Below are 144,179 nucleotides of genomic sequence, written 5' to 3'. Positions count from 1 at the left end.
CCCAGGGGCCCCAGGAGGGAAGGACCCAGGGGTCACAGGAGGGAAGGACCAAGGGGCCACAGGAGGGAAGGACCAAGAGATCACAGGGGGAAGAACTCAGGGACCACAGAGGGGAAGGACCCAGGGGACACAGCGGGGAAGGACCAAGGGACCCCAACCCTTCAGATACAGAGAACTTTCAGCACTGACTCCCCATACAGCCAGAAGCTGCCATTATGTCCAAATGATCCATGTCCCTGGAATCCCCAGAAGTCTCCAGGGTGGCTCAGCATCACTTCACCTGGCGTGGCTCCTATAGACCAATGGCACCTCTGATGTACTCAGGCTCTTCCCCGCAGTTTGGGCTTGCTGCCTGCCTGCCTTGCTACTGCTGCTCCTGTTGTTTTTCCTTCCAAGCTTCAAGAGAGCAGATAATAGAAAAGGGAACATTGCAGTATAAACTGGAATGTCTGTTACTTACTCATCTTCAGTACCTACATTCCTTTTTTCTGCTCCTCATATTAGTTATGTTTATTATTATATTGCTATTAAATGGTAATCATTGGGAACCTTTCACTATGCACCCAAGTCAACGGTTCATGCCAAAAACTGGAGGCCTTGTGCCCAAGGTGGTGCAGGAGCCCTTTCAAACCAGCTCAGGAGAGTTGATTGTTAAACTTTTAGTGTGAGCATATGAACCTTGGTAATTAGCAAACACTATAAATCAGGGCTTGATTTCTTGTTTTGTTGACTTCTAGACTTAAGAAAGTGATGGAAAAAATGTTATTAATGTAGATTAAACTTTAAACTGTCATGTGCGCTTTTTTTTTTAGTGGAAAGCTGGTTGTTAAGCATTTACCAGCACATCCCTGGCTGTACCACACATCCAAAGCGAAAAATAATAAACCCTGGGAAACCTCTACTGCTAACCAAGATCAATGGGGAATACCAGCAACTGCATAGCATGTGTTACACATTTTGTTTGTTGTAGTTCAATCTTGTTTGACTCTATGTGATCCCATTTGGGGTTTTCTTGGCAAAGATATTGGAGTTGTTTGTTATTTCCTCCTTAAGCTCATTTTTGAGATGAGGAAAGTGAGGCAAATGGGGTAAAGTGACTTGCCCAAGGTCACACAGCTTGTAAATGGCTGAAACGAGATTTGAACTCAGGGAGATGAGTCTTCCTGACTCCAGGCCAGGCACTCTATCCACTGTGCCACCTAGTTGCCCAGCTTACACTACACATGCAGGGCACTAAATATTATGTCTAACGAGGGTCCACCTTCTAGTTCTTGCAGTTGACTGTGTTTTTAGATTTTCTTTCATAAGGCTCTCAAAGGAAGATATCAAAGCAAGTAAAATTCTATCTATGCAGAAAAGTCTAGTGTGAAGAGTCCCCCAATTTTTAAGACCTAATAGGAGCTATGTCAAGATGAGTACAAGATTTATGACACCGGAAATCACAAATCTTTAAAGGATACTAATCCCAGTTCTTAGCTATCTCACTGATTTATGGGTCAGTTATAGGGTTGATGTATTATTCCTGCCAAGGAAAGTCGACTATGCCACAGCGAAAATCATTTCCAGAACAAAAAGCCCTCATAAAACCAATAGGGGGAAGTGTATACTTCATCCTAGTTCTGGCTTTCTGAATCCTGACATCTCTGGTTGTAACTTCTACCTGGTCTAAGGGCAATTATTGAGTTCTCACTAATGGTTTAATTTCTGATTTCCATTAGTTATTGAGAGTTGCCTTCGAGAATCTTTTCTTATTCCTAAAACAGGCTTGTTTTTATATTGGAAGGAAGACTGAGCATAGGGACTGGGTATTACACAAAATCTCTCTCACTTTTAGCACTATTTGTTTTAGTGTTAATACAATTTTTTTGAAATGAATTTTAATGGTAGTTTTGTGGTCTGTAGGAAATAACCCAAAAAGGAAATTGATCAGTTGTTTGATCCATACTATTTCTTTCTTTTTTAGCAATTAATCTTCTCAGTAAATGATTTTGTGATGAACAAGCCACCATATCTGGAAGAGAAATAAAGATCATGGACATGGAACTTACATATCCTGGTAAAGTTTATTCATGTACAATCTTTGCAATCAGCAGAGTTCTCAGAATGGCTAAAAGTGAGATGGGACATTTCTCAGGCCTGGGGTATCAAGATGTCTCTATTAGCTACCTAAAAAGTACATAGAGCTGTGTTCTCAGAGAAGTTAATGCAGGAATGGGGATAGCAGCACCATAGATTGGAAGGGAGCAACAACCTCAGTTCTCCTCTAATTATCTGGGCAACACAAAGACATCATCTTCAACGGTCTGGTGGAGGGTGGCAATACCCTGATGCCTCATGGCGGGGTGGTGTATCAACAGAGATACCTCATAAGCTTTTCCTTTTTATATATAAAAGGTTTCATTTCTGACATTTCAGTTTTCTAGTTCTCAAGTCCTCTAGAACAGTGACTGGATAGAATAGTGAGTGTAGGAGCAGAAGTCTCATCATCTTTATCTTCAGTGAGGATGGAGAAGTATATTCCTTATAGGAGCTAAGGACCTATTTTTTTTTTTATTTAACTTTTAACATTCATTTTAACAAAATTTTGGGTTCCAAATTTTCTCCCCTTTTGTCTCCTCCCCCCTGCCAACAGCAAGCATTCTAATTGCCCCTATGACCAATCTGCTCTCTCTTCTATCATCCCTCTCTGCCCTTGTCTCCATCTTCTCTTTTGTCCTGTAGGGCCAAATAACTTTCTATACCCCTTTACCTGTATTTCTTATTTCCTAGTGGCAAGAACAATTCTTGACAGTTGTTCCTAACACTTTGAGTTCCAACTTCTTTACCTCCCTCCCTCCCCACCCCTTCCCTTTGGAAGGCAAGCAACTCAATATAGGCCAAATCTGTGTAGTTTTGCAAATGATTTCCATAATAGTCGTGTTGTATAAGACTAACTATATTTCCCTCCATCCTATCCTGTCCCCCATTACTTCTGTTCTCTTTTGATCCTGTCCCTCCCCATGAGTGTCGACCTCAAATTGCTCCCTCCTCCCCATGCCCTCCCTTCCATCATCCCCCCCAACCCTGCTTATCCCCTTATCCCCCACTTTCCTGTATTGTAAGATAGGTTTTCATATCAAAATGAGTGTGCATTTTATTCCTTCCTTTAGTGGAATGTGATGAGAGTAAACTTCATGTTTTTCTCTCCCCTCCGCTCTTTATCCCTCCACTAATAAGTCTTTTGCTTTCCTCTTTTACAAGAGATAATTTGCCCCATTCCATTTCTCCCTTTCTCCTCCCAATACATTTCTCTCTCACTGCTTGATTTCATTTTTTTAAGATATGATCCCATCCTCTTCAATTCACTCTGTGCATTCTGTCTCTATGTGTGTGTGCATGTGTGTGTGCATGTGTGTGTGTGTAATCCCACCCAGTACCCAGATACTGAAAAGCTTCAAGAGTTACAAATATTGTCTTTCCATGTAGGAATGTAAACAGTTCAACTTTAGTAAGTCCCTTATGACTTCTCTTTGCTGTTCACCTTTTCATGCTTCTCTTCATTCTTGTGTTTGAAAGCCAAATTTTCTTCTCAGCTCTGGTCTTTTCATCAAGAATGCATGAAAGTCCTCTATTTCATTGAAAGACCAATTTTTCCCCTGAAGTATTTTACTCAGTTTTGCTGGGTAGGTGATTCGTGGTTTTAGTCCTAGTTCCTTTGACTTCTGGAATATCCTATTCCACGCCCTTCAATCCCTTAATGTAGGAGCTACTAGGTCTTGTGTTATCCTGATTGTATTTCCACAATACTTGAATTGTTTCTTTCTAACTGCTTGCAATATTTTCTCCTTGACCTGGGAACTCTGGAATTTGGCCACAATGTTCCTAGGAGTTTCTCTTTTTGGATCTCTTTCTGGTGGTGTTCTGTGGATTCCTTGAATATGTATTTTGCCCTCTGGTTCTAGAATATCAGGGCAGTTTTCCTTGATAATTTCATGAAAGATGATGTCTTGGCTCTTTTTTTGATCATGGCTTTCAGGTAGTCCCATAATTTTTAAATTGTCTCTCCTGGATCAATTTTCCAGGTCAGTTGTTTTTCCCATGAGATATTTCACATTGTCTTCCATTTTTTCATTCTTTTGGTTTTGTTTTGTGATTTCTTGGTTTCTCATAAAGTCATTAGCCTCCATCTGTTCCATTCTAATTTTGAAAGAACTATTTTCTTCAGTGAGCTTTTGAATCTCCTTTTCCATTTGGCTAATTCTGCTTTTGAAAGCATTCTTCTCCTCATTGGCTTTTTGAACCTCTTTTGCCAATTGAGTTAGCCTATTTTTCAAGGTGTTATTTTCTTCAGCATTTTTTTGGGTCTCCTTTAGCAGGGTGCTGACCTGCTGTTCATTCTTTGACTGCATGTCTCTCATTGCTCTTCCCAGCTTTTCCTCCATCTCTCTAACTTGATTTTCAAAATCCTTTTTGAGCTCTTCCATGGCCTGAGCCCATTGAGTGGGCTGGGGTACAGAAGCCTTGACTTCTGTGTCTTTGCCTGATGGTAAGCATTGTTCTTCTTCATCAGAAAGGAAGGGAGGAAATGCCTGTTCACCAAGAAAGTAACCTACTATAGTCTTATTTCTTTTCCCTTTTCTGGGCATTTTCCCAGCCAGTGACTTGACTTCTGAATATTCTCTTCACCCCCACCTCACCTCCAGATCCTCCCAGCCAGCGCTTGGGGTCTGAGATTCAAATGCTGCTCCCCAGCCTCAGGGCTTTGGGCGGGGGCAGGGCTGCTATTCAGTGTGAGATTAAGTTCAGGTGGTCAGGTGGGGGCAGGGCCACCTCACGGGCTCACTTCCCTCGTGGGGTTTATGCAGAGACCTTCAACAATGGATCCAGGCTCCTGCCTGCTTGGGGAGCCCTGGTCTGCTCCCACCTCTGCTGTTGCCTCCCGAGGGGGCCTGAGTTATGGGGGCACCCCACTCTCCTTTCGACCCACCAAAGAGACCCTCTCACCGACCCCCGTCATCTGTGGGTGGAGGGACCCGCGTGGCCGCTGGAGATCCCGTCCCTGAAGCCTGCTCAGATCTCCTCCTCTCGGTACTGTGGCTGTGGCAGGGCTGGGCTAGGCTCCATGTCCGCGGCTCGACAGATCTTTTGCGAGAGGTTTGCAGGTCCCTCTGGAACAGAAATCTCCTTCACTCCACTGTTCTGTGGCCTCTGCTGCTCCAGAATTCGCCGAGAGTTCCTTTTTACAGATGTTCTATGGGTTGTGGGTTTAGAGCTACAGGTATGTGCGTCTTTCTACTCCTCCATCTTGGCTCCACCCCCTAAGGACCTATTTTTAAAACTATTTTATTTGAACTGACATAGCATTATAATAACTTTGGGAATAGGGCTGTAGAGGTAGAGTCAGCAAGACTTGGTAACTGGTTGTGTAGGATGAGTGAGAATGAAGAGTTAAAAATGGCAGTGAGGTTGAGATTCTGATTCAGCACTGACTCCCCATATGGCCAGAAGCTGCCATGATGTCCAAAGGCTTGGTCATTCATGTCCCTGGAATTCCCAGAAGTCTCCAGGGTGGCTCAGCATCACTTCACCTGGTGTGGCTCCTATAGATCAGTGGCACCTTGCCTTACCAGCAGTTCAGGGTTGTAAGGCAAATTGTAAGGAATTATAAGGAAAATTGTGAGAAATTGCAATAAACTCCAGTGGCTTCTTATTACCTCAAGGATCAGACACACAATTCTCTCACTTCCAAGACCATTCATAACCTGGCCCTTTCCTATCTTTCCAGTGTCCTTACACCTTACTTTCCTCCACATACTTTGTAATCCAGTGGCCTCCTAGTTGTACCTCAAACACAACATTCCATCTCTAGACCAGGAGCATTTTCTCTGTTCTTCTTATCTCAACCTCCTGGTTTCCCTAGCTTCTTAGTTAACATCCCACTTTCTCTAAGAAGCCTTTCCTGGTCTTCTTTAATCTCTGTGCCTGCCCTCTGAGATTATCTTCAATTCATCCTTTATATATCTTGTTTTTACAAAGTTGTTTGCATGTTGCTTACTTCATCCAATTATGAGCCCCTTGAGAGCAGGGATTGGTGGGGTTTTTTAGTTAGTTAGTTTTGCTTTTTTGTGTCTCCTGTGCTTACCACAGTACCCAGAATATAATGCCTAATAAATGTTTGTTGATTTTATTTGACTCAAGCACCACCTTCTGTAGGAAGCCTTTCCTGATTCCTACCTGAATCAGGTAGGAATGAAGTTTATTAGCGCTCTCCTATCCTAACCAATATTCTTTATATCTTCATTCTGTATAGACATGTATATATATATATATATATATATATATATATATATATATATATATATATATATATATATATATATATATATATATATATATACACACATGCTGTCTTCCACAATAGAATGTAAGATCCAAGAAAGCCTGTATAGTATCATTTTTATTCTATGAATCCCCAGTGCCTAGCACAATGCCTAGTACCTGGATAAATTATTCTTGACTGATTAATGCCCAAAACAGAATCCACTGTCTTCCTCCCTGGCCCTGCCAACCCTCAGCTTTTCCTAAATTCCATCTTTCTCTGGAGGGCTCCACTACCCTGCCAACCTCACTGTCATTTTTAACTCTTTATTCTCACTCATCCTACAAAACCAGTTATGAAGTCTTATTGATTCTACCTCTACAATATCTCACCCATTTAACCCTTTATTACCACTGGTATAGTGACCACCCTAATTTGAAGTCCATCCTCACCTTTCTCCTGGATTATTAGAAGAGCCTACTAATTGATTTTCCTGACTCCAGTTTCTCTCCAATATATCCTCACACAGCTGCAAATTTGATATTTCTAAAACACATTATTCCCCTGTTGCAAATCACCTATTACCTCAAGGAGAAAATACAAGCTTCTCTTTGGAATTTATAACATTTTACAAGCTTTCTCTAGCCTACATTTCCAGTTTACCAAATTCTCCTTCATTTCCTCTACATTCCTGCCAAATTGGTTTGCTTCTTGTTTCCTGTCAATGATATTCTATCTGTATCTCTATGGCTTTGCTTCTGCTGACTTTCATGCCTGGAATGCACTCTCTCCTCACCTCTGCCTCATAGCAGCATTAAAAACACAACCCTGGTGCCATTTCCTACAGGGATAATAATAATTTTAATAATTAATAAAAATAATGGCAACATTTTACATGGCTATAAATTGTTTTGATTCCTTCGCTGGAAAACTGCTTATTCAAATTCTTTGACCATTTATTAACTGAGGAATGATTCATACTCTTATAGGTTTGACAAAATGCTTTGCATATTTGAGATATAAGACATTTATCTGAGAAACTATCTATACAAAATTTTCCCCCCAATTTTTCGCTTTCCATCTGATCTTGGCTACATTTGCTTTATTTGTACAAAACCTTTTAAATTTAATATTATCAAAATGATCCATTTTATACCTAACTTTGTTCTCAATCTCTTGTTTATTGATAAATTGTTTGCCTATCCATAAATCTGATAAGTAATATGTTCCATGTTCTTCTAATTTTCCCATAATATCTCTCTTTATATTTAGGTCATATATCCATTTTGACCTTATTTTAGTAAATGGTGTAGGATACTGGTCGATGTGCAGTTCCTGCCATACTGCTTTCTAGTTTTCCCAATAATTTTTACCAAATAATAAATTCTTATCCCACAATCTTAAATTTTTACACTTGTCAAATGCAAAGTTAACTATATTTATTTGCTGCTCTAAATTGTATGTCTACTCTGTTCCATTGATCTACCTTTAACCAGTACAAGATAGTATAATTACTGCCTTAGTTTAAGATCTGGTACTGCTAAACCTCCTTCCTTTACATTTTTTATTAGTTCCTTTTCATGTGCAATCATCTTTTTTATTATACTATGTTATGAAAATGCTTGTTTTATTCCATACATTTAATTAATAATAATAATAACCGCTAGCGTTGCTTTAAGTCTTTTAAAGTGCCTTATATAAGTGTTGAATGCTGTTGACTATAAACTGACCTTGCCCGATCCCAGAACTGCAGATTGTCTGAGGGCAGTCTAAACCATTTAAAAAGAAGGCTCTCAAAAAGAAAGGAGCCCCCATCCAGATTAAATGCTACCACTCCCCAGCCTCTCTCACATTTCTCTATGGACTTTCGGGGTTTTTTTGTTTTGTTTTTTTTTTTAAATAACTTGCTTGATAGCTTTCTAAAGTTGTGTTTCCCTTGGAACTTGCTACTTGTTACGGTGTATTTAACCTAGTCCCTTCCCCCACTTCTCTGTTGGGCACTCCAGTACTTTGGTGCTACATGGTGGCTCCAGATTATAATCCCCTTGCTTTCATTAAAGGTCCTATTTTTGCTACTTTAGAAGTATTCTTTATTTCAAATTGATATAACTTATCTCATTTGATCCTCACTACAGGTTAATGACAGGTGTTACTTTCTCCATTTTACAAGTGGAAAAAATGAGGTTGAGAGAGGTTACATTAACTTGTGTAGGGTCACACAATGAAGTAAATGTGTTAAGGCAGGATTTGACTCTCAGTATTCCAGATTTTAAATCCAGCATGCTATTCACAGTACCGCTTAGCTGCCTCAAATTTAAAGTTAGCTTCCTGTGTGCTCTGGAGACTCAGAGACTTCCCTTACATCATCCCAGAGGAACAGAGTTAGTATTCAGGGAGCCCATCCTGAATTCTCTAGCTACTTAGTGCTTTCCCCCTCCAAACTTTACTTTGTTTCAACTTTGGATATATTTTGTATTTAATTTGGGGTGTATATTTTGCTTTCTCCGATATCATGAAGTTATTTAAGGGTATTGATGCTTTCATTTTTTCCTTTATATCACTAGTGCTGAGCACAAAATAGTTGTTTAGCAAGTGCTTGTTGAATGAATGAATAAATGCAGCAATTCAACAATGGTTTGTATTTTTGTTATTTATTTTAAGACTGGCTCTCCTTACCTCTCATAGGCTACCTATTGGATCAAGCATGAGATTTTGGATTACTTGGTTTGCTCCTTAAATCTGTTCTCGCCTTCTTAGGCAAAAATGTGTCCCTTCACTCACCGTATTAATGCTGAACTTAGGGGGGACACCCAATTAGCATAGCCCAAAACAGCTCAGAATTTCCAAGTTCAAGAGATCTGATCACCTCAGCCTCCTTAGGAGTCCAGGTTATAGCCACCTTGCCCCACTTTTAAACATCATGTTGTCAAACAGCATAAAACACAACTACTTATAGTTACTAGTTATAGTTTTAAAAAACACAAAAAACCTGTTGTCTAAACAGCCTTGAAAAGAACAAAATATGTAGGAAAAAAAAGTTTTTCTACTGCTCCTTTCAGTGTGATGGCATCCAAAAGTCAAGATCCTAGACCAAAAAGTTCCTGGTTGCTACACAAATCAACTCTGGGGTGGAATGGAAAAGGTTTGAGTGGAGCTGGTAAAGCTGGTAACCTTATCCCTAATCCCTTTTAGCTTTCAAAATCATAGGTTCCCAAAAAAGAAGTAAAGGATTGTGTTTTTTGATGTTTACATATATTCTCATCATTTGGAAATTTTGCGGAAGGACTATCAATTAGGTGACTTTCACGGTGATAAGTCATCCAAAGCAAATGAACTGAGCTCCAGCAGAGAAGGGAATCTCATACTTATTCAACAATACCAGCTTTGTTTCTTTGGGACTAACAAAGACCTTTAAAAGAGGCCTCCCTGGACCTCCAAAGCTTAGAAGAAACCATCGCAAAAATGCTGCTGATTCTTCTCTTCGCTGCTCTGCTGGCCTTCCCAAACTCTGCCGAATCACAAGATGACAATGGCAAGCCTAGGAATGGTAGCAAAAGGATAGGGATGAAAGTTTGCTTTGGGGGTGGCCTGTCTACAATGTAATGAAGGGAACTGGACTGGCCATCATCTGACTCAGGTGTTTTATTTGTCAACAGAGCTGACAAAGAACAAAAGTTGACTGTGGAAGAGCTCTTATCTCTCCTGAAGTTTCACAGACAAATAGAATGTTTAGTAAGAACTGGATGGACTCTGCACATCCTCAAATCCAACTCTTTCATATTTTATATTTCTTGTTCATGGTTTCCAAGCCAACATCTTCCTTGGCTTCCTTTATGAAAGCTCAAATCTTACCGTTAGCAGAAACCCTTTTCTGTTTTCTCTCCTCAACCTCCATAGTTTGTGCCTTCCCTGTGATATTATTACCTTCCATTTGCATTTCATACATCTTATATGTACAATATTGTGCACGTTGCCTTCCCCACTAGAATATGGATGGGTAACAAATGGGATCATTGGAGGGAGTGTCCAGATTATTTAGATCATCCAAGGTTTAAGGTTATCATAGATCCATCCAAGTATCTAAATATTAAAGTAAATGTATATCTGTTATTTTGACTAATAAAATATAAATTCATTAATAAGTGTTACTGAATTTGCAGTAATTTATGTAATTTTGTATTTTTTAAATCAACGAATACTAGTAGTATAACTATCAGTTATCATGTGGAGGAAAGGAAGGAAACAAGAATTTATTAAGTTCCTTACATGCAATAAGCAAAGTGCTTTAACAGCTATTTTATTTGATAACCACAAGAACCCTTGGGAGGAACGTGCTACTATTATCCCCATTTTACAGTTGAGGAAACTGAGATAGACAAAAGTTAAGTGGCTTGCCCAGGGTCACAGGGTTAGCTGTGGCCCGGGTTACCAGAGACCAGATTGAAATTGAGGTGATCCTGAATCTAGGTCTAGGACCTTATCTAGCTGTCTCTAGGTAGGTTCTGCAAAACTTCCAAAAGTGCATCCTCAGACTTGAAATATCCTATATGTTGAAGATGGCTAGGATCAGCAAAATGGTTTCAGTTTATGCCTTGATGACGTCTTCCAAAACTCTCATTAATGTCTCTCTAACTGTGACAATGGACCCTCCTGAGGTTTATGATGCATCATATTAGAAAGTACCATGGATACATTCACAATGATGAGAGGTAAGTAAGTCAAGAGGAGAGCAAATAGAGAATTTGGAAGACAGGGTGCATGTGGTGCTAGGACAGGACTGCTGTAAAGGAGTAACATGGTACAAATGAGGCAGTGAAATGTAATGCCTCTATTTCAAAATTAAAGTAGAGGCTATAGGTGAGATGAAGAGGGGAAAAAAAGGCAAGTAGTAGTATCTGAACTGTTCTTTAAAGCTCACCAAGGGAAAAGGGCGAAAGATAATTTCCTGGGGTTTAGAGAGACTTAACTGGTTGGCAGAGAAGAGCAAAAGACAGAGGAGGAGGAGCTGGCAGATAAGGGGGCTGTCCAAAGGGTGGTGTCTAAAAATGGGTTCAATTCAGTACATTGTTCTTGTGAATTCACAAGGTAAACTTCTCTAAGAATCCCATTTCTACTCTAATGCCATATACCCTACTAATCTGAAGAAGGAAAAGGATCCAAGTCTATTATCTGGAAGACTCAAACTAAACATAATGTTCTAGCAATTCCATCCTAATATTGTAATTTCTCTCTAGATTTCCTTTTTCTAGTTGATCCATCACAACCATCTAGCAATGTGGCAGTTACAATAACTGAGGAAACAATCTGAGCAAAAGTAATTTATTAGCTGGACAGTCAAAATGTGTCAGTGGATTCCCCAGTCAGTCCAAAGACATCAAGCACAGAGTGAAGCAGATTTTTATACATAAAATAATTAGCCAAATAAGATCAATTCATTATAATAAAAGCAATCAAACGGGATGCAAAATTAATCTAATTTTTAATTGGAATAAAGATTAGGGACTTTCCAAGTTTGAAGTGAGAAAGAGTAAATTTCAATCAAGTTGGGGGGGATATGAGGAGGTTTTGGGGTCCTCTATTCATAGGTCCCTCATGATCAAAAGAAATATATTTCCTGTTATAGCAGGAGAGGTGTAAGACTGAGGAGCAGAGAAAGGAAGAGGTGGAGGAGGAGTGGGGAGGAGGGGGAGGAAAAATTTGTTTAGCAGCATAAGGTAGAAAAATCAGTGGCTGAGACACAGGTAGACGGAAGGGGTTGATGAGGAGTAGGAAAGATGAGGTATAAAGAAGAAACCTGTTTTAGGGGAGGTGGACAGAAACCATTACTTAAAGATGCCCACCAAAACCAATATTTCATCTGATCAGAAGATTTTTCAATAGCTAGTCTTAATTTCTTCAATTTGCAATAGTGAAAAGATCCATCTTGTGGCCAGAACAAATGACTGGCAGTTTTATACCAAATGTTAAGAACTCAATTACTTAAGATTTGTTTATTCCTGTAACCACTGGGAGCACTTCCTGATCTTGTACTTTCAAAATTCTATCTAAGGGAGCATCCATAGGTATCTTACTATTGCTGAAACCAATCGTCCTTCAGGACTGGATGGGGGACGGTTTGGGAAATAATCCAACAACCAGATTTTAGCCCTAAAACACCCCACTCCCTGGGGAAACCTAAATTTAAACCTAATCTCTCCAATCCCTGGGGAAAACTTAATCCAACTTCAATTTCCCCTATCCCTGGGGCAAACCTAATCTAAATCTAAACTTCCCCTATCCCTGTGGTAGATCTAAATCTAAACTGACCCAGCCCCTGGGGCAAATTTAGTCTAAACTTTAACAGCCCCAATCTCTGGGGCAAATTTAATCTAAACCTAAACCATGCCAAACTTTCCAGAGAAACTCCCTATAGATCTCTGGTTAGTTTTTTGCTGAGGAACTTTTTCCATGGAAGACTGCCCCTAAAGGTTGGACTCTAGCTCTCAATCCTTATTTCTTCTGAGCTAAAATAAAAATAAAATAAATTAGATTTAAATTTGAGATTAAGGATTAACTTTTCCTCTTTTGATCCATGGTGGGGAGTAGGTTCCCCATAAATTGAAGAAATTGTAACAGTAAGTGGTAGTGGGAATGAGTAAATCATACTGATTCTGTCTTGTGACTCAATTCTGGAACTAACCCAGTTCCCTTTCTATTCAATTATGAGTCTAGTCCAGGGACAGGGAAACTGTGCCTCGAGACAATATGTGACCCTCTAAATCCTCAAGTGTGGCCCTTTGATTGAATCCAAACCTCACAGAATAAATCCCCTTATCAAAAGGCCACACCCAAGGACCTTGAAGACCACATGTGACCTCCAGGCCACACATTCCCCACCCCTAGTCTAGTCTAATTTCTGTCTTCTGGAAAAAAAAATTTATTCATTTGTAGGGATTGTGAGAAACACTTGTTGCATTACCAGCCCCTTTGGGGCTGATAAGGTTGACCTTGTTTACCTGCTGCTTAGAGACACTTAACTAAGGACCAAGTGCAAGTCATGTCATCATTTCTCTGATGTCATGGTCTTCTTTGAGAAAGAAAGATGAACACAGACCTGAGAGTAGATCGAGCTGCCTGAATGGGGACCCAGCTAGCTGGGTAACTCAGCTCATATGCTCCCTTTTGTCCTCCCTTCTTCTTTCTCCTCTCCAAAGGAAGGTAAATCTGGATGGCCAGAGGACCCCAATTAACTTGGGTTTTATGAGCCAGGTTTCTTTTCTTTCTTTCTTTTTTCCTTTCTTTTTTCCTTTCTTTTTTTCTTGTTTCCTTCTTTCTTTCTTTCTTTCTTTCTTTCTTTCTTTCTTTCTTTCTTTCTTTCTTTCTTTCTTCCTTCTTCCTTTCTTCCTTTCTTCCTTCTTCCTTCCTTCCTTCCTTCCTTCCTTCCTTCCTTCCTTCCTTCCTTCCTTCCTTCCTTCCTTCCTTCTTTCTTTCTTTCTTTCTTTCTTTCTTTCTTTCTTTCTTTCTTTCTTTCTTTCTTCTTCTTTCTTTCTTCATCCTTCCTTCCTTCCTTCCTTCCTTCCTTCCTTCCTTCCTTCCTTCCTTCCTTCCTTCCTTCCTTCCTTCCTTTCCTTCTTTCTTCCTCTCTCTCTCTCTCTCTCTCTCTCTCTCTCTCTCTCTCTCTCACTTGTCTTTCCTAAAACATTAACCCAGTGGCCTCTCAAGCCCATACATTGCACAACAATAGGTTCCTGTCCAAGCTCCACTTAATGGCCCTTTTTGGGACCCTCCTGGCTTCAGAGTGATTATCAATAGTAACTGTTGCTCTTTCCCTCCCTGCCTGATTTACTTATTTTTTGCTTTTACTCATTAAAGGGACCATTCCCTGATTGCTTCTAAAGAGGCCTATGCACTGAATGGGAGTTACCTAACTCTAAGTGAGTACCTGAATAGGCTAAGGTCTTCCCTTGCATCCTGGGCATTCTCCAGTTATCCTGATGAATATCTGGTCAGTTAATCCCAATGATTCAGGAGGGGAAAGTGAGGCTGGTGACCTTGCACAGCCCTCCCTCACTCAAAACAAAGTCAAGTGCAAGTCATGTCATCATTTATCTGATGTCATGGTCTTCTTTGAAAAAGGACAAACACAGAACCTAGGTTATGCTGACTAGAAATTGTCAGATCCAAAGACTGATATAAGAAGTTTTCTCACAAATGTATAGAAAACAAATACAAGTTAATTTGGGAGTAGGTGGAAGCTATAACAGATACGGAGAGATCAGGAAATATCAGCAGATTAAGAAGTTAACAGATCATACTAATTCAAGAACTACCATTTAATACAACTTAGTGCCAAATTGTTCAACATTTTTATATATGTATTTTATTTATGCATATATATACATATACATACATGCATACATGTGTGTGTGTATATACTATATACATATATACACATATTTGTATATATACATTTAGTCAGTTTGTCAAGCAGGTCATATTTTTCATTTTGTAAGGAAAAAAAAATGCTCCCAAAAGTGTAATAGGTAGGACACTGGTGTTGAAATCCAAAGACCTGAATTTAAGGCTCACCTTTGACTCTACTCACTATTTGACACTATGAGTGATTTACTTCACCTCTCTAAATCTAAGTTTTAACATCTGTGGAATGAGGATAATAACATTTAAATAGGATGATGGTGAGTAAAGTATTTTGCAGACCTGAGTTCTAGAAATGTGCTGCTTTTGTTGTTTTGCTTTTTGTCAATGAACCTAATCCAATCTCTTTCATGAGCATAAAGCTCATGAAATCTTTTATGACACTGCCCAGTAGACTGGCTAGCAGGATGACCCTTGTCAAGTCTTAAAATAAATAAAACCATGAATTAAGGAATAAAGCATCTTTAATTAAGATACTTGCTACCCCCGGGGGATGTCCAATGAATTTCCCAACTCCAAAACTCATGTAAAAGCTTCCTATGTCTTGAGGAGGAAAGGGGGAGGAGGTAGTATGAGGTAACAAGGTCTAAATATGAGACACTAGTGACACTTGGCATTCAGGCAAGGAAAACCACCTCATTCTGCCTGTTTTGCCCTTCATGCCACGAATTCCAATGGAAGGGGACAAGAACACTAGAAGCTGAGATCCACTTTGATCTGGGCTCCCCTACAAGGTTATATCCTGAATGAGGGGACCTTGAGTGTAATTCAATTTAGCCTACTCAAGAGTAAATACCCTAAGAGTAGGAACATAAAGACATTACTGAAATTCTGACATTACAGGGATCATTTAAGGGAGTGGCAGTCCATATTACATTTGGTATTAAAAATTTATGTCATTATCTTAACAATTTTCTGTCAGACACATTACCTAAAGAGCATTTTAATGGGGACTATCAAGAACACAGTCTGTCAGGAAAAAAATTCCTAACAGTGCAAATATACAAATCTATTTTTAAAAATTTTTAGTGTATTTTATTTTTAATTCATGGAATAAAACAAGCATTTCCATAACATAGTATAATTTAAAAAGTGATTGCACATATGAAACTGCAAACCTACTGTGTACAACCTGCTATTCCTTTTAAATATACAACAAAACTATCATATAAATTTCTTTTTTTTCTTCCCTCCCCTCACTCTACCATAGAGATGGCTACTATTTGACCCACATAGGTATGTGTGTGCATGTAAGACTTTTCTATACTTACTCTGTTCTTTCTTTGTATGCAGACAGCATCTTTCTTCATATGTCCTTTATAGTTATTTTAGGTATTTATAATAGAATGACTTATTTGCTCAGTCATTTTTCAACTCTTTCCGCTCTATTTTTTAAAACTACACAAATTATATACAAATACATAAATTTATTTTTTAAATACTCCTATATAATAAGAATAGAATCCTTAATAGTAACTAGAAAGATATGAGGCATAAAAATGTTCCTGAAAGAAGGATAACAATAGATTTCTATTTTATGTATCCTAAGCTTTGTTTCCCTTGCAGTCACTTGAGATGAAGGGATGACTCAGGCAGAAGCCAACTCATTTGTTGCAAGAACCAAAATATATTCCCTGCCACATTATACTTCTCCATTCTCAGGAAAGAAAAGACAGAAAAGTAGAATCCAAGACTCTGCTCTCCTATTTAGGCAGAAATTAGGGTTATGAACCAGGGAACCTCCAGAAGACCTGAACATTAAGCTCTAAACATGACTTCAGCTCTGGTCTGGTCACATATTCCTTCTTGTCTGCCACTTCTCTTTCCCACTGAAAGTTAGAGGCAACATACTATCTTTTGCTTTGTGGTCTTTACCACCTCTGAAAGTCAATGATGGTATTGCTTTTTTTTCCAGAGTCTGTTTTGAAGCCAAGAGGTCTTTGTCTTTATCTATCTATCATCTATCTCTCTATCTATATCTATCCATTTCTCTCTCTCTCTCTCTCTCTCTCTCTCTCTCTCTCTCTCTTTCTCTCTCTTTCTCTCTCTGTATTTATTTTGATCTTTGTCCTTTAAATGGATGGAAAAGCCACCTCAATCTAGTCAAAATTCAAAACTTTGAATTAAGAGGGTCCTTACCCTTTAAATAAATGGGAAGCTACCCATTAATGCCTTTAAAACATTATTCTGAGAAGAGGTTCATAGTCACACTACACTGACAAAAAGTTCCAAGACAAAAAGGACTAAGAATCCTTGTTATTCCTTTAAGCTTGTTGTCTTTAGTTTTCCAAAGGGAGAAGTCTGAAAAAATGATTTTACTCTCCTTACTCTGCAGAAATGAATCCTGGTGTGTGTCCCACCAAACTATTGACCCAAGATATGATCAAAATACCAAATAAGATCAAAACTTTCTTTCAAAAATCTTCCATTGCCTGCAGATTACCACACTGTACTAAAGACAGGGACTGCAAAGGGTCTCGGAAATTATGCTGCAACGTTAACGATAAATGCATGGTGTGTATGCCTGCCATCATGATTGATGTTAATCCATTTTTATAAAAAGTAATAAACACAAGTAAGTATCAGCAATGGGACAGATTCAATTCTTTCTCCATGAAATCGACATGAATTCTCCACTTCTCTTGTCTTTGCTTTATTTGTCCTAGTCTCACATTTCCTTTCTAGTTAACTTCTTTGTTTCTTTTTAAAAATGCTTTTACAGATGAACATTTATTTTAATGGAAGAGCGAGAACAAATATGCAAACATCCTTCCGCCAGACACCTAGGGGTGGGGGAAAGGAATGTAGTTCTCTCCAGCACCATCTCATTCTCTGGGGAATGGAGGAGCACAAGGATCACAGCTTAGTTCAGTTCCTACATGGCACAGTCCCACCAAATTCCAAAGACTTCTTTAACCTTGAGTCCTGGGCACTCTGGCTTCTCAGGGCTTCCCTGATGGGGCTGGCTGCAACATCTGGCCCTGGAATTCTGCCTCCAAAGGTACCATGGGCTGATTCTGATTCTGGGGATGCTATCACCTGTGCCTAGAACTGAAAGAAGAAAAAAGAGCAGAATAAATTTCCAAATCCATTCTTGGAGTCACAGGATAAAAGGGCAAGGGTGAAAAGTAGTCTTTCTCCACCCCCCAGTTCATTTCAGGATATTCATGCTATAGGTGAACAAGACCATCACGCTCCTGGATGCCAAAGGAAAAAAATTCAGCCTGCATTTTCAAGCAGGAGCTCAAAACCTTTTTGTGTGTGTTATGGGACCTTTTGGCAGTCTGTTAATGCCTTTATACTACCCAGAATCATGTTTTTAAATTAAAATACATAGTTACAAATTATATCACAGTTCTCAAAAAGATTTTTAAATAAGTTCACAGACTCTAAGTTAAGATACCATATTCTAGAGTATGTTAATATTCCCACTTCATCTTATTTTCATATTTACTTTCATGTTTACTGAGAACAAGAAGTTTTCCTTTTCTTAATATCTTCTTTCCACCTAATCTATTCAGACTCCTTCCTCAAACTGACATGATTTCTCTCTAAGAAACAGCACTAGCCAGAAGGCAGCCTCCCACTGCTAATATTTTTCAATTCTTGCCTTTTGACTTTTGTTTCAGATGCTGAATGAAAATGTGGGACCAGAGGGAGAAGCCATTAGACTTCTTTCTGGACACTGCTATTTTTCAAATTTCTGTTCTCATCAGTTTTGATCAATGACAAACTTCACATTAATAAACGAATCAGCATCTATCAGCAAGTCTTCTGTTTCTTTTTGAGGCTCATATTTCTGAATCTTATTGATTTTTTGAAGGTGTTGGTCTTCTAGATGAGCTTCTGGATAAAGGGAAAAATGACTTTGTAAGAGATCTGAGTAGTAATGAATTAGTGGGAGAGCCCTCAGCTTATCCAGAAGATTGGCCAAGATTTACAAAATTGGCCTAATCTTTGGGGAAGGGGGGAACACCTACTAGACAGATATCCTGCTTATGATCTGAATGACTTGTTCTGCTTGTTCTACTACCTGCCTTTAGATAATAGTTGAGAGTTTATCTTGTTCTTCCTGGCTCCTAGGTTTTCTTTTGTCTTGTGACATAATTTGATTTAGTTTTAATATTTCATTGTACATTGTTACCACCTCCTAATCCTTGTTAGTGAGAAAATATTCAGTATACTTCAACAAACATTTACTACATGCCCAGTATGTGCAAGGCGCTGAGCCAAGTGCAGGGTACACAAACATAAAAACCTGTATAATAGGTAGGGAGCACTTTGACCTGGTATTTTTTTCTGTCTCCTTACTGCATATTTAACATAGAATTCACACCACCTAATACTGTGGTGTATCAGTCACAGATCCTGTGACAGCTGTTTACAGTCCAGATTCTTATGCTAATATAAGGTAGTCATCCCTGAAATGGAGGACTTTGTGATCAAAGAATGGCAGGGTGGAAATACAGGCTTTAGACATTCTCCCAGTGAAAGTCAATCATAGGGCTTGTTTCTTATACACCGTTGTGTCCCACAGATACCCTTATGCCCAAATATTCTTCCATTCCATTCCCTATCTCCATTTTATATACTCCCAAATCTCCTTTATTCTGAGGCAAGGGTCATCTCTAAAGGCAGTTACAATCGAATCCTACTCAGCTACCCATACCAGCAGCAGCACAGCAGGAAGCACTGGGAAAATTCCCTTCACTCTACATTACCCAAATAGACAATCACTTGTCAGAATTTGTCTTGCCTCCACAATACTTTCTTTCACTCTATCCTCACAGCTACTAACCTACTTCACTTCTCACTTGAACTTCCCAAATTCTTCCCTGCCTCAATTCTTTCCCTTCTTCAGCCCACTCTCCACACAGCTGCTGTGGTAATTTTCCTAAAGTATAGGTCTGACAGTGTCACTTTCCTACTTATTAAGCTGTAGCAATTCCTTATTGACTCTAGGAACATATATTATTTCATCCTTTTTTTAAATTTTTCACAAGTTTTATAACACTATTAGTACAGTAGTACATAAGATAATTTACAAATAAGTAAATATACACATTGGCAGCTAGGTGACTCAGTGGACAGAGCTCTGGGCTTGAAGTCAGGAAATCTGAGCTCAAAACCAGCCTCAGAAACTTACTATGTGACCCTGGGCAAGTCACTTAACTCTGTTTGCCTCAGTTTCCTCATCTCTAAAATGAGCTGAAGAAGGAAATGCCAAACCAGTATTTTTTCCAAGAAAATCCCAGATGGGGTCATGAAGAGTTGGACAGGACTGCACTGAACAACAATAACAAAATTTTTTACTGATAGAAGTCCATGATCCAAAAAGTTTGAATACCACTGGTATAGGGCAGTGGTTCTCCAAAAGTGTCCTGAAGAGTTTTTTGATTGTCAAAATTACCTGTTGATGCAAAAAGATTGAGAAACAAAACTGCCCTCATGGCTGAGAGTCCTGGAAAAGTGAGCGGGGCAGAGGAGACAAAGGAAAGACAAAGAAATCCTAAGCCCTATATCAGGTCAGAATTTCAATTGCCCAGAAACCTGTGTCAGTTGCATTTAAATGTTCAGTGTTAATCAATTCCTCATGCCAAAGAATACTGTGGTATGAGCAAAAAAGATACTGGGGTGAGCGTGCAATAGTTTTCTACCTTCCTAACTGTTTATTTTGTAATGTGTATATTTGTTCATGTGAGTATTCATGTGTACGCAATAGGAATGATATATTCCAGTTTTCCCCTCTTTCTTATCCTTCTCCAATGGGTTCAGTTTCAGATATGTCCAACTCTTTGTGACCATATTTGAGGTTTTCTTGACAAAGATACTGGAGTAGTTTTCCATTTCCTTCTCTAGCTCATTTTACATTTGAGAAAACTGAGACAAACAAGGTTAAGTGACTCGCCCAGGTCACACAACTAGTAAGTGTCTGAGGCTAGATTGATTTGAACTCAGATCTCCCTGACTTCAGGCCCAGAGCACTATCTACTCAGTCCCCTAGCTGCCCTTCCCTGGATTAGTTTTCCCTAAAATTAAACCAATCTGTCTCTGAGATTTATTGACTTCTGCCCCTTCTTGGCAGTTTCTGTCTATATTGATGGGGCTTCCTGGTCAACCTAAGGGAGTGCATAAAAAAATCCTAGAAATGTGATCTCTTAACCTCTCTCAGGCAAACAAGACAGTCTTGAATGTAACAAGTTGAACTTTATATATGCATATATAGATATAGATAGGTAGATAGATATAGATAGATAGATATAGATAGATATAGACATAGGTATTAAAGCTGTCATTGTGGAATGGAGTTGTACAGTTTGATAAGCAATTCTCTTTTTTGTCTTTTACTTCATATGCTTTTTGAAATTTTTGTTCTTTGTTCCAGAAGTTCCAGAAAAAAATTTTTTAAAATAAAAGTAACCTTTTTTTTTTTCCAACTGTGCTCCCTTCCCCCTAAAGTTCATGAAGACCTGATCATACCAGACTAATTTCATTTCTTTTTTGGTTTAAGATAATATTGCAGACGTATTATCATTATTTTTAGCAGAGAATTTGACAAAATACTTATAATGTCCTTATGAACAAGAAGGAGAGATGTGGACTAAATCAGTCACATCAAACTCAGATAGAAATAGATCCCTATGTTACATATTGACTTAGGAAAGCACAAATTAACTGTCTATGTTTTGTTTATTTTTCTTTATTCTGTTAAACATTTCTCAATTATATTTTAATCTGGTTCAGGCCAGACTTAGGAGTCTTGCTTACAGACAAACAAACCACTGTGAATTTCACATATTTGGACTAAATGACAGTGCATTTAGGTGAGATAACAGGCAAATGCTGCCTTGGATTCATTACACCTTTGATTTTTTTATTAATTTTTGGTCATTGCTGATTCAAAAACCTTTTACTATTGTCAGGTTTTTTTTGCAACCCCACATGGGATCATGACTCACTCTTTAGGAAGTGTTGATCTAAAACAAATATCTCATTTCACTCATAAGACAATGAATGAATTGTCAAACAATTGAAGCCCAGAAAGGAAACAATTTACCCAAGAACAGAGAGGAAGAAAGTAAGAGTGTTGGGTTCAAATTCTGGTCCTTTTCTTCTAAATCCAAGATTTGTTTTCTACTATACCATATTGTCTCTTGAACCAATAGTCAGTAGCTGCAGCGGAGCAACATGGTTAAGATGGTGAGAAGAACGACGAAGGATGAGGAAGAGACCTTTTTGGCAGATGTGTGTCTCTGGTTCAGTCCATCCTGAAAACGGGAGCTCATTCAGAGTGATCATGAATGATTAGACTAAGACCTTACCAAAAACTTTGACTTTTCATGGAGCACACATCATTCCTAAGTTTCTTCAAAATAAAAAGAAATCTATCTCAAGGTTATGTTAAATCACGGTTGAATGTTCCCAGTAAACCCTTCAACCTGTAATAAGTTGAAATTCAATGTTCTTCACTCTAGTCACTAGTTCCATGGTTCAAATTCTACCATCACCATCACCACATATGAACAGATGAGCCCCAAGACCCCAGCAATATCCATCACTTCCTTGGTCAGATCTGGAGAGTGAAGCTGTGGACATTGGTAGGGCTCTAAATTTCTTTTGAGGTATGGATTTTTTTTTATATGACCTCTGAGATTTCTTCTGAGAAGGCTTGATCAGGATGATGATAGTTTACATTTACTATGGTGCTTACTATGTGTTGGGCACTGTGTTAATCAATTTATAGTTATTATCTTATTTGGTCCAATAACAGTAGGAGGTAGGTGCTATTATTATTCCCATTTTACAGAAGAGGAAACTGAGGCAAATGCACGTTAGGTGACTTTACTGGGACACACAAGTAAGTGTCTGAGGGTAGATTTGAACTGAGGCTCAGTTAACTCCTGGTCTCGCTCTCTGTCTACTGGGCCACCTACCTGCCAGGATAGTATCTAACTGACTGAAGTTAAATGAGGGATGCTGTTGCTTGTGCTACACACACTTTTGATTAGATTTCCTATAGAAAATGTGTACATGTCCCCTGGCACCTCTATCAGGGTTGAAAACATCTCAGTTTGGTGCATGTCAACTCAATCATATCTCATTCAAGATGAATCAAAATCTTGGGAATTAAAAATGATTAACTCAGGCTATTGGGGGTTGTAGCCTTACCTTCATACTGGGCCTTTAAAAGGGAGCCAACACAGCTGCCTCGGCCTACATGGGAGAGAGGGGGAACCAGGGAAAGCTAGTAGCAGAGATGAGAGACCTGGAAGTAAATTGGCTCCCAGTGAGGTAAGAACTATACATTAGACTAGGCCCACAGGGACCAAACTTGCCCCCAGAGATTGCAGATGTCAATAGCACCCTGAGCCTGCTTCTAGAAAGGCTTCTAGATCCAAGCTAAGCATCTTTCATCTGCCCCAAAGCAGCTACTTTAATCTCTAACAGCCCAAGGTATCTTCCACCTCCACATGTCAGTTCACTTTCTCAAACTGGATGTGGAGAACTTCCAGTTGAAAGGAAAGCAATCCTCCATTTGACTTTAAGATTCCCATCTCCTGCTACTCCTGTCCTGTAAGAGCAGAATAGATCATCCTCTACTTAATGATGAATATTCTCATGCCTGGAATACATTTCACACCCCAGTGACTCTGAACTCCTGTAGATCATCATTCAAACTGCACTCAGTCCACACCCCCTACTATCCAATTCCTCATTCCTTTTCCTCTCAAACCTCCTACAGAAAAGTTTCATCCTAACCCCACCCAGCCCGTCTACTGTACCCTCTCGAATGCCTGTTACATAAACAACAAATTTCCCTTCATCCTAAATCTATTCCTTTACCACTCCTTTTATCTACTATCTCATACTGAAACCTGGATTTCCCCTGTTGACACATCCTCCCTGGCTACCCTTTTCAGTACTGGCTGTATCTTCACTAATTCTCATCTGCTCACTTGAGAACTGGCATACTCCTTGATCCCTCTTGTCACTTCTAGATTCTCCCCCTTCCTTTATACCTGTTCAGCAAACTCGCTTCCTTTGAGGTTCATGCTCTTCATATATCCCACTCAGCCAAACTCCTGGCAGCTATTGTCTGCAGACTCTACCCCCCCGCCCCAGGTTACTCCTCTTTGTTCCTTCATTCCTCAATGAGTTCAATACCTAGCTTACAATTTTTCTTTCCACACCATTTCTTGCCCTCATTCTAGAGGATATACATATTGATTCTCTTTCAAATACCCTAACCACTCTGTACTTCAACCTACTCATCTTCCCTACTCTAACTTACTCCTCCACCCCAACTGTCACACACAAAGATGATCTTGCCATCACTCACAAATATACTACTTCCATGTTCAAGAATTCTGAAATCTCCTTATCCAACCATAATCTATAGTCAAAATTTTCACTTTTCCTTCTGCCTTCCCTTATATAACCCTAATCTGCACCTTGAACTCCAATCCTTTGACCCCTCAATTCTTTCCCAGGCCATCTCCCCTCTTCTCCCCATCTTAACTCCCTGGTGAACTAGTTCAACTCTGCATGATCCTCCTCTCTTGAATCTCTAGCCCCCTATCACATTGCTGATTATGCTCAGTCAAGCCTCAGCCTTGGATCAGTCCTACCATTCGTTGACTTCATGCCTATACATGTGTGTTGCTGAATGAAGGTGGAGAAAAGTCACATAACCATTCTACTGGGTCCATTACAATTTTATGTTATTTAACCTCAGCTGGGTTTTCACTGCTGCTAGGCAATCCTACTACACCTCCCTTATCAATTCACTATTCCACTTTCCACAGAGGTTCTTCTAAAGCTTTTCATCTCTCCTCAAACCTCCCATGGTTCCCCCTCCTCCTACTCTCTGATTTCCTCACATTTTACAGGAAAAAAACTTTCTCTTCTCCCCTCTTTCTTATTTTTTATCACTCTGGTGCCTCGTCACTCTTTTCTCCTTTACTCCTGTTTCATATGATGAAATGATCTTCCTCCTTTCCATAGCTAACCCCTTTACTTCTTCAAGCATTCCCATTCCATCCTATCTCCTCCAACAGATTGCCCCCTCAGTCATCCCTACTATTTCTCTTATTTTCAACCTCTCCCTCTCTACTGGCTCATTTCCTACTGTCTACAAACATATCTGCATCTCCCTTAGTGTGAAAAAATCCTCACTTCATCCTTCCATCCCTGCTATCATCCTATATCTCTTCTGCCCTTTGTAGGTAAACTCCTCAAAAAGGCCATCTATGATAGGTGCCACCATTTTCTCTCCTCTCCTCTCACTCTCTTTTTAACCTCTTATAATCCAGCATCATTCCACCAAAACTACTTTCTTCAAAGCTCCCAATGTTCTCTTAGTTGCTATATCCAACGGCCTTTTCTCAATCCTCATTCTCTTTGACCTCTCTGCAGCCTTCAACACTGTTGTTCACTCTCTTCTCCTTGCTACTCTCTTCTCTCTAGCTTTTCAGGACATCGCTGTCTCCTAGTTTTCCTCCCACCTATTTGATGGCTCTTTCTCAGCCTCCTTTACTGGATTCTCTGGCAGGTCATGCCCTTTAACCATAGGTTTTTCTCAGGGTTCTGTCCTGAGCCATCTTCTCTTCTCTCTCTGTATTACTTCACGGTGATCTCACCAGCAAGAGTTTAATTACCATCTCTTTGCTGATGATTCTCAAATTTACTTTTCCTGCCCCAATCTCTCTACTGACCTTCCATATCATATCTCCAAGTGTTTTTCATATATATCATACTGAATATCCAGTAGACATCTTCAACTCCATATATCCAAAGTGGAACACACTTTCTTTTCTCCTAAATTTCCTTCACATCTTGGGGATTAATGCAGAAAGCAGCACAGTCTCTCATGTTGAGGTTTCAACTCTGGGACACCAAAAACTGTTAGGGTTTCATGATCTCTTGTGGTGGAACTGGCTCAAAGAATTCAGAATCAGACCACCTCTAATCCAAGTATAGGCATTTATTGAGATTGATGTCTCTCACTAAGTGGGCTAAGTTCCAAGAGTAATCAGCAACTTCAGTGAAAGCAAGATGGATTTTTATAGGGTAAAGATGCAATTACATAACAGAAATTCACACAGAATATAGAAATATGATTAATTTTTAAAAAGGCAGGAGGAGTTTGTTAAGGGATTACATGATGGAGGAGGGGTCCCAGCCACAGTGGAATTGCACATGCGATTACCCACAACGCATACAGAGAAACTAATTTAGGTGGAGTGTATATGTATATCATACATATATGTCACATGTTATCATATATATATGATAATGATATTATAATAAGCCTCTATGTCATAAGTTCACTCTAGATCAGTTCTTTACTATTACTGAATAGGTGCTTACTTAGGGAAAGTCCCTTCTATTGTTTTGGGGTCTACATACTGCTCAGGCATCCTAGTGGGACTGCTTTCTGATTGGTGGAGTATTATGGTCCTGTCTAGGACTAGATGGATATGATTATGGTTTAGTGCATGGACTCACCTGATATTTCTATGGGAAATATGAGGAATGGGTCTGGGGGCAGTGGCGAGCTAGAGGCAGTAGATGGGTCCCATCACATGGACATGCCTGTTGTTTTTGTGACAACTATGAGTTTCAGGGACACATCTGTTACTCTAGTGAGCAGTGAGGCATATATGAAGAAGTCAGGACATTGGTGGGGGGACGCTAGGTAAGTACTGTGGGCCTGTAATGAATTAAACTATTGGGGCTGGAGGCAGCTCTATTAGGAGTTCATCACTCAGACTCACAACCTAGGAGTCATCCTGGATTCCTCACTATCTCTCACCCCAACCCCTCATATGCATGCTGTTGTCAAGACCTATTGGTTTCACCTTTTGTAACATCTCTTAAATATAACTCCTTCTCTCATCTAACGCAGTCACCATTCTACTGCAAACCCTTATCACTTCACACTTTGATTATTGCAATAGCCTGGTGGTGAGTCTAGCTGTCTCATGTCTCTCCCCACTTCAATCCATCCTCCATTCAACCATTAAAATGGTTTTCTTAAATCACAGGTGGGATCATATCATTCCCCTACTCAATAAATTCCATTGGTTTCCTATGCCTCCAGGATCAAGTATAAATCTTCTTTTGGCATTTAAAACTGTTCATAACCTAGTCACTGCCTATTTTTCCACTCTTCTTACTCCCCAACACATATACTTTGATCCAGTGACAATGGCTACTTCATGAATAAGACACTCCATCTCTCAGTGCCAGGCATTTTCTATGTCTGTCCCCCATGCCTGGAGCACTCTCCTTAGGATATTGATTTATGAGTTATACTCAAGGATATACTGGCAAATATTTATCAACCAGTTCTTGAGGTGAGGGGAAAATATATGCATAACACATTTTAAAGTTTAATCTAATTCTCTATCACTTTAAGTCTAGACAATCAACAAAACAATAAATCAAGCTCCAATTTACCAGTTTTCCAGGTATAAATGCTCATGGTGAGAATTTAACAATCGGCCAATATAAGTTGCCTCTTAGATTTTCAACTCTTAGATTTTATGATTCTGTCTGATGAGTGACTACTGACTTAGCCTAAGATTTTTCTCAGAACTGGGAAGATTGAATGTTGTTTGTTAAACCAAAAACAATGGCGTCCTTCCCACCACCACCACCACCATTACTACCACCACCATCACCACCACCACCATACCACCATCAGCATCATCATTTCTACACCCATTTCCTGTCCCTCAGCTGCTGATGAACACAGTTGTAGCCAGTAAACAGAATTACTAAGGTTTCACCAGGTTCCTAAAGAGGCATTAGTGGCACTCCTAGATACAGTAGATAGGCAAATCCCATTTCTTGGAACTTGTCAAAGTTATGACTCTGAGCAATGGGCTAGTTTTCTCCTGATAAAGGAAAGCATTTCAGTACAAATTCCACCCATAGAATACTCCAGATACAATCTTCTAGACTCTCTTGAAGACTATGTCCCCACTCCTAATTTAGATTCATTGTCCTAAAATACCAGGCACATAAACTTCCATTAGCAGAAAAGGAGCCAGAGGTTGGAAGCTAATGAGTTTGCTGGTGTTTTATAGTTAGAGATGAGAAAGACAGAAATCTACATAGTTCAACACCAATTGTCACTGAATATCTTCCAATCAGTCTTCTACACACATTATTTTATTCTGTTTCTGAAAAAAGAAAAGGAAAGAGCACAGACAATGAACATGGCTTAATTTCATGCCTGGTATTGTAGGCAGTTAAATAAATGAGAGTTTAACTAATTAGAGCTATAGCAAAGCAGGTCCAAGGGCAAGAAAGAAAGACACTGGCATCAAGGATAAAGATAAATGAGCTTCTGAAATGATATAGCACAAGGTTAGACATTTCATTTTGGTGACTAGACCAGTGATAGGGTTATTGCAATAAAAATGATCAAATAGTGTGCAAGAGTCAGAAAAGTAGAATTTCGGACCAGTGGACCTAGGGAGAAAATGAGAAAGAGATTTGAAAGGGAAAGTGCCAAAAGGTTATCCTTGCCCAGTAGAGGGGATATAATGTAATCAGTAATGATGGGGATTGGACTAAAGTGTTAGAAATTCTTTTCCACATTTAGTTGTATGATTTTAAATTTAACTGATTTAGCCAATGAAAGGGAGAAGTTAGGAATATTCAAGAGTACTCTCATTTGGGGCTTGTGTCATTCTTTACTGGAGGACAATGAAGAGCTTTTAGATTGGAAACCCACTGATGATTTGAGAAAGCTGACTACTGTGGTTGATGAGGTTGATCCCCATTGAGAAGTATGCTCTTGGCTTCCATTGGCAGCTAAATGACCTCCAGGATGGTGTTCATGAGGGCATTTTGTTAGGCAGCTTTCTGGGGATGGTGAGATTGATTCAGCTGAAGATCATCTGCTTAGGTTCCTTTGGCAGGTGGGTTAGCTCCAGAATGTTGGCTGTTGGAAACTCCTTTGAGTGTGATATGGATAGTTTCATTTTAAGATAAATCCATTGGCTTCCGCAGACAGGAAGTTTACCTCCAGTATAGTTTTCCCTGGGGCATAGTTTAGAGGATGGTCTGAGCTAATTCATTTGACTTCCATTAACAGGTGGGTAACATCCAAAATTGTGTTTTGAAGCTTGCAGGGTTGATTTCAGTCAAATGTCATTCCCTTGACTTCCATCATTTGTAGGTATAGCTTCTTTAGGAGGCAGTCTTTGAGGATGTGTGTCTGAGAGATGCTTAGAATTCTGTGAACCTAGATAGGGACAACACAAAGGCAGAAGACCTATGTGAGTAAAATGTTCTCTGTAAGTACGTTTCTTGACCCTATTTTCCATCAAGCTCTTAATTTAGCTTAAAAGACCTCTTACAGCTATGCCTGGAGTCCTTCCCTCTTCCCCATTATCTGACAACCAGCTTCCTTTCTACCTCTTGTTCCTTGTGGAACACCATGATCACTCTAGCCTTTATTAATGAATGTAAAGAATTTTAACTAGAAATATAGAGCTTTCTTGACTCAGTAGATAAACATGTGCCCAGGAGAATGGGATAGACAAAGAGCTCATCCATCTCCTGGGAAACACCAGTATAAGCAAAACAAATCAGAACTATAGTCCTTTTGCTTCAAATGAGTGTCCCTGACAATTGAGTTAAATGCTTCCTTATGTCTCTTCTCTGGCATCATGGGACCAAATAAATGCTTGCACTTATACAACAAAGAAAGTATAAATTGACGATAATATTGACAATTCAAACACAGAAAATGAAAAAAATGGCAAAGATCATATTCTTCCTATTTCTACTATGAGCTTTTCAAAAGTCATCATATGAGGCAAAAATGATCTAATCAAGCTAGAGGGCAGCTAGGTGGCACAGTGGATAGAATGTTGGGCCTGAAGTTAAGAAGACTCATCTTCCTGAGTTCAAATCTGGCTTCAGACACTGACAGTGTGATCCTGAGCAAGTCACTTAACTTTGTTTGCTTCAGTTTCCTCATATATAAAACTGAGCTAGAGATACTCTATTATCTTTGCTAAGAAAGCCTCAAATAGGGTCACAAAGAGTCGGACATGACTGAAATAACTGAACTAGAGTAACAATCATCAAGAATTAAGAAGATTATCTGAATATGGCTTTATATTCATTATTATTAATGATGAACCTAAGTGAAAGTTGTACCTTGAGGCATTCAGCAAGAAGCTTTGACAACTAAGCTTTTGTTGCTGTTAAGTGTCACTTAAAAAAACTCTCATATCTCCATACTTTAAAACCTAATCTATTTTAGAATTTCTTAAATAAAAAATTTTAGTGAGTTTCAAATCCATTTATTAAAAACAGAAGAATGAAATACCCTTTCATTAGTTTGCAAGAACAACTGATTAACCTCCAGGAAGGTGGAAATTTACTAGCCAAATAGAAAGGAAGTATTATCATTTATTGATGCAGCCAATAATGTACTTCTTCAAGTCGAACCCACCTATCTTTGTGAGATATGTTTGTTAGCTTTGACAGCCATTACGACTGCAGCAATAATATTGATATGGCCTACTATGTTCTAGCAATGGGAACACAAAGAAAGACAAAAGCAGTCTTCCCCTCAAGAGGTTCACATTCCAGTGTGTGTGTTTGTCCTTCGTTGCTGAAGAAGACCACGCCATCAGAGAAATAATGACATGACTTGCACTTGACTATGTTTTGAGTCAGGGAGAGCTGTGCAGGTTACCAGCCTCACTTCTTCTCCAGGACCATCTGAATCCAGTGACCAGGTATTCATCAGGATGACTGGAGATGACCCAGGATGAGGCAGTGGAGGTTAAGTGACTTGCCCAGGGTCACACAGCTAGTGAGTGTCAAGTGTCTGAGGTGAGACAAGAGGGCCTGAGTTCAAATCTCACCTTAGACACTTGACACTCACTAGCTGTGTGACCTTGGGCAAGTTACTTAAGTTCAAATCTCACCTCAGACACTGAAATGGATAGTGTTCTAGGCCTAAAGTCAGAAGAAGTGAGTACAAATCTAGCTCTATGACCATAGGTAAATCTTTCAACCCATCTTTGCTTCAGTTTCCTCAATGATAAAGTGGGGATAATAATAGAACATATGTTACAAGATTGTGAGGATCAAGTGATATAATGTTTGTAAAAAGTGCTCAGCACTAATACATAGTAGGTGCTATATATTCAATCCCATCCCTCTCCTTCTCACGGTCCTGGTATCACAAAGTGTTAGACCTTGATTTTCAAAAATAATGGTACTTAATCACATTAACCACACTAAAATATTATTTTAATAATTTTGTTGTTGGTCAGTCATTTTTCAGTTGTGCTCAACTCTTCATGACTCCATTTAGGGTTTTCTTGGCAAAAATACTGAAGTAGTTTGCCATTTCCTTCTCCAGCTCATTTTACAGATGAAAAACTAAAGCAAACAAAGTTGTCTTCCCAGGGTAACACAGCTAGCAAGTCTATGGACCAGAGTAGAACTCAGAAAGAAGAGTTCCTGACTGCCTGGCACTCCATCTACTATTCTACCTAGCTACCCTTAATAATTTTAGGGAGAACAAAAAGTTTTTCATGATATTAATAAGTAAAATAAAATAGTGTCTTAGACATTATTTTTTCTCATTCTTTTTAATTCCTACTTTTAAAAATGTATTTTATAAATGTAAGATTTTCTGTGATTTCTTTGGTGAGATGATGAGAAAACTGCTAATTCAAGTCACCTCCTTCTCTGAGATTTTATAATCTTAAAGAGTTAAGTGCTCATGAGAAGACTTTATAAACATAGAGGAAGGGGACAGAGGAGTGGGCACCAGATGAACCTCATTCTTCTCTGAAACAGCAGATTGCAGCAACGAACAAGTCTCCAGAAATCTATGACAAAGTCTATTAATACAATAGTCTAGTACAATAATTAGCTCATTTTAAACCTAAGGAGTATTCTAGTGACCCCTTAGGCCCACTTCCTTCCCATTTAACTTTATTGAGTCTATGTTAGATAGAAAATTCAGTTACAATAACTCGGAGCCCCTAGGTAGGAAAATTCTTAACACCTAGGCAAAGTTTAGGCTCTCTGTCTGATCTTTCATTTGTATCTATCTCTAGTTTTAACCCTAATCACTTCGTGGTTGAGGCAAAATTCAGTTTTCCAGAAAATGAAACAGCAGCTTATATTATGGAACCTATGGATAGACAGGCAGGAAAAAGTTAGAGAACGAGCTTTAGGTCCTCTATCTGGAGATGTCTTTAGAGCCCACAACTCTTCCTTCTTACTTCCTTTTGGGCCACAACTCATTCCTTCTTTCCTTTGACTCCATGTGTGTTCTGACTTCTTGAATCTAGACTCTGAATCTCCTTCCTAATTATAGAAGATCTTCTCCTTATTACACAAATTGCTTAGTGCTGATCCTGTCTTTCACATACTTACTTTGGTTGATTCAAGGAGTTATATTCTTCCCATTCAGTTCTGATAGTTGGATTTGGTCTAAACATTTTCTTACCTAGTCAATGAACCAGAGCTCAGTAGGGTACTTTTGACCCCAGTTTTATATTAGCATGTTACCAACCTCCTGACAGAGAGTTGATGTACACAAGGTGCAGGGACACATATTTGGATGAGGTCACTATGGGGATTCATTCTCTTTAAAAAGAATTATTTTTTACAGGAAGCTTTTTTTTCTTTCTCTTTCTTGATCAAAGAGGTCAGAATATGTGGGAGGTTAGCAACAGTGAAGCCAAAAAAAAAAAAAAAGAGAGAGGGTTGTTGCAACATTTTTTCTCTAATTCATTTATTTATTTTTAGTTTTCAACATTCATTTCCACAAGATTTTGAGTTCCAAATTTTCTCCCCATCTCTCCCCTCTACCTACCCCAAGATAGCATTCATTCTGATTACCTCTTCCCCCAATCTGCTCTCCCTTCTATCACATCCTTCCCTTCTCTTATCCCCGTTCCCTCTATTTTCCTGGAAGACAAGATAGATTTCTATACCCCATTGCCTGTATACCTCATTTCCCAGTTGCATGTAAAAGCAATTTTTAGCATTCATTTTTAAAACTTTGAGTTCCAACTTCTCTCCCTTCCTCCTGCCCCACCTATCCCCACTGAGAAGGCAAGAAATTTGATATATGTTATACATGTGCAGTTATGCAAAAGATGTCCATAAAAGTCATGTTGTGGAAGATTAACTATATTTCCCTCCATCCTATCCTGCCCCCCATTTATTCTATTCTCTCTTTTGACCCTACCCCTGTTCAAAAGTATTTACTTCTAATTATGCCCTCTTCCTATTAGCCCTCCCTTCTATCATCCCCCCACCCCTCGCTTATCCCCTTCTCCCCTGCTTTCCTGTAGTGTAAGATAGAGCTTCATAGCAAATTGAGTATGCATGTTATTCCCCTCTTAAGCCAAATGTGATGTGGGTAAGGTTCACTTTTTCCCTCTCACTTCCCCTCTCTTCTCTTCCATTGAAAAAGCTTTTTCTTGCCTCTTTTATGTGAGAGATAATTTGCCTCATTCTATTTTCCCTTTCTTCTCCCAATATATTCCGCTCTCATACCTTAATTTTATTTTTTTAGATATCATCCTTTCCTATTCAACTCACCCTGTACCCTCTATCTATATGTATATAATCCCTCCAACTACCCTAGTACTGAGAAAAGTTTCAAGAGTTACAAATATTATCTTTCCATGTAGGAATGTAAACGGTTCAACCTTACTAAGTCCCTTATGATTTCTCTTTCCTGTTTACCTTTTCATGCTTCTCTTCATTCTTGTGTTTGAAAATCAAATTTTCTATTCAGCTCTGGTCTTTTCATCAAGAGTGCTTGAAAGTCCTCTATTTCATTGAATGACCATTTTTTCCCCTAAAGTAGTATACTTAGTTTTGCTGGGTAGGTGATTCTGGGTTTTAATCCTAGTTCCTTTGACTTCTGGAATATCATATTCCAAGTCCTTCAATCCCTTAATATAGAAGCTGCTAGATCTTGTGTTATCCTGATTGTGTTTCCATAATACTTAAATTGTTTTTTTCTGTCTGCTTGCAATATTTTCTCCTTGACCTGGGAGCTCTGGAATTTGGCTACAATATTCCTAGGAATTTTCCTTTTGGGATCTCTTTCAGGAGGTGATTGGTGGATTTTTTTAACATTTATTTCACCCTCTGGTTCTAGAATATCAGGGCAATTTTCCTTGACAATTTCTTGAAAGATGATGTCTAAGTTCTTTTATTGATCATGGCTTTCAGGTAGTCCCATAATTTTTAAATTGTCTCTCCTGGATCTATTTTCCAGGTCAGTTGTCTTTCCAATGAGATATTTCACATTGTCTGCTATTTTTTCATTCCTTTAGTTTTGTTTTATAATTTCTTGATTTTTCATAAAGTGATTAGCTTCCATCTACTCCATTCTAATTTTTAAGGAATTATTTTCTTCAGTGAGCTTTTGGACCTCTTTTACCATCTGGCCATTTTTGCTTTTTAGGTCATTCTTCATTGGCTTTTTGGATCTCTTTTGTCATTTGGATTAGTCTATTTCTTGCAATGTTATTTTTTTCCGCATTTTTGGGGTCTCCTTTAGCAAGCAGTTGACTCATTTTTCATAATTTTCTTACACCACTCTCATTTCTCTTCCCAATTTTTGCTGTACTTCTCTTACTTGGTTTTCAAAATCCCTTTGAGCTCTTCCATGGCCTGAGACCAATTCAAATTTTTTGTGGAGGCTTTGGATGGAGGAGCTTTGACTTTGTTGTCTTCTGTTTGCATGTTTTGATCTTCCTTGTCACCAGAGTAAGATTCTATAGTCTGATTCTTTTCTTTTTCCAGTTTTTGCTGATTTCCTCAGTGATTTATTTGACTTTTGAGCTCTTTGTCAAGATAGACCCCTGCTTTCAATGGGGTTGGGGGGGTGTACTGTCAATCTCTCAATTCCCCCACAATCTGTGAACCTAGAGCTCCAAAAATAGTCTCTGTCTCTGCCCCTACTGCTGCTGTGGCTGCTGCAGGTTCCTCTGCCTTCTTCCCCCTATGCTGCCCTGGGGCTGGGACTGGACCACTCCACTCTCTCACACTGGTCCCACAGGTTTTTTCCACTGACCTTCCAATTTGTCCTTGGTGTGTTGGGGTCCTGAAATCTGGAAACTGCCACAGGCACAAGAGATTCAGTCTCCCCAAGGTCTGCTCAGGTTTTGTGTCTGCCAGTGTGGCCCATGCTGAATTGTGCCCTGTGCCCTGTCCCCTGTGTGGCCCAATAGACATTTCCCAGCCACCTCCCAGGCTGTCTTGCTTCACTCTGTCATTCTGTGGGTTCTGCAACTCCAGAATTTGGTTAGAGACATTTTTTACAAGTATTTGTCTGGGCTTGGGGGCAGTGCTCTAGGAAGTGCATACTGTTACCGCAGCATTTTTTTTTAATGCACCAAAGTGAAGAGAATGAAAGTCAGAAGGAAATATTTTAACAATAATAGCATTTACATAGAGAATTTAAGGTTTTGAAAGTATTTTACAAATATTGTCTCATTTTATCCTTCAACAACCTTGTGAGAAAGGTGTTATTAATATCTCCACTTTACAGGTAAGGAGAGTGAGGCAGGCAGAAGTTAAGAATCACATAGCCAGCAAGTGTCTGAGGGTGAATTTGCACTCAGCTTCAAAGAAGGACAGTGCTGAAAGTAATGTGTAAAATGTTTCACGAGAAGAAGAGGAAGAAGAAGAAGATGGAGGAGGAGGAGAAAAAGGAGAAGGAGAAGGAGGAGGAGGAGGAGGAAGAGGAGAAGACAACTAGATGGCACAGTTGGTAGAGCTCCAGATCTGAAGTCAGGAAGGCTCATGTTTCTGAGATCAAATCCAGCTTCATGCACTTACTAGCTATGTGACCCTTGGCAAGTCACTTCATCCTGTTTGCCTCAATTCTTCATCTGTAAAATGAACTGCAGAAGAACATGGCAAACCACTCCAGTGTCTTTGCAAGAAAACCTTAAATGGGGTCATGAAGGATTGGACACAAGTAAAAAAAAAAGATCAAAAAAAGGAAGTCTTCTGAAATGAATATTTATAGTTTCACATGTAATACTCTTTTTTATCTGTTGCCTTATAGAAATCTTTTTTTTAGGAAATGTTTAAGTTCAAAAAAATTTTAATTGTGTTAAAAAAAATTTAGAGAGGTTAAATAACTTGCTGAGGATCACATAGATAGTATGTGTCAGAGACTGGACTTGAACCAATGTCTTCCTATTTTCTTGTCTCCCAAGTTAGCTTTCAGTACAATAAGCCACATCACATCATAGACTCACAGAGTAGTACACATACAATTTACATGTTCATGTATGTATGTATATATATACACACACACACACACATATATATATATACAGGAATGCTAAAAAATTGTTTATAACCAAAATCTTGGACTAGACCACATGACCTCTAAGATCCTCTCCAACTACAAATCTATAACCCTCTGATCCTCTGAGGGATATCAGAAAAATGATTAACCAGAAAATGAAATCCATCTTAAATGAGGAAATAGGGAAGAGCCAAGATGGCTGAGTAGAAAGATACACATATGCTAGCTCCGAACCCACAGCCCATAAAATACCTATAAAAGAACTCCCAACAAATTCTGGAGCAGCAGAAGCCACAGAACAATGGAGTGGAGGAGATTTCTGTTCCAGAGAGATCTGAAAAACCGACCCAAAAGGTCTGTCACACACCAGACCTGGAGTAGAGCCCAGACCCAGAGTAGAGCCCAGCCCTGCCTTGGCCAAGTGGCACCGAGAGAAGCAGATCCGAGCAGCCTTCAGGGACAGAATCTCCAGTGGCAGCACAGGTCCCTCCACCCACAGGAGCCAAAGGTCAGTAAGAGAGTCTTTTTGGCTCGCTGAGAGGGGAGCAGGGTGTCCCCATAACTCAGGCCCCCTCGGGATGCAGCAGCAGAGGCAGCAGCAGACAGGGGCTCCCAAAGCAGGCAGGAGCTTGGATCCATTGTTGAAGGTCTCAGCATAAACCCCCTGAGGGAACTGAGCCCCCTGAGGCCGCCCTGCCCCCACCTGACCACCTGAACTTAATCTCACACTGAATAGCAGCCCTGCCCCCACCAAAAGCCCTGAGCCTGGGAAGCAGCATTTGAACCTCAGCCCCTAAGGGCTAGCTGGGAGTATCTGGAGGTGAGGTGGGTGTGGAAAGGAAACTCAGAAGTCAAGTCACTGGCTGGGAAAATGCCCAGAAAAAGGAAAAAAAATAAGACCATATAAGGCTACTTTCTTGGTGAACAGATATCTCCTCCCATCCTTTTTGATGAGGAAGAACAATGCCTACCATCAGGGAAAGACACAGAAGTCAAGGCTGCTGTATCCCAAACATCCATAATTAATATTCAATGGGCTCAGGCCATGGAAGAGCTCAAAAAGGATTTTGAAAATCAAGTTAGAGAGGTGGAGGAAAAACTGGGAAGAGAAATGAGAGAGATGCAAGAAAAGCATGAAAAGCAGGTCAACACCTTGCTAAAGGAGACCCAAAAAAAGGCTGAAGAAAATAACACCTTGAAAAATAGGCTAACTCAATTGGCAAAAGAGGTTCAAAAAGCCAATGAGGAGAAGAATGCTTTCAAAAGCAGAATTAGCCAAATGGAAAAGGAGGTTCAAAAGCTCACTGAAGAAAATAGTTCTTTCAAAGTTAGAATGGAACAGATGGAGGCTAATGACTTTATGAGAAACCAAGAAACCACAAAACAAAACCAAAAGAATGAAAAAATGGAAGATAATGTGAAATATCTCATGGGAAAAAATAACTGACCTGGGAAATAGATCCAGGAGAGACAATTTAAAAATTATGGGACTACCTGAAAGCCATGATCAAAAAAAGAGCCTAGATATTCTCTTTCATGAAATTATCAAGGAAAACTGCCCTGATATCCTAGAACCAGAGGGCAAAATAATTCAAGGAATCCACTGATCACCTCCTGAAAGAGATCCAAAAAGAGAAACTCCTAGGAACATTGTGGCCAAATTCCAGAGTTCCCAGGTCAAGGAGAAAATATTGCAAGCAGCTAGAAAGAAGCAGTTCAAGTATTGTGGAAATACAATCAGGATAACACAAGATCTAGCAGCTTCTACATTAAGGGATCAAAGGGCATGTAATAGGGTATTCCAGAAGTCAAAGGAACTAGGACTAAAACCAAGAATTACCTACCCAGCAAAACTGAGTATAATACTTCAGGGGAAAAATGGTCTGTCAATGAAATTGAGGACTTTCAAGCATTCTTGATGAAAAGACCAGAGCTGAAAAGAAAATTTGAGTTTCAAACACAAGAATGAAGAGAAGCATGAAAAGGTAAACAGCAAAGACAAGTCATAAGGGACTTACTAAAGTTGAACAGTTTACATTCCTACATGGAAAGACAATATTTGTAACTCTTGAAACTATTCAGTATCTGGGTAGTGGGTGGGATTACACACACACACACATGCACACGCACATGCACACACACATAGAGACAGAGTGCACAGAGTGAATTGAAGAGGAGGGGATCATATCTTAAAAAAATGAAATCAAGCAGTGAGAGAGAAATATATTGGGAGGAGAAAGGGAGAAATGGAATGGGGCAAATTATCTCTCATAAAAGAGGCAAGCAAAAGACTTATTAGGGATAATAAGTGGAGGGATAAAGAGGGGAGGTGAGAGAAAAACATGAAGTTTACTCTCATCACATTCCACTAAAGGAAGGAATAAAATGCACACTCATTTTGGTATGAAAACCTATCTTACAATACAGGAAAGTGGGGGATAAGGGGACAAGCAGGGTGGGGGGGGGGATGATGGAAGGGAGGATAATGAGAGGAGGGAGCAATTTGAAGTCAACACTCTTGGGGAGGGACAGGATCAAAAGAGAGAATAGAAGTAATGGGGGGCAGTATAGGATGGAGGAAATATAATTAGTCTTACACAAAACAGCTGTTATGGAAGTCATTTGCAAAACTACACAGATATGGCCTATATTGAATTGCTTGCCTTCCCAAAGGGAATGCGTGGGGAGGGAGGGATGAAGGGAAGTTGGATCTCAAAGTTTTAGGAACAACTGTTGAATACTGTTCTTGCTACTAGGAAATAAGAAATACAGGTAATGGAGTATAGAAAGTTATCTGGCCCTACAGGACAAAAGAAAAGATGGGGACAAGGTAAGGGAGGGATGATAGAAGAGAGGGCAGATTGGTGATAAGGGCAATTAGAATGCTCAGTCTTTTGCGGTGGGGGAGGGGACAAATGGGGAGAAAATTTGGAACCCAAAATTTTGTGAAAATAACTGTTAAAAGTTAAATAAATTTTAAAAAAAGATTAAAAAAATAAAATAAAAGCAAATTTATGTCAAAAATAAAATAAAATAAAAATAAAAATAAATTAAATGAGGTAATAGTCATTGAATCACTTAAATGCCATTAATACGTTTCAGTCACCAGTGAGGACTGAATAAACTACATTCCAAGGTTCTGAAATAATGGGTAATTGAAGTTGTTTCAGTATTTGCAGTTTTTGAAAGATTGATAGAGAATAAGTGAATTGGTAAAGGATTAGAGGACAAATATTGCCTTTATTTTCAGAATGAGAGAAAAAGTAGAATGTATAGAACATGGGATTGTTGGATTGACTGATTTCTTCAAAATTCTAGAATATATAATTACATAGTTTGTAAGCATTTTGAAAGGAAAAGCAATCATCTATATAAGTAATCACATAGTCATCAAGAACAGGTCTGCAAGAGTATTTTATTTTATTTTCATTGACAGTTAAGTGAGTAGATCCATTGATCTGTCATAAATTATATACTTAAATTTGAGAAAGGGAGTTGACAAAATTTCTCATGTTATTACTGTGGACAGGATAGAGATGTCAGTCTAGAAAATCTCAGTTTGGTCGATTCTTAAATGGTTCAATGACTGTACCCAAAAATTAATCATAATAAGGTCTATATCAATTTGGAAGAAGGAGTCTCTATTTGAGTGTGCCAAAAACTTGTCCTTTACCCAGTTTCCTTTTTAACTTTTATCAGTGATTTGAATGAATGCATGGATAGGATGGTATTCAAATTTGTATGCAAAACAAGGATGAGGAAAATAACTACCTCAAAGGATGACAAATTTGGGATACCAAAAGATGTCATCAAACTAGAATGAGCCAAATCCAAAGAGTTGAAATTTATTATGGAGAAGTGTGGCCATGCAATCACAAAATTAGTAGTCCAATCCCCTTATTTTATAGGTCATTAAATGAATGTGTCTTCAAACTACAATAAGTAATGCCAAATCATTTAAATATGGGAAGAAACAAAAATAAAGAGGCAAAAAAGGAAAAGTAACAGTAGTAGACAATGTACGTTTGAATCTTGGATCTGCAAATTATTGCCTGTGTGACAATGAGTAAAATACTTCATTTTTTAAAGACTCCATATCCTCATTAACAAAATATAGTAGAAGATCACTTAGTTCCTTACTAGCTTTAATTCCTACAAAGAACTGGAAAACTAATTGGAAAGCTATATTGACTATAGAGCGGAAAATCTGAGCAGATTGATTTGGTCTTCAACAATAGTGCTGCCTGGTTAAGCCAGCCCTCCCTCAATCTTCATAGACCTTTTTCTGGTCTGAAAAATCTAAATATCACAGAATAATAGAGATGTAAGGAATGTTGGAGGGCAGCTAATTCAACCCTGTCATTTTAGAGATATAGAAATGGAGGCTTAAGAGGGAAAGAGACTTGATCAAATCTTGTCACAGAAGTTAAGCTAGAAACTCTGCCTCCTGATTCACAAGCCTATTGGCTTTCAACTACAGTAAGTGATCCCCTTCTCTAATGAATTCTTTAGTTAGTTCTATTATATTTGGGAGCATGTGTACCACTGAGCATACTTACCTAGCCCCCCAACAGTGAGAAACTCCAAATGTGATAAGAACTCTCCTCTTACCACAGCCCACACTCCAAGCTGAATGAGCCAAAAGGGCCACTGAAAGCAGAAACAGCAGGATCTTGGTGGCAATCTTGGTTACTATTGTGCTTGAGGGATGCAAGGTAATTTCCTTTATAAGGAGACTGGAGAATAGGGTCATCTTTTAGACCTATAGAAGAGGATCTTGTCCAACCAATTGTATGGCATAGTCTAGACAATAGATATCTTCATTAACTGATGTATGTGTGTGTGCACGTTGTTAGAACCCATATTCTTAGAGCTTTGTTTCTGTAACTCAAATCAACTGCATCACCATTTCTTATTTGTGTTTCATTCAGCTGGGGTGGATTGGATAAGAAATTGACAAAAGTCCTTCCTTTTCCAATGTGTGATGTGGGAAAGGTCGTTGAAACTGAACAATCTGTACTAGTATTGCTCTTTTATTTCACGGTCTCACCTCTTGGTTCTCTATTCTTTTATTTTGTTGTTGGGTATTGTAAAAATGGCGCTGGGCTTGAACTCTAATTCTAGTTCTTTCACTAACTGTGTGCTTGTAAAGTCACTTAACTCCTCCAAGTCTTGCCTTTTAATAGGAAAAAGTATGACTAATAATGCCTTCTTTCAGTTATCATTTACAAATTCCTTATTTGTAATGTGTTACAACTTGTTCACATCTACCATTTGCCACTTCACTGCCTTCTGGAAGTGAATAAAAATATTCATTTTTAATTTTTCAGAGATTGTAGTGTTCTATTACTCACATCCCTGCACTGTGTTTAGTCTGGGCACCACATTTAAAGAAGGACATAGACAAATAAGGTGGAAAGTATCCAGAGGAAGGAAACCAGACATAGGAAAGAAATTGTCCGTGTCATATAAGGAGTACCTGAAGGAAATGGAATGCTGTGCCTGGAGAAAAGAAGACTTTGGATGGACGTGATAGTTATCTTCAAGAGTTTGAACAGTTGGCATGTAAAAAAGGAATTATATTTGTCCTATTTGGACTTAGAGAACAGAACTAGGAACCATGCATAGAAATTACAAAAATGCATCTAGGTTCATTATAAAAAATGTTTCTTGCAATTAGAGCTGTCTAAAAGTGAAATGCAATGCAGGTGAGCTCATTAGCTCCAATAGATTTAGTTACCTCTGTACAGATGATACTTAAATCTAGCTATCTTGCCCCAAACCCTCTGTTAACCTTCAATCTCATATCTCCAACTTCCTTTCAGACATCTCAAACTGGGTATCCAGTAGACTTCTTAAATTTAACACGTCCAAAATGAACTCCTCATCTTTTCCCCAGAACCCTCCCCCTAACAACTTTCCTATTGCTGTAAAGGGCACCAGTGTCCTCACAATCCCCCAGGTTCAAAACCTAGGAGTCATCTTCAACTTCTCACTCTCACACTCTCCACATCCCACATTCAACCTGTTGTCAAAGTCTGTCTATTTCAGCTTTGCAATGTGTATTGAATACACCTTTTTTCTCTCTGCTGACACTGCCACTACTCAGGTCCTTACCACTTCATGCTTGAGCTATTACAACAGCCTGGTAGTAGGTCTGACTATTTCAAGTCCCTTGATAATTAAACTCATCCTCCATTCAGCCACTAAAGTGATTTTTTTTAAAGCACAAGTCCACCCATGTCGCACACATCTCTCTCCTACTCAGTAAACTCCATTGGCTTACTGTTGACTCCAGGATCAAATACAAAATCTTCTAGTTAGCATTCAAAGTCCTTCAAAACCAAGCCTCGTCCTACCTCCCCAGTTTCTTTACACCTTGTTACTCAACATATATTCTTCAATTTAGTGAGATGGGCTTTTTTGCTGTTTCACAAACAAATCTCTGAGCCATCTCTGGATTCCAGGAATTTTCTCTGCCTGTCCTCCATACCTGGAATGCTTTCCCTCATCATTTACACCTATTGACTTTTTTAAAAGTCCCAACTAAAATCCTATCATCTACAGGAAACCTTCCCCAATCCTTCTTAATTTCATATGTTGTTTTTTAGTCATGTCCAACTCTTTGTGACCCTATTTTGAGTTTTCTTGGCAAATATACTGGAGTGGTTTGCCATTTCCTTCACCAGCTCAATTTATAGATAAGGAAACCAAGGCAAACAGAGCTAAGTGATTTTCACAAATCATATAGCTAATAAATGTTTGAAGCCAGATTTGAACTCAGGAAGATGAGTGGGATGCCCAACATTCTATGCACTATACCATCAGCTGCCCTAATTTAATTCCAGCTCTTTCTCTCTAATAATTTCTTCCTATATATGCTGTATATAATATTTTTGTATGTACTCATTTGTTTATTACCTCCTCCATTAGATTGCCATATACTTGGGGGCAAAAACCGTCTTTTTCCTTTTTTTATATCCCCATCACTTATACCAATTATTGGCATGAAGTAGGCATTTAATAACTATTTGTTGAGTGATTGATTGGCAAGTTACCTCTTTGAGGGCTCTTTAGGTAGAAATTGGTCTAGAATATGTTACAATGATGAGTTCTTTCAGATATGAATCTGTCTAGATGGCTGCTGAGGTACGTTCCTTCCAGGTCTAAATTCTGTGTTTCTGTGTGAAACACTATGTGCAGAATATTGATGCTGAATTGTAGGGGCCTTGACTTCAGAGACAAATGTGGAGTCATTGAAAGAACATTGCAATTTCCCAAGATAAATTTAGTCTACACTTATCCTTTTGCTTAATTGTTTTTGTTTCTACTTTTTAAAAAATTCTTTTATCTTTTTAAGAAAATTGTTATTTTGCCATTCTTTTTAAAAATTTTTTTTGAATTACAAATTCTCTCCCTCCCTTCAGCCCCTCCCCCCACCAATTGAAAAAGAAAGCAATGTGGTATGTTTTACGTGTGAAATCATATTTCCATATTGGCCATGTCACATACACATACACAAACACACCAAGAAAAATAAACTGAAAAAAATTATACTTCAATTTGCACTCAGAGCACTTCTCCCTCTGTAATGGATGGAAATTTTCATGAGTATTTCAGCTCTGTGTGTGTCTTTCTGTTTTAAGTGTGTTTCTTATAAACAATATATTGTTGGATTCTAGTTTCAATACATTCTGCTAATCACTTCCATTTTATGGGTTCATTCGTCACTTTCACATTCACAGTTATGCTTGCTGTGTATTTCACTCTAGCCTTTTGTTTATTCTTCTCTCTTTCTTTTTACACTGTCCCTCCTCAAAAATCTGTTTTGCTTCTGACCATTTCTTCCCTTAATCTACCTTCCGTTTTATCACCCCTCCTTTCTATCATCACTTTCCCCTCTTACTTCCTCATTGGGTAAGATACTTTTCACTACCCAATTAAGTATGTGTGTGTGTGCTCGCGTGCGTGCGCACTTCCTTCTTTGAACCAGTTCAGATGTGAATAAAGTTCAGTTATTGCCCACCCATTTCCATTTCCCCTGCATTGTAAAAGCTCTTCCTTGTGCACTTGTTTTATGTGAGATAATCTTCCCCAGTCTTTCTCTCCCTGCACCCTTCTCCCAGTGCATCCCTTCTCACTCATTTAATTTTTTGGAGATCATCCCAATAAAATTGACTCACTCCTGTGCCCTGTCTAGGTAGAGTCCTTCTAATGGCCCTAATAATAATACAATTCTTAAAAGTTTCATTAAAAATTAATTTTTTTCTTGAAGAATTATACTCAGTTTTGCTGGGTAGGTTATTCTTGATTGTAATACTAACCCTTTTATCTTCTGAAATATCATATTCCAAACCCTCTGTTCCTTTGACATGGATGCTACTAAATCTTGTGTGATCCTGACTGTGGCTCTATAATATCTGAATAACTTCTTCCTGGCTGCTTGAAATATTGTCTCTTTGACCTAGAAGCTCTGGAATTTGGCTATATTTCTGGGGGAATTTCATCTTTTTCAGGAGGTCAATTCTAGGGGTCTGCAAATTTTCAGTGCTTTCAAAGTAGCATTATTCTGTGAGATATGTAGTCACTGTTCTCCTTGTCTATACTCTGGTCCTTACCCAGGAAAGGCTCCTGCTCCCCTGTAGCTACAAGTACCAGTGCTTCTCTACATCCTGGAACTGTTACCCACAACTGCCAATAGGCAATGGAGTTTCCAGGCAGCACCAAATCATGCACTTAGTGACAGCAAAGTGTCCCTTATAATCTCTTTCTGAGCAGTTATTGGACTCTCTTACCATTTTTGAGCTGAGAGTTCCCAAAGCTGCTGTTGCTGTCACAGCCTCCAAGGTTCACCACTGATGTTGTTGCTACATGGAGCACCAGGCTGTCCTTTACTCTCATGTCACAGACTTCTCCTTCCAACCTCCTAGGTTGTCTCGAGCTGGAAAAAATGTCTCACCTCAACTTTTTATTGGCTATACTACTCCACCATTTGCTTTGATGTGTGAGAGTTCTACTGAGTTGCTGCCTCTGCTTCATCATTTTGACTCTACCTCTTTTTTATTCTTTTAAAAAATGCTTACCTAAATCTTTCATCTTTACACTTTATAAGACCTCCACTTCCCAATATTTCCCTTCCAATTCTCCATCTAGAGAACCATCCTTTATAACAAAGACTAAAAGAGAAAGAGGAACAAAAAAGTTTGTTCATGAAACCTAACAAACAGGCTGATTGATGCTTCTAGTATTTCACTCCTATAGTAACTATCTTTACAAGGAAGAGAAGGATGGGCATTCTGAAATTTCTTCTGCATAGTTAAACTTGTTCATTAAAACTACATGGCATTCAATTAATTTTTTCTTGTTTTATTCTTTCAATTTACATTGTTGTCATCATGAATATTTGTTTTCTAAATTCTACTTACTTTCTTCTGCATCAGTTCCTATAGGACATCCTCTGTTTCTCTGTAATAGTAATATTCACAATTTCTCATAGTACTGTATTATTCCATTATATTTATGTACCATAATTTGTTTACCACTTTCAAAGCAAATAGGCATCAAATTTGTTTCCAAGTTTTTGGTCTACTACAAAAAGTATATATAATAGTTAGCAAATATTTTTATGTAAAAAATTTTGGCTTCCTTGGTTTGTAGAATTATCTCACTTCTATGCTCTGCATTAGAGAAAATGGATATTCTGGTTCAGAAAAAAATGGGCACTCTCTTAATATTATTTTATATTCCAAATTTCTTTCCATTATGATTGTACCAGCTCACAGCAAAATCAAATGTATGCATGCCTAGGTTTTCTTTTTGTAAAAAGCTTTCACTTTTTAAAATTCTAAACTTAATAGTTAAAAGTCAAATGAAACGAGCATTTCTGCATACATTGTAGAACATGATTGTGTATGAAAATGCCAATCTCTATTGAGCTGAGATTTTTATTTTTAAGTACATAATAAATTTGATACATAGCTTTCAAAACTATCCTTCATTTTTGTTATTCTTTCTGTGTTTTTCTCCTTTTTCACCCCTCATATTTAATTTTTGACCCAATTCATGTCCATTTCCAGTGTTTTATCCAAGATATATGTGTAAACACACTACATACACATGTGTCTGTGTAAGTATCTACATGTACATAGATATAGAAGGTATGGTTATAGATAAATTTGGTAAGCTGTCCATAGTATTGCATATCATGTTCTGGACAATAGGGTCTTTATGAACTTAATTTTCCTGTGTTGATAACTAGGATAAACTTTATCAAATGCTTATGAATTTAATCCAGAAAATTCTATTGTATTTCTAGACTTGACACAACCAGGAACAAATAGAAACAGTGGAGGACCTCACAATATATAGGGAATTCTTCATCACCTTGGACTCTGACTTGGATCTCTTACATAATAGTTGGGAACATATTTGGCTAGCATGCCTCTCTGTTTTATATCTCACTTCCTATCAGTGATCTAAAGGCCATAAAACAAAGCTACCTTTGTTCATATATTCAAGCAACTTGAATGAGAACTGGAATAAAGAACACCATAAAAGAAATATATATTTCCCTACCTTCTACAAACATGTCCATGTCACCTCCTTCCTCAAAAACCCCTCATTTGATCCCTGCATTCCTGGTAGCTATCATCCCATACTTCTCCTCCCTTATGTAGCTAAATTCCTTGAAAAGTTTATCTACAATAGGTGCCTCTATTCCCTTTTCTCTCACTTTCTTTTTCACTCTTTATCATTTTGCCTTCTGATGTTTTCATTCAACTAAAACTGTTCTCTCCAAAGTTATTAATGATCTTTTAATTACAAAATTAGATGGTCTTTTCTCAATTCTCTTCCTTATTTATCTTGCTGCAGCCTTTGACCCTGTCAATCACTGTCTTCTTCTTGACATTCTCTTCTCTTTAGGTTTTCAAGAAATTTCTCTCTCATTGTTCTCCTCCTACAAATTTGACTGCTCCTAGGTCACCTTTGTCGGATCTTCATCCAGGTCATGCCAACTAACAGTGAGTATCCTACAAAGTTCTATCTGGGCTCTTTTCTCTTCTCTCTCTCTGACTATTTCACCTGGTGACCTCATTAATTCCCATGAATTCAATGATCATATATAGGTTGATAATTCTCAAATTTACTCAGCCAGCCCTAACCTCTCTGCTGACCTCCAGTCTTGCACCATCATAAGATGTTTATCTTAAACTGGATATACTGTAGATGTCTTAAACTCAACATGTCCAAGCAAAACTCATTCCCCTCCCCTAAAAATTTCCCCTTCCAAACTTCCCTGTTTCTCTTCATGACACCGATACTGTCTCAGTCCTCCTGGCTCTAAACCTAGGTGTCATACTTGACTGCTCACTCGCTCACACCCTGCTCTCCCCTATTAATTTTGCCTTATAGCATCTCTCTTATAAACCCCACCCCCTTCTCTCTTCTAATACTGCCACCAGCCTGCTGCAGACTCTCATCACTTCATGCCTTGTCTTGTTGCGATAGCCTTCTGGCTGGTCACCCTGCCACAAATCTCTTCCCACTCCAGCTCACTCAACTATCAAAATGATTTCCCTAAAACACAATTATAACCATATTACCTTGTCACCTCCCCCTACCCACCACTCAATAAACTCTGGTGGCTCCCTGTCACCTCTAGGATCAAACAGAAAATCATCTGGTTGGCATTTAAAGCCCTCAATAGTTTGACCCCCTACCTTTGCAGTCTAATTATACCTTACGTCTTTCCCCCTCACCCATGTAGTTTGCAATGCAGCTGACACTGACTGGCCTCCTTGTTGTTCTTCGGGCAAGATGCTCCATCTCTCAGTCCCAGGCATTTTCTCTGGCTGTCTCTCATGCCTGGAATGCTCTCCTTCCTGATCTTTGCTTATTGACTTCCCTAGCTTCCTTTGTGGTTGTTGCTTGTCCTTTGTTTTCAAATAGCCAATGGCACTAGGGGTCATGTCTTGATTTGCACATAAATTGGATTTCAGTGAGGCACAGTTGTACAAAGTTATCAGGCTCAGTCTTTCTTCCAGAGTCATCAAAGTCCACTGGCAAGACAAAATTGAGATGACTGGTGATGGCCCAGGATGAAGTGGATGACATTGGAATTTTCGTCTGACCAAACTCTTAGTACTCCGTGGCATCTGCATCAGTTGCCTTCAAGACTATTGGAACAAATTTTTCTCATCTTCTCATTCTGTCAGGGAAATCTTATGCTTCATCTGGTTTAGCCCATCTGCTGAGATGGTTTTACCAGGGTGTGGATGTTATACATATTACATCTTCTTGGAGCCACAGGTGAGAGTTGGGTGAAGGTAGACACCAAAGATGGATGAACAGCCTTGAAAAAACTTCAGGAAGCCCTCACTCTAAAGGTGCTAGTTCTCCCTAAACATTCTTCAAAACCTAGATAAATCCAACAATGATTGAATGGTGGTGGTGATGGTGGTGGTGGTGGTGGTGGTGGTGGTGGTGGTTGTTCTTCTTCTTCGAAGAGGACCAAAATGAAATCACCATTGTAAAGTGAAATTTCAGTGTGTCCAGCTGTGGTTGATCAGACCAATATAAGCTCAGAATGGTCTACCACAGGTTGGGCACAGATAGTCCGTGTGAATATTTGGGGTGAATATCCCAAATTTGTGCATTCTGTGTTTACTTTGTGCTGTCTCAATTCTGCTTTGCTCAAAGAACACAGTATATTTTCTTATGTGGGCACGCCATGCTGAGTGGTTCTGTACCAGTGTCTCCCATGTTGCATGGTCAAATCCAAAGTTCTTGAGAGAGACCTTAAGAGTATTCCTGTATCGTTTCTTCTGGCCACCATGTGATCATCTGCCCCATGCAAATTCTTCATAAAATAGTCTTTTTGGCAAGCATACATTTGCTATTAGAACAATGTGGCCAGCCCATCAGAGCTGCACTCTCTGAAGCATAGTTTGAATACTTGGCAGTTCAGCTAGAGCAAGGACTTCAGTGTCTGGTACCTTATCCTTCCAGGTGATCCTCAGAATCTTCCTAAGACAGTTCAAATGGAAATGATTCAGTTTCCTGGCATGGTGCTGGTAGACTGTCCATGTTTCACAGGCATACAACAATGAGGTCAGCACAACGGCTCTGTAGACTTTCAATTTGATAGTCATTCTAATACCCTCTTCTCTCCCAAACTTTTCTTCAGAGCCTCCCAAACACTGAGCTAGCTCTGGCAATGTGTGCATCAACCTCATTGTCAATGTGTACATCCCTGGAAAGTATACTACCAAGGCAAGTGAACTTACCCACAGCATTCAAAACTTCTCCATTTGTTGTAATTGATGGTTCCACATATGGATGGTGTGGTGGTGGCTGATGGAGCACCAGTGTTTTTTTGGTGTTGTTAGGCCAAAATTAAGACAGGCAGCAGAGAATTGATCCATACTTTGTTGCATCTCAGCTTTAGAGGCTGCATTGAGTGGGCAATCATCTGCAAACAGAAAATCATGCACCAACACTCCCTCCACTTTGGTCTTGGCTTTGATCTTTTCAAATTGAAGAACTTACCATCAGTAAGGTAGTTGACCTTGAGGCTGTGTTCATCTTCATTGAAAGCATTTGTCAACATGGCTGAAAACATCATGCTAAAAAGCATGGGAGCAAGCACACAGCCCTGTTCCACTCCACTGGTGACTGGGAAGGCACGAGAGCTTTGTCCATTATCCAGAACCTGGGCAAACATGCCATCATGAAATTGATGTACAATATTGATGAACTTCTCCAGGCAATCAAATTTTGACATAATCCATCAATAAATCCAACAATAAGATAAACAAGAAAGAAGTTAAAGAGATAAACAGAATTTTATAAAAGTTAGATATTATAGATTTGTGAACAGTATTGAATATGAATAGAAAGGAATATATCCTTTGCTCTACAAAGTCATCACATATCCTGAGAAATGCAGAAAATAAAAAATAAAAATGCACCCTTTTCAGACCATGGTGCAATAAAACTTACATTCAGTAAAAGACCTTGAAAACCAAGAGTAAAAATCAATTGGAAACTAAATTATTTTAAGATTATCTAAATTATCTAATCCTAAAGAATCAGTAAGTCAAAGATCAAATCACAGCGGTAAGATTTAGGCTTAAATTTAGGCTCAAGTTTAAGATTAAGGTTAAACTGAGGATTGTTTTCCCCCAGTAGAGAGGTAGTTGAGGATTAAGATTAAATTGAAGATTAGGTTTTCTCCCAGTGGTGAGAAAGGATTGTGGTTTTCAGCAGTAATAAAATACTAGAGAGTCCCCTGTGGATAGATTTTTTGGTAACATGGAATCACGTGATACTCCCAATAGTTACAGAAATGACTAAATAGTGTGCAATTGAATTATGTTACATCTGGCATAAATCTGCAAGAGATTCAGCTGACAATTTGTTTTGACCCTAATTCAGCTCTTCTCATTATTGCAAATTGAAAAGAATTAAGGTTAGCCTTTGATGAACGGAAGAACTTCTGGTTTTGCTGACAGCTTAAATGATGGTTTTTGCCCACCTCCCTCCAAAGGTTTCTTCTCTATTTCTGGTCCTTTCTACTCCTCTTTGGCCTCTCCCATTTGGTCCCTATTTCTTAGCCGCTGAGGCATCTCTACCTCATGCTGCTGTACATACTGCCACGTGTTTATCTCATTGTTTTGTTTCTTTGTAAAATGTAGGCAAATCTTTGTCTTGTGCGGTGTTTAGAGTTGTTTGTAGATTATGCTACCTTGAAAGATTTCTAGGGGAATATGCAACTAGTAACAATAAGTAGTATACACAGGTTGTGAGGTTCAAGTGAAATAATGCATATCAAGCACTTTGCAAATCTGAAAGCATTACAGTAATGCCATTATCATCATTTTCTGAGGGATAAAGGGACTCAGATTTGATTCTTTTGGAAAACAAAGAAAAAGACTTTTGGAAAGATTGTGAGCCAAGTTGGCATTTAGCTAATAGGAATGATCATGTGCTGTGGTCCCAGTCCTAAGTGTCCCAGGGAGATAAAGGTCTCCCCTTGGAAATGTCTGGGAAAGTAAACCAAAGTATTAGACTTGTATTAACTTGAGAGCACCACTTCAAATGTATTGTCAGACCAGAATCAACACTACTCTCTATCCTCTGGGTGGACACTTTGGTTTAATGATACCCATTACAAAGGGTAGTCAATTATAAAGCATGGAGAGGTGACGGAAAATGGGATATTAGTAACTGTTTGAACTACTATTAATTTCCTGAATTAGAAAGTCCTTTCTCCCTGATTAAAATGCTTTACATAATATATATATATGTATATGTACATATATATATATATATATATATATATATATAGAGAGAGAGAGAGAGAGAGAGAGAGAGAGAGAGAGAGAAAGAGAGAGAGAGAGAGAGAGAGAGAGAGAGAGAGAGAGAGAGAGAGAGAGAGAGAGATACATAGATAAATATTATGTCCTGGGGATAGAAAAAAAATAATGCTTTATGCCACACCCAAGGCTATTTTATGGAAATCCATCTAAGACTCAAAGCAAGAAGAATTAAGTCCCAGTTAAAAAACCTACTTTCTGGCAGCTAGTGGATAGAGAGCCAGGCCTGAAGTCAGGAAGACTCATCTTTCTGAATTCAAATCTGGCCTCAGACACTAGCTGTGTGATCCTGAGCAAGTCACTTAACCCTGGTTGCCTCTGTTCCTCATCTGTAAAATGAGCTAGAGAAGGAAATGACAAACCACTCCAGTATCTTTACTAAGAAAATCACAAATGGGAGTCAGGAAGAGTTAGATATGACTGAAAAACAACTCAACAACAACAACAAAAATCCTACTTTCTACAAGAAGTCTTCTCTAATCCCTTTTAATTCTAGTGCCTTCCCTTTATTGATCATCTCCCCTTTTTTCCTGGATGTAGCTTGTTTGTGTATAGTTGTTTGCATTTTGACTGTCCCATTAGAGTGTGAGCTCCTTGCGGGGAGGGACTGTCTTTTGCCCCTTTTTGTATTCTTAGCACTTAGCATGTTGCCTGGCACAGTCAGACACAATTAAAAAGCATTTATTGACTGACTATTATTTGTAAAATATCAAATACTATCATTTTCTCCAGGTAATTTAAACAGATGCTCAAAGAGTTGCTTTCATAGTATCTGCACTAAGAAATCTCTTCAGAATTTCAAATATTTCTTCAACTACTACAGGATACAATTTGGGTTACTGTAGACATCCTCTTCAAACTTTGGCTGGTGGAGCTGCATCGTATTTTTCCATTTCCTTAGTAACTGTCTTAAGGTGTTCATCCAGGAAGAATGCTAGCCTGGTTTTGCTATACAGACATCAAAAGTTTTTATTGCTTCTTCCTTCAACATATTTTCATCAACAATAAAATTGCCAGTAAAACTTTTTGATTTACTAAAAGTAGAATATGTGGCACTGGCAATCGTAGCTTTTCTGCAATGGTTTTTAAGGACAGATCCTCCTATCAGAAGAAATCCTCAAGGTGACTTTGGGCCATAAAACATTAATAACCTAGTACCTACCTAGACCTGTCATATTTAACAGTAGTACAAACAGTGTTCTTTAAACCAGATAGGATTCAGCTTTACCAGCTGGCTGAAGTCTAGGATATAAACAATTTTATTTTTTTTTCCAAATCAGAATGCTTTAGGCATAACATCACTTCCTCTGGTTTTAACTCTCATCAAATCTACTTTGTTTGTAGCTGTTTCCAATGTACTAGTCAAGCTGATAGCACTGGCATCGTTGACTAATTCCTCCCAATTTCTGTATAGCTTTCCCCACTGGATCACTGATTCACTGTTCATCTTTTATATCAACAACATACAGCAAGGTCTTTCCTCCAAAAGCCTCCATTTCCTCAGAAGCAATATGGATTGCATCTGAAGTCTTACATGAGCCAGGGTGGTCTTTACAGCACTATTTGAGTCAGCTGTCAAGACAGTTACTTTGCCAATGTTATAGCTTGTACTTGTGGTAATGACAATGTATCCTGTTAGTTTTCTAGTGTTTGGCAACATAATTCCAGAGGTGGACTGATGGCACCATCCCAGAGAGTTGCAGGGGTGGGGACTAGGGCTTTAGGAACTCTAGCTTACATGGAAGCAATGGCAGGAGCAGAGAGAGGAGCAACAACAGGTCCAGGAAAGATGTTTTCTCTTTGAGTTCTTTTGTCAGTGGAATAATTCAAATCTCACCTGAGACACTTGACACTCACTAGCTGTGTGACCTTGGGCAAGTCACTTCACCTCAATTACCTCATCTTGGGTCATCTCCAGTCATCCTGATGAATATCTGGTCACTGGATTCAGATGGCTCTGTAGGAGAAGTGAGACTGGTGACCTGCACAGCCCTCTGTCACTCAAAACAAAGTCCAGTGCAAGTCATGTCATCATTTCTCTGATGGCAAGGTCTTCTTCAGCAACAAAGGACAAACACACGCACACACACAGCTTATTTTTATTGACAATATCTGTCTGTGATCAAACCCGTTTTTAGTGAAAATAATAAACATTTGGGGGTTTTTGTGTGAGACTGAGTCTCCTTCTCTTAACCAGCCCAGAGAGGGAGAGGCCATTTACAAGTCTGATTCTCCTCCTGATTGGCCAGGAGCATTGACCTGCTCCATTTCTGACCTGAGATGCCTCCTCTGGCAGTCTGGTGACCTTACTTCCAGGGATTCATCATATTGGTACCAGATTTAATGTAGACTCCTCATCAGCTGTCAGCCATTGAAACTTGGGCATCCTGAGTTCAAGCGGTTCATCAGTCTCAGCCTCCCTTGCAGCAAGGGTTAGAGGTGTGGGCCAAGTTTCTAATTTAGTTGAAATAAGTGACAGTAAGAGGGAGAATTTTTCAGTAAGAAGCTTTTGGTATCCAAATCATCTGATATCTGAACTCAATTTTAATCAGTTTTTAATCTACTTTTTCTTCTTTATTTGTCCAATCATTGTAAAGAGATAATAGAAAAAATAAATAAAGGAAAAGCCTCATTTCTAGTAAGTTCTGAGGTTTTTTTTTCTATACCTTTGGCATTTTCTTCTCCTTTATATATTTGCTCTCAATAGCTCTCTTTCCTTACAGTAGTTCTTACTTAATTTAAATAGACTGTTCTACAGATTTCCCCCTCCCCTCTTGGGGCTCTTCGAGGCCCTGCCCCCTCCAGAGTTCTGTGGCTTCAGTGGTCACCCAGAATGGTTTCAGTGCCTGAGATGGGGAGCAACTGCAGTGTCTGAAGCAGAGGATGCCTGACAGGGGGCTGCTGCCACCAGTGCCCTGGGCTTCAGGGTCCTGCTGCCAGCTCAGTTGGGAGATGAATTTGCAATGCAATTTTATGTAAAACTATCATATAAGGTAGAAGATGTACGTATGGGTATTACCTGTACAGGTTATAGGTGTCAGCATGAGTCTGCCTACATGTGGCTTGCAGGGAGGCATGAATAAATATCTAGTCTCCTCTGCCTCACCCTTCTTCAAGGGAGACTTTGATTCCAGCTAGGAGGGGAAGCAAGAAATTTGTGCCAGTAGCTGGTCACTCTGCTCTCCACAGAGAAAGGGTACAAGGCTAGAACTCTATTAGCCCTGCTAAATATTGCTAGTATAGGGGAAACAATTGTTAAGTTCAAGCAGTACTACAGGGAAGGAGTGCCCCAAGCCATGTATCCAAGGAAACCTTCCCAACAAATGCCAGTTCCACAAAGAATATACATAGAGAATAGCAAATAAGCCCATTTATACAAACTAATAGCAAACAGGAATTAGAAGAGATATACAGATAAGACCTCAAAACTGACATTATTGTTAAGGAAATTACAGGAATTGAATGAGATCATTTCTAACATGCCAAGAAGTCATTGTGCTTGTCCTTATGCTATACTGTGCACTACTTAGCCTACTATTCAGAAAGGAACCTTTGTAAATATAACACATTCACTTTACAAATGATAAACTCAGGTCCAGAGAGGTTAAAGTGACTTCCCTGAGGTCAAACAGCTAGTTATTAGCAAAGGTCACAGTAGAATCCAACTTTAAATTTGTATACAGTAGCCTTTCTTTTTATACCATATACTTATTTTGATTTATCCAATTTATTAATATTTGTATAATTAGAACTTCAACTTGTCCAACTGGGAACTTTAAAGTAGTTTTTTCTAGATTCTAAACAACTGAGTGAATGAACTCTCTCTGTGAGAGCAAGATATCTTAGCTCAACCAAGTGAAAAGAATTCCTAGATCTCACCCAAGGGGAAAGCTAGGAATCAGGTCAAGATAGAGATACTAACTCCACTGTACACACACATACGCACATACACACACACACACACACACACATACACACATATTGCCTGCTGATCAAGTGTTTCTAAGGTCCCCCTTCTATCAATAATAATAGTCAGAGATCTGGGGTCTGAATTGAAGTATATATGTAATGATCACTCTCCTAGCTCTGCTCATTTGGCTCTATATCAGTTCACAGAGGTCTTTCCAGTTTCCTCCGAAATTGTCCATTTCATTATTTTTATGGCACAATAATATGGCATTTCCACATTCACACGCTACAGTTTGCTTATTTCCCAGTAAGAGGACAATCAGTCATAAACATTTATTAAGTGCCTACTATGTGCCAGGAACTGTATTAAGCAGACAGAAACCAGTCCCTGTCCTGAAGGAATTCACAAGTTAATGACAGAGACAACATGTAAACAGCTATGAGTATACACAGACATGTATGTGTGTGTGTGTGTGTGTGTGTGTGTATACACAGCATAGGAAATAATCAACAGCAAGGCACTAGAATTGAGTGAGATTGGGAAAGACTTTTGGTAGTAGATGGGATTTAAGCTGGTATTTGAAGGAAGCCAGGGAAGCAGAGATGAAGAGGGAGAGTATTGGGGTATTAGGCACAACCATTGAAAATGCCCAGAGTTGCTAGATGGAGTGTCCTGTCCGTGATACAGCCAAAAGACTACAGTCACTGGGTCAAAGAATATGTGAGGTGGTGTAAGTTACAAGAAGACTGGAAAGGCAGGCTAGATTATAAAGGGCTTTGGATGCTAAACAGGTATTTGATATTAAGGTGATAAGGAGTCTTTGAAGTTTATTGATTATGGAGGGACAGTTTGGATCTCCACTTTAGAAAAATACTTTAGCAGCTGAATAGAGGGTAGGCTAGAGGGAAGAGAGACTTCTGTCAGGCAGACTAACCAGTAGTTATTGCAGTAGTCCAGGTTTGAAGAAATGAACACCTGCGCCAGGCTGGTGGTAGAATCAAAGGAGAAAAGGGAGTGTAGTCAAAAGATATTACAAAGGTGAACTTGACAGCTTTCTGGGAGTAGTTCCAAATTACTTTCCAGAATGCACAGACCAATTCACAGCTCTATCAACAGTACACTATGGTCACATTTCCAAAGTTTGTCAATTTATTAATTTGCTACCTTTCTCAGTATAATACATATGAGGTAGAATCTCAAAATTGCTTTAATTTTAATTTCTCTAATTATTAGTGATTTAGACAATTTTTATATGATTGTTGATGACTTGGATTTCTTTCTTTGAAAAATATTTTTTCACATCTTTTGACCATTTATCTATGGTGAATGGTTGGGGCAGTTAGGTGGTGCAGTGGATAGAGCACCAGAACAGGAATCAGGAGGACCTGAGTTCAAATCTCACCTCAGACATTTGACACTCACTAGCTGTATGACCTTGGGCAAGTCGCTTAATCCCAATTGCCTCAGTCTGGGTCATCCCCAGTCACCCTGATGAATATCTGGTCACTGGATTCAGATGGCTCTGGAGGAGAAGTGAGGCTGGTGACCTTGCACAGCCCTCCCTCACTCACACTCACTCACTCACACTCACAAACAAAGTCAAGTGCAAGTCATGTCATCATTTCTCTGATGGCATGGTCTTCTTCAGCAATGAAGGATGAATTCAAACATTGGGGAGTGGTGCTTAGTCTTATGGATTTGAATCTGTTCCTTATATTTCATGGATGTGAGATCGTTATAAAAAAATTTATTGCAAAGATTTTTTTCCCAGTTATCTCTTTCTCTTCTAATTTTTATTACATTAGGTTCATTTAGGCAATCTCATTTTAATTTTAAGTAATCAAAACTATATTGTCCTCTCTATCACTTGTGTATTCAAGAATTCATGAATTGTGTATTCATGAAACATAAATCTAAAAGCTAATTTTTTACTTTCTCCTCTAATTTATTCTTCTTTATTATCTTATTTATTCTGTTACTTTTTATAGCTAAGTCACTATAGCCATTTCAACCTATCTTGTTATGTGTTGTTTGGTGGTCTAAGCATAATTTTTGCCAGACTAATTCTACTTTTCCCCAAAGCGTTTGTCAAATAGTGAGTCTTTCTCCCAGTACTTAGGGTCTTTGGGTCTATCAAGCACTAAGTTACTGTGTTTATTTCCCTCTGTATATTGTGTACTTTATCTGTTCTACTCATTTAGCTCTCTTTTTCTTCAAACAATACCAAAGCATTTTAATAAATAATACTTTGTATTGTTATTTGACATATGGTACTGATTGACCTTTTTTCTTCCCCTTCTTTTTTTAGATTGCCATTTAAATTCTTGACCTTTTATTCCTCCAAATAGAATTCATTATTAGTTTTTTCTGGAGCTATAAAATATTCTATTGGGAGTTTGATTGGTAGAGTAATGAATAAGTAAATTAATTTAGGTAGTATCATAATTTTTATTATAAGGTTCCTGGGTAAATCATAGAAGATACCTTCTTGAATATTTTAAAGTTTCCATAGCTGTTATTAAGCAAAGTCAAGTACAACTGAGTCAACAAGCATTATTAAGTATCTACTATGTCCCAGATATTGTGGTAAGAGCCTGGGATACGAAAATAAAGTTAAAATATTCCCTATCTAAAGGAGCTCACAATCCGATGGAGGAGATAACATACAAGCAAGAAATATACAGGGTAAATTGGAGATGATCTCAGATAGAAGTCACTAATATTAAAGAGAACTAGGAAAGGCTTTTTGTAGAAGAAGGTATTTTTTTTGACTTAAAGGAAATTAGGGAGGCCAGGAATCCAAACCAAAGAAAGAGAATTCTAGACATGGGCTAGCTAGTGAAAATTCAGTCAGATGATGGGGGTGTCTTGTGTAAGGAAGAGCAAGGAGGCAATCCACTGATTGCATAGTATGTAGAGGGGAGTAATGTAATTGACTGGTTTTCGTCTTTCATTCTTGAAGAGGACCAAGATGACATCACTATGTCTGTGGTCAAATAAGCAATCAGTAGTAAGAAAACTGGACATATAGGAAAAATTGAGGTTATTAAGAGTTTTTAAAGCCAAACTGAGGATTTTATATTTGATCCTGAAAGGAAAAGAGAGCTAATAAAATTGATTGAATAGGGAGGTAACTTGTTCAGATTCTGATTTATGAAGACAGCTAAATAAAGATTAAACTGTAATAGGGAGAGAATTGAAGAAGGTAAACCAACCAACAAGCTATTATAATAGTCTAGGTATGAGGTGATAAGGGCCTACACAGTGTGGTGACAGAATTAGAGGTAAGGAGACATATGCAAGAGATATTTCAAAGGGAGATTAAACAGGATTAGATATGAGGGGTGGGAGTGAGGAGTTCAGGATCACTCCTAGGTTGAGATGCTGAATTTCTAGGAAGATGATGGTGCCCTCAACAGTAATAGGAAAGTTAGGAAGAGAAGAGGGCTTAGGCAGAAAGATAATAAATTCTATTTTGGACATGTTGAGTTTAAGTTGTCTATGAGACATCCAGTTTGAGATGTCCAACTGAAAGTTGGAAATGCATGACTCAGATCAGGACAGAAGTTAGGGTAAAGTAAGTAGATCTGAATATCACCTGCATAGAAATGATAGGTGAATCCAAGGGAGCTTATGAGATCACCAAGCAAAATATTATAGAGGGAGAAGAGAAAAAGGGGATGACTTAGAGGAAAATTCAGTAACGTAGACTGAGAAGTTATCAGAAAGGCAAGGAGAGAAGGGGAAAGAGAGAGAGAGAGAAGAGAAGAGAAGTTTCTCAAAAACCTAGAGACAAGAACATAGCAAAGAAAGCAATTAATAATGCCAGAGACCGCAGAATGGTCAAGAAGAGTAAAGCCTGAGGAAAGATTATTAAGATTTGGCATATGAGACATCTTTGGTAACTTTGGAGAGAGCAATTTTAGTTGAATAGGGCAGTCAGAAACCATACTGCAGAAAGTTAAAAAAGAGTGAGAAAAGGGAGGTTAAAATCACTCATAGACAGCTTTCTTAAGGAGTTTAGTCACAGAGGGAAGAAAAATATAGGACAACAGCTGGTGAGTAGAGTGGATTGAGTAAGGTTACTTTTTAGTACAATGGGGACATGGGTCTGTTTATAAGAAGCAGGGAAGCAGGAAGTAGATAGGGAGAGATTGAAGATTACATGATAATAGCTGTAGTCTGCTAGAGAAGATGGGATGAAATGAGATCCATTGTGGATGTAGAGGGATTTCCCTTGCCACATAATAAGGTCACCTCATCATGTAAGACAGGGATGAAGAAGAAGGTATCAGGGGAAGACATCTGAATGATGTGAATTGAGGAGGAGGAGAGAAGAGTCTCTTATATCCTGTCACATTGAAATTGTATTAGACAAAGAATTTAATATGGAAATATGGGACATAAATGAAGCATGTTGAGACAAATCATCATTACTTAGTCTTTTATGTAATTTATAACATTAAACGCTGATCTAGATATTCTAGCAACGTCTATTCACCCATCTTATCTCTAATTTGGTCTCATGTGTTAATTACATGTGTGATTAAAGGAAAGATCCATTATTAGCTATTAATTATTGGTAATGGATTAATTATTAGTCATTGACTTGGTTTAGTTATTGATTATTAATTATCATTGGATAATAACTGGACAATTTCTAAGTAATTATTTTGCTTCCACATCTGCAAAGGAGTGCATGCAACATGAGTGGAGAAAGGAAAGAGGGCAGAGGGAAGCATGTATGTATATAGTTTGAGAAGAGGAAGAAGACAAATGGAGTGTTCAGAAAATTAGGAGGAGAAATATGAGTGCATGGAAGACAATGGAAACAAATGCCCAAAATACTGTAAACAAGTCAAGAGAACTCCCCAAAAGCTAGTATATCTAATGATAAAGAAGTTCTTGGTGGTACTGGAGAAAGATGAGTGGTAGGGAAAGAAACGATATTGAAGGTGTTGAGTTGTATTATAAGGAAGATAAGGCAGTAAATATAGACTACTTTTCCCAGATGTTTGGTAGTGAAGAGGGAGAAAGATAAGATGTTTATTTAAGGAGGATGCAGAGTTGAAAAAAGATTTCTTAAGATAGGTTTGTTACCTGAAAGAAGAAACCTGAAGAGAGAAAAGAGAGAAAGTGAGGGGGAAAGAGAGAAAAGGGGGGGTGAGAGAGAAAAGGAAAGAAATTAAATTAGAGGTAGCACAAGGTTATGGAGGAGAAGGAATGAAACTGAGGGTCATTTCTAGCAAGAAAGAGCATCATGTCTTGGATGAAATGGGTGAGAAAATTGAAAGAATGAGAGGAGTGAAAGAGGGACTTTGAGGAAATTCATGTCGACTAGCCAGTCAAGTAGGAGATGAGATTATGTACTGAAATTGAGGGAAATAGAGAATAGATTTATGGACTTAAGGTGACAGCACTAAGTATGAGACTAAGGAGTCTATTAGTCAACAAAAGAAGAGTAAAGAGGGTGCTGTTCAGTGGAGCAGAAGAAACAAATTTGACTCTGCATCTGATTGCATGTCAGACATGCAATGTTGTTAATAATGTTATAAGCCATGGTAGGACGAGGTATCAGTTAATACACAGGATTTCCTCTGTGAGCCAAGTAGGCTGTGATTAGAGCACACACTTCTCAGATATGATCTGCCACAATGATAAGAGGAACACTAATGATAACATAAAATGAATAATTTTAAAATTAATTTATAATCAATAATAAAATAAACCACTAATAATAATGAAGACATGTTGTGAAAGTCAAGGGAGTAAGAGAGGTAGAAGGATAGAAGACTGGACAGAGAGAGGAATTTCAGAACTCAGAATCAGTTCCAAATGATGGTGAGTCCTAACAGATGACTATCCTGGTGGAGGAACAGTGGAGGTGACGATTGTAGTAGAAGAAGAATTCAGGAACCACGGAAGGAGAGAGGGTCCAAAACATTCCTCCCCACTAATATTTCTGTCTGATGGCAGAGGAAGAGTCAGTTGGCAAAATGCTAGTCAACTAGCATCTATCAGGCCTATTTTGTGTCCACCACTGTACTAAGTGCTGGAAGAGGTGGAGAATGAGACTTTTAGTCAGGTGTCAAAATCATGGGGAAAGGTAGGTGAGTAATCAGTTCATTGGAAGCAATAAGGATCAAGAGAAGACCAGATGGTATGAATTCAGTAATGGTGGCAGTCAGAATCTAGAAGTGGCTCTGCGAATAAGGATTCCACCTGCATATCAGGCTAAGGAATTTCTTACAGCCCTTGGAGATTAAATTAAGAGACTAACAACATCAGCTTAATTAGGAAAATTACTTTGGCCATGATGTAAAAAATAAGTTACATGAGAGGAGACTGGAAGAGGGATTGTTAAGTAGTCTAATATAGTATGACAAGAAGTAATGAGGTTCCTTGGATACCCTTTCCCCTACTCTTTTCCTCCATACTGGTATACTTTTCAGTTCATATTATGTAAGATAATTCGTTCTCTCCCATTCCTTCTCCTTTTTTCCCCAATACACTTTCCTAACTTTCTTTCCTTTTTCTCCTAAGGATCAAAAAGGAACAGCCTCTCCTCCCCAGGTCCTTTGTCTGTCTTCTTTAAGTTTCCTCTATCACCCTTGAGGGGCAGTTAGGTAGCACAGTGGGCTTGGAATTAGAATGACTCACCTTCATGAGTTCAAATCCAGCCTCAGACACTTGCTAACTGTGTGACTTTGGGGAAGTCACTGTTTGCCTCAGTTGTTTCTCCGTAAAATGAGCTGGAGAATGAAATGGCAAACCATTCTAGTACCTCTGCCTCGAAAACCCCAAATGGGGTCATGAAGAGTTGGACACTAACAAAAATCACTTTTGAGACATTAGGGCTCTGAGAGGAGGTGTTACTTCTCTCCTTTTTAGCATGTAAATAATTTATTCTCAAATAGTACCTTCTAATTAATCAAATATGTGTCTTTTAATGTTTATTTCATTTCCTACATTTACATTTCAAAGTTTCTACTCAATTCTGACCTTTTAATATGCAGAACAGGTGGTGTTTTCATTGGGTTTATTTTATATCCTTCAACTTTCCTTAAAGTAATTGTTTCCACTAATTTTTAGTTGAATCACTGGAATTCTTTAAGTAGACCTCACATCACACCATCTGCAAAACCTGATAACGCTTAAGGAATTTTTCACTCAATGAAACCTTTCATTATTCCTCTGCAACTTTCTCCCCTTACTCCTACTTCTTCCTTCTGGAATAAGGAATAAATTGAATCGCTCTTCCATGGGACATCCTTAAAATACTGGGAGATGACTTGTGGGCTGCTAGGTGGTGCAGTGGATAGGGAGCTGGAAATGGAGTCAGGAAGACCTGAATGCAATTTCTGCCTTGGACACTTAGACACTATGTGACCTGGCAAGTCACTTAGTTGTTCTTTGTTTCATTTTTCTCATCTCTTAAATGAGAATAATAATACCATCTACTTCCCAGGGTTCTTGTGAGGATAAGAGGAGATAATATTTGTAAATCACTTTGTAAATAGCTGCTAGTCATTATTGTTACATATCAATGATTATTATTATCAGCTGTAGTATCCCTCCACCCCAAAGTCTTCCTTTCTCCATACAAACATTCCAATTTTCTTGAACCAGGCTTCATATGACCCAATCTCAAGACCCTTCTCCACCCTGCTTGTCCCTTATCTAAATATTTTTCAGTTTATTGAGGTTCTTCCTAGAATAGTTAAATTTAAAACAATTTAAACAACCTAATTTTAAAGACAATCAATTTTTTTCAGAGAAACACCTAAGGTACAGTTTGAGTAATTTAAAAGTCTTATTTAATTCTTGTTTTCTCTATTTGTATTGTTTGTAGTGAAGAGATATTCCTAGTCCTTTTCTTTAACCTTTGGGTTAGCTTGAAATCAAAGAGAGTCAAGATGGTACATCAGCAAAGAGATCTGACCCTGAAGAGACCTATGTTCAAATCCCACTTTCACTGCTTTCAAACTTTAACTTGGGGCAAACCACTTTAATATCCCTGGGCCTCAATTTCCTCAGTTGTAAAATGAGACAGAAGAGTGGAACAGATGGCTTTTAAGAGTCTTACTAGTTCTCAGATCTATGATCCTATAATATTAAGCACCATGGAGCTATTTCTATCTCAACTACTCATTTTAATAACCTTTTGTCTCAGCCTTGTGCTGAGTCTTTCCATTCCTTCTCTCCATGGTCCACTTCAGTTACAGATTAGCAAGCCAGTTCAAGTCCATTACAGTTCAGATTTCATCATTCTTGCTCTAAGAATTCTGTTTCTTTTTTTCTTTTTTTTTTGGCAATGTCCTTTTCTTCTCCTAACAGTATTTTATTTTTTCCAATTGCATTTAACAATAATTTTCAGCATTCATTCTTATAAGATTTTGAGTTCTAAATTTTTCTCCCTCCTTCCTTTCCTTCTCCTCCAAGACAACATGTGATATGATATAGGCTATACATGTACAAGCATGTTTAACATATTTCCATATTAGTCATGTTAAAAAAGAAGAATCAGAACAAAAGGGGAAAACCACGAGGAAGAAAAAACAGAAAATAAAATGAAAATAAAGTGCTTCATTCTGCAGTTAGACTCTATAGTTCTTTCTCTGGATGTGAATAGCATTTTCCATCATGAGTCTTTTGGAATTGTCTTATTTCCTTTCATTGCTGAGAAGACCTAAGTCTATCAAAGTCTATCAAAATTGCACAACGTGACTATTGCTGTGTACAGTGTTCTCCTCGTTCTGCTCACTTCACTCAGCATCAGTTCATTATAAGTTTTTCCAGGTTTTTCTGAAATCTGCCTGCTCACCATTTCTTATGAAACAATAGTATTCCATTACATTCAGATACCACAACTTATTCAGCCATTCCCCAACTGATGGACATTACCTCAATTTCCAATTCTTTGCCACTATAAAAAGAGCTGCTATAAATATTTTTGCACATGTGGGTCCTTTTCCCTTTTGGGGGGATCTCTTTGGGATACAGACCTGGTAGTGGTATTGTTGTATCAAAGGGTGTGCACAGTTTCATAGCTCTTTGGGCACAGTTCCAAACTGCTCTCCAGAATGGTTGTATCAGTTCACAACTCCACCAACAATTCATTAGTGTTGCAATTTTCCCACATCTTCTCCAACATTTATTATTTTCCTTTTCTATCTATTATTTCCCTTTTCTATTTACTAGCCAATCTGTTTCTTTTTTCCCTATCTATGGCAAAAGCATAAAATTATATTATTAGAATATGAAGCAGCCTTGGTATAATTGTGTACAACTCCTAAATTAAGTTTTGGAGTACATGTGAAATAGGAGACCAAAAAGTTTAACAAAATTGTATATATTGAAGTGTACTGAGACTAGGTCCAAATGGATAAGGTTAGAGAAGTGAGTCCCTAGGAAAGAGGATGAGTACCCCCTGCTGGAGAAGAACTGAACTGGAGAGAGGAGCTGACAAGATGGGTAACCTGAATCATATTTGCAGAGGAGAGTTGAACAGCAAGGAGTAGCAAACATAATTTAGAGTATCTTTGAGGGGAAGAGATGACACCTGACAGGAGGCACTGTGGAAAAAGTCACATCAGCAAGAGGATTAAAAATAAAAAATAAATTGCCAAGGACTACAGAATTAGGCTAGCTGATGGGATCATTACAGTGAACAGAAAGCATAGGACAGTTGAAGAAACAAGCAATTGACACGTACAGAGGAACTACAAAGTAGGAAATGAAGCTGGACTTCACCCAGTTGGAACCACATGCAGAACAGGACCATAACTCATAGAAACTATGTAAATCTCCCTTGTAAGTTTATTCTCTATAAACTTATGGACTGAGATTCAAGTTCTGTCAGTTTCTATTAATTTTTTTTAATATTCATGTTTCAAGATGTGAAATCCTGTGTGGTTGCACAGGGAAATGAGCTGATAACAACACTTGGGAAATGCCAAGTACCGATATTTCCTGTTCTAGATGGAGATAACTATTTGGAGAAGTGGAAAGTCCCACAGAGTATAGCCAAACCAATCAAGACAGACCCTCCCATACAAGAGTTGTGTATACATTGCATGACATATACACTAAATTAAAATTAAAAATATTTTTTCTTTATAGAAAGAAGAATTTCTTGTCTTCGTTTACCACATTTGTGTAGACAAATAATTGGAGTTTCTTGGTTTTTAGTGGAATATTTTCATGGAGTTCAGATGTGTTTTCATCTGTCAGGAATGGTTTCTCTACAATCTAGCATGGAAACAAATGGTTGGGCTGAAAAGTTTCTCTTTTTTTCTTCCTCTTTCATTTTTCATGCTATAGAAAACTCCTAAAATACATTTTTCTCCTCCTTTACTTGTTCTGTAAAACTACAATTTTCATCATATACGCATATATCAACTTCTACCTCTATGTATGATTCCAAGTACATGAAACTTTTCCAAAAGGAGACAAAGATTTAAGATAAGTTCAGAGAGTCAAGAATCCGAGTTTTTACAAATGATCTCCCAAACCCACTTACCTTGAAGATTTCACTTGATAAAATGGTAATAGTCAGGACCTGATGATGTACTTGGACTAAACAATTTCTTAAGGACTCAAAGATTCTTTCTAGGTTAGAACAGAACACTTAAATTAGGTACACCTAATACATTCACAGCATTTCCTGTATTGTGCTAGTTACATAAATGTCATTTAGCTCAGGTCTTTAATCTACCCATCATCAGTGAGTGAACTTTCACTTGAAATGAATGAGATCACTATACCATGACAAGAAAAAATATCAAAATTAGCTTTATAAAGATGCAATATTTGATTGATTAGCCCTTTGTGATCTCTGAATGACAGTGCAGGAGACAAAGAGGAGAAAACATTTCTTTTTTAAAAATAAATTTTCATTATCATTTTTCTTTATCACTTACTTTCTCGATTTATCTCCCCCATTGACCCTCAGGAGACCATCCCTTAAAAGAATGAAAAGAAAAAAATTACATTAAAAAACTAACCAGCATATCGAAAAGTTTGACATTATCTTTGTTATTCCACACTTTCAGTCCCCTACCTCTGCAAAGGGAGGGAAGTGCCTTTTGTCCATCTGTCTGTCTGTCTGTCTGTCTGTCTGTCTGTCTGTCTGTCTCTCTCTCTCTCTTCAATGTCTCTCTGTCTCTCTCTTTGGAAATTTTAAAATTCTGAACTTACCAAACAACAAATAAAATGTACATTTCCACAGACATAATAGTAAAGAAAATGAAGCTTGCACATGAAACTGCAGATCTTTACAAGGAACAGTTCAACGTAAAGCTTTCAAAGTTGTCTTGCTTTACTGTGCTTCTTTTGGGGTTTTCTGTCCTCTGTCTTTTTAAAAAGAAATCTCAATGAACCTCTTTTTTTTCATTCTTTCATTTTTAAAAATCTCTGTCTCTGTCTCTTTCTGTTTCCCTTTGTCTCCCTTTCTTTCCTCTCCCTGTTTTCTTCCCCACATTCCCAAAAGAAAAGTAGGAGCCAGAATCTTCCTTCACGAGTATGTTGTTGTTATTCAGTTGTTTTACTCATGTCCTACTCTTTGTGACCCAATTTGAGGTTTTCTTGGCAAAGGTACTAGGGTGGTTGGTCATTTCCTCCTCCAGCTCATTTTACAGATGAGGAAACTGAGGCAATTAGGGTTAAGTGATTTGCTTAAGACATTTCTGAGGCCAGATTTGAACTCATATCTTCCTTACTCCTGGGCAGTACTCTATCCACTGCCAACAGAGCCACATTGATTCATTGATCATAAACACATAATCCTGGAGAAATTAGCTGAATACTTCTAGTGTTCTCAACAGACCACCGTCAATCAATGCTGAAGCCATTGACTGTTTACCTTAGGTTGAAGTCAACCCCTCTCTAACTGATTTCCAGCTGAAAAAGAGGTTTTGAATGCCATTAGGCTCTTGTGGCAACATACCTGGTGCTGATTCTATTCCAGCTGAGATTTACAAGGTATGAGGTCCACTGCACATACAAAAGCTGACTGAAATCTTCTGGCTTATATGGCAAGAGGAGGTTATCCTGCAGGAATTTAAAGATGCCTCCTCTGTCCATCTTTATAAAGGAAAGGGAAATAGGTTGTCCCATGGCAATCATTACTGGCAATATTTTCACCAGGGTTCTCTTTAATAGGCTGTTCCTTCCCCTGGAAAATGATGACCTACCTGAGAGCCAATGTGGCTTCAGAAAAGGCCAAGGAACAGTCAATATGATATTTGCTATCTGACAACCTCAAGAGAAATGCCAGGAGCAGAACAGAGGTCTGTAAAACATCCATCAGTCTGACCAAGGCCTTTGGTCAGTTGTATGGGTTTGTGGAAAATCATGTCAAAATTTGGTTGCCTGAAGAAGTTCATTAGTATTCACCAATTCATCAATTACATGAGACTTGACCAGGTTCTAGACAACGTAGAATGCTGTCTTGATTTCTGGTCATCAATGAAGTGAAGCAGGATTGTGTGTTTGATACCATGCTTTTTAGCATGATGTTTTCAGCAATATTGTCAGATGCCTTCAACAAGGAAGAAAATGGCATCAAGGTCAGCTACCACACTGAGGGTAAATCATTGAATCTGAAAAGGCTGCAAGCAAAGACTAAAGAGGAAAGAGAGTTGGTGCATGATTTTTTGTTCCCAGACAATTGTGTAGTCAGTGCAATCTCTGGAGCTGAGATGCAACAAAGCATGGATTGATTCTCTCCTGCTAATGTTAATTTTGGCTTAACAATTAGCATCCAAAAGACATAGATTCTCCACCATCCAATACTACACCATCCATCAGTCATAGCAAATGGAGAAATTTTGAATACTGTGGATAAGTTCATTTACCTTGGGAGTATACTTTCCAGGGTTATACACAGAGACGATGAGGTTGATGCACCCATTGCCAGAGCTAGCTCAGTGTTTACGAGGCTCTGAAGGAGAGTGTGGAAGAAAAGATTAGACCGACTGCCAAACTGAAGGTCTACAGAGCCATTGGGCTGACCTCAATGTTGTATGCCTGTGAAGCCTGGACAGTATACCAGTGCCATGCCAGGAAACTGAATGGCTTCCATTTGAATTGTCTTAAGAAGATTCTGAGGATCACTTGGAAAGATAAGGTACAGGACACTGAGGTCCTTTCTTGAGCTAAACTGTCAAGCATTCAAACTCTACTGCAGAGAGTGTAACTCTGATGAGGTGGCCACATTGTTCAAATGCCTAACATGTATTTGCTGAAAAGACTATTTTACAGAGAACTCATGCCAGGGAGGTGCTCACATGGTGGTCAAAAGACACTCTCAAGATCTCTCTGAAGAACTTTGGAATCAATTGTGTGACGTGGGAAACACTGGCATGGGACTAGTCAGCATGACATGCCTGCATGGAAGAAGCTGTTGTACTCTGAGTGAAACAGAATTGCAGTAGTTTAAAAGAAATGTGAGATGTGCAAATTTAGAGATCCAAGCATTCATATGGACTATTTGTGCCTGACCTGTGGAAAAGCCTTCTAAAATCATAATGGTCCAATCAGTCAAAGTCAGACACCATACATACCTTGACTCCAACATAGTGATGTCATTTTGGTTTTCTTTGAAAATGAAGGACAACAACCAATGAACCAATAAACTTTCTTTACAACTGCCTAGAATAGTATTCTGCTCAGGGTGGCCAATTTAAAAATGTTTCTTTGATCAAATTGAATAGAAAAAAAAAGCACGGATCCCAAACTTAGCTAGAGATTAATAACAAAAGATTCTTCCATAAACAAAGTCTAGCCATAATGAGAATGAATTACTAAAAATTAGTTTGACTCTCTTATGAATGTAATAAATATAATACATATTTTCACCTAACAAATTAGAGCTCTGGGCGGAGCCAAGATGGGGGAGTAGAAAGACACATATACTCTAGGTCTGAATCCACAGCCCATAAAATATCTGTAAAAAAGAACTCCCAACAAATTCTGGAGCAGCAGAAGCCACAGAACAATGGAGCAGATGAGATTTCTGTTCCAGAGAGCCTGAAAACCTCTTGCAAAAAGTTCTTCGCACTGCAGACCCGGAGCCGAGCCCAGCCCTTGGCAGCACAGCACTGAGAGGAGCGGATCCCAGCAGGCTTCAGGGACGGAATCTCCAGCAGCCACGCAGGTCCCTCTACCCACAGGTGGCAAGGGTCGGTGAGTGGGTCTATTTGGCGGGTCAAGAGGGGAGTGGGTTGCCGCCATAACTCAGGCCCCCTTGGGAGGCAGCAGCTGAGGCGGGAGCAGACCGGGGCTCCCAAGCAGGCAGGAGCTCAAATCCATTGTTGAAGGTCTCTGCATAAACCCCCTGAGGGAACTGAGCCCGTAAGGCGGCCCTGCCCCCACCTGAGCACCTGAACTTGATCTCACACTGAATAGCAGCCCCACCCCCACTGAAGCCCTAAGGCTGGAAAGCAGCATTTGAATCTCAGACCCCAAGCACTGGCTGGGCAGATCTGGAGGCTAAGTGGATGTGAAGAGAATATTCAGAAGTCAAGTCACTGGCTGGGAAAATGCCTAGAAAAGGGAAAAAAAATAAGACTATAGAAGGTTACTTTCTTGATGAACAGGTATTTCCTCCCTTCCTTTCTGATGAGGAAGAATAATGCTTACCATCAGGGAAAGACATAGAAGTCAAGGCTTCTGTATCCCAGCCCACTCAATGGGCTCAGGCCATGGAAGAGCTCAAAAAAGATTTTGAAAATCAAGTTAGAGAAGTGGAGGAAAAACTGGGAAGACAAATGAGAGACATGCAAGCAAAGCATGAAAAACAAATAAACACCCTGCTAAAGGAGACCCCAAAAAATGCTGAAGAAATTTAACACCTTTAAAAATAGGCTAATTCAATTGGCAAAAGAGGTTCAAAAAGCCAATGAGGAGAAGAATGCTTTCAAAAGCAAAATTAGCCAAATGGAAAAGGAGGTTCAAAAGCTCACTGAAGAAAATGGTTCTTTCAAAATTAGAATGGAACAGATGGAGGTTAATGACTTTATGAGAAAGCAAGAAATCACAAAACCAAACCAAAAGAATGAAAAAATGGAAGATAATGTGAAATATCTCATTGGAAAAACAACTGATCTGGAAAATTGATCCAGGAGAGACAATTTAAAAATTATGGGACTACCTGAAAGCCATGATCAAAAAAGAGCCTAGACATCATCTTTCATGAAATTATCAAGGAAAACTGCCCTGATATTCTAGAACCAGAGGGCAAAATAAGTATTCAAGGAATCCACAGAACACCACAGGAAAGAGATCCAAAAAGAGAAACTCCTAGGAACATTGTGGCCAAATTTCAGAGTTCCCAGATCAAGGAGAAAATATTGCAAGCAGCTAGAAAGAAACAATTCAAGTATTGTGGAAATACAATCAAGATAACACAAGACCTAGCAGCTTCTACATTAAGGGATCGAAGGGCATGGAATAGGATATTCCAGAAGTCAAAGGAACTAGGACTAAAACCAAGAATCACCTACCCAGCAAAACTGAGTATAATACTTCAGGGGAAAAATTGGTCTTTCAATGAAATAGAGGACTTTCAAGCATTCTTGATGAAAAGACTAGAGCTCAAAAGAAAATTTGAGTTTCAAACACAAGAATGAAGAGAAGCATGAAAAGGTAAACAGCAAAGAGAAGTCATAAGGGACTTACTAAAGTTGAACTGTTTACATTCCTACATGGAAAGACAATATTTGTAACTCTTGAAACTATTCAGTATCTGGGTACTGGGTGGGATTACACACACATACACATGCACACGCACATGCACACACACATAGAGACAGAGTGCACAGAGTGAATTGAAGAGGAGGGGATCATATCTTAAAAAAATGAAATCAAGCAGTGAGAGAGAAATATATTGGGAGGAGAAAGGGAGAAATGGAATGGGGCAAATTATCTCTCGTAAAAGAGGCAAGCAAAAGACTTATTAGTGGAGGGATAAAGAGGGGAGGGGAGAGAAAAACATGAAGTTTACTCTCATCACATTCCACTAAAGGAAGGAATAAAATGCGCACTCATTTTGGTATGAAAACCTATCTTACAATACAGGAAAGTGGGGGAGAAGGGGATAAGCAGGGTGGGGGGGGATGATGGAAGGGAGGGCATGGGGAGGAGGGAGCAATTTGAGGTCACTACTCATGGGGAGGGACAGGATCAAAAGAGAGAACAGAAGTAATGGGGGGCAAGATAGGATGGAGGGAAATATAGTTAGTCTTATACAACATAACTATTATGGAAGTCGTTTGCAAAACTACACAGATTTGACCTATATTGAATTGCTTGCCTTCCAAAGGGAAGGGGTGGGGAGGGAGGGAAGAAAAGAAGTTGGAACTCAAAGTTTTAGGAACAACTGTCGAGCACTGTTCTTGCCACTAGGAGATAGGAAATACAAGTAAAGAGGTATAGAAAGTTATTTGGCCCTACAGGACAAAAGAGAAGATGGAGACAAGGGCAGAGAGGGATGATAGAAGAGGGAGCAGATTGGTGATAAGGGCAATTAGAACGCTCGGTGTTTTGGGGTGGGGGGAGGGGACAAAAGGGGAGAAAATTTGGAACCCAAAATTTTGTGAAAATGGATGTTAAAAGTTAAATAAATAAAGAAAAAAAAAAAGAACCAACCCAAGATGGCAAATCTTTTTTTTTTTTAATTAAACTTTTAACATTTATTTTCACACAATTTTGGGTTACAAATTTTCTCCCCTTTTTTCCCCTCCCCCCCCAGACCGAAGCTTTCTAATTGCCCCTGTGACCTATCTGCTCTCTCCTCTATCCTCCCTCCCTGCCCTTGTCTCCGTCTTCTCTTTTGTCCTGTAGGGCTGGATAGCTTTCTTGACCCCTTAACCTGTATTTCTTGTTACCCAGTGGTAAGAACATTACATTTGGTCCTAACACTTTGAGTTCCGACTTCTTTAGCTCCCTCCCTCTCTACCCCTTCCCCTTGGAAGACAAGCAGTTCAACATAGGCCATATCTGTTTAGTTTTGCAAATGATTTCCATACTAGTTGTGTTGTATAGGCCTAACTATATTTCCCTCCGTCCTGTCCTGTCCCCCCATTACTTCTATTTTCTTATGGTCCTTTCCCTCCCCATGAGTGTCGACCTCGTATTGCATCAAGATGGCAAATCTTTAAAAAAAAAAAAAAAAGAAATTAGAGCTCCTAAAGAAACAGGACTGGTTGTCCTTTGTAACTGGGACATTCATTCTTCATTCATTCTTTCACTGGTTCACCCGAACAAGCAATTTAGTTAAGTAAATATTGACTAAGCACCTACTATGTGCAATGCACTGTATGAGGCTTGAAATATAAAGCTTAAACAAGACTCAGTCTCTGCTCTTAAGGAGCAGGAATTAGGACAAATGCACATAGGTATACGATAAAAGCTATAATGTGCTAAAGGCATAGAAAGCAGTTCAAACAGGCTGCTCTGGGATAGTTGTGAAGGGACAGATTTCTACTAGCTAGTGGAGACAGAGGGAACTTTTTGTGGGTTGGAGGCTAGACGGGAGGAAAGAATTTCAGAAGGTGAATAGTGTAAGATCATTCTAGGTATGGAGAATAGTATGAAAGGGGAAAAGGGCAGGATAAGTACTGGGGAAGAGTGATTCAGCTTGGTTGGAACACAGGGTAAAAGAAAGAGGGTGGCATGTAATAAAATTGGAAAGTTGGAACCAAATTGTGTAGGGTCTTGATTTCAGCTTAAGGAAAATGCAATTTACCTGGCAAACTTTTAACAAATAGACATTGAGCCATTGCTCAACTTTGGGGCAAATACTGGGGAATAAGATATTGCTGTCCAATAGAAGGCCAAGACATTTTTTTCCCATAGCCAGTGACAAAGGGACCAGCTACTGTCCTTCATTATGTTGTTGATTCTAGAAGGTTCCAGCTCTGGAACGGTAGCAGTCACAGTGAGACCTGTTTATTTCATTTTGTTGGGTTGTTGCTTCTTTTAGACAAATCTTACTCACAGTTATCACTTTCTTGATTCTTTGACCCATACCAGAGCCATCTTCTTTGTTTCAAAGTCCTTAGAAAGTCAGTCATTGAGAATTTCCTCTTGAACAGTGACTGGAATCCTGATGAGAAGCTTGACAAATAACATTTCCTCAGGGCAGCAATTAATATCGTCTCGAAACTCTAGAGTCATAAGACATTAAGGGAAGAGCTTGTTGAAACTGGGTCTCCCCCAATTCCAGCATCTGTTCCTACCCTCAAGTTAGATGGAAAAGATTACATACTTCCCCTGAAAGTAGGAGCATAGCTCTGCTGATGAATATCCTCATGAATCTGGTCAAGTCACTCAATCCTCTCTGGGCCTAAGATTTCTTATTTGTATGATGGGGATAAGAAAAATAAGTCATATCTTTATAGCACTTTAAGGTGGTACAAAGATTATTATCTCCACTTAACAGATGAGGAAACTGAACCTCTGAAGAATTTAACTACTCCAATGTGATTTGACTGACTTGGGATCACAAATCTGATAAATGTCGTCTGATGTAAGATTCATACCCAAATGTCTAGGCCCTTGGTTCAAGGCTCTGTTCTCTATAGTACAGGTATCAAACAGATAGTACACAGACCACACTGCAGTACATGACCCTCTAGGGCAGGAGCAGAACCTGTAGCCTTAAGGCCACTTAAGGATTTAGAAGGTCTCAGGTTCCCCACACTTGCTCTAGGGTGACACCAGAAGATGAAAATTTAATTGAGAATCATTTAACAAAAAAAAAAAAAATAGGAATGCAATAGAGCATGTATCATGTTACTATGTGGTTTCCTAAGTCAATATGGTGGCTGCAGGGATTCTTCTGTATGGTTTAGTGGCCCCATTTCTTTTTGAGTTTGACACCACCGCTCTGTCATTCCTATATGACTATCCTCCTACCAGGATCATTGTGAGGGTATTCACAAGCACAAACATTACAAATCTTAAAGCAAAGGGTCTTAACTTTTTTTATGTGTCATGAACCCGTTTGACATTCTGGTGAAGTCTATGGATTCTTGTTCAGAATAAAGTTTCATTTTTTAAAAAATTCATAATGGAAGAAAATGCTAAATTTCAGTTTGTTGTTAGTGAAAAGGAAGATATATTTTTTTCCAGTACAATAATACAGATTTCCTGTGAAATCTATACATGAAACTCTTCAGAGTTTTTGAAGACTAGATTAAGAACTTCTATCTTAAAATGTTGAGTGAGCTATTGTTTTATCAAATTTAATCAACTGCTTATTTTTACATCACCTTTATTTCTCAATGTATCACTTGCCCCTCTTCTATCCAAAGTAAGTGAGAACCATCCCTTGTAGCAAAGAGAAGAAAATAAGAAATCAGTTAAACAAAGCTAACAAATCCATCAACCAAGGCTAGCAGTATATACAATATTCCAGGTAACTTACATCTCTGCAAGGAAGGGGAGGAGTTGCTTTGTACTCTCTTAGATATAAGAACCTACAGTGTTCCTCAAAACCAAAGAGATTTTTAAGATGGGATCTCACTGAGACAGCTATAAGATACTTTGATTTAATGGTCCTGAGAAGTGATATGGGATGGGAGCAGAAGGGATGAGTAGCTGTTGCTGTCAGACTCCAAGGTGGGCACTTTTGACTTACTATTATCTTTCAGAGCATGACTTGGTATCAGTGGTGACAAGGGAGCCAAGACGTGTTCCTTAAAGAGGAATGTAAACTTATCGATAGACATCTTTTCTGGCATCAGAAGAAATGGGAGGATTGTTATTATACAGTATTGATTCATGGTTCTTGAGTGGGAGTGGTTGGCTCTTGAATTTTGTTCTCTACGTGGATGATCCCAGAAAAGCATGGAACCAGCTTTGCCTATACCAAGTGTAGGATTGCCCAGAGTATGTGCCTTAAATTGTCAGGTACCTGTGCATTAGGAGACAAAGGCCTTTAGCATTCTTAGAGCTCTTTCACAAGACCTGAATTAAATAATCTATTCACCAGCTAGGCTAGGCAAACTGACCAGAAACCAGATTGCTGTCTGCCTGCTTCTTGTTCCTGCATTCCTTCCTCTGTCTAGATGCAAATAAATGGAGATGATTCTATAGACAGACTTGCCCTCTGAAGCTATCCAAGCTTTTTTTTTTTTTGACAGAAGAGAGGAGGTATCAGAATTTCATTGTATGCTTGCTTTTCCCTCAAATTATTTTTTAAAATATAATTTGATTTTAAAATAAATATTTTAGTGATGCCTTTTGAAAATAGTTGGGAACACAAGTCATCACCCTGAAACATACTCTTACACCTCACAGAACCCTCCTATGTTAAAAAAAAAAAAAGTATAGTTCAGTCAAACAAAGCAATGTATTGGCCCTGTCTTACAGCACATGGCTCATTCTCCACCTCTTTGCTGAGAGGAGGGAGACGTGCTTCACAACCAAGCCTCTGAAGTCAAAGGTTGGTCACTGTGGCATCAGTCTTCTAATGTCTTTCTGTGTTGATTTCCTTGACATTTTTATAACCATTAGCATAAACTATTTTCTTGGTTATCTGCTGCCTTTTGCTTTTACTTCAGTTCATACAAGGCTTCCCCAGTTTCTCCAAGTCTGCTACATTTGTTGTGGTTCATAGAGCAATAATATTTCATGGCATTCATGTACCACAATTTGTTCAGACAATTCTCAATTCCGCTTCTAGTTCTTTTCAAATACAGGAAGTGCTTTTATAAATGTACCTTTCCCTCTGTCTTTGACTTTCTGAGGATCTATGCACATTTAGCATTGCTTGGTCTTTCCCCCATTCTCCCCCAGGTCTGTGAGTAGAACTGGGGATGTCACCTCTGAGTATGTGATATATTGTGTGCCCAAATAGAAACCTAGGAAGAAACTACCAGGGACTGGTGGAAGATGCTCTATAATTCTTTATTATCCCTCTTTTATGATTAAAAAGTATGCACGTATATGTGTATGCATATATGTGTATATATACATATATGTATATGCACATATATACATATGTGTGTATACATGTACATACATAAAAACACATATACATATATACACATGTATATATGCATTCCAAGCTTAATAGCCTTGGAGGATTCTGGAAAGATGGAAGAATAAGGCAGGAAATTACCTGGCTCTCCCAAATTTCCCCAGAAATACTTTAAAATAATGCCTCAAAGTGAACTTTAGAGTGACAAAAATAATTAAAATTTGGGGTAAGCAGTTGTCTAGCCTAAGACAACTTGGGAGGGCTTTAGGAAAGACCTGACCTCCAAGGGTGGTGGTCTGACTTGATGAAAGTGCAGACACTTCAGGGCAGATACTAATGAATCAACAAACAGTAAACCCTACGGGCTGTTTCATGCACAGTAGTCTCAACTTCAGAAATTCTCATGCCACATACATTGACAAGGGTAGGAGAGGGGGGTTGAGTAGTTAGTTGATTAGGGAAAGGCTTCAGGGCCCTCCACTGCACTGGACCCAGGCACAGTGACCAGACACAGTCCCAGGTTGTGACTGTGAGCAAAGAGGAGCAGGTATACATAGTGCAGTTGTAGAGAGGGAGAGCCCTTGCTGGTTGTGGTTCCTTGTAGGAGAGCAGATTCCCTGAATTTGTTTCCAGGGCAGAGGGGTGAGTTGAAGCTTGCAGCCATGGGAAGAACCACAATGTTTCTGGGGGCTGTGGTCACTGCTCAGGGGTAGAGAGGAGTACCTGAGGTCGGAGCTCAGAAAACAACAGGGCAAAAAATCCTGAAGCTTGAGACATAATCCCTCACACCTTAGGACTAGAGTTTGACTGTAACATAAAGTTATCACCCAAGAAATAAGATGCCAGAAAAAAGTAAGGAACAAAAGAGAAAAAAAAACAACCATAGATAGCTACTATGGTGATGAAGATCTGAGTTCAAACTCAGAAGACACTTCTGGGAGGAAAAGGAGTTAAGATTACAACTAAGAATAAACTACCCAGAAAAACTGAGCATAATGCTTCAGGGGGGAAAATAAACATTTAAGGAAATAAAAGACTTTCAAGCATTCCTGATGAAAAAGACAAGAACTGAAAAGAAAATCTGACATTCAAACAGAAGATTCAAGAGAAGTTTAAAAAGGGAAAAGTGAAAGACAAATTTTAAGATACCCAATAAGGTTAAACTGTTTACATTCTATATGGGAAGGTGATACATGTAACTCCTTAGAACTTTATCATTATTAGGACAGTTTGAAGGACTCTACGTAGACAGAAGACATGGGAGTGAGTTGATTATACTGAGATGAACTCAAAAAATGAATGGGCGAGAAAGAGGAATGCACTGGGAGAAAAGAGAAGGAAGAAAGATGGGGGATAGTGTCTCACATAAAAGAGTCACACAAGGAGGAGCTTTTACAGTGGATAGGAAAAAATGGAGGGCAGGCAATACTTGAACCTCACTCTCATCAAAACTAGTTCAAAGAGGGAAAAGTATGCACACAGACACACACACACACATGTACACACACAAAGTTAAGTATAAAAATCTATCTTTACCCAACTGGGAAGTAGGAGGGGAAGAAAGGAGGGGAAAGTATAATAGGAAAAGTTGATTAAGGGAGGCAGTAGTCAGAAACAAGGCAAACTTCTGAGGAGGGAAAGGGTAAAAAGAGAAAGAGAAGGATAAACAGAAGAAAATAAGATGGAGGGAAATACACAATTAGCAATCATAACTGTGAATGTGAATGGGATGAACACAATCATGCAACAGAACCAGATAGCAGAATGGATTAGAAACAAGAATGCAACAATATATTGTTTATAAGAAACACACTTGAAGTGGAAAGACATATAGAGTTAATATAAGAGGACGGAGCAGAATATATTATGCTAAAAATAAAGCTAGTGTAGCAATCATCATCATAGACAACATAAAAGCAAAATAGACCTGATCAAAAGAGATAAGCAGAGAAATTGCATCTTGCTAAAATGTACCATAGACAATGAAGTAATATCAGTTCTAAACCTATGCACCAAATGCCATGGCATCCAAATTCTTAAAAGAAAATTTAAAGGAGAATAGACAATAAAACTATATAATTGGGGAACTTCAATTTACCACTTTCAGATGTAGGTAACTCTAATCATAAAATAAATAAGAAATAAGTTTAGGAGATGAATAGAATTTAAGTTAGGCATGATAGACCTCTGGAGAAAATCTAATGGGAATAGAAAGGAGTATACCTTTTTTAGAGTTATACATGGCACCTTCACAAAAATTGGTCATGTATTGGTGTATAAACAACTCAAACCAAATGCAAAAAAGCAGAAAAATTAAATGCAAGCTTTTTAGATCACAAAGCAATATAAATTGCATTCAATAAAGGTCCATGTGAGCATAGATTAAAAAATGAATTGTAAACTAAATAACATAATCAGGATCACCAGTACATTCCCACACATGCAGAATTGTATACATAAAAAATGTCACTTGAATGACCCAAAGCCAGGGCTGACCCTAAGAATCCAGCACTGAGGATCAAAAGGGAATGGCACATGTTTTCTAAATTTGGCATAACAATCCAACACATGCCTTTCCAAAATAACTAGGAGGTATATTTTTGGACTGAGAGACTGGAAGACCTACTTTTACTACACTCCCTATGGTATTCAGTAGAAGCCAGATTGATAGAGTCAATAAGGAGAAACCAACCTTAAATAATATGATTTATTATTATTGACATTACACTCCAAAACATAAAATAAACATAAGACAATAAAAGTTACTGCAAAGTAGGTGAAATGAGAGTTATAACAAATGGTTGACCTGGATTAGGGGCTAGAATGGACTTAGAAGATTGTCTTACAAGAGGATAGTGGAAAACAGCAACCTGTGAAATTGGGAGGAAGAGATGGAAAGAACCTGAACTTGAAACATACTTAACTCCTCTCTTAGGCAATGAGGTAAGTGGGAGGAAGCTAATACCAAAATTTTTAAATTGAAAATTATGGGTTTGGAAGTCCTTCCAGTTCTAAATTCATGACCTTATAATATTATGTCACAAAATTTGAAATGATAACGAAACACAGAACTCTTTTTAAGCCAAAATCTTCACTGATTTATACAATCCTACTGAAATGGGTCTGTTGTAAAGCTCAGGATCTTCTGGGATTGTTACTGAGGTCCCTGGAAAGAGGCTCCAATTATCAGCATGTCAAGACCGTCATTTGCTTCACTTTCTAAAATGAGAAAGAAATTAAGGGTGAGGTGCTGGGTATCAGTGAGGTAGATGAGGCACCTCCTTTGCCCTTCCCTTGAGAATTATCCTTCACTTCAAGTTCCAAACTGGATTTGTATATATCATATATATATTTGTATATATATTTGCCCAGTGATGGGCAAATCTAGGTCTCAAGAAGACTATCCTTAATTTTGTAGAGGGAGAAATAATCCTGAGAATATGAGAAGAGTATCCCAGCTAATGAGTCACAAGTGAGGTGAAAATAGAAAAAATGGAAAGAGAGAAGGTGAGAATAGAAAGCAGGAGCTCTGTTTCATTAGCAAACTTATTGCATTCTTCCTTTTCACTAGCGCTTTCTATGGATCTCCCCACATCACTACTCCCTCAAATTTTTAGACTTCATTGATCATTTAGTTGCACCAAATCCAAAGAATCAGACCTGAGAAGTATTGGGGGGTTGACAGGATGGACATAAATTGTCTTTTGCCATGTATTAAGTCAGCCTCAACCATTGCATTATGATTTCTGGAGTGCCAAGAAGCTCCATCCACATAAATAGACCTCCTCTATCTCCCAAGGAATACCTCTCAAATTAGCTTACATACTATTATCAATCCTCTCTTCAGATTCTTCAGACTTTGAATAAAATGTAAATCCACTGAGTAGTTTATCTATAAGATATACTTCATTGTGAATTCATTCCTTAACAAAATCTTTCCTCAGGAGGTAGATTTTTTTTCTCACAAAGACTTTACAAGTTTTGATGCCTGAGGGGTTACTATATACTTCCAAGAAAGCAAGGTGGCAAAACATATTTCACCATGTTACCTAGAGCTATCATTGGCTGGTCAGCCCATTATTGATATCTAAGCATGTTTTCTTTTAATCCTCCATGAAACTCCTACATGCAACCAATGTGCTACTCAACAAGCAGCTAGCTTATTACTCTTGTTTAACTTAAAACTGACAAGGAAAGCTATCCGTGAAATTGCTTCATATCACATGATCATTCTTATGTCTGCAAGTGCAATACCACTTGGAACAAGACAAGAGTGGGTATAGAGGGAAAAGTGACAGTGAGAAATGTGGGGTTTGGCATCTCCTGACTCTGAGGAAGGAAATGGAGAAATTAAAGAAGTCCAGACCACAAGTCATTGGAAGAGAGAAAGGCAGACTTTTAAAGTTCCTTCCTCTTTTGAGTATGCAGTGACTCTATTAGTGATAAAAATGATATAAATTCAATTTGTAAGCACTGGTCCTGTGCCAGGTACTGAGCTAGGCACTAGAGTTATAAAAACAAACCATAAGGATATGAAATTAAAATTTTCAATATCATCTATAACTGTTGTATTCAGTCAATATTGGGCCTCCTTCTTTATCCTTTCTACTCCAGTGACTTGGAACTCTCAGAACCCTTTAGAGCACACAGAGCTACTCTTTAAATGACTCCCACTCAGTGATAGGCAAGCTATCCATGGTGGAAAGGGAAGAAGAGATATGTGCATCTTACCTAGTGAAATTGTTCATCTTTTAGTTGCAACAGCAAACACAGCCTAGAAAGAAGAAAATAAGAATTTGAACAATCCATAAATCTTACTAGAATGTGGAGAACCTCCCTTCCCACCAATAAAATGAGTTCCTCAGTTTCCAGTATCATAAACAGTGCTAGAGCTGACTCTTGGAAAGAAGGGGACAGTGGGGAAACTGACTTCTACAGTACTGACAGAATAACTGATTGAGCTTTGCTGAGTCATGACATGAAGGTTCAGAGAATGAAGTAGAATTGGAAATTAGCGATAACAGAATCAGCAGGATGATGAAATAAAATAAAATGGAATTAGACATGACCTCTGCCTTATAAAATCTGATAGAGGAGTCCCAATGATGCCAAACATCTGAAGAAAGCTAGAAAATAAATTTGTCAATACAAGTTCAGGGATGGACTGGAATGGAAAGGTGTCTAGATTTTAATGATCTCCTTGTTTAGTTGTTTTAGAAATTATGCATGTTCATTGTTTTATCTTGAGTCTTAATCTAAATATAACTAGAGGATGGTTATTTTATTGCATGTAGATTTTATTCCAATAAAATAACTGGTTTATTGACTGGGGAAAAATAAATTTAACTGGGAAGCTTATAAGCCATCAGAAAAATGGAAAGTTAAATCTTCTATACAATGAAAGTATACATGATATTATGTATTATGGACACATTATAGAGGATGCTTAGTGAAGATTTATATGAACTGACAGAAAGCAAAAATAGAACCCAGAATAATTTATACAATGACAAAAATAATGTAAAGGAATTTGGAAGTTAAACAACTCATGACTTCATAAATCCTCTGATTTCAGGAGACTAAAAGTCAAGAAGGTACCTGCGTTTAGGCAAATAAATGGTTGACTATAGGGACAAAATGAACAATAAAGGGTAAAATTGACAGACATTGCCAATATGTTGCATTGCTTTGCTTAATTTTGATTTTTTGTTAGTAGGGAGTGTCCTAGCGGGAACCGGGTTTGGAAAGTCATCATATAACCAAATCAGACATACAAAAGCATCAATAAAGCATTTCCAAAGCAAAGATCCTTTGTGACATAATGGAGTCTTTAAGACCATAAAATTTAGTTAAACCATTCCTATAATATCCTTATGTGGAATGTAGTCTAATATCCTTTCATTAAAAAGAAAAAAAAATAAAACCAATAGAAATAATAAAATGGACCTTCAAATATGAAAGACCATAATTTGCCAAGTTATATTATGGATCTGGAAAGCTCAGATTTGAGAGAATTTATAGCTAAAGCTTTCAATATATCCTTATAGGTGATAAGGCTAGACTCTGTCTCCTTCTCACATCAGAAAAGCTGTAGTGTTTTTCTGTTTTCTCATTGATTAAAAGTTAATCGTTTACAAGTCCTTCAAAACTCCAAAGAATAAGAGCCAGAAATAGTGCAGATATGAAATTTCTAAGGTTGGATTCCATTCATGAGAGCAGTGGGTTCCCCAGTAGGGACCCATCCAGGCTCTCTCAATGGGACCAGTGCAGAAATATGAATATGTGACATGCATACATGAAAGAGGAAATTTGTAGAAATCAAAAGGTATGAAAATAAGGCATGGAGATATTATGAAAAAGCTTAAGTCCTTACTGTAGAATAGATAGGGAAGAGGAAGAGAACTGAAAAAGACCAAAAAAATCTTAGCTAGAATCCAAAGACTGGAAGTGAATCTTAATTTTTTAATTGTCCATTTTACGTAAATCAGTTTTAAGAAGAATGGTGAAGAGTGAATGAAAAGCGTCAAGTTGACTTACCATAGTTGCACATCAGTGTCATAGAGGGCATTAAAGCAAAGCCATAATGCACTAAAAAAGAAAATTTTAAAAGAAAATTAGCCTATCCTTGTCTTTAAACCACCTGGTCTGATGGTTATACTGGGAGTGGTATTCATCTGGGGTTGGAATTGGATCCAGAATGGCATATGGAATGAGGCAGGAAAACTCTGGAAACTGAGTGGTTGGTAGGACACTCAGGTTGTTGGGATATAGAATGACCATCATAATCTGCCTTGAATAAAGAAAACTAAAATTTGAGATTTTTTCTGGAGAAGAAAGAATGAACATGTATCCTTATAAAATTCAGACTAGCTTCTGCTACCTCTTTCTGCCTCCAGAAAAAATCTTCATATTTCCATAGTTTCTCATTAACTGAGCATTAATCATTTACAAGGCCCACAGGAACCCAGAGAAATCAGAAGCAGGCTTAATCCAGTTGCCCAAATCCCAAAGCAAGATATAATTTCGTAGTCCTCCAGAAGCACCCTGTATACACACATACTCTTAGCTGAACTTGATGAAGAATACAGAGTGGACCTATAGGCTGAGAGGTTTCATTATCAACAGTGGAGAGGTCAGAATACAGTCTGGTAGGCAGACATGAAATAGAAAAGATATTTGTAGAAATAAAAAGGTATAAAGAAAGTCCTGGAAATCCTATGAAAGGACTTAAATTCTTACTGAAGGACAGATAGAGAGGAGGCAGAAAGCTAAAAGGCACCTAAAAACTTGTCAGAATTCAAGGACTAGAGATGAGTTTTAATCCTTTCTTATTCATTATAGGTAAGTCAGACTGATGAAAAATAGAGTGAAAAAAAATAACTTACCTTTTCTAAATCTTTGTCTTTGTTCTTGTCTATAGAAGAAATCATCTGAGGAAAAAAACAAAGGAAAAGCAAAATGAGTCTATTTCTGTTTTTCTCTATTTTGTTTTAGATTTGTGATAACATTAGAAGGTTATATTGGAGGAAATACTAATGGCCTGAGATTGAAAATAGATAAAAAATAGCATGTGGAGAGAGGCAAGAAAATTCTGGAAATTGAGTAGGAGGTAAGAGATGCAAGGGACACGGGGAAAATGTCTGAGGTCAATTCTCAGAGTTAAGGCTGGAAGGAAAAACCTCAGTGTCCATACAAGGATGCAAAGCAGGAGAATTGGTAGACCCTTGTGAGAAGGAATATATCAGGGCTGGTCAGCACCAACAAATTATGTTGTCTGACATTCAGTATATAGTTGCACCTCCAGAAGATTCAGGAGGTAAAATTTACCTAGATATTTGCAGAAGTCCACCCAACCCTAGTGCATGGTCTAGGACAAGGGTAGGGAACCTGCAGCCTCAAGGTCACATGTGGCCCTCTAGGTCCTCAAGTGTGGCAGCCCTTTGAAACTTCACAGAATAAGTCCCCGTAATAAAAGGATTTGTTCTGTAAAATGTGGACTCAGTCAAAAGGCTGTACCCAAGGACCTAGAAGTCCACATGTGGACTCAAGGTCACAAGTTCCCCACAAGGAGAAACATGTCCTTGAAGTTCTCAGTGGACTGTCTGGAGGTATATTTGGCAGGTGCTGTTATATATGAATGTAGAAAGCAATAGAGAGCATCTGGGAAAAGTGTAGGATGACAAAAAACTCAAAGTTATTGGAATATAAAATGACCATTATAATTTATGAGTTACTGTGGATATGGAAAGCTAAAATTTAAAATTTTTCTGGAAAGGATAGAACATCTAATCCAAAATAATAAATAATGGGACAAGCCTTTACTGCTTCCTTCTGAATCTAGAAAAAACCTTAGTATTTCTACAACCTTAATCATTTGTGAGGTTCACAAGGGCCCAGAGAAATCAGAGCCAGGCTTAGTCCAGATGTCCAATTCCCAAGATATTGTACAATTTACTAGTTCCCCAGCAGGGAACTGGTTCTCTCTGCTGCACTTGATGGAGGAAATGGAGGCTGAGAAGTTTCACTGGCAACAGTAGAAAGGTTAGAATTTAGAACAGAAATTGGTAGCTGTATATGAAAAATAAAGGATATTTGTAGAAATCAAAAGGTGTAAAGAAAAAGTCTGAAAATACTATGGAAGGACTTAAACTCTTACTGAAGGACAGAGAAGAAGCAGATAATTGAAAAGGACCTAAAAGTCTTAGTTAGAATCCGGGGACTAGAGAGAAGAGTTAAACCTTTCTTATCTATTATGTGTAAGTCAGTCTGAAGAAAACAGTCCTGCTGACTTACTGATTGGAATCATTTGCAGTTGGTCTTCATAAACTTCATTTTTCATGTCAACTGAGAAGAAAAATCAAAAGACAAAATAAGTCAGTTTCTGTTATTAATCTTTTTGGATCCATAGTGACACTGGTAGGTTGTAGTATTAGGAAACACTAATGGTCTGAGAATAAAAATGAATCCAGGATAACATGTAGAGAGAGAGAGACAGGAAAATTCTGGAAACTGAGCAGCGTGACATGGGGAAAATGTTTGAGGCTGATTCTCAAAGTTAAGGCTAGAGGAGAAAACCTTAGTGGACACCCAAGGATGCAAAGCAGGAAAACAAGTGGGTGCTTATGAGAACATCCTGGTCAGTAACAACGAGTTATGTTGTCTGACATTCAGCATTCAGTTATATCCATAATGCTTTAAAAAACAGAAAGATTCAAGCGTTGAAATTTCCCTGGATTATTTACAGACTTCCACCTCATCCTAGAACATGATCTGGGATAAACATCCCCCAAGGTCTGTCAGTGGATACTCTGGATGGAGTTCAATGTCCTGCACCTTTTTTCAAAGGCATATGTGACAGATGCTGCTCTGTTTGAATACAGACAAGTAGAGGGCATCAGGGAAAGTGTAAGTTTAAAAAACACCATCTAGGATACTGGAATAGAATACAACCCTCTTTCTCTAAAATTTGGATCTGAAAAGCTAAGATGTGGAGTTTTTCTGGACATTCAATCCATCCTAATAAATGATGAGATTAGCCTTTGCTGCCTTTTCCTGACCCAAGAAAAACCTTAGAGTTTCTATACCTTCTCATTAAATGAGCATTTATCATTTACAGGGCTTCCAGAAATATATTGAAATGAGATACAACTTCAGTCTAGATGTCCAACTCCTAAAGCCATCATATGAGCCACTCAGCAAGGACTAAGGTTTTAGGGAAGAAAGAAAGAAAAAAGAAAGAAGGAAGGAAGGAAGGAAGGAAGGAAGGAAGGAAGGAAGGAAGGAAGGAAGGAAGGAAGGAATGTATACACACATTATCTGCTGGGCTTGATGGAGACTATAGGGTAGGTATGATATCTGAGACATTTTATTGGTAACAATGGAGATGTTGGGATTTAGAATAAAGACTGGCAGGCATATACAAAAAATAAAACTGTTTGTACAAATTAAAAGTTATAATGAAAATTTCTGGAAATACTAGGAAAGGATTTGTAAGAGGAAGACAGCTGAAAAAGGTCTAAAGATTAGAATTTGATGACTGGAGGTGAGTCTTAATTCTTTCTGGTCTTATCAGTATGTCAGTCTGAAGAAACATTTTGGAGTGACAAAAAAAAAAATCAAGTTTACTTACAACTGACAACGTCGGGCTCACCAGAAAAGCCGAAATACACTAGGGGAAAAATTGGGAGAGAAAATGAGCCCTTTTCTATCATTAAAATTGCTGCCATCCTGGTGACACTGAGAAGTTTTACAGATCAACAAGAGTTACTGGTCTAAGATTGAAAAGTATCCAGTATATCATGAACAGGGAAATTCTGGAAATGGAGTAGGGAACAAGGAACACAGTGATATGTAGCATTTCTGAGTCCTAATTTCTTACTCTGAACTAGAGGAGAAAACACCAGTGATCACACAGATGCATAAAGTGGGAGAGTTTGTCAGTGGCAACTAGTTTTATTATATGACATTCAATAGGTAGTTATAACCATGATACTTAGAAAAGTCAAAAGATTCAGATGCTGAAATTTCCCTAGATCTAAATGTTTTTTTGTTTTTTTTTTTTGCAGATATCCACCTAGATCCACCTAGAGCAGCATGTAAGATTAACATGCCTCTCAAGCTGAACTATGAAGGTCAGTGTTCTAAGCCTTGGCTTATCTGGCAGTTGCTTCTCTGCATGAATATGGACAACAATGGTCGTCAGGGAAAAGTGTAGGTGACAAAAACATTGAGGAATGCAAAATGACCATCATAAACTATGTCCCAACATGGATCTGGAAAACTAAAATTTGGAAGAGTTAAACACAGGATATCTAATACATTCTTATTGTTGACAGACTGATATCTGCCTCCTTTTAAAAGCAAAGGAATCTTAACCTATTTCTGTCTTTTTATGTCAGTCAATCTGAAGAAAATCAGTTCAGTGATAAAAAAGGATTGAGTTCACTTACGTTTTGTTTTCTGAGTTGTCTCTCTAAAAGATATGATTATGTCTGAGGAAAATAATTCAAAGAGAAAGTAAGTGTGTCATTGACACATTTTGGCCTCATGGTGACACTGCAGAGATATGGCGACAAGCAGCATTACTGCTCTGGTGATTGAAAAATGTCCAGGATTTCATCTGGAAAAGCAGAGTAATTCTGAAAACCAAATAAAAACTAGTGGACTCAAGTGACTTGCTGGAATTTCCTAAGGCAAAATCTCAGAGATAAAACAAGAGGAGTGACCATAAAAGATCTCTGTGACCATGCAAGGATACAAAGTTGGACAACGGAGAATTTAGAACGTGTACTGGAACAGATACTTGAAAAATAAAGGACCTGGTTAGTAGTTAAATGTGATTAAGACAAGACCAGGAAATTCTATGAAAGGACTTAAGCCCTACCAGTGAATCAGCTGGAAAAGAGGAAGAAAACTAAGTAATGGCTAAAAAAAAAAGTCACTTAGATTCCAAGGACTGAAGATTAGAATCTTTAGCTTTTCCTGTCCATTTATAAGTAACTAAGATTCAAGAAAAATTCCTGAGGGACAAAACTGACCATTTAACTTACCATCTTCTTTATCCTCCTGAGTTATTTGCGGGATCTCTCTCTCTAAGAAAAAACGATCAAAGAGTAAATAGAAACTCATTCCTATCACTATCTTTCTGGCTTTATGGGGACAGTGGTGGGGCTATGTAATAGGAAAAACAAGAACTAGTGGTCTGTAGATTGAAAATACAATCCAAATGACATGTGAAGAGACAAGGGAATTTTGGAAACCAAATAGTAACCTAGGGCCTGATATGACATGGAGCAATTTTCCGAAGTTAATTCTCACAGTTAGTGATAGAAGGAAAAGTCCCAGTGACCATGCAAGGCACGAAGGTAGGAATATTGGTGGATCTAAGTGAAGGAGCATATCTGACCTCTTCAGTGGGAAGGACTTATGTTGTCTAACATTGTGTTCATCCTTTGTTTTCCAAGATGATCATGCCATCAGAGAAATGATGACATGACTTGCACTTGAATTTGTTTTGAGTGAGGGAGGGCTGTGCAAGGTTACCAGCCTCACTTCTTCTCCTGAGCCATCTGGATCCAGTGACCAGATATTCATAAGGATGACTGGAGATAGCCCAGGATGCAATGGGAGACCTTGGCCTTTTAGGCTAAGGCCTTTTCAGGTACTCACTTAAAGTGAGGTAATGCCCATTCAATAAATAGGCCTCTTTAAAAAGTTGTTAGGGGATGACCCCTTTAAATAGAAAATTAAATCAATCAATCTGGGAGGGGAAGAAGCCTCAGGGTTGTTGTTTAGACCAGAAACAGTTACTACTGACATTCACTCTAAGCCAAGAGGATCCAAAAACAACCATTGAGCTTGGGCAGGGACCCATTGTTGTTCACTCTACGGGCTTCAGAGTGCATTGGGTGTAAGGTTTTAAGGAAGACAAGGAAGAAAGAAGGGAAGGAAGGAAGGAAGGAAGGAAGGAAGGAAGGAAGGAAGGAAGGAAGGAAGGAAGGAAGGAAGGAAGGTAGGTTAGTTCCTGCCTCTTCCAGATTGATTGATTTGTTTTTGTAATTTAATTTAATGGATTTAATTGTGTATGAAGAAACTGGGGGGGAGGGTGGGAATCAAATAAGAGCCAAGTTCAGTCTATATGTACAATTCCTAGGTCAGGGTTCCATTTATTAGATTGATTTATTTTTTTCTTTTTTATTTAAAGGGACCATCCCCTGACTCCTTTTTAATGAGGCCTATTCTCTGGATGGGCTTTACCTCACCTTAAGTAAATAACTGAAAAGGCCATAGCCTAAGAGACCAAAATCTCCCATTGCATCCTAGGCCATCTCCAGTCATCCTGATGAATAACTGGTCACTGGATCCAGATGGCTTAGTAGAAGAAAGTGAGGCTGGTGACCTTGGACAGCCCTCCCTCACTCAAAACAAAGTCAAGTGCAAGTCATGTCATCATTTCTCTGATGTCATGTTCCTCTTCAAAAACGAAGGATGAACACAACTTGTGAGTAGACTGAGCTGCCTGAATGGGAATTCGGCTACCTAGGTAACTCAGCTCATCCTCTCTCTCAACCTCTCCCTCTCCTCTTCCTTCTCTTCTCCAAAAGAAGGTGAATTTTGATGACCAGAAGCTGCCCAGTTAACTTGGGGTTTACTAGCCAGTTGTTTAACATAAGCTTCTACTGAAGACAGTCAAAGAAACAAGAAATTTAGGGGGTTGAATATTTCTCTGTATTTCTTTTTCCACAGAAATTCACTACATCCTCAAATGTGGTATTGAAGAAACATGCCCCTGGGAACTGTCAGGGGGCAACATGGAGATGAATGGCTGAGACTTACTTTAAAATATCTATTTGTAGTCACTGTGGCTTTAGGAATCTGCATGGCAGTGAAGGACATCAGGGGAAAGGGCAGATGGAAAACAAAAATGGAGAGCACAGAATGACCTTCACTTCCTATTATCAGCCATAGATCTGGAAGGCTAAAATTGGCGAAATTAGTGAAAAGGCTAGGCTCCTCCCCTATATGACACCAGATAATCCTTAGTGTTTCCTTACTTGCTGATTAATTGAGATTTAATGAAGTATACAGCAACAAGAAAAATTAGGAATAACAGCTAGGCTGAGCCCAGATCTACAGTTCTCTGGCTGGAGTTCCATTTACACAAGCAATAGAATGGCCCCCCACAGGTTTTCTCTGTCTTGGTCTCTTTCTCTTCTTTTTCTCTTTCCTCTCTCTCTTTTGTTCTCCCTCTTCCTTCTCCTCCTCTTTCTCCTCTTCCTCCTTCTCTCTCTAATTCTCTCTCTTGTCTCTTTCTCTCTAGAGAGTTCTGAATTTAGAAAGAAGACTTGAGAGAATATTTGAAAAACAAAAGACAGTAATACAAAGTTGAAGAGATCAAGACAAGGCCTAGAAATGCTATAAGTCCTTACTGTGGGTGAGTTAGAGAAAAGGAAAAAAATTGAGAGGAACATAACAAGCAGTTAAATTTCAAGGACTAGAGATAAATCTCAAGTCTTTCCTGTCTATGTATAAGTCAGTCAGTCTCAATAAAAAATATCTGAATCAGAAAAGGATCAAGTTAACTTACCATGATATTCTGTCAGAACATGTGCTCTTCCAAAAATATCCCAAGACACTGAAAAAAATTTAAATATACACTCATTCCTGTCATTGTCCCTGCTTACCTCCTAGTGAGAATGGGTGACATACTGGACCAACAACAAGAACTAGTAGTCTGGAATGGAAAAGGCACCTAGAAGGGCATTAGATCAGGGAATTCTATCTCTCTCTGAGAGTGTGTGTGTGTGTGTGTGTGTGTGTGTGTGTGTGTGTGTGTGTGTGATGTATCACTATGTCTATCTCTCTCTTAACAGTAGAGAGTTCTAAGTTTATTGAGTAGAAGAGAGGGGATTTAGTTTATATGGAGGAATTTTATGAGGTTTACTCATGACTAGGACAGGGGGAAAAATCCAGTCATGAAGCAAGGAAGGAAGGTTGCAGAGTAGGTAGACCTAGGTAGACATATTAGTGAAAATTGTATGCTAAAATAAGTGGAAAGTATCTAAGATTAAGAAAAAAATCAACTTACCTTTAATTATCTTGAAGACCAGCTTAGTAGAGAGTAGGATATATTCTGTCTTCTTCGTATCATTTGAAATTTTGAGGGGTGCTAGAAAAGGCAAAAAGAAAACAGAAGTGATCTCCTATTGAGCAGAAAATGAAATAATTCCCCAAAATGGCCTTTTCTTAATATTGACAGAGCAGCAGCAAAGGGTTGAGGGATCTTTTGGGACAGAGGTCTCATTCACTGGTAGCCTATATCCCTCCACTGAACATATGGAATGTTTCCATCAAGATCATATGGGGCAGGAGGGGTGGTGGGGGAGGTAACTCCATTACATTCTCTAGAGATGTTTTCTGCGACTTCTATGTTTCCTCCCATTCAAGATTCTTGTTTGGGAGAGGTGAGACTAGAACATCTAAGAGAGGAAAGTGTTTTCATAAGAATATGGTTCTTCATTTTAGAGCCAGGCTAGAAAACCCATAATCCCACTCTAGATTCAGATATTCATATGTGATGTAATTTTACATGAGAATTAATTGTGTATAAAGAAACTGGGGCAGAGGGGGGTGGGGGATCAAATAAGAGTCAAGCTCAGTCTATATGTACAATTCATAGGTCAGGGTTCCATTTACTAGAAAAATAAAGACTGGTGGAAATATCTGAAAAACAAAAGACATTCACAGAAGTCCAAAGAGATTAAAATAAGGTCTAGAAACTATATGAAATTATTTATTTCTTTACTAGAGGAAAGCTAAGGAAGAGAAAAAGACTGAGAAGAACCAAAAAAAATCGTAGTTTCAAACTCAAGGCCTAGAGATCAAGAATCTAAAGCTTTTCCTGGACATTTACAAGTCAGTTAGTCATAAGAAAAATGTCAGAATTACTAAAGGAGCATGTTAATGAAAGTCACAAAAACATTCCCAAAGAACTCTTGAAGCAAAACACCATCCACATCCAGAAAAAGAACTATGAAATCGGAACGCAGAGTGAAGCAAACTGTTTTCTCTTGTGTTATGTTTTGTTTTGGTTTCTCCCATTCGTTTTACTTCTTCTATGCAACATGAGTAATGTGAAAATGTGTTTAATAAGAATATGTGTAGAACCCATGTAAGATTGCATGCCATCTGGGGAAGGAGGGGAGAGGGAAAGGGAGAAGATTGAAAACTCATGGAAGTGATTGTTGAAAGGTGAATGAATTGAATTTTCAAAATTTTTGTTAATTTTAAAAAAAGTTTTAAAAATTAAAAAAATGATGTAGTGGTTGATGCACCACATTCTCAAATGGATACTCCAATAACCCTTAGAACCACTGCAAACTGAGAGCTTCATATGTGAATTAATTTCCATTGAGATTTGATCACATAAAAAAAAAAAAGAGAGAAAGAAATTGATGAAAAGAGTCAAGGTTATTTGAGATGTCTAATTCCCACATCAAGTTTCCATTTATTTGAGAAAAGTAATGAGTCCCTTCAGTGGAACCCCACAGGCTCTCTGTCTCTGTCAGTCTTTCTTGCTTTCTCTGTGTCTCTTTTTCTCTCTGTGTCTCTCTCCTTTTCCCTTCCCTCTTTGTCTGACACTATATTTTTGTATCTCTATCTCAGTCTGTCTCCTAATAGTAAAGAAATCTGAATACAATGGAGATTGGAATAGATATTTGAAAAATACAGGGTATTTGTAGAAGTCAAAAGGAATCAAAACAAGACCTGCAAACAGTAAGAAAAAATTTCTGTGATAAACAAGAAGTCCTCTGAGAGGCCTGGAAGGACTTATATGAACTGATGCTGAGTAAAAGGAGCAGAACCAGGAGAACTTTGTACACAGCAACAACCACAGTGTGCGAGGAATTTTTGTGGTTGACTTAGCTCTTCATAGCAATGCAAGGACCTAAAACATTCTCAATGAACTCTTGAAGAAAAATGCCTTCCACATCCAGAGAAAGAACTATGGAATTCAATCACAGAATGAAGCAGAATATTTTCTCTTGTGTTATATTTTGTTTTGGTTTTTCTCATGGTTTCTCCCATTCATTTTAATTCTGCTAAGCAACATGACTAATGTAAAAATGTATTTAATAAGAATGTATGTGTAGAACCCATATAAGATTGCACACTGTCTCAGGGAGGGAGGAGGAAGGGAGGGGGAGGAATTCTAGGACTTGTGGAAGTGATTGTAGAAAACTGAAAACAAATATATTAATTAAAAAAAAAAGAAAAAAATTTCTGACTTCAGTAGGGAATATCTAGACAAAAGAAAGAAAACAGTGAATGGCCTAAACATTGGAATGAGATTGCAAGGACTTGGAAATAAGATTCTGAGCTAGTGGTGGGAAACCTGAGACCTTAAGGTCACATGGGGCCTTCTAAGTTCTTAAATGCAGCCTTTTCACTGAATCCAATTTGTTCTGTAAAATTTGGTTTGGTCAAAAGGCAAAATTTGAGGACCTATGTGCCCTTGGCCTCATGTTCCCCACCCCTGCTCTAAGCCTTTAATGGAGAAACTTTTCCAAAGTCTAATCTCAGAATGTGGAAGGGAGTTTCAACTCTAGTGTCCATTAAAGGAAGGTGAGGCAATTGGTAGACTCAGGAGAGAGGAAGAATTTTTGTTAATAAAAAGGGGGGTGGGGGAAATGACACTTAACTGAGAAAAATAGTAACTGACCTTCAGTTACCATCTTATGCATATCCTCAGAAGTCTTTGCCTCACTCTTTGGTGTCTCCTTGATTTCAGTTATAGAGGGTGCTGAAAAAGAAAGAAAATATAAGAAATTCCTATCCCTAAGCTCCCAATGAAATGGCCAAAAAGAAATCAGTCGGTTTCGGACTTTTTTAAACCTTCAGAGAGACAAAAGAAGTAGAGGCAAATACAATCTGTTTTTCATATGACTTCTATGAGCCCTTGCCTTCATCAATATCAGGTTATGGATTTTGTTACCTCTCAATTTCCTTTCAGTGGTGATTTTGTGGGGAGGGTGGAACTGGGAATAGAAAATCAAAACAGAAAATTATTTTCATGGAAATGTAGATTTCTTGTGTCCCATTAGAATCTGTATAGATAAGACTAAGAATCTCTATAGATTGAGACATTCATTTCTGCTTACTTGAGATATAATCATATATACGGCAGCTAGGAAAAGAGTTGAAGGAAACCAAAGCTCAGTCCAGACATTTTCCAAGTCAAAGTTCCATTTATTAGAACAATGGAATGTCTGTTAGTTGGAATGGCACGGGCTTTCCCTCTTTCTCTGTTTCTCTGTCTGTGTGTGTGTGTGTGTGTCTCTCTCTCTGTCTTTTGTCTATCAACAATACAGAGTTCTAAATTAAGAATGGAGACTGGCATTGATATTTGAAAAAGAGAACATTTAGATAGGACAGAAGGGATCAAGACAAGGCCTGAAAATGCTATGAAACTTTACTTAAAGATATCTAAGGAAAAGGAAGAAAAGCCAGAAGAATGGGGTTATATTGCACATACTTGGAAGTGAGAATCTAAAGCCTTCCCTGGCCATTAATACAAATACCCATTGACAAAATATTTCAATGAAAGAAGGTTCATGTTGATGTACAGCTTTGATCAATCACATATTATACTTTTGTTTGAGAGTTTGCACTGAAAAGAAATTGAAAAAAATGACAAACTCAAACTTCTTATTGACATTTCAGGCTTCATCATGAGGATGGCGGGATCTATATTTGAGAAATAAGAAGAGTTATCTGTTTTGAATGGAAAATGTAGCTATGATAAGATATGGAGAATCAGAAAACTTCTGAACATTGAGGAGCAACTGTGAGACTCTGGGGACTCAAAGAACTTTTCTGAGGGTTTTTTTCAGTATTGGAACTTGCAAATAAATTCCAATGACTCTGAAAAGAAGAGACCCTGGAGAGTTTCTGGAATCAAGTGGGTATATTGGGGAAAAGTTTATGTTTAGAAAAAATAAGAGAGAAGGACCCTTGGCTGAGACAAACAGCAATTTGCCTTCAGTTATCATCTTATCCTTATCCTCAAAAGTCTTTGCCTCACTCTTTGGTGTTCCCTCTTGGTTTCAGTTATGGATGGTGTTGACAAATACAGAAAGAAAAGACAAGGGATTCCCATGGATGAGCTCACAATGAAATGACTGAAAAGTGATCAGTAGTTTTGGTGGTTTTTTAACCTTCAGAGAAACAAAAGAAGTAGAGGCAAATATATTGTGTTTTTCACATGGTTTCTATGAGCCTGTGGCTTCACTGACTGATAGCCCATGTTCTTATACCCTGTAAATGTGGGGAGGTGCACATCTATGTATATCAGGAAGATCCAAAAAGTTAATTTACCGTCTCAGGTTATGGATTTCGTTACCTATTTCATTTCATTAATGATTTGGGGGGGGGGGGGAAGGAGAAGTTGGGAATAGGAAATCTAAAGAGGAAATTATTTTCATGGTAATGTAGATTTTTTTGTGTTCCTTTAGAATCTGCATAGATAACACTAAGAATCTCTGTAACCTGAGAGATTCATTTCTGCTTTAATTTCACCTCAAAAGTAATCTTATATATGGTAGTTAGGAAAAGAGTTGAATATAATCAATGTTCAGCCCAGACATACAATTTCCAAGAAGAGTTTCCATTAATTAGAACAATAAATTGAGTCCTTTAGTTGGAATCTCACATACTCCCCCCCCAACACACACATTCTCAATAATACAGAGTTCTAAATCAAGAATGGCGACCAACATTAATATTTGAAAAATAAATGATGTTCGTAGAAGATGAGGCTGGAAAATGCATGTCTTTACCTAAGGATATCTAGGGAAAAGGAAGAAAATGGTGAAGGGCCTAAAAATGGAGTTATATTGTACAGATTTGGAAATAAGAATTGAAAGCCTTCCAAGACCATTGCTACACACATCAATCAACAAAATATTTGAATGAAAAAAGGGTCAACTTAATGTACACCTTTGATCATTCACTTCATATTTCACTTTGGGTTGAGGATTTTCACTGAAAAGATACTCAAAATAATAACAAACCCATGATTCTCATTGACCCTTCAGGCTTCTTGATGAGGATGGCATACCTATATTGGAGAATCAAGAAGAGTTCATAGAAAATATATCTATGAAAAGATGAGGAGAATCACCCTCTGGTTGGGCAGAGCCAAGATGGCAGAGTGAGAGCAACCACTCACCTAAGCTCTTAAACAAACTCCTTCAGATACCTCTAAGGAGAGAATTTGACCAAACTTTGGAGGTACAGAATCCAATAGGAGACAGACTGTGGCAGATTCACAACCCAGGATAGACTGGAAGGTCAATGGGAAGGATCTGTTCTGCGGGGGTGAGCACACAGTGAAAATGTCCAGCTCAGGGAAGCAGGGGGGCCCCAGGAAGGGCCAAGGCAGCAGCAGGCAGAACCAGTAGAGCAGCAGCCCAGGGTGAGAGACCAGTAGAGCCGAGTGAGTAACAGTCATTGAGCACCAGATATCAGCCTCAACAGCTCCTCAGATTTTCAGCCCACAAACTAAACAACTGTAAGTCACCTACTTGAACTTCCAGGAGCCAGGATGGTGGAGTGATCAGTAAATGCTCTCTCCTCCCCCCTTGGTGACCTCTAAAGAACCACAAAATATTTCCCCAGAAAAATCCTGAATCAGTGGGAACAGCTGAGGGGACAGAAAGTCTCATAACACCTGAGGCTAGGAAAATAGCTAAGGGGGATTCCTCCTACTGTGGCAGAGGCGAACTGGAAGGAGAAGGGCCTCAGGGTGGTGGAAACTCACACTATGACCAGGTGTGCCTCAGTACTCCAGGGGTAATGGGAAGCCAGGATCACCAACCCCTGAGCTTTCCTTTGCCTCAGCTCAGTTGAGAAACTCTCCTGGGACCAGACCTCCTGCCCCCCACACACACACTTAACAAGCTAGCCCCAGGGTTGATCAGGGAAACACAAAACAAAAAGATAAAAAGGCATCTGCCCTTAGCTTTTTCACACCAGTCAGCTCAACACTAAGTTCTGCAGCTTCTAACTGAAAGAACCAGAAGCCACAACACACAATCACCATCACGAGCAGGAAAAAGCAAAATAAGGGAAAAAAAGCCATAGAATATTTCTATGGGGATAAGGACCAAAAGAATACCAAAGAGGTCAGTAGTGAGACTGTATTCCTATCTGAAACTTCAGAAGGGACCATGAACTGCTTGCATGCACAAACAGCTGTCCTGGAACAGCTGAAGAAAGAAACAGAAGAAAAACTGGCAAATGATTTTAAATCATGAAAAAAGAATTCACTGATGAGAACATCTCTTTACCAAGGAAAGTTGAACAAGTGGAAAAGGAAGTACAAAAACTAACTGGAGAAAATAACTCCTAAAAAGGAACGATTGGACAGATGGAAAAGGAGATGCAAAAGTTAACTGAAGAAAACACTTTGATAAAAATAAGAATTGGGCAAGTAGAAACTAATGACTCTATGAGACAGCAAGAATCAGTCAAACAAAATCTAAAGAATGAAAAGATAGAAGAAAATGTAAAATATCTAACTGGAAAAACAACTGACCTGGAAAATAGATTCAGGAGAGAAAATTTAAGAATTATTGGCCTACCAGAAAGCCACAATGAAAAAAAGAGTCTGGACAATATCTTCCAGGAAATCATCAAAGAAAACTGTCCAGAAGTGCTAGATCCAGAGGGCAAAACAGTCATCAAAAGAATCCATCATTCACCTCCCGAAAGGGATCCCAAACTCAAAACCTCAAGAAATATTGTTGCCAAATTCCAGAACTATCAAGTAAAGAAGAAAATACTTCAGGCAGCCAGAAAGAAACCATTCAAATATCGAGGAGCTACAGTCAGGATCACACCAGACCTTGAAGCTTCTACATTAAAAGGTCAGAGGGTTTGGAATATGATATTATGTAAGGCAAAGGAGCTGGGTCTACAACCAAGGATCAATTATGCAGAAAAATTGAGCATAATATTTCAGTCAAGGAGATGGACATTCAATGAAATAAGGGATTTCCAGATCTTCCTGATGAAAAGGCCAGAACTTAATAGAAAATTGATCTTCAAATTCAGGTCTCAAGAGAGGCATTAAAAGGTAAACAGGGGGAGAAAAAAACAAAAAACTTGTTACTTAATTTAGACAAACTGTTTACCTCCATATAAGGGAAGATGATACCTGTTAGTCTTGAGAATTGTACATCTATTATAAAATATAAAAGGGATATATATATAGAGAGAGGGAACAGGTATAAAGTAAATGATGTGATGATAAAAATATGATTTAAGCATGTGAAGGGATTGTAACAGGAGATGTGAAAAGGAAGAAGCAGAAAATTGTAAATTACATCACAGGAAGAAGTACAAAATTATAGTAGAGGGAAAGAGGGGAAGGAGGTGAAAATTGTTTGAGAGGTACTCTCATCTGATTTGGTTCAAGGAGGGAATGATAAAATTAATTAAATATATAATTCTAACTAGCTCCATCGGCAGTAGGAGGGGAAGGGGGAAGAAAGGGGAAGGGGGAAGAAAGGGGAAGGGAAATTAAAAGGGAGGGAAGAAGCAGTAAGGATAAAGGAGAGTAAAAGGGAAGGGGGTTAAAAGAAGGAAGGGAAGGCTGCAGGAGGTGGTGGAGAAAAGTGAAAACTATTGAGGAGAGGAAGGGAGAAAGGAGAACTAAAAGCACAAATGGTGGGAAAGAGGATAGAGGGAAATACACAGATTGTAATCATAACTATGAATGTGAATGGAATGAACTCTCCCATAAAATAGAGATGGATAGCAAAATGGATTAAAAGCCATAATCCAACAATATGTTATTTACAAGAAACACATCTGAAAGGGGGGTATACACACAGGGTAAAGGTAAAAGATTGGAGCAGAATATATTGTGCTTTAGCTGATGTAAGAAAAGCAAGAGTAGCAATCCTAATCTCAGACAAAACAAAAGCAGAAATAGATCTAATCAAAAGAGATAAGGAAGGAAAGTATATCCTGCTAAAAGGCACCATAGACAATGAAGTAATATCATTACTAAACATGTATGCTCCAAGTGGTATAGCATCCAGATTCTTAGAGGAGAGGTTGGGGGAGTTGAAGGAAGAAATTGATAGCAAAACTATACTAGTGGGGGACCTCAACCTCCCCTCTCTGAACTTGATAAAGCTAACCTCAAAACAAACAAGAAAGAGGTTAAGGAGGTAAATAAAACTCCGGATAAGGTAGATAGGATAGATCTCTGGAGAAAATTGAATGGGAATAGAAAGGAATATACCTTTTTCTCTGCAATACGTGGCACATATACAAAAATTGACCATGTACTAGGACATAAAAACCTCACAATCCAGTGCAGAAAGACAGAGATAGCCAATACATCCTTCTCAGATCATAATGCAATAAAAATTATATGCAATAAAAGATCATGGAAAGATAAACAAAAAATCAATTGGAAACTAAATACTCTAATCCTAAAGAAGGAGTGTGTTAAACATCAAGTCATAGAAACAATCAACAACTTCATTCAAGAAAATGACAATAATGAGACAACCTACCAAATCTTATAAGATACTGCAAAAGTAGTTCTTAGGGGAAGTTTTATATCTTTGAATGCCTACATAAATAAAATAGAGAAAGAGGAGATCAATGACTTGGGCATGTAGCAGAAAAAGCTAGAAAAAGAACAAAACTGAAAATCCCCAAGTAAATATCAAATTAGAAATACTGAAAACCAAAGGAGAGATTAGTAAAATTGAAATTAAGAAAACTATTGAATTAATAAATAAAACCAATAGTTGGCTTTATGAAAAAACTAATAAAATTGATACACCTTTGATCAATTTGATTTTAAAAAAGAAAGAAGAAAATCAAATTACTAATATCAAAAATGAAAGGGGTGAAATCACCTCCAATGAGGAAGAAATTAAAACAATAACTAGAAATTACTTTGCCCAACTTTATATACATAAATTCAACAATTTAAATGATATAGATGATTATTTTAAAAAATATAAATTGCCAAGATTAACAGAAGAGAAAATTGAATACTTAAACAACTCCATCTCAGAAAAAGAAATTGAGCAAGCCTTCAATGAAATCCCAAGGAAAAAATCTCCAGGGCCAGTTGTATTTACAAGTGAATTCTATCAAACATTTAAAGAATAGTTAATTCCAATACTATATAGACTATTTTTGAAAATTGGGGAAGGAGTCCTCCCAAATTCTTTCTATGATACAAATATGGTTTTGATACCTAAACCAGGAAGAGACAAAACAGAGAAAGAAAATTATAGACCAAATTCTCTAATGAATACGATGCAAGAATTTTAAATAAGATTTTAGCCAAATAAATACAGCATCCTATCACAAAAAATAGCACATTGTGATCAGGTAGAATTCATACCAGGAATGCAGGGCTGATTCAATATTAGGAAAACTATTATCGTTATCAACCATATCAACAATAAAACTAACAGAAATCACATGATTATCTCAATAGATGCAGAAAAAGCTTTTGACAAAATACAACACTCATTCCTATTAAAAACGCTGGAGAACAAAGGAATAAAGGGAACTTTCCATAAAATAATAAGCAGTACCTACCTAAAATGTTCTGTAAGCATTATATGCAATGGTGATAAGCTAGATGCATTTCCAATAAGATCAGAGGTGAAACAAGGATGTCCATTATCACCACTATTATTCAATATGGTAGTATAAATGTTAGCTGTAGCAATTAGACAAGATAAAGAAACTGAAGGAATAAGAATAGGCAAAGAAGAAACTAAGTTTGAAGATCATCTTTGTAGATGATATGATGATATACTTAGAGAATCCCAGAGATTCTAGTAAAAAAACTACTTGAAACAAAAAACAACTTTAGCGAAGTTGCAGATTACAAAATAAACCCATACAAATCTTCTGCATTTCTATATATTAGTGGCAAAGTCCAACAGCAAGAGATAGAAAGAGAAATCCCATTTAAAGTTATGATAGACACTATAAAATATTTGGGAGTTTACCTGCCAAAACAAACCCAGGGACTACATGAACACAATTACAAGACACTTTTTCCGCAAATAAAATCAGATCTAATTAAGTGGGAAAACATCAGTTGCTGATGGGTAGGGTGAGCCAATATAATAAAAATGACAATTCTACCTAAATTAATTTACTTATTTAGTGTCATACCAATTAAACTATCGGATAATTATTTTCTAGAGCTGGATAAAATAATATTAAAGTTCATCTGGAAGAACAAAAGGTCCAGAATATCAAAGGGACAAATGAAAAGAAATGCTAAGGAAGGTGGCCTAGCGCTACCAGATCTCAAATTGTGTTATAAAGCAGCAATTATCAAAACCACTTGGTACTGGCTAAGAAACAGAAAGGTAGACAACTGGAATTCACTGGGTACTCAAGACACAGTAGGCAATGAATATGGCAATCTCCTGTTTGATAAACCCAAGGACCCCAGCTTCTGGGATAAGAACTCACTGTTTGACAAAAATTGCTGGGAAAATTGGATAACAGTGTGGCAGAAACTAGGCATAGACCAATGCCTGACACCATACACAAGAATAAAGTCCAAATGGGTACATGATCTAGGTATAAAGATTGATACCATGGACAAACTGAAAGAGCAAGAAAGAGTGTATTTATCAAATTTATGGAGAAGGGAAGAATTTTTGACTAAAGAAGAGATAGAAAGCATTATGAAGTGCAAGAGGGATAATTTTGATTATATTAAACTGAAAAGTTTTTGCACAACCAAACCCAATGCAACCAAAATTCGAAGGGAAGTAGTATATTGGGAAAGAATTTTTATAGCTAATCTTGGGGATAAAGGTCTCATTTCTAGAATATATAGAGATCTGAGTCAAATGTACAACAATACAAGTCATTCCCCAATTGATAAATGGTCAAAGGATATGAACAGACAATTTTCAGAGGAAAAAATTAAAGATATCTATAATCATATGGAAAAATACTCTAATCACTTTTGATTAGAGAGATGCAAATCAAAACAACTCTGAGGTACCACATTACACCTATCAGATTGGCAAACATGACAGTTCAGGAAGATGATAAATGTTGGAGAAGATATGGGAGAGTTGGAACACTAATTCATTGCTGGTGGAGCTGTGAGCTCATCCAACCATTCTGGAGAGCAATTTGGAACTATGCCCAAAGGGCTACAAAAATGTGCATACCCTTTGACCCAGCAATATCGCTTCTAGGACTGTATCCACAAGAGATCATAAAAATGGGAAAGGGTCCCACATGTACAAAAATATTTATAGCAGCACTCTTTGTAGTGACCAAAAACTGTAAATCAAAGGGATGCCCATCATTTGGGGAATGGCTGAATAAATTACGGTATATGAATGCAATGGAATACTATTGTGCCATAAGAAATGATGAACAGGAAGACTTCAGAGAGTCCTGGAAAGACTTATATGATCTGATGCTGAGCGAAAAGAGCAGAACTAGGAGAACTTTGTGCACAGCAACAACCACGGTGTATGAGAGTTTTTCTGGTAGACTTGGAACTTCATAGCAATGAAAGGACTTTAAAAAAATTCTCAATAGTCTTCTAAGGCAAAATGCCTTCCACATCTAGAGAAAGAACCATGGAAGTCAATTGCAGAATGTAGCAGATCATTTTTGTGTGTGTGTGTTTTGTTTTGTTATATGATTTCTCCCATTCATTTAGTTCTTCTACACAGCACGACTACAGTGAAAATGTATTCAATAAGAATGTATGTGTAGATCCTATATAGAATTGTATGCCATCTCAGGGAGGTAGGGGGGAAATGGGGGTTAGGTAGGGGGGAAAATATCTAAGTTTTATGGTAATGATTGTAAGACACTAAAAATAAGTAAAATTAATATAAAAAAATAAAATAAAATCCTCTGGTTGGCATTCACAGCCCTTTGTAACCTAAAAAAAAAAAGATGAGGAAAATCAGAGATAATTAGAAAATTGAGGAGTACCCATGAGACGCAGAGAGTGCAGAGAACTTTTATGAGGTGTAATCTCAGGATTGGGATTTGGGAATAAATTTTAATGAATCTGAAAGGAAGGTACACTTGAGAGTTCATGAATCAAGTGAGGCACATTGTGGAAAACTTTATGTTAAAAAAAAAATAAGAGAGAAAGACCCTTGGCTTAGAAAAACAACTCACTTTCAGTTACTTTCTTCTCCTCATCTTCAGAAGTCTTTGCCTCACTCTTTGGTGTCTCCTTGGTTGTAATTTTGGATGATGTAGAGAAAGTCCAAAAGAAATAAGATCTTATGTCTGAGAATGGAATAAAATGACTGAAAAGTAATCAATACTTATTTAAAACATTTTCAGAGGAGTCAAATAAGCAGGGCTGATATAATGCATCCTCTGATAGATCCTCTGGACCAAGGTCCTCATTCCCTGGCAGTCTATGTCCCCCTACCCTGCAAATATAGAATATTCACTTCCAGAGAATGGAGAGAGAAGAAAATTTCAGTCACATAATTAGGATATAGATTTTGCTACCCCTTCTGTTCTTCCCTGTCAGGATTTTTATTTGTTGGAGGAGGGAATGAAAAATCTAACGAGGAAAATATTTTCATTGAAATGGGGACTTATTGCTCCAGTTTAGCACCATGTAGATAATCTTTAGAACCACAGCAGACTGAGAGTTTAATATATAATTTAATTTCCATTGAGATTTGATCATATAAAAAAACCAGCTAATAAAAAGAGTCAAGCTTAGTTGAGATGTCCAATTCCCATATTAAGGTTCAATTTACCAGAGCAAAAGAATGAGTTCCTTGAGTAGAACTACACAGTCATAAGAAATCAAGGCAAGATGTGAAAGCCCTAAGAAAGAATTTCTGCCTTCAGTCGGGGATATTTAGACAAGAGGAACAAAGCAGAGAAGGGTCTAAACATCAGAATTAGATGGCAAGGACTTGAGGTAAGAGTCTAAGCCAGTGGTGGGGAACCTGAAGCCTTAAGGCTACATGGGGCCTTCAAAGTCCTTAATTGCTGCCTTTTGATCAGATACACTTTGTTCTACAAAATTTAGATTTCATCAAAAGGACGCCCTCAAGGACCTACATGGCCTTATGTGGCTTTAATGCTGCAGGTTCCCCACCTCTTGTCTAAGCCTTTCCTGGAGAATCTTTTCCAAAGTTTAATCTCAGAATTTGGAGGGGATTTTCAACTCTAGTGTCCATGAAAGAAAAGTAATTAAAAGACTCAGTAGTCTCAAGAGAGAGAAAAATTTGTGTTTAAAAAAAAAAAGAAGAAACCAGCATTAGCTGAGAAAAACAGCTACACACCTTCAGTTGCCTTCCTATCCTTTTCCTCAGAAGTCTTTGCCTCTCACTCTCTGGAGTCTCCTACTTGGTGTCAGTTAAGGAGGGTGCTGAGAAAGACAAAAAGAAAAGATAGGGGATTCCCATGTCTGACTTCAGAATGAAATGGCCAGAAAGTAATCAATAGGTTTTGGGCTTTTTTTAAAACTTCAGAGAGTCAAAAGAAATAGGAGCTAATCCAAAGGGTTTTTCTCATGGGTTCAATGAACCCATGGCCTCATTCCCTGGCTGTCTGTGCTCCTAAACAATGGAGGCAATTATTTTCAAGGCAACGTAGATTTCTTGTGTACCTTTAAAATCTGTGTAGAAAATATCAAGGACAACTGTAGACTCAGAGATCCATTTCTACTTTAATTTTACTTGATATACAATCATATATATGGCAGCTAGGAAAAGAGTTGAATAAGACCAGAGCTCAGGCCAGACATAAAATTTCCAAGTCAAGGTTCCATTCATTAGAACAATGGAATAAGTCTGTTACTTGGAATCACATGTGCTTTCACTCTTTTTCTGTCTCTCTCTGTCTCCCTCTGTCTGTCTGTCTCTCAACAATACAAAGTTTTAACTTGAGAATGGAGACTGGCATTGATATCTGAAAAATTTAGGACATTCATAAAAGATGTCTTGGAAATGCTTGTCTTTACTTAAGAATATCTAAGGAAAAGGAAGAAAAGAGAATGGCCTAATAACTGGGCTATGTAGCACAGACTTAGAAATAAGAATCCAAACCCTTCCCTGGCCATTGCTACACACATGACTCAACCAAATATGTCAATGGAAAAAGGGGCAACTTAAGGTACAACCTTGATCAATCACACCATATTTTACTTTTGGTTGAGAATTTGCACTGAAAAGAAATTGGAAAAAATGACAAACTCATGCCTCTCATTGACCCTAAGGGCCTCATTATGAAGATGGTGGATCTATATTTGAGAATTGAGAAGAGTTATCAGTTTTGGATGGAAAAAGCATCTATGATAAGATGTGGAGAATGAGAGTAATTCTGAAAATGGAGGAGCAATTGTGAGACTCCAGAGAATCACAGAACTTTTCTGAAGTTTAATTCAGTCTTAAGATTAGTGTTTGGGAATAAATTCCAGTGACTCTGAAATGAAGGGACCCTGTAGAATTTATGGAATCAGGTGAGACATATTCGGGAAAACTTTATGTTTGAAAATAAGTAAGAGAGAAGGATCTTTGACTGAGAAAAACAGCAACTCACCTTCAGTCACCATCTTATCCTCAGAAGTTGTAGACTCACTCATTGGTGTCTCCTTCTTGGTTTCAGTTATGGAGGGTACTGACAAAGACAGAAAGAAAACAGACATGATTCCCCTGCCTGCACATGGCAGGAAATGGCAGAAAATAAATCAATAGATTTTGGGGTTTTTTTTTAATTTCCATGGAGACAAAAGAAGTAGGGGCTAATCCAATGTCTTTTTCTCATGGGTCCAACGTACCCATGAACTCATTCATTCCCTGGCTGCCTGTATTCTCAAATATTATGAGTATGGAGACTGTACATCTACATAATACAGAGAAATAAACAAAACTTCAATGACAATCTCAAGTTATGGATTTTGTTACTTCTCTAATCTCTTTCAGTGATGATTTGGGGAGAAGGGAGGAATTGGTTTAGTGTTTCCACTGAAAAGAAATTGAAAAAAATGGCAAGGTCATGCCTCTCATTGACACTTCAAGAGTCATCATGAGGATGGAAGATCTATTATTGAGAATTAAGAAAAGTCAACAGTTTTTTTGGATGGAAAATATATCTATGATAAGATGTGGAGAATGAGAATAATTCTGAAAATGCAGGAGCAACTGTGAGACTCCAGAGAATCATATAACTTTTCTGAAGTTTAATCTCAGGATTAGTGTTTGGGAATAAATTTCAGTGACTCTGAAAGGAAGGGACCATAGAGAATTTATGGAATCAAGTGAGATATATTAGGGAAAAACATTATATTTAAAAATAAATATGAGAGAAGGACCCTGGAGTATGGAAAACAGTAACTCACCTTCAGTCACCATCTTATCTTTATCCTCTGAAGTCATAGTCTCACTCATTGGTGTCTCCTTCTTGATTTCAGTTATGGAGGGTGCTGACAAAGACAGAAAGAAAACAGAAGTGATTCTCCTGCCTGAGCTTGGCATGAAATGACAGAAAAGAAATCAATAGATTTGGGTTATTTTTTAAAAACTCTTCAGGGAGACAAAAGAAGTAGGGGTTAATCCAATGTGTTTTTCTCATGAGTTTAATGGACTCATGCCCTCATTCATTCCCCGTCTGCAGATCTACATAACACAGAGAGGTACAAAAACTTCAATGCAGTCTCAAGTTATGGATTTTGTTAGGTCTCTAAATCCTTTCAATGGTGATTTAGGGAGGAGAGGGGAATTGAGAGCAGAAAATTTAAATGGTCAATTTTTTGTAATGGGACAGTATATTTCTTTTGTCCCATTAAAACCTGCAGAGATAACATGAAGATCCATTGTCCAGTGAAAGATTTCTTTCTCCTTTAATTTTATTTGAGATATAATCTGTTTTTATGGCAGCCAGGAAAACAGTTCAAGAAGATCAAAGCTCAGTCCACAAACACAATTTCCAAGTCAAGGTTTCATTTGTTAGAACTATAAAGTGAATTCTTTTAATTCTTTTAGCACATGCTTTCCTTCTTTCTCTTTCTATCTGTCTCTGTGTCTCTCTTGATCTTTTGCAACTCACCTTCAGTTACCATATTATCCTTATCTTCGTAAGTCTTTGTCTCACTCATTGGTGTCTCCTTCTTGGTTTCAGTTATGGAGGGTGCTGAGAAAGACAGAAAGAAAACATGAGTTATTCCCCTGCCTGAGCTTGGGATGAAATGGCTAAAAAGAAATAGTAAATTTGGGGGACTTTTAGAGACACAAAACAAGTAGACGTTAATCCAATGTAATTCTCTTATGGGTCCAGTGAACCCATGGCCTCACTCTTAAACATTATGAATATAGAGAATAAACATCTGCATAAAACAGAAAGGTCCAAAATGTTCTATGACAGTCTCAGGCTATGGATTTTGTTACCTCTCTAATTCCTTTCAGTGATGATTTTGGGGGAAGGAGGGAATTAGGAATAGAAAATTAAAAGAGGCAGTTATTTTCATGAGAATGTACATTTCTTTTCTCTCATTAAAACCTGTATGGTTCCCCAATTGATAAATGGTCAAAGGATATGAACAGACAATTTTCAGAGGAAGAAATTAAAGATATCTATAATCATATGAAAAGTGCTCTAAATCACTTTTGATTAGAGAGATGCAAATCAAAACAACTCTGAGGTACCACATCACACCTATTAGATTGGCAAACATGACAGAACAGGAAAATGATAAATGTTGGAGAGGATATGGGAGAGTTGGAACACTAATTCATTGCTGGTGGAGCTGTGAGCTCATCCAACCATTCTGGAGAGCAATTTGGAACTATGCCCAAAGGGCTACAAAAATGTGCATACCCTTTGACCCAGCAATATCGCTTCTAGGACTGTATCCACAAGAGATCATAAAAATGGGAAAGGGTCCCACATGTACAAAAATATTTATAGCAGCACTCTTTGTAGTGACCAAAAACTGGAAATCAAGGGGATGCCCATCAATTGGGGAATGACTGAATAAATTATGGTATATGAATGCAATGGAATACTATTGTGCCATAAGAAATGTTGAGCAGGAAGACTTCAGAGAGTCCTGGAAAGACTTACATGATCTGATACTGAGTGAAAGGAGCAGAACCAGGAGAATTTTGTGCACAGCGACGATCACAGTGTGTGAGACTTTTGTCTGGTAGACTTGGATCTTCATAGCAATGCAAGGACATAAAAAAAAAATTCCCAATGGTCTTCTCAGGAAAAATGCCTTCCACATTCACAGAAAGAACTATGGAATTCAATTGCAGAATGTAGCAGATCATTTTGTGTGTGTGTGTGTGTGTGTGTGTGTGTGTGTGTGTGTATTATGTTTTGGTTTGTTACATGATTTCTCCCATTTGTTGTAGTTCTTCTACACAGTATGACTATAGTGAAAAGATATTCAATAAGAATGTATGTGTAGATCCTATATAGAATTGTATGTCATCGTGGGGAGGGAGTGGAGTGGTGGAGGGTGGGTAGGGGGAAAAAATCTAAGTTTTATGGCAGTGATTGTAGAACATTAAAAATAAAAAAAAATGAATATATAAAAAAACTGTATGGATAGCTCTAAGATCCATTGTAGGGTGAGAGATTCATTTCTGCTCTAATTTCACTTGAAAGGTAATCATATAGATAGCAGGCAGGGAAAAAAGTTGAATAAAAATCAAAGCTCAGTCCACACACACAATTTGCAAGTCAACATTCCCTTCATTAGAACTATAAAGTGAATTCGTTTAGTTGGAATTGGACATATTTTCCCTCCCTCTCTGTCTCTCTGTGTTTCTCTGTCTTTTGTCTCTCAATGATACAGAGTTCTAAATTGAGAATGGAAACTGGCATTGAAATTTGAAAAATAAAAGACATTTGTATTAGTCAGAAGGGATCAAGGCAAGGTCTGGAATGCTATGAAGGCATTAATGCCTTTGCTTTAAGATATCTAGAGAAAAGAAAAAAAAGTGAAGAGGGTCCAAAAATGAGAGTTGTATTGTACATACTTGGTAATAAGGGTCTAAAGCCTTCCCTGGCCATTGCTACAAACATCCATCACCAAAATATTTGAATGAAAAAAAGGGGCAACTGAATGCAAAACCTTGATCAATCACACCATATTTGACTTTTAGTTGAGAGTTTGTACTGAAAAGAAATTGAAAACAATGACAAGTTCATGCCTCTCACTGACACTAAAGGCCTCATTATGAAGATGGTGGATCTATATTTGAGAATCAAGAAGAGTTACCAGCTTTGGATGGAAATAGATCTATCATAAGAAGTGGAGAATGAAAATAATTCTGAAAATGGAGGAGCAATTGTGAGACTCCAGAGAATCATAGAACTTTTCTGAAGTTTAATCTCAGGATTAGTGGTTGAGCATAAATTTCAGTGACTCTGAAAGGAAGGGACCATGGAGAATTTATGGAATCAAGTGAATTACATTAGGGAAAATGTTATGCTTGAAAATAAATAAGAGAGAAGCACCCTTGACTGAGAAAAACAACAACTCACCTTCAGTCACCATCTTATTCTTGTTCTCAGAAGTTGTAGCCTCACTCATTGGTGTCTCCTTCTTGGTTTCAGTTATGGAGGGTGCTGACAAAGACAGAAAGAAAACAGAAGTGATTCCTCTGCCTGAGCTTGGCATGAAATGGCAGAAAAGAAATCAATGGTTTTTGGAATTTTTAAAAATCTCCATGGAGAAAAAAGAAGCAGAGGTTAATCCAATGTGTTTTTCTCATGGGTCCATTGAAACCAGTACATGGCTGACTGTGTTCTTAAAACTTATTAATATGGAGGATGTACATCTACATAAAGCAGAGAGGTCCAAAAAGTTTAACAATAGTCTCAGGTTTTGAATTCTATTACCTCTCCATTTGCTTTCAGTGATGATTTTGTGAAATGGGATGAATTGGGAAGGGAAAATAAAAGAGAATTCTTTTCAAGACAATGTACATTTACTGTGTCTCATTAAAATCTGGATACATAATACTAAGAATCAGTATGGACTGAAAGATTCATTTCTGCGTTACTTTCTCTTTAGATGTAGATATATGTATATGTATATGTATAAATACATATATATATGTATGTATGTATATGAAATCTAGGAAAAGAGTTGAATATGATCAAACCTCAGTTCAGAACCACAATTTCCAAATCAGTGTTCCATTTATTAGAACAATAGAATGAGCCCCTTAGTTGAAATCACCCACATTTTCCCTCTTTCCCTGAATCTCTGTCTCTCAGCAACCCAGAGTTCGAAATTGAGAATTGAGACTGGTATTGATACCTGAAAAATTAAGGGCACTCATAGAAGATGTCTTGGAAATGCTTGTCTTTACTTAAGAATATCTAAGGAAAAGGAAGAAAACTGAGAAGTGTCCAATAATTCAGTTATATAAGCTCATGCCTCCAATTGACACTTCAGGTGTCATCATGAGGATAATGGATCTATATTGGAGAATCAAGAACAGTTACCAGTTTTTGATGGAAAATGGATCTATCATAAGATGTGGAGAATAAGAAAAATTCTGAAAATTGAGGAGGAACTGCCAGACTCCAGAGAATCATAGAAAGTGTCTGAGGTATAATCTTGGAATTAGTATTTGGGAATAAATTTCAGTCACTCTTACAGGAAGGGACCCTGGAGAATTTATGGAATCATTTGAGATATATTAGGGAAAGCTTTATGTTTGAAAATATGTAAAAGAGGGATCAGAGCCAAGATTGTGGAGTAGAAAGACAGATCTGCTGTAGCTCTCACCCCATAACCCATAAAGTACCTATAAAAAAATGGCTCTAAACCAATTCCAGAGTGGCAAAAATCACAAAACAACAGAGTGAAAAATTTCCAGCCCAAGACAGCCTGAAAGACCTACAGAAAAGGTCTATCACTGGACTCAGAGCAGAGCACAGCCCAGCCTTTGCATGGACAGAACTCCAGCAGGTTTCAGGACCCAGAATCTCAGGTAGCAGCTACGGTTCCCAGATTTCTCAACCCACAAATGCCAAGGACAGCTTCAAAGGTCAGTGAGAAAACTCTTTCACCTGGGTGAGAAGGGAATGCTGTCTGGCCCCACTCCTGGCCCCAGGGTGGCAACAGTGTCCATTTTTGGAGCCCTCTGCCTAAAGAACTTGGGGGAATCCAGTTGCTGATCTGAGTCTCAGTCCTGAGCGGCAGTCCTGGGGTGAGGAGGAGTACTGGCATGGTGGAGCTAGTGAAGCCTCTGGAGAGGGAATTCTACTTGCAGTTCCTGGGCAGAAAAGAGTGCTTGTGGTTGCTTGTGGTTGACCAGAGTTCAGGCCAGGAGAGGACTAAACTCCTCTCCCTTGATTATGCCAACTTGGAGGAACTGAGAACTTACAGGTCTCTAGAGTATACCCTCAATTTGACAAAGGACTCAAAAGTCAAGTAACTGGCTAGGGAAATGCCCAAAAAAGGGAAAAAAAATAAGACCTTAGAAGGTTACTTTCTTGGTGAAAAGGTATTTTCTCCCATCCTTTCAGATAAGGAAGAACAAAGCATACCATCAGAGAAAGACATAAAAATCAAGGCTTCTACATCCAGAACCTCCAAAAAAAATGTGAAAAGATTTCAGGCCAGAGAAGAGCTCAAAAAGGATTTTGAAAGTCAAGTAAGAGAGGTGGAGAAAAAATTGGGAAGAGAAATGAGAGCGATGCAAGAAAATCATGAAAATCAAGTCAACAGCTTGCTAAAGGAGACACCCCAAAATGCTGAAGAAAATAACACCTTTAAAAATAAACACAAATGTCAAAAGAGTTCCAAAAAGCTAATGAGGAGAAGAATGCTTTAAAAAGCTGAATTAGCCAAATGGAAAAAGAGGTTCAAATGCTCAGTGAAGAAAATAATTCTTTAAAAATTAGAATGGGGCAGATGGAAGCTAATGACTTCATGAGAAATCAAGAAATTATAAAACAAAACCAAAAGAATGAAAAAATAGATGACATTGTGAAATGTCTCATTGGAAAAACCACTGACCTGAAAAAAGATCCAGGAGAAATAATTTAAAATTATTGGTCTACCTGAAAAACATGATCAAAAAAAGAGCCTAGACATCATCTTCCAAGAAATTATCAAGGAAAACTTCCCTGATATTCTAGAACCAGAAGGGAAAATAGAAAGAATTCGCCAATCACTTCCTGAAAGAGATCCCCAAAGGAAAACTCCTAGGAATATTGTAGCCAAATTTCAGAGTTCCCAGATCAAGGAAAAAATGTTAGAAGCAGTCAGAAAGAAACAATTCGAGTACTGTGGAAATACTTTCAGGATAACACAGGATTTAGAGCTTCTACACTAAGGGATCAAAGGGCTTGGAAAATGTTTTTCCAGAGGTCAAAGGAGATAGGATTAAAACCAAGAATCAGCTACCCAGGAAAACTGAGCATAATACTTCAGTGGAAAAAATGGAATTTCAATGAAATAGAAGACTTCCAAGCACCCTTGTTGAAAAGGCCAGAGCTGAATACAAAATTTGACTTTCAATGCAAGAATCAAGAGAAAAATGAAAAAGTAAAGAGGCAAGAGAAGCCTTAAGGAACTAATTAAAGTTGAATTGTTTATATTCCTACATGGAAAGATGTTATTTGTAACTCAGGAGACCTTTTTCAGTATTGGGGTAACTAGAGGAAATATATATGTAGGTTTGTATGGTTGTGTACATATGTGTATATTACATATGTGTAGACATGTATGTATGTGTGTGTATATATAGATAGATATAGATATATACATAGAAGACACAAAGTGAGCTGAATATGAAAAGAGAACATCTAAAAAAACAATTTACTGTTGAATTTACTCAGAGTAAGAGAAAGGGAGAGGTAGAATGTAGCAAATCTCACATACAAGAGGGAAAAAAGATCTACAATAGAGGGGAATAGAGGGGAGATGAAAGGAAATAATTGAGCCTTACTCTCATGGAATTTGGCTTAAGGAAGGAATAGCACACACTCAATTGGATATGGAAATCTATTTTGCCCTGCAGGAAGGCAAGGGGGAAGGGGATAGGAGAGAGAAGATAATAGAAGGGACAGCAAATTGGGGAAAGGGATAATCAGAAGCAAACACTATTGTGGTAGGACACGTCAAGGGAGAGAATGGAATAAATGAAGGAAAGGATAGGACAGAGGGAAATGTGGTTAGTCTTTTCAACATAAGTGTTATGGAAGTGCTTTGCATTGTTACACATGTATGACCTATATTGAATTGCCTGTTTTCTCAATGATAGTGGGTAGGGAGGGAGAAAATATGGAACTCAAAGCTTTAAGAATGAATGTTAAAAATTATTTTTAGCATGCAACCGGAAATTAAGCCATACTGGCAATGGAGTATAGAAATCTATTCTGCCCTACAGAAAAATAGAGGTGAAGGGGGATGGAAGAAGAGTGGGTAACAGAAGGGAGGACAAACTGGAAGAAGGGGTGGATGGGGTGCATGCTGTCCTGAGGGGGTGGAGAGAGATGGGGAGAAATTTTTTAATTCAAATTCTGGTAGAAGTGAATGTTAAGAATTGAAAAACAAATAAATTCTATATTAGAATAAAAAAATAAGTAAGAGAGAAGGACCCTTGACTGAGAAAAATAGCAGCTTACCTTCAGTCACCATCTTCTCCTCAGAAGTTATAGCCTCACTCATTGGTGTCTCCTTCTTGGTTTCAGTTGTGGAGGGTGCTAACAAAGATAGAAAGAAAACAGAATTGATTCCCCTGCCTGAGTTTGGCATGAAATAGAAGAAATCAATAGACTTTGGTTTTTTCTTTTCAAATCTTTAGGAAGACAAAACAAGAAGGGGATAATCCAGTGTGTTTTTCTGATGGGTGCAATGTACCCATGGCCTCGCTCTTTCCCTGGCTGCCTGTGTTCTTAAACATTATGAATATGGAGGCTGCACAACTACATAAAGCAGAGAGGTCCAAAAAGTTCAATGACAGTCTCAGGTTACAGATTTTGTTGCCACTCTAATTCCTTTCAGCGATGATTTAGGGGGAAGGGAGAAATTGGAAATAGAATAGTAAGTCAGTTTTTTAAAATGGGAATGCATATTTCTTTTGTCCAATTAAAACTTGTATATGGTAACACTAAGATCCATTGTTGAGTGGGAGATTTCTTTCTCCTCTAATTTTACTTGAGATATAATCTATTTTTATGGCAACCAGGAAAATAGTTCAATAAGATCAAAACTCAGTCCGCACATACAATTTCCAAGTCAAGATTCCATTTGTTAGAACTATAAAGTGAATCTCTTAGTTGGAATTGCACATGCTTTCCGTCTTTCTCTGTCTCTCTGTCTCTGTGTGTGTGCATGTCTCTCTCTCTGTCTTTTGCGACCCACCTTCAGTTCCCATCTTATCCTTATCTTCAGAAGTCTTTGCCTCACTCATTGCTGTCTCCTTCTTGGTGGGTGCTGACAAAGACAGAAGGAATACAGAAGTGATTCCCCTGCCTGAGCTTGGCATGAAATGGCAGAAGAGAAATCAACAAATTTTGGAGAATTTATGAAATCAAGTGAGATATAGTAGAGAAAACTTTATGTTTAAAATAAATTAAGAGAGAAGTACCCTTGGCTGAGAATAACAGAAACTCACCTTCAGTCACCATCTTATCCTTATCCTCCAAAGTCTTTTTCTTACTGTTTGGTGTCTCCTTCACGATTTCAGTTATAGAGGGTGCTGAGAAAGACAGGGAAAAAAAGATAAAGGTATCCCTTGATGGAGTTTGGAATGAAATGATAGGAAAGAAATCAGTAGGTTTGGGGGGTTTTTAAATCTTCAGAGAGACAAAATAAGTAGGGCATAATCTAATGTATTTTTCTCATGGGTGCAAGAAGCCCATGGCCTATTGCTTGGCAGCCTGTGTTCTTAAACTCTATAAATGTGGAGGATGCACATCTACATAAAGCAGAGAGGTCAAAAAGTTTAATGACAACCTCAAGTTACAGAGTTTGCTACCTCTCTATTTCCTTTCAGTGATGATTTTGTGTGGCAGGAGAAATTGGAAATAGAAAATGTAAAGAGGAAATTATTTTCTTGGCAATGTAGATTTTTTGTGTCCCATTGAAATCTATATAGATAACACTATGCAGTCACAACTCATTTCTCCTCTAATTTTACTTGAGATATATTCATATATGTGGAGGACAAGGAAAAGAGTTGAAAAAGATCAAAGTTCCAAAGTAGTCAAGTAGTCAAATTACTTAGAACTATAAAGTGAATTCCCTTAGTTAGAATTACACATGCTTTCTCTCTTTCTCTGTTTCTCTTTCTCTGTGATACAGAGTTCTAAATTGAGAATGGAGACTGGCATTGGTATTTGATAAATAAAGGACAATTTGTATTAGTCAAAAGGGGTCAAGATAAGGTCTGGAAATGCTATGAGAGCATTAATATCTTTACTTAAAGATATCTGGGGGAAAGGAAGAAAAGTGTGAAGGGCCTATAAGGGGGAGTTAAATTGCACAGAATTGTAAATAAGGGTCTAAAGCCTTTCCTGGTCATTGCAACAAACATCCATCAACAAAATATTTGAATGAAAAAAGGCTCAAGTTAGTGTACAACCTGGATCAATCATACCATATTTTATTTTTGGTTGAGAGTTTTCACTGAAAAAAATTCAAAAAAATAGCAAGCTCATGCTGCTTATTGACACTTTAGGCCTCATGATGTAGATGGGGGCCCTATATTGAAAAATCAAGAATAGTTACCAGATTAGAATAGAAAAAATACCAATGATAAGATGCTGAGAATCAGAAAAATTCTGAAAATTGAAAAGCAACTCTGATACTCAGGGTACTCTGAGAACTTTTCTGAGATTTAATCACAGAATCGGGATTTGGGGAATATTTTCTTTCCAGTGACTCTGAAAAGATGGGACCCTGGAGAGTTTATGGAATCAAGTGAGACATATTAGTGGAAGCATTGTGTTTAAAAAAGTGAGAGAGAAGGACCCTCGTCTGAGAAAAACAGCAACTCACCTTCAGTTACCATCATATCTTTATTCTCAGATGTCTTTGCCTCACTCATTGGTGTCTCCATCTTGGTTTCAGTAATGGAGGGTGCTGAGAAAGACAGAAAGAAAAGATGAGTTATTCCCATGCCTGAGTATGGAACAAAATGACCAAAAAATCAATAGTATTGGATTTTTTAACATCTTCAGAGACACAAAGAAGTAGGGACTAATCCAATTATTTTTTCTCATGTGGCCCATGAGCCTGTGGCCTCCTTACCTGGCTGCCTGTGTTCTTAAACACTGTAAATATGAAGGGTGTACATCTGCATGAAGCAGAGAGGTCCAGAAAGTTCAATGTCAGTCTCATGCTATAGATTTTGTTACCTGTCTATTTCCTTTCAGTCATGATTTTGGGGAGGGGGGGGGGTGAAAGGAGTTGGAAATAGAAAAATCAACAGAGCAATTATTTTCATGGCAATGTACATTTTTTCTATCCCCTTAAAATCTGTCTAGATAACACAAAGAACCACTGTAGACTCAGAGATCCATTTCTACTTTAATATTATTTGATATGTAATCATATATATCACAGCTAGAGAAAGAGTTGAATAAGACTAAAGTTCAGTTCTGTCTCACAACACCCAAGTCAAGGTTCCATTTGTTAGAACAATGGAATGAGTCTGTTAGTTGGAATCAGACATGCTTTTCCTCTTTCTCTGTCTCCCTGTCTCTCTGTCACTCAACAATACAGAGTTCTAAATTGAGAATGGAGTCTGGTATTGATATTTGAAAAATTAAGGACATTCATAGAAGATAAGGTTTGTAAATGCTTGTCTTTAAGGGTATCTAGTGAAAAGGAAGAAAACTGAGAATGGTCTAATAATTGGGGCTGTATAGCACAGACTTGGAAATAAGAACGCAAAGCCTTCCCTAGTCATTGTAATAGACTTCCATTGACAAAATATTTCAATTAAAAAGGGGTCAACTTAAAGTATAACCATGATCAATCATGTCATATTTTACTTTTAGTCGACAGTTTACACTGAAAAGAAATGCAAAACAATAACAATACTATACCTCTCATCGATCCTTCAGGCCTCATGATGAGAGGCCTGGAGAATTAAGAAGAGTTACAAGTGTTGGATGGATAATGTATCTATGGTAAAATGTGGAGAATCAGAAAAATTCTGAAAATAGAGGAGTAACTCTGAGATTCCAGGATATTCAGAGAACTTTTCTGAAGTGTAATTTCAGGATTGGTGTTTGGGAATAAATTCCAGTGACTCTGAAAGGAAGGGACCCAGGAGAGGTTATGGAATCAAGTGAGACATATTAGGGAAAACTTTATTTTTGAAAATAAATAAGAGAGAAGGAACCTTGGCTGAGAAAAACAGCAACTCACCTTCAGTCACCAGATTATCTTTATATTCAGAAGTCTTTGCCTCACTCATTGGTGCCTCCTTTTTGTTTTCAGTTGTGGAGGGTGCTGAGAAAGACAGAAAGAAAACATAAGTGATTCTCCTGCCTGAGCTTGACATGAAATGACAGAAAAGAAATGAGTAGATTTTTTTTTTAATCTTTAGGGAGACAAAAAAAAATTAGGGGCCAATCCAATGTATTTTTCTCATGGGTCCATTGAATCCATAGACTCATTCCATGGCTGGTTGTGTTCTTAAACATTATAAATATGGAGGATGCACATCTACTTAAAGCCATGAGGTCTAAAACTTTCAGTGATCATCTCAGGTTAAGGATGTTGTTACTTCTCTAATTCCTTTCAGTGATGATTTGATGGGAAGGGAGGAATTGGGAATAGAAAATTAAAAGAGGCAGTTATTTTCATTGGGATATACATTTCATCTGTCCCATTAAAACCCATATGAATAGCTCTAAGATCCATTGTAGAGGGAAAGATTCTTTTCTACTTTAATTTCACTTGAGATATAAACATATATATATGGCAGCCAGGAAAACAGTTGAATAAGATCAAAGCTCAGTCCACACACACATTTTCCACATCCAGGTTCCCTTCATTAGAACTACAAAGTGAATTCTTTTAGTTGGAATTGCACATGCTTTCCCTCTTTCTCTGTCTCTCTATCTCTATGTTTCTTTCCCTCTTTTGCAGCTCACCTTCAGTTACCATATTATCCTTATCCTCAAATGTCTTTGCCTCACTCATTGGTGTCTCCTTGGTTGCAGTTGTGGAGGGTGCTGAGAGAGAGACAGAAATAAAACATAAGTGATTCCCTGCCTGAGTCTGGCATGAAATGACAGAAAGGAAATCAGTAGATTTTGGGATTTTTTTTTTAGTTTTCAGGGAGACAGAAGAAGTAGGGTTTAATCCAATGTGTCTTTCTCATGGGTCCTATGAGACCATAACCTTGTTCCCTGGCTGCCTGTGTTCTAAAGGCCTGTCATTATGGAGGGTGCACATCTACATAAAGCAGAGAAGTCCAGAAAGTTCAAAGACAGTCTCAGATTATGAATTCTATTACTTCTCAATTTACTTTCACTGCTGATTTTCTGGGGCTGGAAGAATTGGGTATAGAAAATAAAAGAGGCCATTATTTTCATGGGAATGTACATTTCTTGTGTCCTATTTGAATCTATATAGATAATGTAAGAACTACTATAGACTGAGAAATTCATTTATGCTTTAATTTCACATGAGATGTAATCATATATATGGAAGTTGGAAAAGAGTTGAATAAGAGCAAAGCTCATGCCAGACCCACAATTTCCAAGGCAACATTCCATTTATTAGAACAACAGAATGAGTCCTTTACTTGGAATCGCACATGTTTTCCCACTTTCCCTGGATCTCTGTCTCTCAATAATGCAGACATTGTGAGAGGAGACTGGCATAGATATTTGAAAAATTAAGGATACTCATAGAAGACAAGGCTTGGGAAAGCATGTCTTTACTTAAGAATATCAACAGAAAAGGAAGAAAATTGAGCGGGGTCTAAAAATTGGAATTATATTGCACAGACTTGGAAATAAGAATCTAAAGCCTTCCCTGGCCATTGCTACACACATGAGTAGACAAAATAATTGAATGGAAAAAAGATGAAGTTAAGGTACAACCTTGGTCAATCACATCATATTTTACTTTTGATTGAGGGTTTCCACTGAAAAAAAAATTCAAATCAATAAGAAACTCATGCATTTCACTGATATTTCAGGCTGCATGATGAGGATGGGGGACCTATATTGGAGAATCAATAAGAGTTACCAAATTTGGATGGAAAAGTTATGGATGATATGATGTAGAGAATTAGAAAAATTCTGAAAATTGAGGAATGACTCTGAAACTCAGGGACCTCATAGAATTTTTCTGAGGCATAATCTCAGAATTGGAATTTTCAAATTAATTCCAGTGACTCTGAAAGAAGGGACCCTGGAAAGTTTGTGAAATCAGGTGAGATGTATTAGAGAAAACTTTATGTTAAAAAAAATAAGAGAGAAGAACCCTTGGCTGAGCAAAACAGCAGCTCACCTTCAGTCACCATCTTATCCTTATCCTCAGAAGTCTTTGTCTCACTGTTTGGTGCCTCCTTCATGATTTCAGTTATAGAGGGTGCTGAGAAAGACAAGAAAAAAATATAAGTGTATCTCATGTCTGAGCTTGGAATGAAATGACAGAAAAGAAATCAGTAGACTTTTAAATCCTCAGAGAGATGCAAGAAGTAAGGTCTAATCCAATGTATTTTTCTCATGAGTGCAACGAACCTGTGGCCTCATTCCCTGGAAGCTTGTGTTCTTAAACCCTATAAATATGGAGGATGCACATCTACATAAAGCAGAGAGGTCAAAAAAGTTTATTGACAGCCTCAAGTTATAGAGTTTGTTACCTCTATATTCCCTTTCAGTGATGATTTTGTGTGGAGGGATGAATTAGGAATAAAAAATCTAAAGAGGACATTATTTTCATTGCAATGTAGATATCTTGTGGCCCATTACAATCTATATAGGCAATGCTAAGAACTACAGTAGACTGCACCATTCATTTCTACTCTAATTTTACTTGAGATATAATCATATATGTGTATATACATACATACATACATACATATATATATTATATATATATATAGGGAGGGCAAGGAAAAGAGTTAAAAAAGATCAAAGTTCCATCCACACTCACAATTTCCAAGTCAAAAATTACATTTGTTACAACCATAAAGTGAATTCCCTTAGTTGGAATTACATATGCTTTCCCTTTTTCTCTGTCTCTCTATCTCTGTGTGTGTCTCTCTCTCTCCATCTGTTGCCTCTCAAGGATACAGATTTCTAAAATAGAATGGAGACTAGCATTGATAATTTGAAAATAAAGAACAAATTGTATTAGTCAAAAGGGACCAAAACAAGGCTTGGAAATGCTATGAGAGCATCAATGTCTTTACTTAAAGATATCTGGGGGAAAGGAAGAAAAGTGTAAAGAGCCTAAAAATGGGAGTTATACTGCACAGAATTGTAAATAAGCCTATCCTGGCCATTGCAACTAACTTCCATCAACAAAATATTTGAATGAGAAAAGGCTTAAGTTAGTGTACAACCTTGATCAATAACACCATATGTGATTGAGAGCTTCCACTGAAAAGAAATTCAAAACATTAAAAAACTCATGCTCCTCATTGACACTTTTGGTCTCATGATGAGGATAAGTGCCCTGTACTGGAGAATCAAAAAAGAGTTACCAGCTTAGAGTAGAAAATTCAACTAAGATAAAATGTGAAGAGTCAGAAAAATTCTGAAAATTGAAGAGCAACTGTGATACTCAGGGGTCTCTGAGAACTTTTCTGAGGTTTAATCAAAAAACAGAGATTTGGAAATATATTCCAGTGACTCTGAAAAGAAGGGATCCTGGAGAGTTTATGGAGTCAAGTGAGACATATTATGGAAACTTTATGTTTAAAAAAAATAAGAGAGAAGGATTCTCAGCTAAGAAAAAGAGCAACTCACCTTCAGTTACCATCATATCCTTATTCTCAGAGGTCTTTTCCTCACTCTTTGGTGTCTCCATCTTGGTTTCAGTAATGGAGGGTGCTGAGAAAGACAGAAAGAAAAGATGAGTTATTTCCATGCCTGAGCTTGTAATGAAAGGGACAAAAAATCAATAAGATTGGGCTTGTTTAGATATACAAAGACACAAAAATATTAGGGGGCCAATGAAATGTGTTTTTCTCATGAGGCCTAGAAACCTATGGTCTCATTGCCTGGCTGCTGGTATTCTTAAACATTCTGAGTATGGAGGGTGCACATCTACGCAAAGTAGAGAGGTTCAGAAAGTTCAGTTTCAGCTTAATGGATTTTCTTAACTCTCTATATCTTTCAGTAATGATTTTGGAGGGAGGAAGGTGTTGGGAATAGAAAATCAACAGAGGCAATTATTTTAGTGGCAATGTCCATTTCTTGTGTCTCCTTAAAATCTGTATAGATAACACAAAGAACTGGCTGCAGATTCAGAGATCCATTTCTGCTTTAATATTATTTGATATATAATCATATTTATAGCATTTAGGAAAAGAGTTGAATAAGACCAAAGCTCAGTCCTGACACACAATTTTCAAGTCAAAGTTCTATTTATTAGACCAATGTAATAAGTCCGTTAGTTGGAATCGCACATGCTTTCCCTCTTTCTTCATCTCTCTGTCCCTCTGTCACTCAACAATACATAGTTCTAAATTGACAATTGAGACTGGCATTCATATTTGAAAAATTAAGGACATTCAAAGAAGATAAGGCTTGTAAATGCTTGTCATTACTTAAGAGTATCTAGCAAAAGGAAGAAAAGTGAGAATGGTCTAATAATTGGGATTATATAGCACAGACTTGGAAGTAAGAATTCAAAGCCTTCCCTGGCCATTGCTACAGACATCCATTGACAAATATTTCAATGAAAGCAGGATCAACTTAACGTGTACCTCTAATCAATCACACAATATTTTACTTGTGGTTGAGAGTTTCTTCTGAAAAGAAATTCAAAACAGTAACAATATTTTGCCTCTCATTGACCCTTCAGGTCTCATGGTAAGGATGGGGGACCTATATTGGAGAATGAAGAAGAGTTAACAGTTTCTGATGGAAAGCATATATATCACAAGATGTGGAGAAAATTCGGGAAAATTCTGAAAACTGGAAGAAACTGTGAGATTTGAGGGGACTCAAAGAACTTTTCTGAGGTTTAATCTCAGGATTGGTTCCAGGGAATAAATTCTAGGGACTATGCATAGGAAAGAAGCCAATAGAGTTCATGGAATCAAGTGAGACATATTGGGGAAAACTTTATGTTTAAAAAATATAAGAGAGAAGGACCCTTGACTGAGAGAAACATCAACTCACCTTCAGTCACCATCTTATCCTCATCCTCAGAAGTCTTTGCCTCACTCTTTGGTATCTCTTTCTTGGTTTCAGTTGTGGAGGGTTCTGAGAGAGACAGAAAGAAAACAGAAGTGGTTCCCCGATCTGAGCTTGTCATGAAATGGCAGAAAAAGAAATCAGTAGATTTTGGGATTTTTTTGAAATCTTTAGGGAAACAAAAGTAGTGGTTCATTCAATGTGTTGTTCTCATGGGTCCCTTGAACCCGTGGCTTCATTCCCTGGTTGCCTGTGCTCTTAAGCACTATATATATGGAAGATGCTAATCTACATAAAACAGACATCCAAAAATTTCAACGACAGTTTCCAGTTAAATATTTTGTAACCTCTCTAATTCCTTTCAGTGATGATTTGGGGGGAAAGGAGGAATTGGGAAGAGAAAATTAAAAGAGGCAGTTATTTTTACGGGAATATACATTTCTTTTGTCCTATTAAAACCTATATAGATAACACTAAGATCCATTGTAGAGGGAGAGATTCATTTCTGTATTAATTTCACTTGAGATATAATCATATATATGGCAGCCAGAAAAACAGTTGAATAAGAACAAAGCTCAGTCCACACACACACACAATTTCCAAGTCAAGGTTCCATTAGTTAGAACTACAGAATTAATTCTCTTAGTTGGAATAGCATATACTTTTCCTCTTTCTCTGTCTCTCTGTCTCTGTGTCTCTGTCTTTTGTCCCTCCGTTCAGTGTTCTAAATTGAGAATGGAGATTGGTATTGACATTTGAAAAATAAAGGATATTTGTATAATTAAGAAGGGATCAAGACAAGGCCTGGAAATGTTTTGAGGGCATTAATGTCTTTACTTAAAGATATCTAGGGAAAAGGAAGAAAAGTGAGCACCACCTAAAAATGGGAGTTCTATTGCAGAGATTTGGAAATAAGGGTTGAAAGCCTTCCCTGACCATTATAACAAACATCCACCGACAAAATATTGGAAGGAAAAAATGGGCAACTTAATGTATAGCCTTGATCAAACACACCATTTTTACTTTTGGTTGATAGTTTCCACTGAAAAGAAATTCAAAAAAATAACAAACTCATGCTGTTCATTGACCCTTCAGGCCTCAGTATGAGGATGGGGGACCTATATTGGAGTATCAAGAACAGTTACCCATTTTGGATGGAAAAAGTATCTATGATAAGATGTAGAGAATCAGAATAATTCTGAAAATGAAGGAGCAACTGTGAGGCATAGGAGGGTCAGGGAACATTTCTGACATTTAATCACACAATTGGGATTTGGGAATATATTCCAGTGACGCTGACCAGAAGGGACCCTGGTGAGTTTATGGGATCAAGTAAAGCATATTAGAGAAAACTTTATGTTTAAACAAAAACATAAGAGAGAAGGACCTTTGGGTGAGAAAAACATCAACTCACCTTCAGTCACCATCTTATTTTTATCCTCAGAAGTGTTTGCCTCACTCATTTGTGTTTCCTTCTTGGTTTCAGTCATGGAAGGTGCTGAGAAAGAGAGGAAGCAAATACGAGCTATTCTAGTGTCTGAACTAGGAATGAAATGACTGAAAAGAAATCAGTAGATTTGGGTTTACTTTTTTTAAATCTTCAGGAAGAAAAAAGAAGTAGGGGCTAATCAAATATATTTTTTTTCTCACGGGTCCAATGAATCCATGGCCTCATTGGCTGACAGCCTGTGCTCTAAAACATTATGAATATGGAAGCTGCACATCTACATAAAACAGAGAGGTCCAGAATGTTCAATGACAGTCTCAGGTTATGGATTGTGTTACCTCTCCAATTCCTTTCAGTGACTATTTTGGGGGAAGGGAGGAATTGGAATAGAAAATTAAGGAGGCAGTTATTTTCATGAAAATGTACATTTCTCTTGTCCCATTAAACCTGTATGGATAACTCTAGGATCCATTGTAGAGCAAGAGATTCATTTCTGATTTAATTTCACTTGAGATATAATCATATATATGACAACCAGGAAAAGAGACAAATATGATCAAAGTTCAGGTATTTCACACATGTAACTTACAAGTCAAGGTTCCATTTGTTAGAACTATAAAATTAATTCCCTAAGTTGCAATGCACATGCTTTCCCACTTTCTCTCTCTATCTCTGTGTTTTTCTCTGTCTTCTGTCTCTCAATAATATAGAGTTCTAAATTGAAAGTGGAGACTGGCATTGATCTTGGAAAAATAAGGAACATCAATATAAGTCAGAAGGAGTCAAGACACAGCCTGGAAATGTTATGAAGGCATTAATGTCTGTACTTAAAAATATCTAGGGAAAAGAAAGAGAAGTGAGTAGGACCTAAAAATGTGAGTTATATTGCACATACTTGGAAATAGGGATCTAAAGCCTTTCCTAACCATTGCTACAAACATCATTGACAAAATATTTCAAAGAAAACAGAGTCATCTTAATTTAATGTATCACTTTGATCAATCATATTTTGGTTGAGAGTTTCCACTAAAAAGAAATTTAAAAAAATAACAAACTCATGCTTCTCATTGACATTTCAGACCTCATAAGGAGGAACAGGGTACTACTTTTGAGAATCAAAAAGAGTTATCAGTTTTTAATGGAAAATGTATCCATGATAGGATGTGGAGAATCCAAAAAACTCTTAAACTTGAGAAGGAACTATGAGACTCAGAATGCTCAGAGAATTTTTCTGAGGTTGAATCACACAATTGGGATGTGAGAATATATTCCAGTGACTCCGAAAAGAAAGGACCCTGGAGAGTTTGTGGAATGAAGTAAAATATATTAGGGAAAACTTTATGTTTGAAAAAATAAGAGAAAAGGATCCTTGGCTGAGAAAAACAGCAACTCACCTTCAGTTACCCTCTCATCCTTATCCTCAGAAGTCTTTGCCTCACTCTTTGGTGTCTCTGTCTTGGTTTCAGTAATGGAGGGTGCTGAGAAAGACAGAAAGAAAAAATGAGTTATTCCCATGCCTGAGCATGGAATGAAATGACCAAAAAATTAATGGGACTGGGTTTTTCAAGATCCTCGGAAGCACAAAAGAAGTACAGGCTAATTCAATGTGTTTTGCTAGTGTATTCTATGAACCCGTGGCCTCATTCCGTGGTTGTCTGTATTCTTAAATACAGTCAATAAGGAGGGTGCACATGTATATACAGCAGAAAGGTAGAGAAAATACATTGTCAGTCTCATGTTGTGGATTTTGTTACCTCTCTATTTCCTTTGAGTGATGATTTTGGGGGAGAAGAAGGCATGTGAATAGAAAATCAACAGAGGCAATTATTTTCACAGCAATGTAAATTTCTTGGGTCTCCTTAAAATCTACATAGATAACACTAAGAACCAGCATATATTCAGAGAGCCATTTCTGCTTTAATATTATTTGATATATAATGATATGTGTGACAACTAGAAAAAGAGTTGAATAAAACCAAAGCTCAGTCCTGATATAAAATTTCCAAGTCAAGTTTCCATTTATTAGAGCAATGGAATAAGTTTGTTAGTTGGAATCATGCATGCTTTCCTTCTTTATGTTTCTTCCTATCTCCCTGTCACTCCACAATACAGAATTCTGAATTGAGAATGGAGACTCGCATTAATATTTGAAAAATAAGGACATTCATAAAAGATAAGTCTTGAAAGTGCTTGTCTTTACTTAAAAATATCTAGTGAAAAGCAAGAAAAATGAGAAGGGACTAATAATTGGTGTTGTACAGCACAGACTTGGAAATAATAAGCCTAAAGCCTTCCCTGGCCATTGCTACAGACATCCGTTGACAAAATATTTAAATTAAAAAAGAGTTAACTTAACGTACAACATTGATCAGTCATGGCATATTTTACTTTTGGTTAAAAGTTTCCACTGAAAAGAAATTCCAAACAATTACAATATTGTCTTTCATTGACCCAGGCCTCATGATGAGGATGGGAGACCTGTGTTGGAGAATCAAGAAGATTTAACAGTTTGGGATTGAAAATGTATCTATGATAAGATGTGAAGAATCAGAAAAATTCTGACAATTGGGAGCAACTGTGAGATCTATGGGACTCAGTGAACTTTTCTGAAGTTTAATCTCAGTATTGGTGTTTGAGAATAAATTTCAGTGACTCTGAAAGAAAGGGACTCAGGAGAGTTTATGGATTCAAGGGAGACATATTAGGGAAAACTTAATGTTTAAAAAAATATAGTAGAGAAAGACCCTTGACTGAGAAAAACAGAAACTCACCTTCAGTCACCATTTTATCCGTATTCTCAGAAGTCTTTGCCACAATCATGGGTGCTGCCTTCTTGTTTTCAGTATAGGATTGTGCTGAGAGAGAGAGAAAGGAAATAGAAGTGAATCCCCTTCCTGAGCTTGTCATGAAATGGCAGAAAATAAGTCAGTAGATTTGGGGTTTTTTTTTTAAATCTTCAGGGAGAGAAAAGGTATAGGGGCTAATCCAATGTGTTTTTCCCATGGGTCCATTGAACCCATGGCCTCATTTCATGGCTGCCTGTGTTCTTAAACACTATATATATGGAGAATGCACATCTGCACAAAGCAGAGAAGTCTAAAAAAAATCAAAGACAGTCTTTAGTTACAGATTTTGTTGCCTCTCTATATCATTTCAGTGATGATTTGGTAGGAAGTGAAGAATTGGGAAAGAAAATCTAAAGAAGCAATTATTTTCATGGAAATTGAGATTTCTTTTTCCCCATTAGAATCTATATACATAGCGCTAAGAACCACTGTAGACTTTGATTCATTTCTCCATTAATTTTACTTGAGATATAATCATATATATAGCATCTAGGAAAAAAGTTGAAAAAGATCAAAGTTCAGCCAAGGCACACAATTTCCTAGTCAATTTTCCATTTATTAGAGCTATAAAATGAATTCTCTTAGTTGGAATTACACATGCTCTTCCTCTTTTTCTGTCTTTCTGTCTCTGTGTCTCTGTCTTTTGCAACTCACCTTCAGTTACCATCTTGTGCTTATCCTCAGGAGTCTTTGCCTCACTCATTGGTGTCTCCTTCTTGGTTTCAGTAATGGAGGGTGCTGAAAAAGACAGAAAAAAGATGAGTTATTCCAATGCCTAAGCTTGGGATGAAATGACCAAAAAGAATCAGTAGATTTTGGGAGTTTTTAGATCTTCACAGACACAAAAGAAGTGGCAGCTAATCCACTGTGCTTCTCTCAGGGTCCTATGAGCCCATGGCATCATTCTCTTGCTGCCTATGTTCTTAAACCCTATCAATAAGAGGGTGCACATCTACATAAAACAAAGAGGCCCAGAAAGTTCAGTGACTGTCTCAGGTTATGGATTTTATTACCTCTCGGTTTGCTTTCTGTGATGATTCTGTGGAGTTGGAAGAATTGGGAATAGAAAATAAATGAGGCAATTATTTTCACAGGAATGTACATTTCTTGTGTCCCATTAGAATCTGTAGAGATAACCCTAAGACCCACCACAGACTGAGAGATTCATTTCTGCTTTACTTTCACTTGAAATGTAATCATATATATGGAAGCGAGGAAAAAAGTTGAATAAGACCAAAGCTCAGTACAGACCCACAATTTCCAAGTCAACATTATACTCATTAGAACAATGGAGTGAGACCCTTTGTTGGAATCACACATGTTTTCCCTCTTTTCCTGGATCTCAGTCACTCAGCAATATGGAGTTCAAATTGAGAATGTACACTTGCATTGATATTTGAAAAATAAATGACATTCATAGTAGACAAGGCTTGGGAAAGCATGTCTTAATTAAGAATATCTAAGGAAAAGGAAGAAAACTGGACAAGACCTAAAAATTGAAATTATACTGCACAGATTTGGAAAAAAGTATCTAAAACCTCATAAAAATGGTAAAAAGTCCCACATGTACAAAAATATTCATAGCAGCTCTTTTTTTGGTGACCAAGAACTGGAAATTGAGGTGATACCCATCAGTTAGGGAATGACTGAATAAATTATGGTATTTGAATATAAAGGAATACTATTGCACTATAAGAAATGATGAACAGGAGGACTTCAGAGAGTCCTAGAAGGATTTACATGAGTGAAATGAGCAGAACAAGGAGAACATTGTACACAGTAAGAGTCATACTGTACACAGACTGATTCTGGTAGATCTAGCCATTCACAGCAATGCAACAACCTAAAACATTCTCAAAGGGCTCTTAAGACAAAAAGGCCATCCACATCCAGAGAAAGAATTATGGAATCAGAACGCAGAATGAAGCAGAACATTTGCTCTTGTGTTATGTTTTGTTTTTCTCATGGGTTCTCCCATCCATTTTAGTTCTTAAATACAACATAACTAATGTGAAAATATGGTTGATAAGAATGCACATGTAGAACTCGTATAAGATTTCACCCCATCTCTGAGGGGTGGGAGGGAGGAGGGGGAGAAAACCTAAGACTTATGGAAGTGATTGTAGAAAACTGCAAAAAATATGAATTAATTTAAAAAATAAGAGAGAAGATGCTTGGCTGAGAAAAACAGCAACTCACCTTCAGTCACCATGTTATTCTTATCCTCAGAAGTCTTTGTCTCACTCGTTGTTTCCTTCTTGGTTTCAGTTGTGGAGGGTGCTGAGAGACAGAAAGAAAACATGAGTGATTCCTCAGCCTGAGACTGGCATGAAATGACAGAAAATAAATCAGAAGATTTGGTTTTTTTTCTTTAAAATGTCAAGGAGCCAAAAGAAGTGTGGGCTAATCCAACACAGTTTTCTCGTGGGTCCATTGAAACCGTGGCCTCATTCCCTGGTTGCCTATGCTCTTAATCACTATATATATGGAGGATGCACATCTGCATAAAGCAGAGAGATGCAAAAATTTCAATGACAGTTTCAGGTTATAAATTTTGTTAGCCTTCTAATTCCTTTCAGTGATGATTTGGGGGGAAGAGAGGAATTGAGAATAGAAAATTAAAAGTTAGTTATTTAGGTGGGAAAGTACATTTCTTTTGTCCCATTAAAACCTGTATAGATAACACTAAAATCCATTGCAGAAGGAGAGATTCTGTTCTGCTTTAATTTCACTTGAGATGTAATCATGCATACAGAGAGCAGAGAAAAGAGTAGAATGAGATTAAAGCTCAGTCCACACACACAATCAAATCAAATCAAAGTTACATATGTTAGAACTATAAAGTGAATTCTCTGAGTTGTTATTGCACATGCTTTTCCTCTTTCTGTGTCTATATCTATGTCTTTCTCTGTCTTTTGCCTCTTCACAATACAGAATTCTAAATTGAGAATGGAGACTGGTATTGATCATTGAAAAATAAAATACATTTGCATAATTAAGAAGGAATCAAGACAAGAGCAGGAAATGCAATGAAGGTATTGTCTTTACATAAAGATCTTTAAGGAAAGGGAAGAAAAGTGAGCAGGAGCTAAAAATGTGAATTATATTGCTCATATTTGGAAATAAGGGTCTAATTGCTGGCCATTGCTACAAATATCCATTGACAAAATATTTGAATGAAAAAAGGAGCAACTTCAAACAAAAACTGTAGAGTTTATGGAATCAAGTACAACACATTAGGGAAAACTTAATGTTCAAACAAAAACATAAGGAAGAAGGACCCTTAGATGAGACAACCACCAACTCACCTTCAGTCACCATCTTCTCCTTGTCCTCAGAAGTGTTTGCCTCACTCATTAGTGTCTCCTTCTTGGTTTCAGTTATGGAGGGGGCTGAGAAAGATAGAAAGAAAAGATGAATTATTCTCATGTCTGAGCTAGGAATTTAATGGCTGAAAAGAAATCAGCCGATTTGGGTTTTTTTAAATCTTCAGGGAGAAAAAAGAAGTATACCTAATCAAATATATTTTACTCATGGGTCCAATGAATTCATGGCCTCTTTCCTGGCAGCCTGTGTTCTTAATTATCATATATATGGAAGCTGCACATCTACATGAAGCAGAGTGGTCCAAAACATTCAATGACAGTTCTAGGTAATGGATTGTGTTACCTCTTCAATTCCTTGCAGTGATGATTTTTGGGGAAGGGAAGGGATAGGGAATAGAAAACTAAAAGAGGCAGTGATTTCTATGGGAATGTACATTTCTTTTGTCCCATTAAATCCTGTCTAGATAACACTAAGATTCATTATAAAGTGAGATTCATTTCTGTTTTAATTTCACTTGAGATATAATCATATATACGGCAGTCAGGAAAAGAGAAGAATATGATCAAAGCTCAGTCAGCCCACAAACACAATGTCCAAGTCAAGGTTCCATTTCTTAGAAGTATAAAGTGAATTCCCTTTCTTAGAATTGCATGTTTTCCCACTTTCTCTGACTCTCTGTTTATGTGTCTCTGTTGGCCTTTTGTCTCTCAATAATATAGAATTTGAAATTGAGAATGGAGACTGCCATTGATCTTTGGGGGAAAAAAGAGCATTTGTATAAGTCAAAGAGGTGAAGACAAGGCCTGGAAATGCTTTGAAGGCATTAATGTCTTTACTTAAAGATATCTAGGGAAAAGGAAGAAAAGTGAGCAGGACCTAAAAATGGGAGTTATAATGCAGAGATTTGGAAATAAGGATTGAAAGCCTTTCCTGACCATTGTAACAAATATCCACTGACAAAATATTTGAAGGAAAAAATGGGCAACTTAATGTATAGCCTTGATCAAACACACCATATTTTACTTTTGGTTGATAGTTCCCACTGAAAAGAAATTCAAAAAAATAACAAACTCATGCTGTTCATTGACCCTTCAAGCCTCAGTATGAGGATGGGGGGCCTATATTGGAGTATCAAGAACAGTTACCCATTTTGGATGGAAAATGTATCTATGATAAGATGTGGAGAATCAGAATAATTCTGAAAACGGAGAAGCAACTGTGAGGCACAGGATGCTCAGGGAAAATTTCTGAGATTTAATCACACAATTGGATTTGGGAATATATACCAGGGACTCTGAAAAGAAGGGACCCTGGAGAGTCAATGGAATCAAGTAAATCATAATAGTGAAAACTTTATGTTTAAAAAAATGAGAGAGAAGGACCCTTGACTGAGAAAAACAGCAAGAACTTTGATCAGTCACACCATATTTCCACTGAAAAGAAATTCAAAAACCTAAGGAACTTGTGCCTCTCAATGTCTCTTCAAGCCTCATGATAAGAATGAGACCTATATTTGAGAATCAAGAAGAGCTACCAGTTTAGGATGGAAAAATATGTCTATGATAAGATGTGGAGAATCAGAAAAATTTTGAAAATTGAGGAGCAACTGTGAGACTCAGAATATTCAGAGAACTGGCCTGAGGTTGAATCACACAATTGGGATTTGGGAATATATTCCAATGACTCTGAAAAGAAGGGAGCCTGTTGAGTAAGGAAAACTTTATATTTAATAAAAAATAAGAGAGAAGGACCATTGGCTATAAAAAGAGCAACTCACCTTCAGTTATCTTCTTATCCTTATCCTCAGAAGTCTTTGCCTCATTCATTGCTGTCTCCTTCTTGATTTCAGTAATGGAGGGTGCTGAGAAAGACAGAAAGAAAGGATGAGTTATTCCCATGCCTGAGCTTGTGATGAAAGGGTCAAAATGAAATCGGTAGATTTGGGGGATTTTTAGATGTTCAGCAACACAAAAGAAAAAGGGATTAATCCAATGTGTTTTTCTCATGGGTCTTATGAGCCCATGGATTCATTCCCTGGCTGCCTGGGTTCTTAAACCCTATCAATATGGAGGGTGCACATCTACACAAAGCAGAGAGGTCCAGAAAGTTCAATGACAGTCTCAGGTTATGGATTTTATCATCCTTCTATTTGCCCTCAGTGGTAATTTTGTGGGGTGAGAAAATTGAGGAATAGAAAATAAATGAGGCAATTATTTTCATTGGAATATACATTTCTTGTGTCCCATTAGAATCTGTGTAGATAGTGCTAAGAAACACTATAGATGAGAGATTCATTTCTGCTTTAATTTCACTTGAGATGCAACCATATGTATGGAACCTAGGAAAAGAGTTGAAAAAGATCCAAGTTCAGTCCAGACCCACAATTTCCAAGTCAATGTTCTATTTATTAGAACAATGGAATGCGTCCCTTAGTTGGAATCTCTCATGTTTTCCCTCTTTCTCTGGATCTCTGTCTCTCAACAATAGAGTTCAAAATTTAGAATGGAGACTGGTGTTGATATTTAAAAAATTAAGGACATTCTCAGAAGATAAGAATTGGAAAGGCATGTCATTACTTAAGAATACCTAGGGGAAAGGAAGAAAACTGAAACAAGAAAAACAAATATAATTTGAAATTATATTACACAGACTTGGAATTGGCCATCGCTACATACATCAGTCAACAAAATATTTGAATAAAAAAAGGCCCAAAGTAATGTACAACCTTTCTCTATCACACCATATTTTTCTTTTACTTTAGGGTTTCCACTGAAAAGAAATTGAAAAAAAAAATAGCAAACTTCTGCCTTTCATCGACACTTCAAGCCTCGTGATGAGTATGGGGGAACCTATGTTGGAGAATCACCAATAGTTACCAGTTCAGGATGGAAAATGTTTCTATGATAAGATGTGAAGAATCAGAAAAATTCTTAAAATTGAGGAGCAACTGTGAGACTCAAGATGCTCAGAGAACTTTTCTGAGATTTAGTCACACAACTGAGATTTGAGAAGGTATTCCAGTGACTCTGAAAAGAAGTTTATGAAATCAAGTAAAATATATTCATGAAAACTTTATGTTTAAAAAAATAAGAGAAAAGTACCCTTGGCTGAGCAAAACAACTCACCTTCAGTCACCATCTTATCCTTATCTTCTGAAGTCAATACCTCACTCGTTGATGTCTCCTTGGCTTTAGTTATGGAAGGTGCTGAGAAAGTCAGAAAGCAAACAGAAGTCATTCCCTGCCAGAGCTTGGCATGAAATGGCCGAAAAGAAATCAGTAGATTTGGGCTTTCTTTTACATCTTCAGGGAGACAAAAAAAGTAGAGGCTAATTCAACCTGTGGCCTCATTCCTTGGCTGCCTGTGTTCTTAAACATTATGAATATGGAGGCTGAACTTCTACATAAAGCAGAGAGGTCCACAAAGTTCAATTACAGTCTCAGGTTATGGATTTTTTTAGCTCTCTCCTTTCAGTGATAATTTTGTGATGAGGGAGGAATTTAGAATAGTAAATTAAAAGAGGAACTTATTTTCATGGGAATGTGGACTTCTGATGCCCCATTAGAATATGTATAGATAACTTTAAGAACCACTGTAGACTGATTCATTTCTTCTTTAACTTCAGCTGAGATATAATTGTATATATATACATATATAAAGATATATATATATAACATATTATATATATATATATGCATATATTTATCAGCTAGGAAAAGAGTTGACTAAGATCAAAGCTCAGTCCAGACACACAATTTCCAAGTAAAGGTTCCATTTCTTTGAACAATAAAGTGAGTTCCTTAGTTGGAATGGCGCATGTTTTCCCTTTTTCCCTCTCTCTCTGTCTCTCAACAATACAGAGTTCTAAATTGAGAATGGAGATTGGCATCGATCTTTGAAAAACAAAGGACTTTTGTAGAAGATTTGGCTGGAAAATGCTATGAAAGCATTACTGTCTTTACTTAAAGATATATAGGTTAAAGAAAAAAACTGAGAGGGGTCTAACAATTGGAGTTATATTACACAGACTTGGAAATAAGAATCTACAACCTTCTCTAGCCCTTGCTGTATACATCAGTCAACAAAATATTTGAATGAAAAAATGGTCAAGTTAATGTACAACCTTAATCAATCATACCATATTTTACTTTTGGTTGTAGGTTTCCACTGAAAAGAAATTCAAAACAATAACAAATTCATGCCTCTCATTGACCCTTCAAGCTTCATGATGAAGATGGGAAAGTTACATTGGAGAATCAAGAAGAGTTACCAGTTTTGGATGGAAAATATATCTATGAAAAGATGTAGAGACTCAGAGAAAACCTGAAAATTGAGGAGCACCTTGTAGACTCAGGGAACTCAGAGAACTTTTCTGAAATATAATCACAGAATTGGTGTTTAGGAATGAATTCCAGTGACTCTGAAAGGAAGGGACCCTGGAGAGACTATGGAATCAAGTGAGACATATTAGGGAAAACTTTTTGTTTAAAAAAATAAGAGAGAAGGACCCTTGACTGAAAAAAACAGCTACTCACCTTCAGTCACCATCTTATCCTCGTATTCAGAAATCTTTGCCTCACTCATTGGTGTCTCCTTCTTGTCTTCAGTTATGGATGGTGCTGAGAAAGACGGAAAAAAAAAAGAGATGAGGGATTGCCATACCTGAGCACAGGATGAAATGACCCAAAAGAAATCACTAGACATTTTTTTATTCTTCAGAGAAATGAATAAAATCTGGCCCATAATATTCTCTCCTGGATCCTCTTGCCTAGAAGCTCTATGCGCTGGGGGCCTGTTTCCCTATCCTGCACATATGGAGTATGCACATCTAGAAAATACAGAGATGCAGAAAAAATTTTCAGTCATGTTCTCAAGGTATCGATTTTATCACTTCTGTTTTTCTATTCATTCAATATTTTCATTTGTGGGATATAGAAATAGAAAATCTAAAAGATGAAAATACTTTCATTGAAACATGAACTTGCTTCTCTGTAGAGTCAGGATAAAGAACCCTTAGAGCGACTATAGTCTGAGAGTTTCACATTGGATTTAATTTTAATTGAGAATTGATCATATACAAGGCAGTCAAAAATATTGATAGAAGATTCAAACTCTCTCTCTCTTTCTCTCTCTGTCCCTATGTCTCTCCCTGTGTCTCTCTGTCTCTCTGTCTCTGTGTGTATTTCCTCTCTTTCTCTCTAATTTGTGTTATTAATTTATGAGAGACTTTAAGAGATATTTGAAAAAATAATCAGAATTATAGAAGTTTAAAAGCATCAAGAGAAGACCTGGAAATACTATTGAAGTATTTAAGTCTTTACTAGAGGACAGCTAAGAAAGAGGAAAAAAGTTGAGCAGCAATAAAAATTCAGGTTAGGTTGCAAGGACTGTAAAATATGAATAAAGGACTCTATAACTTAAAATTATAATCAATCACATAATCTTTCCTCCATGATTGGCAATTTCCACTCAAAAGAAATTCAAAAAGTATACCAACTGGGGCAGCTAGGTGGCACAGTGGATAGAACACTGGATCTGGAGTCAGAAAGACCTGAGTTCAAATCTGGCCTTAGACACTGATTAGCTGTGTGACCCTGAGCAAGTCTTTTAACCCTTTTTGCCTCAGTTTCCTCAACTTTAAAATGATCTGGAAAAGAAAATGGCAAACCACTCCAGTATCTTTGCCAAGAAAATCCCAAGTGGGGGTCACAAAGTGTCAGACATGACTGAAATGATTGAACAACAACAAAATATAAATTCATTTTGGTCATTGACCCTTCTGATCTCATGGTGAGAATAGGGCACTCTACTAAAGCAGTCAGGAGTACTACTGATCTGATATGCCAAATGGCACTTCATTTTGGCATGTGAAAAGGCACTGACTTTCTGGTAAATAAATACCAGTTAGAGGACTTAGGAGACATTGGGAACCTTTCTGAGGACTAATCTCTTGTTAGAACTGGCAGTTAAACTACAGTGACCATGAAAGTGAAATAGAAAGGAGAGAATGTACACTCAAACGTAGTGGCAAAAGAGAAAAGTTTTTTTTTAAAAAAGAAAAAAAAGGAAAAGACTTTGACTAAGAAAAATTAGAAACTCACCTTCAGTTGCATTCTTAACGTCAGCAGTAGAAGCTTGTTTCTTCTCAGTCACAGTTATAGTATTTGAGGAGTCTAGAAAACCAAAAATAATAGAAAAATTAACTTATGGCTGAACAGAGAATGAAATTACCTGAAAGAAAGCAGGTCTCTCTTTTAGTCTTCATAGGAGTGAATGAGGTAAGAGACTGACACCATCCATTCTGCCAAGTGGGTACTTTGGGGCAAGGTCGTCTTACTGGGAGTCTGTGTCCCAACCCTGCAAATATGGAGTGTCCATAACCAGACAATGCAGAGAGGGAAAAAAAAACTCAGTCATGTTCTCACATGGTGGTTTTTAAATTATCTATATTTCTTCTTATTTAATTATTATTCATTTGGAAAAAGTGGAAATAAAACATCTAAAAGAGGACAATTTTTGTGAATTTACTGCTTTTCTTTGAAGTCAGAACAGGCAACCTGTGGTCCCACTCCAGCCTCAGAGTTTCATACACACACACACACACACACACACACACACACACACACACAAATATACCATTTGAAATTACCAGAGTTAATTAGTAGAGTAAAACATTACTTACTAAATAAAAACAAAGATGAACATTATTAACACTATAAATGTAAAGCCCCAGCTTCATACTGGAGAAAAGGAAAGAGAATAAATTTCACAGGTGAGGGACTATTTGTTTGGAATATTTTTTATTTTGTCAAACAAAGATAATATGTAGGCATTTTTGCTTAATTGCTTTTTTCTTTCCTTATTTTAAATTTTGTTATAAAAGATGACTTCCTCAGTAGTGGGGAGGAGAAATAATGTATTCAGAAAGGAAGGTAAAGGTACATACAAGAGGTCAATATTGGTTTTGCCATCCTAGATATAGAAGATGAATATGTATGAACATTTCAGGAATTCACTCATGTCATGCACTCCACACACCCCCAAATAAAGATCCTCCTGTCTACCTTTTGCTAATAGCACTGTTGAGTTCTACTAGGATCCATGACCTAGATATCGTTCTTGCATTCAGTGACAGGAGCAATGGATCAAGAGGCAAAAGACCTTGGCTCTTGTCCTGGTTCAAGCCATTCAACCTGGAACAAATCATTGAAACTCTATGGGCCTCAGTTCTTTCATCTGTGAAGTAAGAGGCATGGGATAAGATGATATCTAAGGTCCCTTCTAGGTCCCACTTGCTATGAGTCTACTTTTTTAAAACTTAACTCCTGCCTCTCGTTCTCTTTCTCACACAAAGTTTTCTTATTTTTCAACATTGAATTTGAAGTTTTGCCTCCTCTAACTACATAAATGACATCTGGAATGCCAGACTAATGTTAGTATGGCATTCCCCAGTAGAATAAGGCAGCTCAGAGTCTCTCAGATGCAACATCAAAAAGGTTTAGGTTGTTCAATTAAAACCTAGTGGATGACCAGCATCTATCACATTTTTACTGCTTTCTCAAGTTGCAGAACTATTATGATGGGCACAGGCAATTCAGACTGTTGGTGGCTGAAAGGCCTATTATTGCCATAAGCATGGTCTCCTTCCTCCCCCATCCCCTCCCCGCCAGTCCCCAGATCTCACCCTAGAGAGCAAAGTTAGGTTGGTGATACATAGTACAAGGGCAGAGGAAGAGAGAGAGCAATAAAGAGGGGAAACTGAGCAATGCTTATGCTAAACGAAAGACAATGAACTCTACTGGGTGAACTTTGAGTAATAGCATTTCTGTAGTCATTGAGAAATGGAAGAAGTGAAAATAAGGGGAATATCCTGAGAAAGAGAAAAGCTGTTCTTCACTAAGGGTAGGACCTTGAAAAAATCACACAGATGTACATGGAAGAGGTTCTCCTTTCCTGTTACCTTCCTAAAGGCAATCCACTATTATAAACATGAGCCCTTCAGCCTTTGCTAATGCCAGTAGGTGGGAAAGCACATGTGAGTGTCTCTTCTTCTCCCCAACTCACACCACTTCTCCTCACACACACAAATGCACAAGAGGTTACATCACCTATTAGTTTCCCATAGGGTTCAGAGTGTAAGGAACACTAGAGATTATTAGTTTCATTTTCTCCTTTCACAAATAAGGAAATTTAGGCCCACAAAAGTTGAATGACTTTCTAAAGATTACACAGAAAGTGAAGTAGTAGAATGAAAATTTTTAACCCATGTCATTTGCCCCTAAATATTATTCCCTTTCCCTTAGATTGAAAAAAACACAGCAGTTTGATTTCACAAGCAGAAAAGAATTGGGAGGGATGGCAGCATGGGCCCTGAAAGGAGAGTATTAACTGAACTCAGAATCATAAGCTTACCTGGTTTTGATGTTGGAGCAGACATCACCAGAGCGAGCAGGGTGGTGACAAGGAGTACCTGCTTCAACATGATGCTCAGTAGTATAGGTAGAACACTCAGAGAAAAAAGACAAGTGGTTTCTACATGTCTATATATAGTTCCCAATCCCATAGCCTTCGTCAGATCCAGTTCCAGTCCCAGGTATCTCCTCTCCCTAAGGCAGTATTCCAAAATTTAGAGGGGGAAAGAATGCCCCTGGAGGAAGGAAGCACACAAGGATAAGGAAAAAATTGAGGGGGAGAGATTAGAAGATGAAGAAATGAGAAGCTGGTACTGGGGGAGGGAGGGAGGGATAGAAGAAAAGATCTGATGATCAATGTATTTGCAAAAAGGTCAACTGCCCTGTAGACATACCTTTTTCTTGCTTTTTCTGAGGTAGAAGAGAAATTCCTCCTTCCATCAGATGACCCAGGTCATTATCATGTCAGGCTTTAAACTGGTTCTGTTGAGATTTGTGCCCCTCCTAGGTCCTTAACATCCTCTGTGGTCCCAGAATCAGAAGTTGGATTATGATTCCAGGTTTTATGATCATCAGGAGTTGCTCATTGGGAACATGTCACTGGTACTGATTGGAAAGTCATTATTTCATATGAATTTGGAATTAAGTGCAAGAACCTAAGAGAAGGATGACCTACACACATTGTGCATGCTTACATTCAAGAGGTCTAAATCAAAGTGATATGTCTGGTTCAAAAGCAAATTAATTGACTTAGAGGATCAGGAACAGCTTTGTGAAAAGTCAAATTTAAGTTGGAATTCAAGGGACAATAGTGAATTAAGGGAGTGGGTATTTCAGTATAAGAGAACAGTATGCACCAAGGCAAGAAGGCTGAAATTGCTTCTTGAACTTAACTGAATTACTTTCTGAATGTAGATTTATCCCCAAGAGAGACCAATTTTGCAAAAGGCATTTTTCCAGAGGCTAGACCTCCCAGACAATATGCCAGAGAGTAAAGGAGATTAAAAGAGACTAACTGAGGTTGATTCCAGAAGAATCTGAAAAGATTTATATGAACTGGTGAAAAGTTAAGTGAGAAGAAACAAGAGAATGTTGCACACAGTAGTAACAATCAGTGAAGAACTGGAAATGACTCAGTTATTTTCAGCAATACAATGATCCAAGACAATCCCAAAGGACTCGTAATGAAGCATCACTTCCAGAGAAAGAACTGACAAAATCTGAATACAGATGGAACCATGCTATTTTCTCTTTCTTTCTTTTTTTGTCGTCTTCTTGTACAAAATGACTAATATGGAAATGTTTTACATGATTGCACATTTATAACCTATACTGGATTGCTTACCATCTCAAGGAGGAAAGGAAGGGTGAGGACAGAATATAGAACTCAAAAAAAAATTTTAAATGCTAAAAATTGTTTTAAGATGTAATTGAGAGAAAAATAAAACATTTTAAAAAATAAAGTATAACTCAGGTTTTAAAAAAAAAGACTATTATCCTAGATGGTCCAATCTTATCAGATATCAGCACCCATCCTCTTATAGTCAGTCCTGTAATGGTCAAAAAGGGTTCTTCTGAGGGTAGGATTTGGTAGAACGAGGGGTATTCATTTTTGCTTTCATTCATTAAATATTCATTTAGTGACAAGTATTGATCTATTGAATGATCAATGTGCTTTGCTAGGAAATGTACGAAGGTTGGATGAGACAGTGGCTTTTGCCTGAAGAATTGCTGCTTACCAGCTATGTGACACTGGGAAAATCACTTCATTTCAATTTCCTCATCTTAAGGTGAGATGGAAAACATCTATACCACACAGCTTCCTTGGTACTGGGAACATTAAAGGGGGACATGGGTTTTGATTACAGAACTGCCAGCTTTTGCCCCTCCATTACCAGAGCTGGAGATCCCCCTTCAAGTGCCTACTCTACTAAGAGACCTCACACAAACCATAAACCAAATAGCAACACTGTGTCATCAGGAGGGATCTAGGTCTCAGTGAAAGCCAGAATATGGAATAGGTGAATAAGGAAAAGATCTAGATGAAAATAAGTTTGTTAACTACGGAACAGACATTGCAGATATCAGTGTTGTGTCTGTCTTGAATGGGATGCTAAGAGGGTAGGATTGAGGGGAATGGGCATAAAGCAGTGGGGCAATATGGTAAACAGGGTTTGTACAATGAAAGCCAGGGGCTCAGAATCATTGATAGGGGGAGGGTAAGGCAGGGTAAGAGTGTGCTAACCATTGAAGAATTATTTCAAGTTGATTTTCAATGAGTGGAGTGAAGCCCATTGATGGATGGATTAGACTTTTCAGGGATTTCCCTTGATGACCAATTTAGGGGGAAATTATGATAATGAGACATATGAGGTCCATGAATCCTGATTTCTGTTAGGCAAAAAAGCAGGCAAAATGACAGTCTTGGAATCTGGGAGAGGAAGGAGGAGCTGTAATTTGAGCTATGTCTAATCTGGGAATGGTTTCTAGATTTCTGGAGAAGACCCTAAGATCAAGTCAGAGGCCAATGACCTGAGGTCTCTACCCAGGAGTGACATAGGTCTCCTTAGGAAGACTCAAGATACAACTGAGGGGGACACAAGAGGGGTAATTAAATCAAAGGAGATGCAGCACTCACTGGGATAACCTAGGTGACATATAGAAGCCACTAAATGACTGGATAATGGAGATCTCTTGGGTAGTATGCTCCCTTTCTAGAATGATGGAAACCTAAGGTGTTGTCTCCCCTTAGAATATACCTCAAGTGTTCTGGGATATTGCCAGGGTGTCAGCTTCTAAGGAAATACATATATTCATCATTCTTCACTTTCTATATGCCTTGCTTCCATAGATGAGTTTTATCTGAAAAGAAAGACCAGAAGGTTCATTAGGACCTTTTCTCTGACAACCAGACAGGGAACTATTACAGATGCACCAAATATAATATTTGAAAGGGACCCCAGAGATCATCTTGGCTTCTCTCATCTGAGAAGGAATCCCCCATATAACATCCCTAATTTTCCATTCTTTCTGGCCTATTTCCTATTACTATTATGGGGATGAGATCCTCATTTGTAAAAAGTGCCTTTAAAAAGCTGTTTATGCAGATATGGCGTAGCAACTCAAAATCAGTTTTAAAAAGTGTCACAAATGATTATGATTATGTCAAAGGCTAAAAAAACAAATCATAGTGTTTTAGAACTTTAATATTTTAGCTTTAATATGTGATTGACAGAATATTTTCCTGATGTATTCATCTTAAGGTATTAAAGTTTAATTTGACAAAGCATTTTATAACCACCATATTTACATAAGCTTATGAAAAAAAGTACTTCCAGGTGGAGTCAAGATGGCAGAGATAAAAGAGGAACTTGCTGGGGATCTCCACCCAAAGCCCCCCAAATACCTGTAAAAAATGACTCTAAACAAATTCTAGAGGTACATATTCCACAGAATGATGGTGTGAAGCAAATCTCCAACCCAAAACAACCTGAAAAGTCAATAGGAAGCATCTATCACACTGGATTGGGAGCAGAGTGTAGTCCAGTGTGGGCAGCTCCAGCACTGATGGGGCATGAGTAGGCCTCAGGGAACTGAATCACTGGCAGCTGTGGAAGTTTCCAGGCATCTTGACTCCAAAATGCCAGGTCAACTTCAGAGATCAGTGGAAAAAACTTGTTGGACCTGCGTGACAGAGTAGCATAGTCCAGTCCCAGTCACAGAGTGGCTGAGGGGGAAGAGGATCCTGTGGCAGCTGCAACAGGAGCAGTGGCAGTGGGAATAGCAGTTTCTGGAGCTCTAAGCCCACAGAGTATGGGGAGATCAAGTGGTTGACAGTACACCCCTAGTCCGACTGGAAGCAGAGAATTATCTTGACAAAGACCGCAAAAGTCAAGTAATTGACTGGGGAAATCAGCAAAAACTGGAAAAAAACCAAACTACAGAATCTTACTTTGGTGAGAAGGAAGATCAAAACATGCAACCAGAAGAAGATAACAAAGTCAAAGCTCCTGCATCCAAAGCCTCCAAGAAAAATATGAATTGGTCTCAGGCCATGGAAGAGCTCAAAAGGGATTTTGAAAATTAAGTAAGAGAAGCAGAGCAAAAGTCTGGAAGAGAAATGAGAGTGATGCAAGAAAATAATGAAAAATAGGTCAATTGATTGCTAAAGGGGACCCAAAAATGCTGAAGAAAATAGCACCTTTAAAAATAGACAAACCCAAAAGGCAAAAGAGATCCAAAAAGTCAATGAGGAGAAGAATGTCTTAAAAAGCAGAATGGGACAAATAGAAAAGGAGGTTCAAAACGTCGCTGAAGAAAATAATTCCCTAAAATTTAAATAGAATAAATTAATAAATATATTTAATAAATACTAAATAAATCAATTTTAAAAATTAATTAAATAAATCAATAAAACATTAAATAAACATAATTAATTATGTTAATAGACAAATAAATATTAATAAAAATTAATAAAAGTAGAGCAAATGGAAACTAATGACTTTATGAAAGATCAAGAAATTCTGAAACAAAATCAAAAGAATGAAAAAATAGAAGACAATGTGAAATATTTTATTGGAAAAACAACAGACCTGGAAAATAGATTCAGGAAAGACAGTTTCAAAATTATTGAACTATCTGAAATTCATGTTCAAAAACAAAGAACTTAGACATCATCTTTCAAGAAATTCTCAAGGAAAACTGTCCTGATATTCTAGAACCAGTGGAGAAAATAGATATTGAAAGAATCCACCAATCACCGCCTGAAAGAGAACTCAAAAGGAAAACTCCTAGGAATATTGCAGCTAAATTCCAGAGTTTCTAACTCAAGGAGAAAATATTGAAAGCATTCAGAAACAATTCAAGTATTGTGGAAACACAATCAGAATAACACAACATCTAGCAGCTTCTATACTAAGGGACTGAAGGACTTGAAATATGATATTCCAGAGGTCAAAAGAGCTAGAATTAAAACCAAGAATCACCTACCCAGCAAAACTGAGACAAAACTTCAGGGCAGAAAAATGTCATTCAATGAAATAGAGGAGTTTCAAGCACTCTAGATGTAAAAAACAGAGCTGAATAAAAAATTGACTTTCAAAAACAAGTTGGGGTGTGTGTGTGTGTGTGTGTGTGTGTGTGTGTGTGTGTGTGTGTGTGTGTGTGTATGCACAGGGTGAGTTAAATAGGAAGGGATGATTTTTTTAAAAATAAAATTAAGGAGTGAGAGAGGAATATATTGGAAGAAGGAGAAAGGAAGAAATAGAATGAGGTAAATTATCTCTCACATAAAAGAGACAAGAAAAGCCTTTTACAATGAGGGAAAGAGGGAGGAGATGAGAGGGAAAGCATGAACCCTACTCTTATCAGATTTGACTTAAGGAGGGAATAACATGCACACTCAATTGGGTATGAAAATCTAACTTACCCTACAGGAAAGTAGGAAAGAAGTGGATAAGCAGGGGGGAAGGGATGATAGAAGGGAGGACCAATAGGAGAAGGGGTCAATTAGAAGTAAACACTTTTGAGGAGGGATAGAGTTGAAAGAGAGAATAGAACAAGTGAGGGACAGGATAGGATGGAGAGAAAACATAGTGAAGTCTTTCACAATATGACTGCTATGGAAATATATTACATGAATATACATGTATAATCTATATGGAATTGCATGGCTTCCGCATGAGGGTGGGTGAAGAGGGAGGATGGGAGAGAATTTGAAATTTAAGGTTTTAAAAATGAGTGTTAAAAATTGTTTTCATGTAACTGGGGAATAAATCATGCTGGCAATGGAGTATAGGAATCTATCTTGCCCTACAAGAAAATAGAGAAGAAGGGGACGAAAGAAGGGATAGGTGTGTGATGCAAGGGAGGACAGATTAGGGGAAGGTGTAATAAGAGTGCATGCTGTCTTGGGGTGTGTGGAGAGGA

The 144,179-nt window shown here is 37.9% G+C and overlaps 1 protein-coding gene across 11 annotated transcripts; it reads right to left on the bottom strand.

Annotated features, from left to right (window-relative positions):
- Positions 1-25,679: 25,679 nt before the first annotated feature.
- LOC140533766 (uncharacterized) lies at positions 25,680-142,559 on the bottom strand. Of its 11 annotated transcripts, XM_072653940.1 has the most exons (42): positions 141,011-142,558; positions 138,647-138,857; positions 138,253-138,487; positions 136,905-137,033; positions 135,942-136,013; positions 134,376-134,459; positions 132,966-133,046; positions 131,618-131,701; positions 129,822-129,905; positions 128,713-128,793; positions 127,168-127,251; positions 126,439-126,522; positions 125,062-125,145; positions 123,635-123,718; positions 122,206-122,289; positions 120,826-120,909; positions 119,360-119,443; positions 117,991-118,071; positions 117,260-117,343; positions 115,883-115,966; positions 114,498-114,581; positions 114,245-114,316; positions 113,506-113,583; positions 109,402-109,485; positions 106,957-107,040; positions 106,250-106,333; positions 105,451-105,528; positions 93,554-93,634; positions 90,920-91,000; positions 90,419-90,466; positions 87,882-87,923; positions 87,282-87,323; positions 86,462-86,500; positions 85,126-85,176; positions 83,718-83,762; positions 82,870-82,920; positions 81,064-81,106; positions 73,345-79,551; positions 68,201-68,286; positions 66,266-66,307; positions 65,866-65,954; positions 25,680-28,973 (listed from the first exon to the last, which is right to left on the bottom strand). In XM_072653940.1, the coding sequence occupies exons 6-37, from the start codon at positions 134,422-134,424 to the stop codon at positions 81,084-81,086; spliced, it is 2,283 nt and encodes a 760-aa protein (XP_072510041.1). In that variant the 5' UTR covers positions 134,425-134,459; positions 135,942-136,013; positions 136,905-137,033; positions 138,253-138,487; positions 138,647-138,857; positions 141,011-142,558; the 3' UTR covers positions 25,680-28,973; positions 65,866-65,954; positions 66,266-66,307; positions 68,201-68,286; positions 73,345-79,551; positions 81,064-81,083. The 11 variants fall into 11 exon arrangements, with proteins under 11 accessions (XP_072510041.1, XP_072510033.1, XP_072510035.1 ...); XM_072653932.1 differs by lacking the exon at positions 136,905-137,033; XM_072653934.1 differs by lacking the exons at positions 87,282-87,323; positions 136,905-137,033.
- Positions 142,560-144,179: the final 1,620 nt, after the last annotated feature.

This window comes from Notamacropus eugenii, chromosome 3 (assembly GCF_028372415.1).
Source record: "Notamacropus eugenii isolate mMacEug1 chromosome 3, mMacEug1.pri_v2, whole genome shotgun sequence".
Classification (NCBI taxonomy): Eukaryota; Metazoa; Chordata; class Mammalia; order Diprotodontia; family Macropodidae; genus Notamacropus; species Notamacropus eugenii.
The sequence above is the reverse complement of the archived record's forward strand: the minus strand, read 5'-3'. Positions and strand labels throughout refer to the sequence as shown.

Coding starts and splice junctions, on each gene's coding strand:
- LOC140533766 (XM_072653932.1), bottom strand. CDS start 138,403: ATGGGATTGGGAACTATATATAGACATGTAGAAACCACTTGTCTTTTT. Junction 115,967..117,259: donor AGATAATCTGGTGACTGAAG/GTGAGTTGCTGT, acceptor TGTCTTTCTCAG/CACCCTCCATTACTGAAACC. Junction 85,177..86,461: donor TGAGCCCGACGTTGTCAGTT/GTAAGTAAACTT, acceptor TTTTCTTCTCAG/TTGACATGAAAAATGAAGTT.